Source organism: Nicotiana tomentosiformis, chromosome 6 (genome assembly GCF_000390325.3).
Source record: "Nicotiana tomentosiformis chromosome 6, ASM39032v3, whole genome shotgun sequence".
Classification (NCBI taxonomy): Eukaryota; Viridiplantae; Streptophyta; class Magnoliopsida; order Solanales; family Solanaceae; genus Nicotiana; species Nicotiana tomentosiformis.
The window spans coordinates 136,741,891-136,886,069 of record NC_090817.1 but is presented as its reverse complement, the minus strand read 5'-3'; the positions used below and the strand labels follow the sequence as shown (position 1 = coordinate 136,886,069).

General features: G+C 38.6%; 6 protein-coding genes across 12 annotated transcripts in view; 3 read left to right on the top strand and 3 right to left on the bottom strand.

Annotated features, from left to right (window-relative positions):
* The window catches only part of LOC104103510 (protein CASP-like), a 14,519-nt gene extending 13,503 nt beyond the window's left edge, over positions 1–1,016 (bottom strand). The window contains exon 1 of the mRNA XM_009611421.4: positions 780–1,016. Within this exon, the coding sequence (XP_009609716.1) occupies positions 780–870 (91 nt within the window). The 5' untranslated portion in view covers positions 871–1,016. The remainder of the gene's footprint in view (positions 1–779) is intronic.
* Positions 1,017–31,491: 30,475 nt separating this feature from the next.
* Positions 31,492–32,220, top strand: LOC138894831 (intracellular protein transport protein uso1-like). Its single transcript, XM_070179560.1, has one exon. The coding sequence runs from the start codon at positions 31,492–31,494 to the stop codon at positions 32,218–32,220; it is 729 nt and encodes a 242-aa protein (XP_070035661.1).
* Positions 32,221–40,768: 8,548 nt separating this feature from the next.
* On the top strand, positions 40,769–43,359 carry LOC138894830 (uncharacterized). Its single transcript, XM_070179559.1, has 4 exons — positions 40,769–40,919; positions 41,891–42,553; positions 42,787–42,842; positions 42,940–43,359. Exons 1-4 carry the CDS (start codon positions 40,769–40,771, stop codon positions 43,357–43,359), a joined length of 1,290 nt encoding a protein of 429 aa, XP_070035660.1.
* A 1,387-nt stretch (positions 43,360–44,746) lies between these two features.
* Positions 44,747–49,255, bottom strand: LOC104095903 (protein CASP-like). 4 transcript variants are annotated; one of them, XR_686205.4, is made up of 5 exons: positions 48,986–49,251; positions 47,929–48,039; positions 47,650–47,828; positions 45,301–45,374; positions 44,747–45,196 (listed from the first exon to the last, which is right to left on the bottom strand). XR_686205.4 is itself a non-coding variant. In XM_009602146.4 (4 exons), exons 1-4 carry the CDS (start codon positions 49,074–49,076, stop codon positions 44,879–44,881), a joined length of 699 nt encoding a protein of 232 aa, XP_009600441.1. In that variant the 5' UTR covers positions 49,077–49,255; the 3' UTR covers positions 44,747–44,878. The 4 variants fall into 4 exon arrangements, 2 of the variants coding, with proteins under 2 accessions (XP_009600441.1, XP_009600442.1); XR_011408886.1 differs by having other exon boundaries at positions 45,021–45,196; positions 45,301–45,459; XM_009602146.4 differs by lacking the exon at positions 45,301–45,374 and having other exon boundaries at positions 48,986–49,255.
* LOC104113472 (aspartyl protease APCB1) lies at positions 46,051–123,968 on the top strand. 3 transcript variants are annotated; one of them, XM_070177870.1, is made up of 9 exons: positions 46,051–46,798; positions 120,789–120,906; positions 121,302–121,531; positions 121,612–121,848; positions 122,286–122,439; positions 122,535–122,620; positions 123,046–123,160; positions 123,271–123,343; positions 123,678–123,968. In XM_070177870.1, the coding sequence occupies exons 1-9, from the start codon at positions 46,224–46,226 to the stop codon at positions 123,788–123,790; spliced, it is 1,701 nt and encodes a 566-aa protein (XP_070033971.1). In that variant the 5' UTR covers positions 46,051–46,223; the 3' UTR covers positions 123,791–123,968. The 3 variants fall into 3 exon arrangements, with proteins under 3 accessions (XP_070033971.1, XP_009621932.1, XP_018632281.1); XM_009623637.4 differs by lacking the exon at positions 46,051–46,798 and adding an exon at positions 119,218–119,948; XM_018776765.3 differs by lacking the exon at positions 46,051–46,798 and adding an exon at positions 120,095–120,269.
* Positions 123,969–127,033: 3,065 nt separating this feature from the next.
* LOC104113471 (serine/threonine-protein phosphatase 2A 65 kDa regulatory subunit A beta isoform-like) lies at positions 127,034–136,030 on the bottom strand. Of its 2 annotated transcripts, none has more exons than XM_009623634.4 (13): positions 135,833–136,030; positions 134,664–135,083; positions 133,519–133,765; positions 132,271–132,383; positions 131,417–131,496; positions 130,994–131,135; positions 130,742–130,822; positions 130,163–130,267; positions 129,842–130,024; positions 128,545–128,637; positions 128,066–128,205; positions 127,920–127,986; positions 127,034–127,361 (listed from the first exon to the last, which is right to left on the bottom strand). In XM_009623634.4, exons 1-13 carry the CDS (start codon positions 136,004–136,006, stop codon positions 127,260–127,262), a joined length of 1,947 nt encoding a protein of 648 aa, XP_009621929.3. In that variant the 5' UTR covers positions 136,007–136,030; the 3' UTR covers positions 127,034–127,259. The 2 variants fall into 2 exon arrangements, with proteins under 2 accessions (XP_009621929.3, XP_009621930.1); XM_009623635.4 differs by having other exon boundaries at positions 134,664–135,079; positions 135,833–135,956.
* Positions 136,031–144,179: the final 8,149 nt, after the last annotated feature.

The following is a 144,179-nucleotide window of genomic DNA, read 5'->3' as shown; positions in this document are numbered from 1 at the left end:
TTCTCGATTCACTTTATTGACCACTAGACTGCATCCTTGGTGCAAAGAAAAGGAAAATAAAGGTTACACCAGCCGGGATTAAGCTGGTTTATTCAAGTAGTCTACTACAAGGTTTATAATCATATTGGCAACAAAAATATTTGAGGCCCACATCGTACTTCGTGGTCTTCTTGTGTGTTTTGCATCTCAAATTATATGCCACTTCATATAAATTAATACGACAGAAACTGTTACTCCTAATTGTAATCATTAATCAAAGACCTCCCGTTGGTTCTCATATTGGTTCTTTCAAATGTTAAAGTGAAATATAGCAAAGAAAATAATCTCAAACTGCTAAACGGAAGATGTTAATTAGTCATCTTATTATTTCACTACTTTGTAATAATAAACTGCGTACCCTCCCATGGTTCTCATATTGACTTTTCAAATTTTAATGTGAAAAATCGTAACCAAAATACTCTCCACACTGCTAGATTGCAAGTGTTAATTACTATTCTATTACCTCAGAATGAAAATAAACTTAAAATTTAACATTACAACTAAACGCAAACGCAACGATATCAAAACTGGCTATTATACAAATCCAAAACTATTACCGTCCAGTGTCTTTTTTCTCCTTTTTCATTTGACTTTCATGCAAGCGACAATGAGTAACCGATGCCTAAAGCGATATTTTCTAGTTAATACAACTTTGATGATAATGAGCAGCAAAAACGGATAACCGGAGATATGGAAAAAGCAAGATTAGGATTTGATAATTACAGTAAAAAAGAAAGTACCTTTCCAGAAGCTGGCGACAGCAGCAAGAGGAGTAGAAGACGTTGTTGAGTTCCCTTTTTCTCTCTCCGGTCCTACTCGCGGGGAATCCATTGCTGATCCGCCACAAATTCAGCTTTTTTGCTCTAACAAAACTTCAATCTTCTCTTCCAAATGCGGAGAAAATGCTAGTTTTACTGGTTTTTTGATAGATCACAGATCTCGAACTTTCATAATCTCTGGTTCCTTCAGAATTAATTTTGTTGTATAACGAGAGGGAGACAGGAGTTCAATGGAGAAACAGGTCCGGGTCACCCACATTTGTCATTCGGGTCTTTTTACCACGCCCTTTTAAATTAAAAAGAATTTATGAGAATTAAAATAACATTGAATAATTTAATTTGAAAAAAAAAAAGCATTGAATATTTTACTCACTCTTTAACATTCAGGGATCATTTGGGTCACATATTAGTAACAAGACATTGCTTTATATATTAGATAATAATATAAGGTTTTTATACTAGACAATTATGCGGAATTATATCATATTTATGATATTTTACCATTAAGTACTAGTATTATCCAAAAATTACGAAAAACATAATGCATAAATTATCTAATCTTAAACCAAACATGTCATAATATAAATAATAATCTTTTCTTAAGCAGGTAACTTTGCACCGTTTCAAAGAATATGAGACCGATGCACTTGCAAAATTGGGGTTGTCGGTCGAGGAAGATGAGATCAGTTCGAGGACTATCGTTCAACTCTCGAAATTCGTGATCAAGGAAGATCATGCCGAGATAAACTTTACAAGCTTAACCTGGGATTGGAGGAATAAATATATTGAATATTTGAAGGACGGAAAGCTCCCATCGGACCCTAAAGAGTCGAGGACCCTACAAACCAAAGCTGCTCGATTTACATTGGCTGAAGATGGAACGTTATACACAAGGACATTCGATGGACCGTTGGCAGTATGCTTAAGACCAGGAGATACCGATTACGTTTTACGATAGGTCCATGAAGGCATTTGTGGGAACCACTCCGGTGCTGAATCATTGTTTCACAAAATCATTAAAGTAGGATACTACTGGGATAGCATGGAAAAAGACACTAAAGAGTTTGTTTGAAAATGTGATAAATGCCAAAGGTTTGCACCGATGATCCATCAGCCCGGAGAACAACTTCATTCAGTCCTATCCCCATAGCCATTCATGAAACGGGGGATGGACATCGTTGGCCCTCTACCATCGGCCCCAGGTAAAGCTAAGTTCATTTTATTTATAACTGACTATTTCTCTAAGTGGGTTGAAGCACAGGCATTCGAGAAAGTGAGAGAGAAAGAGGTTATAGACTTCATCTAGGATCATATCGTATGTCGATTTGGGATACCCGCAGAAATAGTGTGTGACAATGAAAAATAATTTATCGGCAGCAAGGTGATGAAATTCCTCGAAGACTATAAAATAAAAAGGATGTTAACAACGCCGTACCACCCTAGTGGGAACGGACAGGCAGAAGCGACGAACAAGACTATCATTCAAAACATAAAGAAAAGGTTAAACGACGCTAAGGGGAAATAGAGAGAAATTTTGCCCAAAGTCCTTTGGGCATATCGAACAACGTCAAAGTCCAGTACGGGAGCAACCCCGTTCTTCTTAGTATATGGTTCTGAGGCCTTGATTCCAGTTGAAGTCGGGGAACCCAGTACGAGGTTTCGACATACAACGGAAGAGTCAAATCACGAGGCTATGAATACTAGCCTCGAATTATTGGATGAAAAGCGAGAAGCCGCTCTCGTCTGATTGGCCGCCCAAAAATAGCGGATCGAAAAATACTATAATCGAAGAACCAATCTTCGCCATTTTAAAACCGGGGACTTAGTGCTAAGGAAAGTCACCCTCAACACCCGGAATCTAAATGAAGGAAAACTGGGTCCAAACTAGGAAGGGTCGTATCGGGTGCTCAAAATCGTCGGTAAAGGATCCTACAAGCTCGGTGTTATAAACGGCAAACAACTGCCAAGCAATTGGAACGTGTCCTACTTAAAACGATACTACTGCTAAGGTATGACCCTTCCATGTTCGTTTATATTTTGAAATTAACCCTTGCAGGAGTTCGACAAAGAATAAGAATGGGTTATTCAACACAAAGCCTTAGGCCTGAAAGCACGCGTTGCACTCTTTTTCCCTTAGACCGGTTTTATCCCAAATGGGTTTTTTGGCAAGGTTTTTAATGAGGCAACCATTGATCGTGCTAACTTAGAATAATTCAACAGTATCCGAGGCCTTTTTACAATCAACCTTGAATATTGGGGGGCATTACCCTCAAACATATCAAGTAAGTTCGATTATCAAGTTTTGATGCCATAAAGTTACTTCATAACAACAGGGTTTCGATAGGAAAAATTGTAAGAGCCAAATGGTCAATACGAACCATGCTCGTGTAGTTTGATCGATCCCTGGTACAACCCATGAACACATGTATAATGACATAAAGAGAAACTTTTTCTTTGCCGATTTCTCATGTCTCAAAACCCATCCTCTATTCCATGATCTATTATGCAAACAGGCTTAAGGATCGACCATTACCCCATTAATCATGGATTGCCAACCGAAAAATCAACGAGGCCAGGCTAGACTATTAAGCCTACGGGCTACATTACTTCGAGTTCGAGCAATCAACTCGCTCGACCAAGCCTAAGGGCCACTCTTACTTCGAGTTCGAGCAATCAACTCACTCGACTATTAAGCCTACAGACTACATTACTTCGAGTTCGAGCAATCAACTCACTCGACCATTAAGCCTACAAGCTACATTACTTCGAGTTCGAGCAATCAACTCACTCGACCATTAAGCCTGTCGGCTACATTATTCGAGTTCGAGCAATCAACTCACTCGACCATTAAGCCTACAGGCTATATTACTTCGAGTTCGAGCAATCAACTTACTCGACCATTAATCCTGCGTGCTATATTATTTTGAGTTCGAGCAATTAACTCACTCAACCATTAAGCCTACGGGCTACATTACTTTGAGTTCGAGCAATCAACTCACTCGATTATTAAGCCTACATGCTACATTACTTCGAGTTCGAGCAATCAACTCACTCGACTATTAAGCCTACGGGCTACATTACTTCGAGTTCGAGCAATCAACTCACTCGACCATTAAGCCTATGAGCTGCATTACTTCGAGTTCGAGCAATCAACTCACTCGACCATTAAGCCTACGGGCTACATTACTTTGAGTTCGAGCAATCAACTTACTCGACCATTAAGCCTAAGGGCTACATTACTTCGAGTTTGGGAAATCAACTCACTCGACTATTAAGCCTACGGGCTACCTTACTTCGAGTTCGAGCAATCACTCACTCGACTATTAAGCCTACGGACTACATTATTTTGAGTTCGAGCAATCAACTCACTCGACCATTAATCCTTTGGGCTACATTACTTCAAGTTCGAGCAATCAACTCACTCGACTATTAAGCCTACAGATTACATTACTTCGAGTTCGAGCAATCAACTACCTCGACCACTAGCCTATGGGCTATATTACTTCGAGTTTGAGCAATCAACTCACTCGACCATTAAGCCCACGGGCTATATTACTTTGAGTTCGAGCAATCAACTCACTCGACCATTAAGCCTACGGGCTACCTTACTTCGAGTTCGTGCAATCACTCACTCGACTATTAAGCCTACGGGCTACATTACTTCGAGTTTGAACAATCAACTTACTTGACCATTAAGTCTACGGGTTACATTACTTCGAGTTCGAGCAATCAACTCACTCGACTATTAAGCCTACGGACTACATTACTTCGAGTTCGAGCAATTAACTCACTTGACCATTAAGCCTACGGGCTATATTACTTCGAGTTCGAGCAATCAACTCACTCGACCATTAAGCCCACGGGATACATTACTTCTAGTTCGAGCAATCAACTCACTTGACCATTAAGCCTGAGCAAGCACTCACTCAGTTATAAAGACTACAAAGTTCGAATTCGATCAAATTGCATAAAGCCTCAAACTTATGAAAACTTTCATAAGGCATGAATGAAACAAGACCTTCACAAGGCAGAAAATAAGACAGAGATAAATCGGGAAAGAAAAATATCTTTATATATATACAAAAGTGTTTACAACGTCCGAACAGGACCCTACACAAAAAATAGAAAAAACTCTAAGTCTCCTGGTTATCTCCAGGGGCGGTCTCTTCTCTACCGGGCTCCTCCTTGATCTCAGACCCACTCTTGCTCCCATCATCATCGTCGTTATCATCGGAAGCCAATGCTTCAGCATCGGCTTTGAGCTCTTTGGCCTTTTTTTATCTCTTCAGTGAGATCGAAGCCTCGAGAATGGATCTCCTCGAGGGTCTCCCTTCGAGATCGGCATTTGGCAAGTTCAGCAACCCAATGTGCTCGAGCTTTAGCGGTCTCGCTGCCTCTCTTGCTTGTACTTGAGCGGCTTCAGCATTGGCTCGATAGACGGCCACGAATGCATCCGCATTGGCCTTTGCTTTTTCAGCGTCAGATTTGGTCTTAGCAAGTTCTGAGGCCAACCGAGCCTCGAGCTCCTCTATTTTTCTTGCTTGGACTGAGATCTTCTCCTTCATGCCTTGAAGTTGGATTTCGGCCGATAATAATTGGGCTCGAACAGTTTCTTTTTCTACGGCAAGATGGTCCATACCATCTTTCCATCCCAAGGTCTCCGCCCTTATCATATCGACCTCCTCATGAAGCTTCCCAATCACCTCAAGCTTCTGCTGCATCTTTGAGATCAAAATATTATCCACCGTTCCAGAAGCGAGCCCATGGGTTTTTAAGATTATCATTACCTGCTCGGTCAAGTCGGTCTGGTCTTGATAATCCTTGGCCAACTCAGCTCGGAGGTCCTTGATTTCTTCTTCCCTTTGCCCGAAGAGGAGTCTAAGGCCGTTCCTCTCTTCCGTGATCCGTCGAAGGTCGGCTTCGTACCGGTGCAGCTCAGCTCGAGACCGAGAACACACTTCTCGATGAATCGCTGCGGTCTGCGAAGAAAGAAGAAAAAAAGTTAGAAAAGAAAAACAAACATGAAGGTGGTACCAACGAAGTGAGTTAAGGCTTACCCGATTTAGAGCTTGCTTCACTTCGTGGAAAAGACCCAATGTATCACTAAGACCGGCAGCCTCCTCGATACTGGTAAACAGATCACGAAAGTGTCCTCTCCCTCGTGAGGCCCGTCTACCTCGAGGGCCCCCAAAGCTTGGGCCTCTCGAATCGCCCCTTCGAAAAAGGCGGGGAGAGTAGGCCAGTCTCCGATTACTATTGCCCCAAGCAAGCCGCTTGGGACGTTCTCCTCGGTTCGGAGAACTTCAGGATCGACCCTTTCGGATATACCCATCGGTTTTTGACTTCGTTGGGAGGCATCCTCGACCTCCATTAACTCGGGGACTTTGCCCGAATCCTTCTCTGATACCGCCTCTGTTCGAGGCGGAGACACATAAACCACCATCGATCCAGCTACCGTTGAGGCATCAATGGTTTTCTTCACTCGGGCCACCAGTACGGACCCATCATCTTCTTCTTCCTCGTCTTCATCCCTTAGATGTTGAACTGATTCTTTGGTCAAAAGGATGGTATTCTCCTCATCTTACGATCCGTCCTCGTCTTCGATTTTGGATCTTCGGAAGTAGAGGCCCTTTTTCTCTTATTATCCTTCACCGATTTTGGAACAAAGGCCGAAGCCTCTTTCTCCTGGACGAGGGCCTCAAAACCGCATCTTTACCCAGGCCTTACCTGACCCTAAAATCTAGACCTAAAATCCCCAATTTTCGGATTTAACCCAACACCCTTACACCAGCCCAATACACTTGGCCCAAGACCCATTAGCCCAATCCCCATACCCATTTAAAATCCTGACCGATGACCCCTTTAAATCGTAACCGTTGATCTCTAAGATCAACGATCCACATTACATACTCCCCTTTAAACTAACCTAAACCCCTAACCCTAATCATTCTATACCACCTCGCCACCCTAGAATTCCCTCGTCTCTCATCTCTCATGAACCCTAGCCGCCGTTCCTATCAAACCCCCCCCAAATCCGGCCCCAAAACGGAATCCACCATGGATTCCCTTACCTTATTTACCTGTCCTCACCACTGGCCACTCGTCTATGATCTTACTTAGTTTCTTGCCTAACATGGCAAGCAAATCTTGCCAAAATCGAACCAAATCGGTTCACACCTCTAATTTCTGTGTCTATTCTGTCTATGTTCATTATTGATTCTTTGTGAGTAACGAATATTCTTCATATCTGTTGATGATTCTTACCTACCCCAAGTTAGGGTTTTCAAACCCTTTCAATCAGACCAAAATAGGTCCGAATTTCTGATTTTTAATGTTATTCTGCTTCTATTCATCTTATTTTGTGCAATTTTTACTTTATTTTCCACTGATTTCACACTTTTCCTAAAACTAGGGCTTGATACTTTCTCATTTTCTTACCGATTCTGGTGAATCTTTCCTTTATGTGTTCGATTACTTTCTTTCCTTATGTTTTCCCTGATTTTTACTTTAATATTTGTTTAAATATTCTGAATAATTTTTGTTTTGGTATTATTTGTGTTTCCTTTAATATTTTCTTAAATATTCTGAATAATTTTGTTTCGATATTATTTGTGTGTTCTTTAAAGTCTGCCTTAATAAGTTTGAACGATTTGTGTTTTGGTATGTCTGTGTATTTACCTTAAATATTCTGAATAATCTCGGATGTTTCCCTGATTTGCTGAATCCCTTGATTTGTGCCCTAAACTACCTATAACTGATTTTGAAATATTTTCTTGCATGATGTGTTTCCATATTTATGTGCTGATTTCTATCACTATATATACTCTTCCCCGTTCCCTTTTAAAAGAACCTTCGACTACTTTCTGAACTTACTATAGACTTACTAGACCTAAGGTTATTCTGATTTTGCATTCTATACTCTAACTTTGGCCGGCTGAAAGCCAAGGCCAGTCAACTCTGAAATCTTGCTATATACTATGGACTTCCATACTTTGTGCATTTTTTTCGCTTAACTGGTGAGTCACCTAACTTCTGCACTTTCATTCTTACATGTCCCTGAGTTGTATATGTGATTACTACTGAATTTGTTATTCAATATGCTTTGGAAGGGTGTTTAAGTATAGCTCTATCAAATCTGTATGTCTTACTCCCTTTTAACACTTAATTGCTCCTAATGTTACCTGTGCCAAAGTTATTTGAACTTATTTAAGGTCTATCTAGTTAGTGTATCAATCCTTGAATGCCTATGAACATGTTTATCCCCTTACCCTGAATCCCTACAGTGAATGCCTCGCATCTGTGACTCTTATTACTAGTTATAATCTGCCTTTTTGTTATTGTGTTAACATGATCACTCGATCCCATGCCCCCTCTAGTGTTTGTTTGTAATTTGGAATAGTTGTCTCATCATGTTCGAATTGCTGCTTTATCCTTTGATATAAACTGGATCATCTTTGGTTAGATCATTATAACAAAGTTACCTGCTACTTAACTGAGTGTGTGTGTCTTGACTTATGACTGTAAACATGATGCCCTCCCCCCTTCTATGATATTGTTCTGGTTTTCTTGATAATAACACTAGGTTATGTACTTAATATGATTCAGCATGCTTTTACTCATTCTACACTTATGACTTTGCCAAACTTGCAAACGTGTTCTTTGCCAACTTTTAGCATGTGACTGCTATTGTGCTGAGTTTGAAACCTGTATATCAGTTTTATTAAACCAGTTCTTTTTTTTTAGTTCTATTTAAGTGTCTGCTTGTTGACTCAATTTGGTCATGTCTGTTTAAATCCTCAATTCCTGCCTTCTCAATTTTTGTCTTTCTTTCTCTGTCACCTAAGCTCTTTTAAATCCTATTCTTAGCCAATGCTGCCCAAGTTCTGTCCTTTAGCCTCCCTAGTGTGAGCACTGCTCAGGGTTCATTAGAGACCCTTGTGAACTCTGACACACTAGGATTTGGTCCCTAATTCCTCCTCTGAACTATTCTTGTTAACCACCCTAGTGTGAGCATTGCCCTGGGTTCTTGAAGCCCTTGGGAACTCTGACACACTAGGGCCTTAGTTCTATATGCTCAACTCTATCTTGTGCTCACTGGGTGAATCATTCAATTCCTGCTGTTGTATGTCTATGAGCGTGTAACTTGGAGAATATTATGATTTGTGAGAATAAAGGCCAGGCCTGTCCATGTATATTTTGGGCATGCTGTAGGCTCCCTATAGTTATTCTCCTATGTAATTCATGCTATTCATTCTGGGTCTGTAATAATTATTGTAATAACATTTGGGGTATTAGTGAAATTGGAAAAGGGATTTTTATCTTATATTTGCAATAAATGGGGTAGAAATCCTGCCTATAGGTTCAATAATGTGTGTTTAGTTATCGTGTATTAGAAATCATGCCTATAGGTATCCTATTATGTTCAGTCATTATATGTTAGCAATCCTGCCTATGGTTTCAATACTTGGTTCAATTGTGTTTTATTTCTGCTTATTAGAAACCATGCCTATAGGGAATTGTATGATTCAATATGCGTTTACATGTTGCCCTATTCATAAATTGTAGAGATCATGTCTATAGGATCTAAAATCGGATTAAATTGTAGAAAGCATGCCTATAGGTCTGAATCGGTTTAATTATCATCTTGCTCGTTTATTCAGGAGTTCTCGACACTGTGTCATTATTATCACTAGAAAATATGCCTATATGACTAAATAAGTAATTCTGAATATCCATACGTGATTGCCATTATTTATTATTGAGTAGAACACCTAGACATCATGCCTATAGGTTTAATCCCCTTATGCTTAAAATCAATAGGCAAATTATGCAGGTTTCTGGAAATCGTATTTATGAAATGGCTTTTGCGTGTAGCTGTCTACTCATTAATTTGGTATCACATAGAGATCCTGCCTATAGGATTCTGCAACCTTAACTCATTAAAATCTTTCAATGTTAATCAATTTGGCGTGCATTTGTTGTCTAAATGCGGAGGCTAACTTGAGCCCTTATTTGCTTATATATGAAAGTCCTAAATGTTTTGCTTGTTGCCTAGTATTTTACCTTTTGTGCAACCTAAGTTAAAGTCTAGAACCACCCTGAAATAGGGGTCCAAATGTCTCCTGGACCATAGGCATGGGACGGGTAGTGCACGCATAGAGTACGACTTAGAATTGACTCGTGCGCTTTAGGTAAACAACTTAAAGATAATAATCGGGTAGCAGGAGATGACAGTCTATGCATGCTGAATAATATGAGTAACACCCCATCTTGAAGGAGTTACGAAGTATTATTTATGTTGTACGGGGTGATCCTTTAGGCTAAAAAACTTAGGAACCCCCTCCCCCACCTTTGTTTAAAGTCAATCATTTTATTTGCCCAAATTGCTTCCCCTCTCTTACACTAATTCATATAATTCGAGTTCGGTCGGGACCCACCATTGTGGACCTCGAGGAGTGCGTAACACCTTCTCTTCAAGGTAATTTGAGCCCTTACCCGTTCTTTGGTGACGCGAACTAGTTAATCCAGAGTTATTTGCAAAATAGGTGCCCTAACATACCTTAATCCGTTAGGTGGCGACTCTCTCTTTTAGTACCCTTCCTTTAAAAGAGTTGTCACGACGTCAAAGCCCGATTTCGCTAGAAAGAAGGGGTGCGACAGCATGGCGACTCTGTTGGGGATATTTTTAGGCTCTTACCATAGCGTACTTAGTCTATATGAGTTAGTCTTCTTTGATGAATGTGTTTCCTTGTTCTTTATCGTTACATGAACATCCCGCTTCCATTTCCCCCTTTTATGGCTACATGCATACCCTTTCCCCTATTTCCCTCTATTTTGAATTTGTATGCAAATCTTTGCTTAATTTGGTTACAATGTGCATTTTCCTTTATTTCCTAGTCATGTTCGCATGCTCCGAATCATTTTTAAATTTGCTACATCATGTCTCTCTCCCTACCCCTACCCGCTTTGCTTGCTTTATTACAATTCTTTCATATTACGCGAACTAACTTCTTCCTTGTTTTTCTTTCTTTTTATGTCTTTACGTTTCATTTAATACTGCATTTACCATCTTTATCACGCAAAATACTTGACAACGTGTTGTTTTATCTTTGCATAAAGCATGCTCCACATCATATTCCACTCGTGCGTAACTAATACCATAGCGGCACTTGATGAGTGTCCGCGCTCTTCCTAAATCACCCTTTAAATTTGGAAAGGCTCATTTGCGGTAAAACTAGTAGATCAGCGGTGCAATCGATTAGTTCTGTGCCTTCCCCGCTCAAGTTGTCTACTTGAGAGTACCGGTCTAGACTCTTCTAGAAACCCCCACTTTTATATTAACCGTACATGCATCATGTCTAAACCTAGTATGGGTTAGAACGTTGTCCGTATAATAACTCCTTAAGGCAAGCCTTGTCCAAAGACTGCCGGGATTTCCTTAAGTCCTAATGGGTACAATCATGATATGTGCATTATTTGGAGAAAACGTGCTGATATGCTAATCATTAATGTGTAAATAGTCGAATCCGGAGGGGAAAGGGCTAACTTTATTTGTTTTGCAGAAATGAGGCACGAAGTCCCCAGGTTCGGCATGGTTCGAAGTATCCCACCTTTGTTGCTAGATTGGTGGGAAAATCTCTCGCCGAGCGATAAAAATCATGTGAAAAGAGTTCTCGGGAATTTATCTTCGTTGTTAGATATTCAGCCGAACAATGTGTTAATTGAGGCTGCCACCATGTTCTGGGATGAGAAGGGTTTCGTCTTCTATTTTGATGATATAGAAATGACTCCCCTTCTAGAGGAAATAGGAGGCTTCGCTGTGCTCCCATGGGATAGCCCTGGCTTGTTAGTACCGGAAAACTGTACTTCTCGAGGTTTCCTAAAAATGATGGGTTTCAGGAAAAATGATGAGTTAGTCTGTCTGAAGAAATCTTACATACCATTCGACTTCTTTTACGAGCGTTATGGTCACAACAAGTCATATTACCTTTACCGTGATGAATTTACCATCACTTCTTTGGGTTGGACTCACCGCCGGGTTTTTGTATTTATTATCTGTTTTTTAGGGATGCTGATATTCCCGATATAAGGAGAAAGGATCCACACTCGCCTAGCTATGGTCACTAAGACCCTAATGGAAGGAATTGAGGGGCAAACTTACACTATTGTCCCAATAATCGTGGCTGAGATGTACCGGGCCTTAGACCGTTGCAAAAAAGGATATAGGCATTTTGAGGGTTGCAATATGTTGCGGCAAATATGGTTGTTGGAACACCTTCAGAGAGGACAATACCGTCAAGAATTTTCGCGACCACCATGGAATGACCACATAGCTTATCACCATCCGAAGAGAATGACTTTTATCCCAGACAGGTTTGCACAACCGAGAAACGTTGTGAGTTGGGTATATTTCTTTAGCAATTTGACTGATGACAAGATACATTGGATGTTCGAGTGGTTCCCTAGCAGTGTATTCATCATCAGGTTGAGAGATGTTCCTCATCTAGTGCTAATCGGATTAAGGGGAATCTATCCTTATGCTCCTATCAGAGTCATGAGGCAAGCTGGGAGAAAACAGGTTATACCACGAGTTTCCAAAATGGTTCATTACAAAGCAGATTCAATGTCATTCCATTCAAATTCGAGGCACAACACATGTGGCATCAAAAGATTATTGTGGAGAAAGATACCATCGAGCCAGACAAGTATCATGCCGGCCATGTGTACTTCTACCCATCATGGTTGGTTGATGACATAGCAGGAGAGGTCAAGCCATGGGTTGATTTGAGAAATAGGGTCATAGACGACGCTGCTGAAGCACAAGTCAAATACAGGAGGTTGCACAAAAGGGTCTTTGAATCTGAGTCCAGGCATTTGGAACAACATAAAGTGGACATGGAAGCAATCAATGAATGGAGGGGAATCGCTACTAAATCAACAGAAAGGTTGGAGTATTTAGAGCAGGGTTTGATGGAACTTGAGGGAAAGATGAGGAAAAGGGTCTCGGATTGTCAGAACGCAGAGGGCAATGAAAAAGGACATCTAGCAAGGGCGTATCTGCTATTAGACATGCGCGACCTGGGGAATCTGATTGACGGGGCTAAGAAGGCCAAGCTTGGAGAAGGTCCCTCTGGGACCAAGTAGATTAGGGGTGATATTTTCTAGATTCGTTTTAGAATTTGATTGTAGTAAGGCAAATGCCACTAATGACTCTTTATAATTATTGTCGTTTTAGTAGAGATTTGGTCTATTTATCATATTAATGAAATGATGCAGTTATCGGCATTGAGTTTTCTCCAAAGCTATATGTCGCTAGGCCTACCTCGGGCACAATGAGGTCCCCAAATTAGGACGCGAATTCCGCAATACGTGTTTAAATATCGTAAATATCCTTTTAATACTCTTTACTGACTTGTTTACCTTTTGTTTTTCTTCTTTTCTTTGTTTATTCCCACCCCCTAAGGTTGGTTTGTGCATACTGGCATCATCGGTATATCATACCAGATCTAGAGGTCCTCCACCTCCTCCTCCTCCAAGTGATACTAAGAACAAAGGAAAGGCTAAGATGGATGATCTGAGCGGTATCAGGAAAGACAACGCTACACATGCAGAGAATGTTGAGACTTCGGATGGTCGGAGTACTCCGGCATAAAATGACTTTGTTTTGCGATTAGAGCAAAAGATACTGGAATTACAGGGGGAACTTGAGCAGGTCCGTAACTTGGCAAACCATTCCCTTACCCTGAATGTTCCCGACATCAACCAGCAAAATGCCCAAAACTCAACACCTCCTCAAAACACACAAAACCAACACCTGCAAAATCCTCCCGCACCTCATCAATATGCCACGCCTCCCCAAAATCCTAATCCTACACCAGTACCAACTCCTCCACAACATCATCATCATCCGACCCAGTACCCACAAACTACCACATACCACACTCCTCAGAATGCACCACAGCCTACTCCTGACCCGCAAAACTCAACCAATGACCACCATTATGCCCAGATTCTCAGAGTCCACCAAAGCAATCCCATATATGTGGAAACCTTACCCTACACCCCATAACAGACCCTATACATACCCGAATCCGCCGAGAAGGACCTGCTCATCAAGAACATGGCAGAGGAACTCAAGAAACTTACCAACATGGTTCAAAATGTCGAAGGGGGCAAAGGCGTTGAGGGTTTGAATTATGAAAATTTGTGTATTTAGCTAGATGTAGAACTGCCAGAGGGTTACAAACCTCCTAAGTTTGAAATGTTCGACAAAACTGGTGATTCGAAGGTGCACTTGAGAACATATTGTGACAAGCTTGTAGGAGTTAGCAGGGATGAAAGAATCCGCATGAAGATGTTCATGAGAAGCCTCACTGGAGATGCCCTGTCTTGGTACATCAGTCAAAACACAAAGAAATGGGTTAATTGGGTAAGCATGACATCAAATTTCATGGATCGGTTCAGGTTTAACACAGAAAATGCACCAGACGTTTTCTACATTCAAAATCTCAAGAAGAAGCCAACAAAAACTTTTCGCGAGTATGCTACTTGGTGGAGGTCTGAAGCTGCAAAAGTAAGGCCAGCGCTGGAAGAATAACAGATGAATAAGTTCTTCGTCAGAGCTCAGGATCCGCAATATTACGAAAGATTGATGGTTATTAAAAATCATAAATTTTCTGATATCATCAAGTTGGAGAGAGAATAGAAGAAGGGATCAAAAGCGGAATGGTGACAAATTTTGAAGCACTCCAAGCCACAAATAAGGCCCTACAGTCAGGAGGTATCTCCAAGAAGAAAGAAGTAGGTGCAGTAATGGTAACCCAAGGTCCGAAGTCTCCTCTCACATACCAAACACCTCCACCCACATATCAGCCTTCACTTCCCAGATACCAACAACCTGCCACCACTTATCATACCTATAACACCCAACCCGCATACTACCACTTACCACCATCCTGCCAAAACTACCAAAAACCTAGACCAAATTTCGACCGCAGACCACCCAGACAATACATCCCCAGTTGCTGAACCTATAGACCAACTGTACGAGAGACTGAAGGTTGCCGGTTATATCACTCACATTCCCGCTGTCGCCATGGAAAATTCCTCTCAATGGGTCAATCCAAATAATATATGTGCCTATCACTCAGGCATGAAAGGTCATACTATTGATGAGTGTCGTACTTTGAAGGATAAAATTCAGACATTAATTGACACCAAAGTCATACAGGCAAATGAGGCAGCACCCAATGTCCGTAACAATCCTCTCCCGGATCACAGGGGCGGATGGGTAAACATGATAGAGACCGATGAAGAATGGGACTTAGAAGGGTTAATTGGACTCATTCGAGAAGGGGATAATCTTGAAACATCTCCAGTCACTCTCACACCTATTATGGTACAAACTCAGGCACCAATTAAAGTTGAGGTAGCTGCACCAACTCCGTTTGAGGTTGAAGTAACAACATCCTTCACCGTGATGGTAACACCTACACCCTCTTATAAGCTTAATGATATACCATGGGATTATATTGCGGAAGCAAGAAGGAAAGGAAAGGGGAAAATGGAAGAAACTGGTGCAGCACAAGGTATGACCAGAACTGGTAGGGTTTACACGCCCGAGCATTTGGGGGGAACAAGTAAAGAAGCCGCTTCCAGGCAGCCCATCATTGAAACCGTCCCGGATGATCTTTGGAGAAAGGTGCAAGCAAGGGATTATTCTGTGGTTGATCATTTGAACAAAACCCCTACTTGGATATCCATTCTATCACTACTGCAGAATTCTGAGGCACACAAGAATGCGTTGATGAAAGTGTTGAATGAGGCTTATGTACCCAACAACATTACCGGTGGAGAGATGGCCAATATGATAGGACAAGTGTTGGAAAGCCACAAGATCACTTTTCATGAAGATGAGCTACCACCAGAAGGACTAAGTCACAACATGGCACTGCATATCACAGTGCAGTTTGAGGATAAGTTCATTGCTAGAGTCCTGGTAGATGGGGGTTCGAGTCTTAACATATGTCTACTAACTACTCTAAAAAGATTGGGTAAAGGCATGTACGAGATACGGGCAGGAAGTATGAATGTGAAAGCATTTGATGGGTCTCAAAGGGCCGCAATTGGGGAAACCAACCTCAGCCTACAGATGGCCCCAACCTGGTTTGATGTTGAGTTTCAGGTGTTGGACATATCTTCTACCTACAAACATTGTTGGGACGACCTTGGATACATGCCGCTGGGGCTGTAGCTTCTACTCTACATCAGGTCGTGAAGTTTGAGTGGAACCATCAAGAAGTGATCATCCATGGGGATGGAAGTAATCCCATTTACACCAGTCAAACTGTTCCGGTCATCGAGAATAGAAGGAAGTTGGGTGGAGAAACATACCATCGCATCGAGCGCATCAACGCAATTGAAAAGGACAAATGGTGGAGCAGTACGATAGAAGGCATATTAGCATGGACAGGGTATGAGCCTGGCAAAGGTCTCGGTAAGAATCTCTAGGGGATTACCAAACCAATATAGCTAAAGCGTCACGGCATAACTTTTGGGCTTGGGTATGAATACACCTGGCACGAGTATCAGAATTGGTCGCCACCATGGCGTGGTCCTTATTACACTCTAGAGCAACTAATGCCACATTTGAGCCAGTAATTTCATCAAGCTAACATGATGTGGGAGTCCGAAAAAGATGAAGTTCTAGCCGGCATAAGGAATCTGTTTCTCGATGATGAAGACATGGATTGCAGTGTGATAGTTGAGGAGGAGGAGGAGGAAGGCCTCATTCTTCAAACCATGGAGAAGGGAGCTGTTCTCAAGAATTAGACTGCTGCACCATCAAGGGCCCATCGAGTTCCTGGGTAGCCTGGCAATTAGCATCATTTATTTTAAAAGCAATTTTTATGAGCATTTAAGACATTTTCAGTATTTTATTTTAAGCATGTTTTGTTTTGAAATAATTGCTCGGGTCATCGAGCCATACCTGTTTGACATTTTTAAGATTTATCTAAATGCATTGTTGTTTTTAGTATTTATTATTATTCTTTACGTTTTTTCTCTACAACATTATTATTACCTATCTCGATGAACTTATGGCTGTGACATGTAATGAGGCAATGCAACATAAGGATAATGATTTAGAGGATCTGGAAGAGGATATAATACCCGAGGAAATTATCAGAGAATGGAAAACTTTGAAAACAAGCCTAAGTCCAATTTGGATGAGACTGAAACAGTTAATCTAGGAGACTCCGAAACAGTCAAAGAAACACGTGTAAGCATTCACCTGTCACCATCAGAGAAAAAAGAATACACTCGTTTCCTGAAGGAATATGAGGATATCTTTGCATGGTCCTATGATGATATGACCGGTTTGAGCACGTCCATAATGGCTCATAAACTACCTACCAACCCAATGTGTCCGCTGGTAAAGCAGATGCTCAGAAAGTTTAATCCAGATATGAGTTTGAAAATCAAAGAAAAAGTCACCAAGCAGATCTAAGCTAAGGTTCTCAGAGTGGTTGAATATCCAACTTGGTTGGCTAACATCGTGCCAGTTCCGAAGAAGGATGGGAAAGTCAGAGTATGCGTCGATTATCGGGACCTAAACAAAGCAAGTCCCAAAGATGATTTCCCGTTACCCAACATACACATACTGATCGACAATTGCGCCAAGCATGAACTCCAATCCTTTGTGGATTGCTTTGCGGGATATCATCAGATCTGGATGGATAAAGAGGATGCCGAAAAGATAGCTTTTATCACACTATGGGGGGTGTATTGCTATAAAATGATGTTGTTTTGTCTGAAGAATGCTGGGGCCACTTACATGAGGGTCATGACAACTATTTTCCATGACATGATATACATGGAGATAGAGGTATATATGGATGATGTCATCATCAAATCCAAGAAAAGTACAGATCACATAGCAGACTTGAGGAAATTCTTTGATCGGCTTCGGAGGTACAATTTGAAATTGAATCCCGCAAAATGTGCCTTCGGGGTCCCCGCAGGAAAATTATTAGGATTCATCGTTAGCCACCGAGGAATTGAGCTAGACCCATCAAAGGTCAAGGCTATCCAGAATTTACCACCTCCAAAGAACAAAAAAGGCGTGATGAGCTTCTTGGGACGTCTTAATTACATCATCCGCTTCATAGCACAATCAACCGTGATCTGTGAGCCGATTTTCAAAATGTTAAATAAGGATGCCACAACCAATTGGACTAAAGATTGCCAGAATGCTTTTGACAGAATCAAAGAATATTTGTCCACACCGCCAGTCCTTGTCCTGCTAGAACCTGGTAGACCACTGCTACTCTATCTCTCCGTATTAGATGGGGTTTTCGGTTGTGTCTTGGGACAACATGATGAGACGGGAAGGAAAGAACATGCCATATACTATCTGAGTAAGAACTTCACACCCTACGAAGCACGGTATTCTTTGCTGGAATGCACCTGTTGTGCTTTAACCTGGATAGCCTAGAAACTGAGGCACTACTTTTGTGCCTATACCACATATCTCATATCAAGGATGGATCCTCTAAAGTACATCTTCCAGAAACCCATGCCTACAGGGAAGCTGGCAAAATGGCAGATATTGTTAAGTGAATTCGACATCGTCTATGTGACTCAGAAGACGGTTAAGGGACAAGCATTAGCGGATCATCTTGTGGAAAATCCTGTAGGAGGAGAATACAAACCACTAAAAATGTATTTTCCTAATGAAAAAGTATCATTCGTAGGAGAAGATATCGCCGAAGCCTACGACGGATGGAGAATGTTTTTCGATGGAGCCACAAACTTCAAAGGAGTGGGTATTGGAGCCATTTTGGTGTCAGAAATAGGTCAACATTATCCGGTAGCCGCGAAACTCAGATTTCTGTGTACCAATAATATGGCAGAATATGAGGCTTGCATATTGGGGCTCAATTTGGCCGTTGACACGAATATCCAGGAATTACTAGTAATTGGTGATTTAGATCTTCTGGTACATCAGGTGCAGGGAGAATGGGCTACAAAGAATACCAAGATATTACCATATCTATATCATATGCAAGAGATGATGATGAGGTTCACGAAGATAGAGTTTAGACATGTCCTGAGAATCCAGAATGAGTTCGCAGTCGCATTGGCCATTTTGTCCTCCATGATACAACATCCGGACAAGAATTTCATCGACCCCATTCCTGTAAGGATTCATAATCAGCCAGCTTACTGCGCTCATGTTGAAGAAGAAGCAGACGGGAATCCATGGTTCCATGATATCAAGGAGTACTTGGCAAAAGGAGAGTACCCGAAGCATGCAAATCATACTAAAAAATGCATGCTCCGAAGATTGTCCAACCATTTCTTCCAAAGTGGAGGAATTATGTACAGAAGGACTCCAAACTTAAGGATTATTATGGTGTGTTGATGCCAAGGAAGCTTCCAAACAACTCGAAGAGATACACTCTGGAACTTGCGGACCACACATGAATGGTTTCGTTTTAGCCAAGAAGATACTGAGGGCAGGTTATTTTTGGATGACTATGGAAACCGACTGCATCAGGTATGTCCAAAAATATCATGAGTGCCTAATACACACAGATATGATACGTGTGCCACCAAATGAACTCAATGCAACTAGTGCACCTTGGCCTTTTGCCGCTTGGGGAATGGATATCATTAGACCAATCGAGCTCGTCACTTCAAACGGACACAGGTTCATTTTAGTGGCCGTACACTACTTCACAAAATGGGTCAAAGCTGCATCTTACAAAGCTGTAACCAAAAAAGTCGTCGCAGATTTTGTCAAAGATCGTATTGTTTTCCGATTTGGGGTTCCAGATTCCATCATCACCGACAATGCCACCAATCTCAACAGTGACCTCAAATGAATGGAGCCGTGGAGGCTGCAAACAAGAATATCAAGAAAATACTGAGGAAGATGGTAGACAACCACAAGCAATGGCACGGCAGGTTACCATTTGACTTATTGGGGTACCGGACCACAGTCCGCACATCAACCGGGGCAACTCCCTATTTGCTGGTCTATGGTACCGAAGCTGTCATTCCTGCCGAGGTTGAAATTCCTTCTTTAAGAATTATACAAGAAGTTGAACTCAGTGATGCAAAATGGATAATAAGGCGCTATGAACAATTAGATCTCATTGACAGGAAAAGAATGAATGCAGTGTGTCATGGTCAACTCTATCAGAATAGGATGTCCAGAGCTTTCAACAAAAGGGTCAAACCTAGACAGTTCGCACTGGGGCAGCTGGTACTGAAGCGAATCTTCCCGCATCAAGATAAAGCCAAAGGGAAATTTTCGCCCAATTCGCAAGGGACCTACATGGTTCACCGAGTACAAACAGGAGGAGCACTCATACTCGCAGAAATGGATGGAGAGGTTTGGCCAAAGCCTATCAATTCAGACGTAGTCAAAAGATATTATGTTTAGAATGTTCGCATTTCTTCATCTGATGTAACTGAACTACGCTTGAACTGATTCCTATTTAAGAGGGGATACGTAGGTAGCCCTGTGGGTTCAGTCACAATTCAAAAAAATTCTCATTTTCCCCACAATCAGAAAGTGGGGCAGAATTTTAAGGAGGACCCTCAAAATTCCGGGGCAAGCTCAGCCAACGGCACCGTGTGCGGAATATCCAAAAAATCGTCTGAATAACTGAGGCAGAATTTTGAGGAGGACCCTCAAAATTCTATGGCAAGAAGGTCGCAATGTCTCTGATAATGTCACAGTTACTGGTTCATCTATTTTATTTAATAATACTGTGTTTTAAATAACTATGCACACATATTTTTCGGAAAGCTTTATTTTTAGCCAGATGCTACCCATGGTAACTCGAGCAGGATTTCAATGCAGAGCAAAGCAAAGCAAGCAGGCGGAGGCACAAACCGACCTCCCCGTAAAACTCACAATTTTCCTTTGGATACAGGAGCAAGGAATAGCCGCGAGTACATGCGCACCTTAGAATCACTATCTTCATAACAACAAAGCTACCGAACGCAAACATATCTCCAGCTAAGAAATACTCTGCTATCACTTATTATCTATTCATTGCATGAGACTAAGCATTGTCTCCATTTTGCATGAGGCTAAGCTCTGCCTCCTTAATTGCACAAGGCTAAGCTCTGTCTTTCCTATCGCATGAGACTAAGCTTTGTCTCCCATCTTGCATGAGGCTAAGCCCTGCCTCCTCAATTGCACAAGGCTAAGCTCTGCCTTTCCTATTTCATGAGACTAAGCATTGTCTCCATTTTTCATGAGGCTAAGCTCTGCCTCCTTAATTGCACAAGGCTAAGCTCTACCTTTCCTATTGCATGAGACTAAGCATTGTCTCCCATCTTGCATGAGGCTAAGCCCTGCCTTCTTAATTGCACAAGGCTAAGCTCTGCCTTTCCTATTACATGAGACTAAGAATTGTCTCCCATCTTGCATGAGGCTAAGCCTTGCCTCCTTAATTGCATAAGGCTAAGCTCTGCCTTACCTATTGCACGAGACTAAGCATTGTCTCTATTTTGCATGAGGCTAAGCCCTGCCTTCTCAATTGAATAAAGCTAAGCTCTACCTTCCCAATGCACGAGACTAAGCATTGTCTCCAATCTTGCACGAGATTAAGCATTGTCTCCCATCTTGCATGAGGCTAAGCCCTGCCTCCTTAATTACATAAGGCTAAGCTCTGCCTTCCCAATGCACGAGACTAAGCATTGTCTCCAATCCTGCATGAGACTAAGCATTGTCTCCAACATTGCACAAGACTAAGCATTGTCTCCAATCTTGTACAAGACTAAGCATTGTCTCTCCTTGCATAACCACAAATGCTGTGCTATTCAAAACCTTGCATTATTCTCTTCTCTCGGGGCTAAGCTCTGTCCCCGGTTCTATACAAGACTAAGCTCTGTCTTGTTTCATCTCAAGCATCATGTCTTTTCATCTCATAAGCTGAAGCATAGCCAAATTTTCCGAAGGCGCCATAGTCCGAAGGCATCATCCTCATAGCCGGAAGACACCATGCCATGGCCTGAGGATCTCTCAATATTGCACATCATTATTCAAAGGCATCATAGTTCGGAGGCACCATATTCATAGCCCGAGAACATCATTTCATGGCCTGCGAATCCCCTATCTCACAATTCATGGCCCGGGACATCACGGTATAAGGACATCATCCTCACCATCCAAAGACGATATCCATAGTCCAGAGGGAATTGACATCATGCTTAAATTTATGCAATAATCTATATGTATTTGTATGCATCGTATTTTGAGTTTGCTGGTGATCCAAGAAGTAACCGTTCTCTTAACTGGAGCAATATTCGCTCCGGTTTCCATTCAACGTTCATGTCCAGCAATTATTTCAAACGTAACCAACCACCGTCTGTTACCCATTTCCATCTGATAACCATTCAAATATCTATAACCATTCCCAGATACATCCGTTTACAATCCCGATATCGTCCTATCCAGAATATCTTGTCCGTTCTTACAATAACTCCATCGGTTTATTCCACCGTTGGATCCAAAACTACACATGGCCTGATTCCTGTAAAACCATGGATATGTAGGCAGCTCAGAAACCAGGGTCCGGCCTATATTTTTCAAAAGCACCCCGTTCGGTCAAAATCAATCATCATTTCTTTACCCGATAACTCTTTCATCTTTCCCGGGTAAAGAGGGGCAGTTGTTGATACCCAAATTTTCCCTCATATTTTTCAAATATATATATATATATATATACCTTCAAAATAGAGCATATGCATCATCATTTGATTCACAAGCATACACAAGTATTTTTCATAGTTTTCCATAATTTTTAAAAAATTTTAAATCAATTTATTTCTGCCCTACAAATTATTTTAATGATGATTTAATCATCTAAACTTATCATTTATACCAATATGAGGTTTTAAATATTTTCAATGCATTTTATCATAATTACATTTGCATATTTTAGGGCCAAATTGTATATTTTGCAATAATAGCCCATATGCATATATAATTACATTATTCATACAGAAAATGACTTTTTATATTTTTATAATGTTAAGTAATTATTTTTAATCATTTTCATGCATAGATGATATTTTTGTTATTTATTAATTATTTTATAAATTATTTATTTGTTAAATAGTGGGTAGTTAAAATCTAGCCTTAAAATCCCCTATTTTCGGATTTAACCCAATTCCCTTACACCAACCCAATACCCTTGGCCCAAGACCCATTAGCCCAATCCCCATACCCATTTAAACACCCGACCCAGGACCCATTTAAATCGCGACCGTTGATGTCTAAGATCAACGGTCCACGTTACACCCTTCCCTCTAAACCAACCTAAACCCCTAACCCTAATCATTCTATACCACCTCGCCACCCTGGAATTCCCTCGTCTCTCATCTCTCATGAACCCTAGCCGCCGTTCCTATCAAACCCCCCCAAATTCGGCCCCAAAACGGAATCCACCATGGATTCCCTTAACTTATTTACCTCTCCTCACCACTGGCCACTCGTCTATGATCTTACTTAAAATCTTGCCAAAATCGAACCAAATCGGTTCACACCTCTAATTTCTGTGGCTATTCCGTCTATGTTCATCATTGATTCTTTGTGATTAACGAATATTCTTCATATCTGTTGATGATTCTTACCTACCCCAAATTAGGGTTTTCAAACCCTTTCAATCGGACCAAAATAGGTCCGATTTTCTGATTTTTAATGTTATTCCGCTTCTATTCATCTTATTTTGTGCGATTTTTACTTTATTTTCCACTGATTTCACAGTTTTCCTAAAACTAGGGTTTGAAATTTCTCCTTTTTCTTACCGATTGTGGTGAATCTTTTTTTTATGTGTTCGATTACTTTCTTTCCTTATGTTTTCCCTGATTTTTACTTTAATATTTGTTTAAATATTCTGAATAATTTTTGTTTTGGTATTATTTGTGTTTTCTTTAATATTTGCTTAAATATTATAAATAATTTTTTTTTGATATTATTTGTGTGTCCTTTAAAATCTGCCTTAATAAGTCTGAACGATTTGTGTTTTGGTATGTCTGTATATTTACCTTAAATATTTTGAATAATCTCGGGTGTTTTCCTGATTTGCTGAATCCCTTGATTTGGACTGATTTGTTTCCATGTTTATGTGCTGATTTTTATCACTATATATACTCTTCCCCCCATTCCCTTTTAAAAGGACCTTCAACTACTTTCTGAACTCACTATAGACTTACTAGACCTAAGGTTATTTTGATTTTGCATTCTATACTCTAACTTTGGCCGGCTGGAAGCCAAGGCCAGTCAGCTCTGAAATCTTGCTATATACTGTGGACTTCCATACTTTGTGCATTCTTTTCGCTTAACTGGTGAGTCACCTAACTTCTGCACTTTCATTCTTACATGTCTCAGATTTGTGTATGTGATTACTAGTGAATTTGTTATTCAATATGCTTTGGAAGGGTGTTTAAGTATAGCTCTATCAAATCTGTATGTCTTAGTACCTTTTAACACGTAATTGCTCCTAATGTTACCTGTGCTGAAGTTATTTAAGGTCTATCCAGTTAGTGTATCAATCCTTGAATGCCTATGAACATGTTTATCCCCTTACCATGAATCCCTGTAGTGAATGCCTCACATCTGTGACTCTTATTACTAGTTATAATCTGTCTCTTTGCAATTGTGTTAACATGATCACTCAATCTCACACCCCCTCTAGTGTTTGTTTGTAATTTGGAATAGCTATCTCATTATGTTCGAATTGCTGCTTTATCCTTTGATACAAACTGGATCATCTTTGGTTAGATCATTATAACAATGTTACCTGCTACTTAACATGATTTTACTGAGTGTCTTGACTTATGACTGTAAATATGATGCCCTCCTCCCTTCTATGATGTTGTTCTGGTTTTCTTGATAATAACACTAGGTTATGTACTTAACATGATTTAACATGCTTTCACTCATTCTACACCTATGACTTTGCCAAACTTGCAAACATGTTCTTTGCCAACTTTTAGCATGTGACTGCTACTGTGCTGAGTTTGAAACCTGTTTATCAGTTTCATTAAACCAGTTCTGTTTTTTAGTTCTATTTAAGTGTCTGGTTGTTGACTCAATTTGGTCATGTATGTTTAAATCCTCAATTCCTGCCTTCTCAATTTTGGTGTTTCTTTTTTTGTCACCTAAGCTCTTTTAAATCCTATTCTTAGCCAATACTGCCCAAGTTCTGTCCTTTGGCCTCCCTAGTGTGAGCACTGCTCAGGGTTCATTAGAGACCCTTGTGAACTCTGACACACTAGGATTTGGTCCCTGATCCCTCGTGAGGCCCATCTACCTCGAGGGCCCCCAAATCTTGGGCCTCTCGAAACGCCCCTTCGAAAAAGGCGGGGAGAGTAGGCGAGTCTCCGATTACTATTGCCCCAAGCAAGTTGCTTGGGACGTTCTCCTCGGTTCGGAGAACTTCAGGATCGACCCTTTCGGATATACCCACCGGTTGTCGACTTCGGTGTGAGGCATCCTCGACCTTCATTAACTCGGGGAATTTGCCCGAATCCTTCTCCGATACCGCCTCAGTTCGAGGCGGAGACACACAAACCACCATCGATCCAACTACCGTTGAGGCATTAATGGTTTTCTTCACTCGGGCCACCAATACGGATCCGTCATCTTCTTCTTCCTCATCTTTATCTCTTAGATGTCGAACTGATTCTTCGGTTAAAAGGATGGTATTCTCCTCGGCTTACGATCCGTCCTCGTCTTCGGTTTTGGATCTTCGGAAGTAGAGGCCCTTTTTCTCTTATTATCCTTCACCGGTTTTGGAACAAAGGCCGAAGCCTCTTCCTCGCCGGACGGGGGCCTCAAAACCGCATCTTTGCCCAGGTCTACATGTTGATACCCAATGTTTCCCTAATAGTTTCCAAATATATATATATATATATATATATATATATATATATATATATATATATATATATATATATATATATATATATATATATATATATATATATATATATATATATATATATATACCTTCAAAATAGCGCATATGCATCATCATTTGATTTACAAGCATACACAAGTATTTTTCATAATTTTTAAAGACTTTAAATCAATTTATTTCTGCCCTACAAATTATTTTTATGATGATTTAATCATCTAAACTTATCATTTAAACCAATATGAGGTTTTAAATATTTTCAGTGCATTTTATCATAATTACATTTGCATATTTTAGGGCCAAATTGCACATTTTCCAATAATAGCCCATATGCATATATAATTACATTATTCATATAGAAAATAACTTTTTATATTTTTGTAATGTTAAGTAATTATTTTTAATCATTTTCATGCACAAATTATATATTTGTTATTTATTAATTATTTTATAAATTATTTATTTGTTAAATAGTGGGTATTTAAAATCTAGCCCTAAAATCCCCAATTTTCGGATTTAACCCAACACACTTACACCAGCCCAATACCCTTGGCCCAAGACCCATTAGCCCAATCCCCATACCCATTTAAACACCCAACCCAGGACCCCTTTAAATCATGACCGTTGATCTCTAAGATCAACGGTCCACGTTACACCCTCCCCTTTAAACCAACCTAAACCCCTAACCCTAAGCATTCTATACCACCTCGCCGACCTGGAATTCCCTTGTCTCTCATCTCTCATGAACCCCAGTCACCATTCCTATCAAACCCCCCAAATCCGGCCCCAAAACGAAATCCATCATGGATTCCCTTACCTTATTTACCTCTCCTCACCACTGGCCACTCGTCTATGATCTTACTTAGTTTCTTGCCTAACATTGCAAGAAAATCTTGCCAAAATCGAACCAAATCGGTTCACACCTTTAATTTCTGTGGCTATTCCGTCTATGTTCATCGTTGATTCTTTGTGAGTTACGAATATTCTTCATATCTGTTGATGATTCTTACCTACCCCAAATTGGGGTTTTCAAACCCTTTCAATTGGACCAAAATAGGTCCGATTTTTTGATTTTTAATGTTATTCCGCTTCTATTCATCTTATTTTGTGCGATTTTTACTTTATTTTCCACTGATTTCACACTTTTCCTAAAACTAGGGTTTGAAACTTTCTCCTTTTCTTACTGATTCTTGTGAATCTTTCCTTTATGTGTTCGATTACTTTCTTTCCTTATGTTTTCCCTGATTTTTACTTTAATATTTATTAAAATAATCTGAATAATTTTTGTTTTGGTATTATTTGTGTTTCCTTTAATATTCTGAATAATTTTTGTTTCGATATTATTTGTGTGTCCTTTAAAGTCTGCCTTAATAAGTCTGAACGATTTGTGTTTTGGTATGTCTGTGTATTTACCTTAAATATTCTAAATAATCTCGGGTGTTTTCCTGATTTGCTGAATCCCTTAATTTGGACTGATTTGTTTCCATGTTTATGTGCTGATTTTTATCACTATATATGCTCTTCCCCCATTCCCTTTTAAAAGGATCATCGACTACTTTCTGAACTCACTATAGACTTACTAGACCTAAGGTTATTTTGATTTTGCATTCTATACTCTAACTTTGGCCGGCTGGAAGCCAAGGCCTAGTCAGCTCTGAAATCTTGCTATATACTGTGGACTTCCATACTTTGTGCATTCTTTTCGCTTAACTGGTGAGTCACCTAACTTCTACACTTTTATTCTTACATGTCCCAGATTTGTGTATGTGATTACTAGTGAATTTGTTATTCAATATGCTTTGGAAGGGTGTTTAAGTATAGCTCTATCAAACATGTGCTGAAGTTATTTAAGGTCTATCCAGTTAGTGTATCAATCCTTGAATGCCTATGAACATGTTTATCCCCTTACCATGAATCCCTGCAGTGAATGCCTCACATCTGTGACTCTTATTACTAGTTATAATCTGCCTCTTTGCAATTATGTTAACATGATCACTCAATCCCACGCCCTCTCTAGTGTTTGTTTGTAATTTGGAATAGTTGTCTCATCATGTTCGAATTGCTGCTTTATCCTTTGATACAAACAGGATCATCTTTGGTTAGATCATTATAACAAAGTTACCTGCTACTTAACGTGATTTTACTGAGTGTGTGTGTCTTGACTTATGACTGTAAACATGATGCCCTCCCCCCTTCTATGATGTTGTTCTAGTTTTCTTGATAATAACACTAGGTTATGTACTTAACATGATTCAGCATGCTTTCACTCATTCTACACCTATGACTTTGCCAAACTTGCAAACATGTTCTTTGCCAACTTTTAGCATGTGACTGCTACCGTGCTGAGTTTGAAACCTGTCTATCAGTTTCATTAAACCAGTTCTTTTTTTTAGTTCTATTTAAGTGTCTGCTTGTTGACTCAATTTGGTCATGTCTGTTTAAATCCTCAATTCCTGCCTTCTTAATTTTGGTCTTTCTTTCTCTGTCACCTAAGCTCTTTTAAATCCTATTCTTAGCCAATACTGCCCAAGTTCTGTCCTTTGGCCTCCCTAGTGTGAGCACTGCTCAGGGTTCATTAGATACCCTTGTGAACTCTGACATACTAGGATTTTGTCCATAATCCCTCATTTGAACTATTCTTATTAACCATCCTAGTGTGAGCACTTCCCTGGGTTTTTGAAGCCCTTGGGAACTCTGACACACTAGGGCCTTGGTTCTATATGCTCAACTCTATCTTGTACTCACTGGGTGAATCATTTAATTCCTGGCTGCTGTATGTCTATGAGTGTGTAACTTGGAGACTGTTGTGATTTGTGAGAATAAAGGCCAGGCCTGTCCAGGTGTATTTTGGGCATGCTGTAGGTTCCCTATAGTTATTCTCCTATGTAATTCATGCTATTCATTATGGGTCTGTAATAATTATTGTAATAACATTTGGGGTATTAGTGAAATTGGGAAAGAGATTTTTATCTTATATTTGCTATAAATGGGGTAGAAATCTTGCCTATAAGTTCAATAATGTGTGTTTAGTTATCGTGTCTTAGAAATCATGCCTATAGGTATCCTATTATGTTCAGTCATTATATGTTAGCAATCCTGCCTATGGTTTCAATACTTGGTTCAATTATGTTCTATTTCTGCTTATTACCATGCCTATATGGAATTGTATGATTCAATATGCGTTTACATGCTGCCCTATTCAGAAATTGTAGAGATTATGTCGATAGGATCTAAAATCTGATTAAATTGTAGAAAGTATGCCTATAGGTCTGAATCAGTTTAATTATCATCTTGCTCGGTTATTCAGGAGTTCTTGACACCGTGTCATTATTATCACTAGAAAATATGCCTATAGGACTAAATAAGTAATTCTGAATATCCTTACGTGATTATCATTATTTATTATTGAGTAGAACACCTAGACATCATGCCTATAGGTTTAATCCCCTTATGCTTAAAATCAGTAGGCAAATTATGTAGGTTTCTGGAAATCGTATTTAGGAAATGGCTTTTGCATGTAGCTATCTGCTCATTAATTTGGTATCACATAGTGATCCTGCCTATAGGATTCTGCAACCTTAACTCATTAAAATCTGTCAATGTAAATCAGTTTTGCGTGCATTTATTATCTAAATGTGGAGGCTAACTTGAGCCCTTATTTGCTTATATGTGAAAGTCCTAAATGTTTTGCTTGTCGCCTAGTATTTTCCCTTTTGAGCAACCTAAGTTAAAGTCTAGAACCACCCTGAAATAGAGGTCCAAATGCCTCAAGGACCATAGGCATGGGACGGGTAGTGCACGCATAGAGTACGACTTAGAATTGACTAGTGCGCTTTAGATAAATAACTTAAAGATAGTAATTGGGTAGCAGGAGATGATAGTCTGTGCCCGCTGAATAATATGAGTAACACCCCATCTTTAGGGAGTTATGAAGTATTATTTATGTTGCACGGGGTGATCCTTTAGGCTAAAAAACTTAGGCCCCCTACCTTTGTTTAAAGTCAATCATTTTATTTGCCCAAATTGCTTCCCTTCTCTTAGACTAATTCATATAATTCGAGTTCGGCCGGGACCCACCGTTGTGGACCTCGAGGAGTGCCCAACACCTTCTCTTCAAGGTAATTTGAGTCCTTACCCGATCTTTAGTGACGCGAACTGGTTAATCCAGAGTTATTTGCAAAATAGGTGCCCTAACGTACCTTAATCCGTTAGGTGGCGACACTCTCTTTTAGTACCCTTCCTTTAAAAGAGTTGTCACGACGTCGAAGCCCGATTTCACGAGAAAGAAGGGGCGTGACACTACACATAAGAGAATTGATTAAGTGTATAGAAAACACTTCGTTCGAACTATCAAAGATATGAGAAAGAGGCTTACCATGATTTTTGGCCTCCCATCGGCCCTTTGACAAATCACGCCATGAGCGTTTGGCATATATAGAGGTCGAATCCAGGTCCTGTACCCAGTTCTTGAGGTCAGGACCTGCACCGAGCATCCAAGGAACCGTTGCATCACAAAAGGGGATATCAGTGAGAAAGAAACAAAGGGGCAAAATAATAGGAGATAACAACAGAGTTATACTTACGCTTCATGTTCCACTCCTCGAGAAATGGCATCTTCTCGGCCGGTATTAGGTCCGAAGTCTTCACTCGAATGAAACTACCCATCCATCCTCAATCCTTGTCCTCGTCTATGCTCGAGAACAGAACCTTGGTAGCCCGGCGCTGAACAGGGGAAGGTTCTGTTCTCGAGCATAGACGAGGACAAGGATCGAGGCTGGATGGGTAGGTTCATTCGAGTGAAGACTTCGGACCTAATACCGGCCGAGAAGATGCCATTTCCCGAGGAGTGGAACATAAAGCGTAAGTGTAACTCCGCTGTTATCTCCTATTGTTTTGCCCCTTCGTTTATTTCTCACTGATATCCCCTTTTTGAGATGCAGCGGTTCCTTGGATGCCCGGTGCAGTTCCTGACCTCAAGAATTAGGTACAGGACCTGGCTTCAACCTCTACATACGTTGAGCGCTCATGGCGTGATTTGTCAAAGGGCCGATGGGAGGCCAAAAATCATGGTAAGCATCTTTCTCGTATCTTTGATAGTTCGAACGAAGTGTTTTCCATACACTTAATCAATTCTCTTGTGTGTAGGCCTGGGCAAAGATGCGGTTTTGAGGTCCCCATCCGGCGAGGAAGAGGCTTCGGCCTTTGTTCCAAAACTGGTGAAGGATAATAAGAGAAAAAGGGCTTCTACTTCCGAAGATCCAAAACTGAAGACGAGGATGGCTCGTAAACCGAGGACGAATACCATCCTTTAACCGAAGAATCAGTTCGACGTCTAAGGGATGAAGACGAGGAAGAAGAAGATGACGGGTCCGTACTGGTGGCCCGAGTGAAAATAAACCATTGATGCCTCAATGGTAGTTGGATCGATGGTGATTTGTGTGTCTCCGCCTCGAACTGAGGCGGTATCGGAGAAGGATTCGGGCAAAGTCCCCGAGTTAATGGAGGTCGAGGACGCCTCCCATCGAAGTCGACAATCGGTGGGTATATCCGAAAGGGCCGATCCTGAAGTTATCTGAACCGAGGAGAACATCCCAAGCGACTTGCTTGGGGAAATAGTAATCGGAGACTCTCCTACTCTCCCCGCCTTTTCTGAAAGGGCGATTCGAGAGGCCCAAGCTTTGGGGGTCCTCGAGGTAGACGGGCCTCATGAAAGACTCCTCTTAGGGCAAATGGAAGAAGAAATCAAGGACCTCCGAGCTGAGTTGGCCAAGGCTTATCAAGACCAGACCGACTTGACCGAGCAGGTAATGATAATCTTAAAAACCCATGGGCTCGCTTCTGGAACGGTGGATAATATTTCGATCTCACAGATGCAGCAGAAGCTTGAGGTGGTTGGGAAGCTTCATGAGGAGGTCGATATGATAAGGGCAGAGACCTTGGGATGGAAATATGGTATGGACCATCTTGCCGTAGATAAAGAAACTGCTCGAGCCCAATTATCATCGGCGGAAACCCAACTTCAAGACATGAAGGAGAAGAGCTCGGTCCAAGCAAGTAAAATAGAGGAGCTCGAGGCTCGGTTGGCCTCCGAACTTGCTAAGGCCAAATCTGATGCTAAAAAAGCAAAGGCCAATGCGGATGCATTCGTGGCTGTCTATCGGGCCAATGCTGAAGCCGCTCAGGAACAAGCAAGAGAGGCAGCCGAGACCGCTAAGGCTCGAGCACATTGGGTTGCTGAGCTTGCCAAATGCCGATCTCGAAGGGAGACCCTCGAGGAGATCCATTCTAGAGGCTTCGATCTCACCGAAGAGATAAAAAGGGCCAAAGAGCTCAAAGCCGATGCTGAAGCATTGGCTTCCAATGATGACGATGATGATGATAGGAGCAAGAGTGGGTCTGAGAGTGGGGAGGAGCTCGATAGAGAAGAGACCGCTCCCGGAGATAACCAAGAGTCTTAGAGTTTTTTCTGTTTTTTGTGTAGGGTCTTGTTCGGACGTTGTAAACAATTTTGTATATATATAAAGATCTTTTCCTTTCCCGATTTGTCTCTGTCTTATTTTTTTCCTTGTGAAGGTCTTGTTTCATTCATGCATTATGAAAGTTTTCATAAGTTTGAGGCTTTAGGCAATTTGATCAAATTTGAACTTTGTAGTCTTTATAACCGAGTGAGAGCTTGCTCAAACTCGAAATAAGAGTAGCCCGTAGGCTTAATGGTCGAGTGAATTAATTGCTCGAACTCGAAGTAATATAGACTGTAGGCTTAATAGTCGAGTGAGTTGATTTCTAGAACTCGGCGTAATGTAATCCGTAGGCTTAATAGTTGAGTAAGTTGATTGCTCGAACTCGAAGTAATGTATCCCGTAGGCTTAATGGTCGAGTGAGTTGATTGCTCGAACTCGAAGTAATGTAACCTGTAAGCCTAATGGTCAAGTGAGTTGATTGCTCGAACTCGAAGTAATGTAGCCTGTAGGCTTAATGGTCGAGTGAGTTGATTGCTCGAACTCGAAGTAATGTAGCCCGTGGGCTTAATGGTCGAGTGAGTTGATTGCTCGAACTCGAAGTAATGTTGCCCGTAGGCTTAATGGTAACTCGAAGTAACGTAGCCCGTAGGCTTAATGGTCGAGTAAGTTGATTGCTCGAACTCGAAGTAATGTATCCCGTAGGCTTAATAGTTGAGTGAGTTAATTGCTCGAACTCGAAGTAATGTAGCCCATAGGCTTAATGGTCGATTGAGTTGATTGCTCAAACTCGAAGTAATGTAGCCCATAGGCTTAATGATCGAGTGAGTTGATTGGTCGAACTCGAAGTAATATAGCCCGTAGGCTTAATGGTCGAGTGAGTTGATTGCTCGAACTCGAAGTAATGTAGCCCGTAGGCTTAATAGTCGAGTGAGTTGATTGCTCGAACTCGGAGTAAGAGTGGCCCTTAGGCTTAGTGGTCGAGTGAATTTATTGCTCGAACTCGAAGTAATATAGCCCGTAGGCTTAATAGTCGAGTGCATTGATTGCTCGAACTCGAAGTAAGAGTGGCCCTTAGGCTTAGTAGTCAAGCCTGACCTCGTTGATTTTTCCGTTGGCAGTCCCTGATTACTGGGGTAATGGTCGATTTTGAGCCTGTTTGCATAATAGATCATGGAATAGAGGATGGGTTTTGAGACATGAGAAATCGGCAAAGAAGAAGTTTCTCTTTATGTCATTATACACGTGTTCATGGTTTGTACCAGGGATCGATCAAACTACACGAGCATGGTTCGTATTGACCATTTGGCTCTTACAATTTTTCCTATCGAACCCCTATTATTATGAAGTAACTTTCTGGCATCAAAACTTGATAATCGAACTTACTTGATATATTTGAGGGTAATGCCCCCCCAGTATTCGAGATTGATTGTAAAGAGGCCTCGGATACTGTTGAATTATTCTATGTTAGCACAATCAATGGTTGCCTCATTAAAAACCTTGCCGAAAAACCCATTTGGGATAAAACCGGTCTAAGGGAAAAAGAGTACAACGTGTGCTTTCAGGCCTAAGGCTTTGTGTTGAATAACCCATTCCTGTTCTTGGTCGAACTCTTGCAAGGGTTAATTTAGAAATATAAACGAACATGGGAGGGTCAAACCTTAGCAGTAGTATCGTTTTAGGTGCGACACGTTCCAATTGCTTGGTAGTTGTTTGCCGTTTATAACACCGAGCTTGTAGGATCCTTTACCAACGATTTCGAGCCCCGATACGGCCCTTCCCAGTTTGGACCCAGTTTTCCTTCATTTGGATTTCGGGTATTGAGGGTGACTTTCCTTAGCACTAAGTCCCCGGTTTTAAAATAGCGAAGATTGGTTCTTCGATTATAGTATCTTTTGATCCGCTGTTTTTGTGCGGCCAATCGGATGAGAGCGGCTTCTCGCTTTTCATCCAATAATTCGAGGCTAGTATTCATAGCCTCGTGATTTGACTCTTCCGTTGTATGTCAAAACCTCATACTGGGTTCCCCAACTTTGACTGGAATCAAGGCCTCAGAACCATATACTAAGGAGAACGGGGTTGGCCCCGTACTGGACTTTGACGTTGTTCGATATGCCCAAAGGTCTTTGGGCAAAATTTCTCTCTATTTCCCCTTAGCGTCGTTTAACCTATTCTTTATGTTTTGAATGATAGTCTTGTTCGTCGATTCTGCCTGTCCGTTCCCACTAGGGTGGTACAACGTTGTTAATATCCTTTTTATTTTATGGTCTTCCAGGAATTTCGTCACCTTGCTGCCGATAAATTATTTTCCATTGTCACACACTATTTCTGCGGGTATCCCAAATCGACATACGATGTGATCCCAGATGAAGTCTATAATCTCTTTCTCTCTCACTTTCTCGAACGCCTGTGCTTCAACCCACTTAGAGAAATAGTCAGTTATAAATAAAATGAACTTAGCTTTACCTGGGGCCGATGGCAGAGAGCCGACGATGTCCATCCCCCGTTTCATAAATGGCCAATGGGGATAGGACTGAATAAAGTTGTTATCCGGGCGGATGGATCATCGGTGCAAACCTTTGGCATTTATCACATTTTCGAACAAACTCTTTAGTGTCTTTTTCCATGCTATCCTAGTAGTATCCTGCTCTAATGATTTTGTGAACTAGTGATTCGGCGCCGGAGTGGTTCCCACAAGTGCCTTCATAGACCTCTCGTAAAACGTAATTGGTATCTCCTGGTCCTAAGCATACTACCAACGATCCATCGAATGTTCATCTGTATAACGTTCCATCTTCAACCAATGTGAATCGAGCAGCTTTGGTTTGTAGGGTCCTCGACTCTTTAGGGTCTGATGGGAGCTTTCCGTCCTTCAAGTATTCAATATATTTATTCCTCCAATCCCAGGTTAAGCTTGTAGAGTTTATCTCGATATGACCTTCCTCGATCATGGATTTCAAGAGTTGAACGATAGTCCCCGAGCTGATCTCATCTTTTTCGACCGACGACCCCAAATTTGCAAGTGCATTAGCCTCATTGTTTTGTTCTCGAGGTACTTGCTGTAAAGTCCATTCTTTGAAACGGTGCAAATTTACCTGCAGTTTGTCCAAATACCTTTGCATTCTATCCTCACGAACTTCGAAGGTTTTGTTTACTTGGTTTACCACCAGTAAAGAGTCACACTTGGCTTCAATGACTTATACTCCTAAGCTTTTGGCTAGCTCAAGACCTGTAATCATGGCCTCGTACTCGGCCTCATTGTTAGTAAACCTAGATGTTTTGATAGATTGCCTAATAGTGCTACCCGTGGGCGGCTTCAAAACGATGGCTAGCCCGGACCCCCTCATATTCGAAGCACCGTCTGTGAAGAGGGTCCATACCCCCGATGATGTACACGATTTTAACAAGAGTTCCTTTTCGGCTTCGGGCACGAGGTTTGGCGTGAAATCAACTACGAAGTCCGCTAAAATTTGAGACTTGATGGCCGTCTGGGGTTGATATTTGATATCGTACCCACTGAGTTCGACAGTCCATTTGGTCAATCGGCCCGATAGTTCAGACTTTTGCAAAATATTCCGAAGTGGATAAGTGGTTAATACGCATATGGGGTGACATTGAAAGTATGGTCTTATCTTTCTAGAGGCACTTATCAGTGCAAGTGCTAATTTCTCTAAGTGCGGATACCTAGTTTCTACTTCCCCTAAGGTTCGACTTATATAATAAATGGGAAATTGCGTACCTTGCTCTTCTCAAACTAGGACACCACTTACCGCTATTTCTGATACTGCCAAGTACAAGTAAAGTTTCTCATCTGCCTTCATAGTGTGAAGTAGTTATGGGCTCGATAGGTATCGCTTCAATTCTTCTAATGCATGTTGGCATTTTGGGGTTCAGGCAAAATCGTTCTTCTTTTTGAGTAGAGAGAAAAATCGGTGACTTCGATCCGACGACCTCGAAATGAATCGGCCTAAGGCAACTATCTATCCGGTTAGCTTCTGTACGGCTTTCACACTGTCCACGACGGTGATGTCTTCGATGGCTTTGATTTTATCGGGGTTGATCTCGATCCCCCCGATTCAATACCATGAAACCAAGGAACTTGCCCGACCCGACCCCGAAAGCACATTTTTCGGGGTTGAGCTTCATGTTATATTTCCTTAAATCTCGAACATTTCTTGCAAATGAATCAAATGGTCCTCTGCGCGCAGGGACTTAACTAGCATGTCGTCAATATAAACTTCTATTGATTTACCTACTGATTTTTCAAACATTTTATTTACTAGGCGTTGGTAAGTAGCTCCTGCATATTTTAGCCCGAAAGGCATTACCTTATAACAATAGGTTCCATACTTGCTGATAAATGAAGTCTTTTCTCGGTCCTCCGGGTTCATTTGGATTTGATTGTACCCGGAATATGCATTGAGAAAAGTAAGGATCTAGTGTCCGGCCATGGCATCGATCATGCGATCGATGTTAGGCAATGGGAAAGAATCTTTGGGGCACGCCTTGTTTAAATCCTTATAATCTACACACATTCTAAGTTTGTCCCCTTTTTTAGGCACTACAACTATATTGGCTAACCATTCGGGATATTTCACCTCCCGAATGAACCCTATTTTGAGAAGTTTAGTTACCTCATCCTTTATGAATGCGGGCTTTATTTCGGACTGGGGTCTCCTCTTTTGCTTTACCATTTTGAACCCGGGGTCCAGGCTTAGCCGATGCGTCGTTATCTTCGGTGGGATCCATGTCATGTCTAAATGGGACCAAGAAAAATAATCTATGTTATCAATAGGAAATTGGATAGGCCTTTTCCTGAGTTCGGGGGTTAATCCCATTCCTAGGTATAACTTTTGCTCGGCCAGGTACTCAATCAATATAAACTGTTCCAGCTCTTTGACCGTTGATTTGGTGGCGTCGGAACCTTCGGGAACAATAAAAGTTCGAGGGGTCAGAAAATCCTCCTCTTCTTCTTCTATCTCCTGCTTCCCTGATTCGGTCGAGGCTGATGGCTGTGATTGCTATTTGACTTCCTCTTTACCTTTGATGCTCGACCTCTCCGAGGTTGACAATGTCGATATCAGTGTTACCTCATCTACTGCAAATATTTCCTTTGCGGCATGCTGCTCTCCATATACTATTTTTACACCGTCCGACATCGGGAATTTCATCACTTGGTGGAGGGTCGAAGGGACTGCCCTCATATTGAGGATCCAAGGCCTTCCGAGCAGGGCATTGTACCTCATGTCACCCTCGATTACGTGGAACTTGGTATCTTGAATTGTTCCAGCCACGTTCACCGGTAGAATAATCTCCCCTTTAGTTGTTTCACTAGCCATGTTGAAGCCGTTTAAAACCGGAGCTGCGGGCACGATTTGATTTTATAGGTCGAGCTGTTCCACGACCCTCGATCGGATGATATTCGCCGAACTACCTAGATCCACTAAAACATGCTTAACTTGAACTTTATTTAATAAGATAAAAGTTACCACAACGTCGTTGTGAGGCTGAGAAATGCCTTCTGCTTCTTCGTTGTTGAATGACAAAGTGCCTTCGGACACATAATCTCGGGTTCATTTTTTCCTAGTGGTTGATACCTTAGTGTGTTTGAACATGGGTCCTTGTGGAATGTCGACCCCACCGACGATCATATGAATGACATGTTGGGGTTCCTCCTGTTCATTTTTTCTGTTGACGTCCCTTTCTCTGAAATGGTTCTTGGCTCGATTGCTGAGGAACTCTCGAAGGTGGCCCTAGTTGAATAGACGGGCTACCTCCTCTCTTAATTGTCTACAATCCTCGGTCTTGTGACCATGCGTGCCATGGTATTTGCACATCAAATTTGGGTTTTTTTGGGAAGGATCAATCTGTATGGGTTTGGGCCACCTAATATATTTGATCCTATCGATTGTCGATACAATGCGTCGATACTAAAATTATATTCCGATAACTGAGGTGCCTCTGTGGGATCGGCATACTTGTCAAAACCACTTCTGCTCATAAGTCCCCGAGAACTCCGTCCTCGATCACTTCTTCGATTGTTCCGGGCGGAATTGCGTCCTGAACCATTGTTCCTTTGATGTGCGATATATGGTTAATATCGGTCTTTGTTTGACCTTGGCTCCATGTCAATGTCCCTCTGGTTCTTAACTACCGACCTGTTTGGATGTAATGAACCGGAAGGGGCTCTTAGTTGGTCATCCTCGACCCTGATCTTCGATTGATATCGATTGTGCACATCTGCCCAGGTCACAGCCGGATACTCTATCAAACTTTGTTTCAACTGACGTGATGCTATCGAAATCCGCTCGTTCAACCCTTGGGTGAAATATTGAATGGCCCAATAATCTGTGACCGGTGGTAATTCCATGTGTTCTATTTGAAATCGGGACACGCACTCCCTCAGCATTTCATTATCCCTTTGTCTTATCTTGAAAATGTTTGATTTCCTCGTTGCGACCTTTATAGCCCCTGCGTGTGCCTTTACGAAAGAATCTGCTAACATGGCGAACGAGTCGATGGAATTTGGTGACAAGTTGTGTTACCAAATCATTGCTCCCTTCGAAAAGGTCTCTCCGAATTTTTTCAGCAGCACAAATTCAATTTCGTCATCTTCTAAATTGTTACCCTTTATGGCACACATATAAGAGGTGGCGTGTTCGTTAGGGTCGGTCGTCCCATTATATTTAGGAATCTCGGGCATGCGGAATTTTTTGGGAATCGGCTTTGGAGCTGCACTCGGGGGGAAAGGCTTTTGCACAAATTTTTTGGAATCCAACCCTTTCAACACCGGTGGTGCCCCCGAGATCTGATCGACCCTTGAGTTATATGTTTCCATTTTTTTATCGTTTACTTCGATCCGTTTTATGAGTTCCTCGAGTATCTTAGCAATTTCGGGATTAGTCCCCGATTCTTGCTCATTTAACCTTACTATAGTTGGCTCCGTTCTGTGGGTGATTTCTCGGGGTGGACTAGGCTCCGATCTGCTCGGTACCTAGGTTTGACTCCGCAACTGAGCTATCGCTACCTGTTGAGCTTGCAACATTTCGAAAATCATATGCAAGCTGATTCCATTTTCCTCAACGTTATGGGTGTCTTGAGCTGCAGATCAAGTACTACCATGAATGCTATTTTCAAGTTCAGAACGCTGGTTTGCCTCAATAGCCACATGCGAATTAACATCTAATGGTACTTTGACTCGGGCCCCAATGACATCGATAAGCGGCCTTTCGGCCCTAGGCGTCAAGTTGTTGTTCTCACCTTGAAGGCCAGTTTCATTGTCGACAGGTAAGGCCATTAATTGAGAGTTCGTTGTTGCTAATCCGAAATCAAAGACACTTTCAACGACAAACGTAAAATGGTGTGTTTTGAAGATTTGTGTCAAATAACCACTGTTATCCTTAGCCCTACGGTGGGCGCCAAATTGTTTACTAGAAAAATGGATAGAGTTGAATTTATACGTAGTTCTAAGGGTACGCGGTATAACTTGACGCAAATCGTATAAGTGGAAATATCGAATATTGACTATCAAGAATAAAAATACAAACAAGGTTGAAGGGAGGATGATTTATGAGTAAGCAAGATGAAAATAGTGTATAAAGCTCAAAATGATAATCTCTCAATATGGAGCATATGCACAATATCTGAGTTATGGTGTCTTAATATCTCAATGCCCCCTTACAGAGATAATAGCCATCCCTCTTATAGTGGGAGATCCTACTTTAGATATAATTAAAAATACATAGTGGGGAACCATGATAAATCAACTTTCCCATTTTCCCTGCCGAGATTCTCTCCTTTAGTGCGGTTGTAATGACTCTTGTCTATAGGCTCGACATTGACTTAAGCTCGATACTGAATCGAGCTCGATATTGATTCGAGCTCGATTTTGACTCGGGGCCCGGTATTGATTCGAGCTCAGTATTGGTCGGTCTTTGGCTCTCGAGCTCGATAACGTTGCTTCGCATCATGGTTCGATTTGACTTCGAGCTCGGTATTGATCGGTCCCTAAAACTTGAAGCTAGGTAACCCGGCTTCTGATCTTATCCCAAAATTATGAAGACGCTCTTCGGTCCATTATGTTCCCATCTTGACCAGTCGTACGAAGGCCGAAATCGGTTCCGACCATATACAAGTTATTTGGTATTGACGGCAAAAATCAATGATAACAGGGTCGAGAGGACCTAACGTGAAAGGGTAAGTATACACACTTAAAAACCCTTTCACATGAGTAGTAATATCTTCTTCGGGAGACGGGATTACCACTCTCTTTGTTCTCCTAGTTGCAATCTTTCCTTATCCGTTCGAGATGCCCCTCGATTATCGAACACAGATACCTCGATACTGGCTCGCATCGGCCGAGAACCGACGAGTCTTTGTCGACCTTAAAATCGGAGGTAAGAACACACGCCCCGGGAACACACTCCTCAGGTTGTGGCTCCATCGGTGTTTTGTCGGCGGCATGCTATGAAGAAGAAGCTTTTTCTTTTTGAGGAACGGTTTTTGATGTTTTCACCATTTTGGTTTTGAAGATCGAGAATAGAAATAGATGACAAAGATGTGGTGTTTTGAAGAAAGGTTTTGCAGTGAAAATCAGAAGGAAGATTTTGCAATAAAAATCACAGGCTTGCAGATAAACTCAGAAGATGCGAGAAAGAGCTTAGAAAATTGGGAAACTGGAGATGTAAAAGTGATGAATGGTAAAAAGAGAGGCTATTTATAGATTAGGGAATGACGGTTCAATATCACCAGTGGCTGACCACCGTCTGACACGCATTTAATGCCCTGGTAAACGGAACCGACGGGACAACTATCACGTAGTCATGGCCGGGTTCGATGCAAACGTCAGTGTATATCTAATCGAGCCATTGGGAAATCATATCGTTTCTCGCCACATCCTTTCCGAGAAACGAGGGGACTATCTGTATACGGTCGAAACCGATTTCGGCCTTCGTACGACTGGTCGAGATGGGAACATAATGGACCGAAGAGCGTCTTCATAATTTCGTGATAAGATTAGAAGCCGTGTTACCTAGCTTCAAGTTTTAGGGACCGATCAATACCGAGCTCGAAGTCATTATCGAGCTCGAGTCCAAATCGAACCATGATGCGAAGCAACGTTATCGAGCTCGAGATCCAAAGACCGACCAATGCTGAGCCCGAATCAATACCGGGCCCCGAGTCAAAATCGAGCTCGAATCAATATCGAGCTCGAATCAGTATCGAGCTTAAGTCAATATCGAGCCTATAGACAAGAGCCGTTACGGCCGCACTAAAGGAGAGAATCTCGGCAGGAAAAAAGGAAAAGTTGATTTATCATGGTTCCCTACTATGTATTTTTAATTATATCTAAAGTAAGATCCTCCACTATAAAGGGGATGATTATTATCTCTGTAAGGGGGCATTGAGACATTAAGACAACATAACTCAGATACTGTGCATATGCTCCATATTGAGAGATTATCATTTTGAGCTTTATACACTATTTTCATCTTGCTTACTCATAGATCATCCTCCCTTCAACCTTGTTTGTATTTTCATTCTTGATAGTCAATATTCGATATTTTCGCTTATACGATTTGCGTCAAGTTATACTGCGTACCCTTAGAACTATGTATAAATTCAACTCTATCCGTTTTTCGGGTAAACAATACATAATCATCTTTCATAGCATGTAATGGGGTGGGTACTGATTGTAATGAGAGTGATAGTGACTTTGAAGATGTGTCTAAGTGTCCCGTGTATGACTCTGAAGAGTTTGAGTCCATTGCTACTCAAAAGAAAATGAATGTTACAGATGGTTTTCATGAGTACAAAGAGTTATTTAAGAGTATGTCACTCAAAAGCATACCTGAAGCAAGGAAGATTATAAAACTGTATGCTTTAGCTAACAAGGTTGAGTTAACTGTAGAAAAAAGTGACAAGGAGAGACTGAGGTACAAATGTGGTGTAGGTTGTCCATTTGTCTGTCATATTTCTGTGGATGGTCATTCTCCCGGGGTGAGAATCAAAACACTAAGGTCTGAACATAAATGTGATACCTCATATGACAATTCTAGGGTTGATTACTCTACCATAGCTCATTATTTTAAGAGAAAGTTGCAAGATAATCCAAAGTATAAAGTGAAGGAAATGAGAGCTGATTTGCAAACTGCTTTTGAGTTAAATGCTAGTCAAGGGAAGTGCATGAGAGCTAAAAGGATGATTTCAGAGACTTTAGAGGATAGCTTTACTGATGGTTATAACAAACTAGAGGCTTATGCCAATGAACTTAGACAGTTAAATACAGGAAGTGATGTTGTGATAAATGTGTCTAAGGAGGCACTTGCTCAAGGTAGAAGAAAGTTCCTTAGAATGTACATCCTCTTTAATGCAATGAAGATGGGATTTAAACAAGGCTTGAGACCCTTTATTGGATTAGATGGAACATTTCTTAAAGGAAAAACCAAGGGATAATTACTGGTGGCTGTTGGTCAAGATTGTAAGAACCACTTCTACCCTTTGGCTTGGGCAGTAGTAGATAAAGAGAACAAAAGGACCTGGAATTGGTTTTTGGTGCTGCTGCAGCATTCACTGAAGCTCCAAATAGGAGAAGGCATAACCTTCATTCAGACATGCAGAAAGTAATCTTGGTTCTTTCTTACTTTAATTCTGTCTTTATCTCTTACTTTATGATTTTTCTTGTATGTAAGTGTTTAATAGGTTGCCTTTCACATGCAGGGATTCATTGATGCAGTCAAAACTGTACTACCTGAAGCACACCATAGATTCTGTGTGACACATGTAGAGACAATCTGGTGCAAAAGATGGAGTAAAAGAGAGCTGAAGAAACTATTGTGGTGGAATGCATGGTCTACTTATGAGGAGGAGTTCATAGACCATGTGAAGGAGATAGGACAACTTGTTGAACCTGCTGCAAAGGACTTGATGAGGTATCCTCCACAGAGTTGGTGTAGAGCCTTCTTTGAGAGAGTGTGTAAGAATCAAGCAATGGACAACAATCTTACAGAGTCATTCAATGCATGGATACTTGAAGATAGGTACAAGCCTATTATTGGGATGCTGGAGGGTATAAGGACCAAAATTGATGAACAGATTGAGAGAACAAGATTCTGTGATGCAATGGAGTGGCCAGTTTAGTCCTAAATCCCTCAAATTGTACACTGAATATTTGAAGATAGCTCATGCTAATGGATATGAGATATCAGAAAAGGGAGACAAACACATTGTCAATATGGTCATGAAGAATTGTACTTGCAGGGTGTGGGACTTCACTGAATTCCATGCCCACATGCAATTAAAGCCTTGATGACAGCAAAGTTTGATCCACTATCTGAAATGCATTGGTTTCATATCAAGGAAGCATTCCTGCTCACCTACAAACATAAGTTGCACCATGTAAAGGGTGAAAAATTCTGGAAAGTTGACCCTTCTCAAGCAATGGAAGTCTGTCAATTTGGAAGGCCTAAGGTTAAGAGAGATAGACAGAAAGATGAGGCACTTAAGAGGCAGGGAGAATGGAGTGTTTCTAGGAAAGGTAGAGTGATGCATTGTGGCAATTGTGGAGAGCCAAATCACAATGCTAGGGGTTGTGTCAAGGTAACGTTAAACACATAAATTTCATATACATTTTTAAAGCTTTTAGTAACTTATTATTATTCTATGTTACAGGAAAAAAAGGGAAAGGTGGTATCTAAAGAAACACAAAAGCAGCCTGTGAGGGGTTTAGTTGATGAAGATGATGATGGTCTAATTTTGATCAAGTTTTGTGTTGGAAGTCAAGGTCCAGACTTTGAACACCCCTACTTTGGTGATAAATCATACCCTTCTTTAAGGCCTAAGGTCATCTCAGAAGAATTGACCAGACTCCAAGCTAGGCAGTAGACAATTATACCAAGTGGGAAAAGACAAAGGTGACCATGCAGGAATGTCTAATGCCAGCAAATCTTCCATACCCCCCAGACAACTTAACTTGGAAGGGCAAAGCTGTTATGACCACAAATCAGCTGGAAGTTGAATGTCAGAAGAGGATTGGGAAGAAACCAAGAAAGGGACAGTATCAGTAGCTGGACTGCAATTACTGCTTATGACAGTTTTGTTTAGTTAACTTTGGTGATTTATTAACTGCTTATGACAATACTCTTATGGCAGTACTTCTGTCTTTGTTTTGTATTGACTTGAGGTGCAAAAATCTGCAGTTTATCACTTGTATCATTGACTGATATTGTGTTGAATTGAAGTGCAAAAATCTGCAGTTTATCACTTGTATCAGATTCTGATATTTTGTGTCTGATTGAAGTATAAAAATCTGCGGACTTGTATCAGATTCTGGCGGGTTTTTTATGCAGATTCTGGACTGTTTTTTTATGTACAAAAATTCTGGACTGTTTTTTATGCAAACATAATTTTGTGCGCAAAATTCCGCAAATTTTGCTGCAGTTTTATAAGAATAGTTACACATGGATTTCTGTTGGTTTTAGTCAGCCTAAATCAGTGTGGTAAGAAGTCAAAAAAGAGATGAAATCAGTAGACTAACTTACAATTTCATTACAAATAACATAATACAACCTAATATGCAAGACAAACTACATTAACAAGAGAAAGAAAATTCAATCAAGCAACAGTACTAAGACTTCAGACTTGATACAAACTAACTACGTTACTTCATCAACAATGCGGCCACAAATCCAACAAACAATGCACAAGAAGCCAGAAAACACATCTTCATCTTCCTCAATTTCTCTTCTAAGTCTCTTGACTTGATCACTTGATAATTGTTTATAGCCTCCATAATATTCACCTTTTCCTTTAAGTTGACTCTTTCAATCTTAACAGCATCCAATGCCGAACTCAAATTACTGACTTTAACTGTAGCCACGTCCAACTGAGCCTTAATATTGCTTATTACCACCAACGCTCTATCCGGGAGTACTTCGTCGTGCCACTCCCAATACCCACAAGAATCAACCTGTCCGAACTAATCAAAAAAAGAACTTCAAATTTACAGCCATTATAAAAAGAAGTTAACTGATTTGTTTTAAGAATATCTAACAATTATGCACATTCAATAATAAAACTTACATCACGTTTAGGACACTTATAGAATCTTCTTCCTGGATTAAGGATTGTTGTTGAAGTGAAAGTGGGCAATTTCACTGCAATGACAGCTCCACTTGGACAAGTTACTACTTTCAGACATTCTAAATTCCTTTTCGGATTAAAATTAAGACTTACCTACAACTAAAATAAATAAGATAAGAGAGACTTAAGATTCACATAATCTATTGAAGAACCCAAAAATTGAAATAAGAACCCAAAGTAGCCTTTTTTGCTGAACAAGAATTACGGCGGATTGGGGGTATTTTTTATGTTTGAGATTTGTTTTAAGTTATTGGGTAGGTTTGGATCGGGCAGTGGGTTAGTTGTAAATAAATCGGGTAAAGAAAGGGGACATGTTATTTGTTCTTGTGTTGACACGTAGAGGACCGTCCAAACGAGGGATATTTATAAATAATAGTATGACGGTAGGGATTGAGGTGGCCAAATAATATAACGGGGGGCTTTTTTAAACCATTTTTGATAGTACAGGGATATATAAGACTCTTTTCCGTTTTTGGAATGATAAAATTGTTCCATTGGCATTGTCTAGGAATGTTTTTGACCCTTTGTGCAAAATTAAAAAATTAAAATAATTATGAAAAAAACAATATTCATCCCTAAATGAAGAATTTTTTCCTTTTTTGATTAAAAAAACCTTTTACCAAAAAATGACTATATATTAAACTCCGTTTGATAAGTGTTAGGGATTGGTGCATACTAGTGTCACTCAAACCGAGTCTGATTCTATTCACAGTCATATCCCGAGAAAGTTCTTGGTATCTTCTAATTTTCAACTGCTTCACCTATCATTAATATACATCTATTCTATTCATTGCCATTGACTTTGCTTTCAATATAGAAATCAGGCAGCAGAGCAAGTCAGCCAATTTAGAGACAATACAATAATGGAGGACACCACCAATGACTCTCCCCTTGTAAAAGGGGTAGTAATAATCACACTACCACCTCTTGATAATCCTTCTTTAGGCAAAACCATAACTGCATTTACACTCTCTGATTATTCACCACCCCAACACCAACAACAACAAGAACCACCACAACAAAGTCAATCTTCAGTTCCACAGCAAGATTCAACCACTGGCTTTTTTCATGTTTCTTTACAAAGATCGTTCCTTTTTCGCCCAAGAATCGTTCTTGGACTTTTGGGTATCTCTATAATTGCTTTATCATTCTGGTCTTCACTTTCACAAGAGACCTTTCTTGAATTAAGAGATGTGGACCGTGATGATCATAAGAGTTCCAACAGTTCTTTTATTCTTCCTTTGTATCCTAAGCGTGGTAGTGGGTGGAATTCAAGGACAGATGTTGAGATCAAACTTGGGAGGTTTGTGGATTTTAAACCTGATATCGTTACGGAGCTGGTCAGTGATCACGAAAAGATTGCAAAATCTGTGTCTGCTGCTACTAAATTAGACTCTTCTACTAATTTTCCAGCCAAGGGTAATATTCATTTGGATGGGTACGTACGTCTGATTGAAGTATATTTGATACTGATTTTAACTTGTTCCTGTATTTTATTTCATGATAATTTCTGAAATCATTGACTATTCCTCAATCTCAAACTAATTGGGGGTGCATTATGTGAATTTTTGATATCCATTGCATTGGTCCTTTACATATTTAGAGGAATATCATACAATTTTGACTATATGGTAATATAAGTTGTTCACTCCACTTCATAGTAAGAGGTTCTCACTTTTTCCTAAATAATCCTATGTTCTTCGAGGGTAAAATTGGCTGCAACCAATAACAAATACTAGCTTTGAAACTTTATGATTCCATGTAGAGAATTATCAGTTTGAAAAAGCAACTGCTGATTTCATTTTGCATTCTCATATATCTTCATTCACCTTATTGGAGTGCAGCCTCCTAACCCTCTTAAATTGCTTTCTTACCCTAACCATCTTATTGTGGAGGACAGTTATTATGTCGTTTTCATCCTCCTAAACTGAATAATTCACTACCTCGTTTCCCGTACAATTAACAACTGATGTATAAATAATTTCAAGCTTTTCTACTGTTAATCAAATACTTCAGCGTTCCCAGTCCATGTACGCTACAATTTGATGCCATAGCCCAAGTTCATGTAGTGTTGAAAGTTGCAGACTTTCTTTGCATAAGGTGAATATGAACATGTATCATAATAACTCCTTGCTAACTGCACTAATAGTAGTTAATTTCATTAGAATGGTAAATGCATTATGAACCATAATTTGAAATCTTGAGAAGACAGCATTATGGACCAGTAATGCAGTTACTCCACAACTCTGAGAGAAATGTAATCATATGGAAGGCCAAACTTGAACTTACAGCAATTGAAGCAATGACCGGATAAGGATCTGGGGCCTCATATAATTTCTGGTAAATGTTAAGAAAAGCATTTTCCCCGTACTTGGCTCTCTTGGTGAGATTGTCAACCTCTTCTTGGTATCCCTTGAGCAAAGAGTTGAACAAGCTGAACTTGTCTTCATTTGAAGCTTTTCTAAAATCTGCCAAGAGGTGGTAGAAAGAGCTTAAATAAAAGTCGAAGTAAGGGTAAATGACGACTAATGGTAGTTAAATAAGCGAATGGAAAGGTGCATCTAGCACCTCGAGTGCTCTCTGCAAGTTTTCGTCGGTTCTTCTGACTGTTCTCCTGATTTTCAGCTATCCTAAGACCTTGTTCATCCAGTGTACTCCTTTCTTTCTCCAAATCAAAGTCTGTAAAAAAAAAAACAAGCAAATGCGTCTTAAATTGTGCATAAAAAGTTAGCTTTTCTTAGACAAGATAAAAGATATCATGGGATATAGGGATGAATAAATTTATCCACAAACCAAGTCTTTTAAACAAGTAAAGTTCTAGGCTAGCAACACAACTGTAAAGGATTAAGTCAATAAGAATTCATGAAAAATGTACCACAAATAAAATTAAAAGGTCACAAAGAGCCACGTAAGCAGATTGAGCTGTATTCTCCATTACCCCACAGTTTTACCTCATCTCATCCAAACGGAAAAATCTAAATTAGTTAGAATACTGTCAGAGGCAGGTGTTCTTCATGATCAATCACGCCATCAAGACACAACAAAACACATTAGCAAAGCCAACCAGGAAAATGAAGACATTGTAAACACAGCCATGCAGTTTCCTTGCATTCTAAAGCTCAGCTACTTCACTAATACTAAGTGTCTTAAAAGACTGGGAGAGTTTTCATTTTATTGGGTTTTTATTAAGCGGCTTTTTTTTTAATAACTTGACTATTCCACCGAGTACCTGCTGCCTCCCACTGGCACAGGTACCGGTAATTCTGCCCAGTAAGGCTTGGACATATGAAAAGAAATTAGCTAGTTTCTTTTGGCATTTGAACCTGAGACCTCATGGTTTTCCCGCCACTTTGACCACTAGACTACATCTTTGGTGCAAAGAAAAGGAAAATAAAGGTTACACCAGCCGGGATTAAGCTGGTTTATTCAAGTAGTCTAATAAAAGGTTTATAATCATATTGGCAACAAAAATATTTGAGGCTCGCATCGTACTTCGTGGTCTTCTTGTGTGTTTTGCATCTCAAATTATATGCCACTTCATATAAATTAATACGACGGAAACTGCTACTCCTGCTTGTAATCATTAATCATTAGGATTTGATAATTACAGTAAAAAAGAAAGTACCTTTCCAGAAGCTGGCGACAGCAGCAAGAGGAGTAGAAGACGTTGTTGACTTCCCCTTTTCTCTCTCCGGTCCTACTCGCGGGGAATCCATTGTTGATCCACCACAAATTCAGCTTTTTTGCTCTAACAAAAACTTCAATCTTCTCTTCCAATACGGAGCGAATGTTATGAAATGCTAGTTCTACTAGTTTTTTGATAGATCACAGATCTCGAACTTTCATAATCTGTGGTTCCTTCAGAATTATTTTTGTTGTACTCATAACAGAGGGAGACAGGAGTTAACGAAGAAACGGGTCCGGGTCTCCCACATTTGCTATTCGGGTCTTTTTACCACGCCCTTTTAAATTGTTTTAAAAAAATTATGGGAATTAAAATAACATCGAATAATTTAGTTTGTGTTATAAAATAAAGACTGTAAAGTAAATAAATCGAAGACAAATATAGAGTGAGATTTATATTTTCATTCAACTTCAAAATTGATGTACATAGTGAACTGAAAACTCCTCTATTTATAGAAGAAAGGAAGCAGTTGCGAGACTTTTCTTGAGCTGCTTATAAGGTGTCTGCATGAGCTGCTTGCAACCTGCATGTTTAATAAGAAGCTGCTGCAAATCATTTCATTGAGTTGCTTGCAACCTGCCTGCATCAACTGCTTGTAGATAAACTTCAATAGAGTACCAAACGGATAATCTTCTTTAGGAAGATTATCTATAGCGGAGTAATAAATGGACATCCATATTTATAATTATTTTCATAATACTCCTCCTTGGATGTTCATCGAAAGATATTGTGCCTCGTTAAAACCTTATTAGGAAAAATTCAGTGGAAAAAATCCTAGTGAAGGAAAAAGAATACACATATTTAGTAATACGCAATTCTAGCTACCTCATTAAAAACCTTACAAGAAAAACCCTATTGGAAAAACTTTAGTAAGGAAAAAAGAGTACAATGCGTATTTCACCCCCTGATAAAAACCTTGTTCTAAATATTTGAGTCTCCGCATATCAATCTTGTATACCATCTTCTCAAAAGTTGAAGTTGGCAAACATTTAGTGGACAAATCTGCTGGATTGTCACTTGAACGGATTTGTTACACATCGATGTCACCAATTTTCTGAAGATCATGTGTGTAGAATAATTTTGGTAAAATGTGCTTTGTTTTATCTCCTTTTATAAATCCTCCCTTTAATTGGTCTATGCATGCAACATTGTCTTCGTATAATATTGTGGTTTTTTTTATCACATTCCAACCCACATTTTTCTCGAATAAAATGAATCACGGATCTCAACCACACGCATTCCCTATTTGCTTCATGAATAACTATTATCTCATCATGATTTGAAGAAGCAACACCAATAGATTGTTTTGTGAAGCAACATGATATGACAATACATCCACATGTAAACATATACCCGATTTGAGATCGAACTTTATGGGGATCAGATAAATAACCTGTATGTGCATAACCAATATGATCTTCACCACCTTTGTTAGCATTAACAAGATATACAAGTGCACCAATTGCACTGAGATAGAGTATTTCAGGACCAAGGAGTTCCTCATCCTCTTCTGGAGGTCAGAGCGGATCCTTATTCACTTCAAGTGATCGAACACCCATTTGGTGTACTTAATGGGTGCGCTTTGTCCATGTAAAAGCATTTAAGGATATTTTCTGTATAGACAGATTGATGGATAAAGATCCTGTCTACTAAATATTCAATTTGCAGTCTTCTGGAGTTCCTATGAGATTTATGTCATTAACATAAACAGCAAGTATAACAAACTCTGATGCTGTTTTCTTTGTAAAAATACATGGACAAATGCCATCATTTATATAACCTTCATTCATCAATTCAGTGAGGCGATTATACCACATGCGCCCTGATTGTTTTAAATCATACAAAGATTTTTGTAATCTGATTGAGTACATTTCTCGAGACTTTAAATTATATGCTTCAAGCATTTTAAATCCTTCAGAGATTTTTACATAAATTTGATCAAATAAGTCATATAGGTTATGACTTGCATCTAAATGGCATGACATCTTCAGCTGTCTGGACTACAGGTCTAATCCTCACAATATTGTGCACTATATTGTATCAAATATATCGTCGACGATCAGTTTGTATCGGTTCTTAAGCGACATAACTTGTTGAGATCTCATCACTTTCTTTATTTTCAGGTACATGAACTTCTTCTGGAGTTTCATGAAATGTTATGTCTTGGGATCTTCTAGAGCTCATTTCCTCCTTATTATAATCATTTTGATCCTATCCTTTTCAAGGGTTATTACCTTTGGAACCGATCTGTTTACTACGCTTCATGCGTACAGTAAACTTTATCCTTCAGGGACTTTAATTTTAATAGGAGCATTTGCAGCTGAAATATGATATTTAATTTTGGATCAGCAAATGCTTTTGGTATTTGACTTGAATTATGTTCTAAGTGAGGATCATATTAATGATAATTCGATTCAAATAGCATATTTTTCAGCTGTTTATTCCATCCCCAAATAGTAGAAAAACTAACTCATATCCCCAATCTTCTTTGAGAAACCTATCTTTCTGTATTGTGGTAGAGAAATTAATCATATACCACACATCAAAAGTTATTAAATAGTAAAAATATTTGGTTTCTGATCCTAAACCAATTGTGAGGGGAGGACTTATCATATTTTATTAGTCTGATGCATACAAGTGCTGCTGTATGCAATTTAGAAAATCTTAGACCAACACATGAGGCTTTGTTCTCATAAGCAATAATTTAGCCATTAATAGGAGGTATTCAATGCTAAACTAGCTTGTATATAAACCAACATCATCGATATGAACTATCTTGATTTCATAATCTGAAAATTATGCTCTTAATTGAGAAAGGCAATTTCAAATGGCAAACTGCAGGTTGACAATAAACACACATGTAACCATCTCATATATGCATCTATAAGTGGTTCACATGATAGGTGAATGTGCCCATATTCACCTTTTATATATTCCAGAATTCAGGAGTTTTAGTCCCAACTTTAGCTGGTATAATCAATTTATTATGAGAACAAGCAACACAAGAGAATTCTTGAAGAATCTTCTAGTTTTTCAGTATATGCTTATCTGAATTCTCAAATAGCTCATTTAAAAATGACAAATGAAAACTTCAAGTTTATCATGACATGTGCTATCTCTAAGTAAACTTCTGATTTACTATGTCATAAACTTTTGCATCAGTAAACTTCTAATTTACTATGGCTATTTTTGTATCAGTAAATTTCTAGTTTACAGTAGCTACTTTTGCCTCAGTAAAACTTCTGGTTTATTATGACTGCTTTTGCATTAGTAAACTTCTAATTCAGTGTGATACATGATATAGTATAAATTGAAGAATAAGGCGGGTCACTTCTCACATACATATTATTTTACCCTATATGATTGTAGAAACATGAAGATTTTCAATCTTTCAGTCATTTGTAGTCTCAATATGATAGCCATTTGTATTAGTAAACTTCAAGTTTACTACAACATATATTTTGACCATAATCATATAATATGAATGACATATTATTTGTATATAAGCTATTCAAGAGCCTTTATATATTATCCACAATTTAATATTTTTTAGACACTACTAATGTCATGTGTCTTCTAGACAAACAGTTAGCTCTTCAGGAGTTGTTGATACATTTTGTACAATCAATATTGATACATTTTGTACAATCAAATATTGCTCAGATACTTCTGGTATCATGAGAGAAAATCATAATCAAATAAACTATATAAAATAATTATTTAAGCACAAGAAAATACCTCTTCATAATATTTTCCTACTTCAGGAAGAAATTTCAATTGTGTTACTTCTCCAGGAGAAAATTTAAAATACGAAATATTGAGTATATATTTTCTCAATCATATTAACTCTTTTGAAGGTTAATTGTAATATATTTACTTCAAGAGTGTCATGACCCGAACCTGGGGGGCGAGATCGGCACCCAGTGCCTCACCTATCCTTGCGTATCAACTTGCGACTAAGGGACTCTGAACATATAATGTAATACTTTGGCCATGGGACACATTGCAAGACAATTGCGAATGCTGACTAAACATCAATATAAAGTTGGGCCGACAAGGCCGTCATAAATACTACGGTTGGCAAAGCAACAAAATATACATAAAAGGCCTACAAGCCCAACATACTGCACTAACTGATAGGATATGTCTACAAGCCTCTACTGATGGATATACTGTGATCGGAACATGGCCCTGACCTACTCATAGCATATATACATATATACACAAGATGTACATAAAGCTCTAGACCTGGCAACTCCGAAGGGCATGGAGCTTACTGATGGAGCTGAACTCGGACAACACCTAATGAGGAGGTCTACCCATCTATCTGTCTGAACCTGCACGCATGAAATGCAGCGCCCCCAGAAAAGGGAAGTCAGTACGAAATAATGTACCGAGTATGTAAGGCAATATACTGAAAGCTGGAACTGAACTGATAATATAATTACTGAAAGTAACTGAGAGTCAAAGATAATCTAAAGATATACTTACCTGTTGATACTGACTCAACTCTCTCAATATAGTAAATAAAATAGCTGTCCGTCCCTATAAGGCTTGGTATATATACAACTCCTCTGCCGTAGTAGGCTCGCTCATAGGCGCTCAGCCATACTAGGCTCTGTATCTCGGCCAACTGGGCTCGCTCATAGGCGCTCGGCCACAGTAGGCTCGGTATATAACTTACCATCTGATCAGAGGTTGCCCAATAGGGGCCTGCCCATCGATTATAGCTCGATGGTAATGAAAATACTATAATACTGTATATCTAGGCTCTCTACTCTCTTGACTAAAAGAAGACAATACTCAATTAAATATGAAGTCCCGATAAGGAGAATACTGTAATTTATGATACTAGGATAATGTATATAAATTCGGGAATATGAACTTCTCTTTATGCTTCGTTATCAAACAGATGTAATTACGAGATCATGCCAAAATGAAGGAAGGACTTAGCCTTAGCATACCTGGGCCGACTCTCTTGACAATCCCTCTAACACACGTCAATTGCGACAACACATAACGGCGGATCGAAGTAGGGAAAAATCCGTACGATATTCTTGAGAAGGATGCACCGTACTCCCTTATAATTGCAAAATCCCGTTGCTATATTTTCATACGAATTTGTTGAGCATTCATCCATTACTTTTTGTAGTGTAGTATGAACTTGATGAAGTAATTCACATTACTATTGAAAAATCTGATCATTTTAAGTGTGACCCTTCTTTATTTGGTGATTTTAGAGAAGATTTTGTATTAGTGGGTGTGGGCCCCACTTGTGGTTTAGTTGGCTAAAGACACCTCCAAGTTTGCCACCCTTTTCTTGAATTCAAGAGTCATGTTTATTTAAGATATTTGGCTGCCACGTTAATCTCCATTAGGCTTATCCAAAATATTTTAATTAATTACCAATACCTTAATTAACTTGGTAATTTCCCACTAATTTAATAATTAACTAATTACCCACATAATTAAGAATTATCTCAAATTACTTAAAATACTACTCACCTTTAACATACATTATACACCTTAATATCATGGCCATGTAGTACCTTATATGACACTAGTCCATAAATACCGGGTATTATAGCTCGGACCGTATTTTATCCCAAATTATCAAACTTCGACGAAACTCAGTTTCTTCGATTTGCTTACCCTCTCACCTTCACGAATTTACTTATCCCTTGTTTGAAATAGCATAATAATTATAATCCCAAAATAATCTCATTCCCGAGCTTACGTCGATTAACTTACGACGAAACTTTAACGTACAAAAATTGCGGGATGTAACATCTCATTTCCGAGCTTTCATCAATTTATTTATGGCGTAATTTCACGTACAAAGAAATATGGGGTGTAACATTATTCCCCCTTTGGAACATTCGTCCTCGAATGTTGACTGATGCACTTATCATTCTCATAACCCATAGCTCTTGCGAATGCTTTAATATTCTCCTTGCCATTTAGGCAACTATTCTTTGAATAAATCCACGACTTCTAGTTAGAATCCTTCTAATCTCATAACTGTTGTTACCTTCTATCATGCAGCATGTACGTCTCTAACTTTGTATGTGCGCCTATGCGACTCTTCTCTCCTCTTTCCTCCAGCTTTTAGCCAATCTTTAAGCCTCACTTTATGAACATATACTAAATTATAACAAGATGTCCCTCTGGGCATCATTAGATTTACTACATCTAAGTAGGCCATACTATACCATAACTCTTACTTCGATTTATCGTTACTGAGATCTGCTACCAACTCTAGGTTACTCTCGTTGCTTATCCTATATGTATAAATCTAAGTCCTTTAATGCTTCTTCCTTACCGTTTATCTTAAGAATGATTACCTAATCTCATCTCATACTTTGTAACTCTTATCCATCCGTTGTTGATTCACCTTAATATTAATCTGCAATCTACTACTGATAACATGAAACCTCTTACGTAATACATTGTCACTAGGGCTTATGTCTCATTGGAAGTGATTAAACTGATTCACCTGGGGGCGATACTATACTTCCATAACCGTATTTCATAGTATCCCAATGTGATTCACCTTACGTGGGTATTTTCATCCCGTATAGTTCATGAAATCCCTTTTTTCATTCTTCAAATTATTACTTAATCGAAGGCCCAAACGTCATCCTTTATCTTTCACAATTACACCCTCATTCTACTACTAGGGCAGCATTCCATCTCTTCTAAATGGTATTAGTCTTAGACTTCTTTGAGTTCATTCAGGCTATACAGAACACTCTATAACTTAGGTAAACCATCATCTCTCTTGTTTTCATGGGCTTAATCCTAAGGACTTATCCATTTTCGTCACCTTCTTACTTGCCTTTTCTTATCCTTACTCCTGTCTTTCTAAAACCTTGTCGCTCTACCATACTTTAGCTTGCGATCTACATATATCTATCTATATTACTTGTAACCTCCCTTCAACTTGCTTTCACCATAGACTTCCTTATGTTATTCTGGATATCAAGCGAGACATCGTATTATCTCCAACTCTTCTTTACTCTCTTGAATAGATCTCTCGGTGCCTAGAAACCATAGTCTAGAAGATATGCCACTAATGATACTGCTATCATTCCTGGATACTGAATCCCAACGCTTCTAGCCCTCTATCTGAAGTATGGATTATTCACAACCTTCTGCACCTGAGTATCTCGTACGTTGTTCATCTTTACCTTACTTACCTTAAAATCTCGCATCTTATCTTCTATCTCTTTCATAACCCCACTTCCACATAGGTATGATTTACGTCCATAACTTGAAACTCTATTATAATACTTGCACCTCTGGCACATACGCAATCTAGTGGGAGCTTCATACTGACTTCTTATGAGACTGGTACTTTTCTAATTGGCTTTATCGTAGAGCCGTTATAGAATATGGTTGTTGTTCTATCTCTCTTGCACCTCTGATATTAAGATTGATTCTGCTATGTTCTCAATCATAATTTCTATAATTCTCTGGGTCCAATAATCAGACTCCTGATCTACTTATTTGATTAAACTCTTTAGTTTCCTCTTTCTTCTGATCAGCCTTCATGTAGGCTTAAGCTATCTTCCGATCTACGGCTCCTAGTATTAGTTATTACTTTAGCCTTTCATGGGCGCTATGAAATATCCATGATACAATCTTCTAACAATTCAATCCTTTGTCTATGCCCTGAGCTCAATTCTTTCTTTTAACTTATACCGGAGTCTTCTACGGCTGTATGAATGTCAACATATATGCTGCATGGATAATACTCCAAATTATTATGTGTGTTCATAACATAACTAACTCCGGATCATTAATCGAATAATTCTTTTCGTTCCTTCTCAACTTTCTTTAAATGCAAGCAATTGCTTTTCATGGTTGTTCTGCCACTTGTTCCGTGCATACTTAACTTATATTAGTGCCCATATATATTGGAATTCCATACAACTCATATAATCTTGAATATCACTTCTGATTTTTACTTCTCGTCCATTAGCCACGGTAGGTGCCACTTTCTTATGGAGTGCATACAACGTTGTTGTGAGACTGTTGTTATAAGATCACTTCCTCTTTAGGTCACTGAGCTTAGGTTGAAGCCTTACTCCTTACTTCCGCAGCTAGTCTTTCATTGTAGTACTTAGGGAGGACCCTCTGATTCTTGTAATGTTGCGAGCTTGTTATATTGTATACCCGAAGAAGTTTTCGATGTTCTTACTCGTCTATAAATATCCGCAGTTACATACCTCTGTGCTCGTGCGATTGCTTTTGAAATGAAGTTTTGACTGTCTTCCAAGTGGCATTCTCTTTTATTTCCGTAATACTCATACGATACCTTTAACTATCCCAGCTCCTATCTGAATATTTGTCAAGGGTTCTGATGTCATATCTGCGAGACTAAATTCCCCATGCTGGGGTTCACTATGTTCATCTTGCATGATCTGCTGATTTGTCGGTAACCTCTTGTCTAGCCATGACTAGGCTCTTCCTGAATTAACTACTAATTACTCGTTGACCCATTCTCATATCAATATCCCGCAAAATCTTTCTTGGGTTATTTTCTTTGTCCAACTTACCTCTTGCACTGGCTCCTTATTTATCAATAACATTCCGGGCAGGAACCCTTATTTCCTTTCCTTGATGTCGTGCTTGCATAATATTCTGGAATCGTAGCATATCTATAGGATTCGGATAAATGCAATCTCATTCCTTTTTTATTTTTATCGCATTCTTCCTTTGCCATTCCATAATTACTAGAACCACGTAATTCTGACTTAATGCCACATCACTCCATATTCCCCCCTTTAGGGGCGTACTAAGATTTAGAGCCACGACGATCTACCTATAGATGTTTTACCCCTTCCTCTTTGGCATCTTTTCACATCATCGATGACCTTTTCCTTCCTTGTAGTAATCCTTCTATACTAAGGATAACAAAATTCTTTATCCACGAGGGTGACACTTAGTGTAACTGGCACACATAGTCCCTTAAGCTTAACTTTGCTCGCATTGCTTGCTCTAGGGAAGCGTCTTCCTGAATGACCTTTAAAGGTTATTCTTCTATCGTCCATTCTGTTATCGCTGGAACGCAATCTCTAAAATTTTCACGATGCCGACTATTATCAAATCACTTAGTCCCTAATTCATGCTTAGTTTATCTTGTTCACCAGTCCATACTGATTTATATTACTCTGGGGTCTAACTTTTCCTCCTGGTAATCACGTTAGAGTCACGAACTTATTTCTCGAAATGAGGATATGACTTTATGGCCTATTCTCTTTTGTTGCCCCAAGGCCTGTCACCTCTCGTCTCTTCCTTCACTTGACTATAGACTCTGTAATACTATCATTTTTTTTTGATTTACCGTTGTCATCCATGTATCACATCCTACTCATAATGCTTCATTAACTCTCTTCTTATTTCCCTACTAACATCTCTGTCTATCATTTTATTTTGAAAATTCCAACAAGACATTCTTTTGCTTTTAGCTCCCCTTGCTCCATCCCCTGGCTCTTCGGGTTGCCTAACATTCTTTCTCTACTAGGGATGGGAGCCACACTAAGGTAATATTTATCCCTTCAAGGCTTCCAGTGCCTATCTTTGTAGTACTCATATTTGGTTATACTATTTTAGAGTACACCATCTGGGTGTCTTACAAGGAGATCTATTAGCACATTCACAATATCCTTTGGAATGTCAGCTAACGCTAACAATCCATCCAACATTTTGGGTTACTTTAACCCCAGCTGGATCCTGATATCCCGTCCTTCTCTTAAATTATATTTGTTGGCTCCCATGGAGCATAACTGAGATGGGTGTGACTAATTGTACATACCTCTATTACAATTGAAGGTAACTCAAAAATGCTTATATTTCTCTACTTGAATTGTAGATACTATTAATCTTCATTAACTAGTTACCTCGTACCCTTTTTCACCTTGCTTCTTTTACTTGCTGAAACTTGTGTCAACCTTCCGATTCTCTTATTCCTTTTTACCGTAAGAGTGGATAAACATTCTAGCCTTAGGGATCCTTATCAAGAAGCTTACACGTCTTAGTACACACATGATCTGCTGAATACCTCATATTTATCCATCATAAGCATGATGCAAAAATCGAGTTCCTCTGACTCAACTCTTTCATAGCTATATCTCTTACCAACCGCCCTTCTGGATGTAGGCATCGTCGTATTGTGAATAAGATAGAGTTTAAGAAATTGAGTTCTATAACTGAGCTCTACCACACGATCTATAGTAAGAAGAAAGAGTGACAGTCCTAAATGCACTGTAGCCTCCTGCTTATAAGTGTGGTGCACGACACACCCATAAACAAGACTCTACTAGACACGGCTTGTAGACTCCCTAGGATAGAGCTGCTTTGATACCACTTTTGTCACGACCCAAACCGGGGGGGGGGGGGCAAGACCGGCACCCGGTGCCTCACCTATCCTTGCGTACCAACTTGCGACTAAGGGACTCTAAACATATAATGTAATACTTTGGCCATGGGCCACATTGCAAGACAATTGCGAATGCTGACTAAACATCAATATAAAGCTGGGCCGACAAGGCCGTCATAACTACTACGACTAGCAAACCAACAAAATATACATAAAAGGCCTACAAGCCCAACATACTGCACTAACTGACAAGATATGTCTACAAGCCTCTACTGATGGATATACTGTGATCAGAACAGGGCCCCGACCTACTCATAACATATATACATATATACACAAGATGTACATAAAGATCTAGACCCGGCAACTCCGAAGGGCATGGATCTTACCGATGAAGCTGAACTCGGGCAACACCTAATGGGGAGGTATACCCGTCTGTCTGTCTGAACCTGCACGCATGAAATGCAGCGCCCCCAGAAAAGGGACATCAGTACGAAATAATGTACCGAGTATGTAAGGCAATATACTGAAAGCTGGAATTGAACTGATAATATAATAACTGAAAGTAACTGAGAGTCAAAGATAATCTGAAGATATGCTTACCTGCTGATACTGACTCAACTCTCTCAATATAGTAAGTAAAATAACTATCCGGTCCTATAAGGCTCGGTATATATACAACTGCTCTGCCATAGTAGGCTCATTCATAGGCGCTCGGCCATACTAGGCTCTGTATCTCGGCCAACTAGGCTCTCTCATAGGCGCTCGACCATAGTAGGCTCGGTATATAACTTCCCATGTGATCAGAGGTTGCCCAATAGGAGCCTGCCCATTGATTATAGCTCGATGGTAATGAAAATACTGTAATACTGTATATCTAGGCTCTCTGCTCTCTTGATTGGAAGAAGACAATACTCAATTAAATATGAAGTCCTGATAAGGAGAATACTGTAATTTATGAGACTAGGATAATGTATATAAATTCGGGAGTATGAACTTCTCTTTATGCCTCGTTATCAAACACATGTAATTACAAGATCATGCCAAAATGAAGGAAGGGTTTAACCTTAACATACCTGAGCCGACTCTCTTGACAATCCCTCTAACACACGTCAATTGCGACAACATGTAACGGCTGATCGAAGTAGGAAAAATCCGTATGATATTATTGAGAAGGATTGCACCGTACTCCCTTAGAATTGCAAAATCCCATTGCTACATTTTCATACAAATTTGTTGAGCATTCATCCGTTACTTTTTGTAGTGTAGTATGAACTTGATGAAGTAATTCACATTACTATTGAAAAATCTGATCATTGTAAGTGTGACCCTTCTTTATTTGGTGATTTTAGAGAAGATTTTGTATTAGTGGGCGTGGGCCCTACTTGTGGCTTAGTTGGCCAAAGACACCTCCAAGTTTTGCCACTTTTTTCTTGAATTCAAGAGTCATGTTTATGCAAGGTATTTGGCTGCCACGTTAATCTCCATTAGGCTTATCCAAAATATTTTATTTAATTACCAATCCCTTAATTAACTTGATAATTCCCCACTAATCTAATAATTAACCAATTACCCATATAATTAAGAATTATCTCAAATTACTTAAAATACTACTCACCTTTAACATACATTATACACCTTATTGTCATGGTCATGTAGTACCTTGTATGACACTAGTCCATAAATACCAGGTATTATAGCTCAGACCGTATTTTATCCTAAATTGTAAAACTTCGACGAAACTCAGTTTCTTCGATTTGCTTACCATCTCACCTTCACGAATTTACTTATCCCTTGTTTGAAATAGCATAATACTTATAATCCCAAAATAATCTCATTCCCGAGTTTACATCAATTAACTTACGACAAAACTTTAAAGTACAAAAATGCAGGATGTAACATCTCATTTCTGAGATTTCATCAATTTATTTATGGCGTAATTTCATGTATAAAAAAATATGGGGTGTAACAAAGAGCACGTTCATATTTACGGCTTTATTAATATTATCACATTCACTTCAGGGAATGGATTAATATTTATCAAAAGTTCTCTTCCTTCAGGAGATAGAACATAATTATCTGAACGTGCATAATCACATCAAATTGTGATTCTTCGAACCTCTTTTAAGATATTTGCTACTTTAGAAGCAAATCGAGGTATGTATATAATATAGAGAATGTTCTCTAACTTATCTTCATTGTGACCATAACAAGCCTAAATTATCACTTCTGGTGGTCATAGGCATATAAGACTTTTGGTGATTATCAAAATTTAGTTACAATGAGATATATGAAACATAGCCGCTTCTGGTGGCCGTACTCTGCTGGAGTTCAAGTGAACCATGAAGTTAAGTCATAACTAGACTTAAGAAATATTACCATTGTTGGTAATTATATATTTCTCATAAACTCTGCTGGAGTTTAGATGGATCTGACATTGTTATTCACCTTTTAATCCTTCACTAAATTATCAAGGAGGAAATAAGTACAAAAATTGCAATTGTATAAGTATACATAGTCCCCAACTGTTTGCCACATAAACTACATGTGTAGTCTCGCAACCATATAATAGCTTAAGTAAAATCAATTTTTCTTTCCAATTTTGCGAGACCGCATCCAAGTAAAATGACATCTGCATCATTAGTTGGCCAGAAAGACATGATGAACATGCATGATAAACATATATTTAGAAAAACAAACTTCATACCTTGGAGTATTTGCTCAAGATGGTAGAGTCCCGTGCTGTACCTTGGAGTATTTGCTCGAGATGGTAGAGTCCCGTGCTGATAACGTATTATAAAATAAAGACTGTAAAGTAAATTAATCGAAGACAAGTTGTCACGACCCAAAATCCAACTAGTCATGATGGCACCTAACCCAACCTGTTAGGTAATCCAATTACCAACTATTCAATTCCAATAATAATTATTAAAGCAATTTAAGTGAATAAAGGTCTTAATCTTATACAATCCCCAAGAACTATTAGTACAAATCATGAGCTTCTAAGAATAGAGTTTACAAAACGGAAATGAAATAAATACATAGTCTGTTTGAATAGTACATAAATAGAGCTTTTATAAATCTAAGGCTACAATGAACAAGAGGCAGCTACAACAGGAACGCAGGTACATCTTCAAATCCCGCAACCATCGAGCACAGCAACAACAATAGCCAATATCTGCACGCAATGTGCAGAAGTGTAGTATCAGTACAACCGACCCCATGTACTGAGTAAGTAACAAACCTAGCCTTAGGTTAAAAGTAGTGGTGAGCTTCTACCTAGGTCGGGTCCAAAACCAATAGTCCACAACAGTCCATAACAACGTAAAACAAATAATACCAGAAGTAACTCAAAGATAAAATGCTCAGCTAAATCACAATTTCTAAAAATAGTTCTTCCTTTCAAGTACATCAGTAAAAACCCAAATTATTTACCGAAGTTGCCAAAAATATGAATAAGTTTGAAAACAATAATTTTCCCAAAAATCTTGTCCAAAATAAGTAAGATGTTTCATTTCCTTTCCAGATAACCAGTGTACAACAAATGCATCACTATGCCCATCTGTCAATATGTGTGAGAAATCATGAATGATGTGATGCTGTACAGTATGAGGAAAATGCATCTCTATGCCTGTATGTCATATGTGCATGCCAATGCGACGTAACTCAGTGATAAAATCATAAACAGCCCCTCGGGCAGACCTCACAATTACTCGTATATAGCCACTCGGGCTTACCTCACAATCACTCATAAATAACCCCTCGGGCATACCTCACCATCTCTCATGCCTCTCGGTCACTCAGCACTCGACACTCGCACTCAGTAGGTACCTGCGCTCACTGGGGTGTGTACAGACTCCGGAGGGGCTCCTACAGGCCAAACACTATAATCTGCACGGACAACTCATGTGCTGTACGGACAACTCACGTGTCATAATATCAATATCTGGAATCGCACGGACAACTCACGTGCTTCACAGACAACTCCAGGCTATAGTAAGCCAAGCTGACCCACTGCGACGTGCAACCTGATCCCATAATCATCCTCACAATCAGGCCCTCGGCCTCACTCAGTCATCAATCTCTCCAGTCTCTCGGGCTCACAGTGTCATGATACTAGCCCGAAAATAATGGTATGATGCATCAATAAATAACAACAGTGACTGAGATATGATATGCATGTGAATGAGTATGACTTAGTATGTAATGCAATGTAAGCAGATTACTCAACAACAAAAATGACCTCAGTGGGTCCCAACAGGATAAGCATGTAGCTTAGACATAGTTTCTAACATAATCACAGCTCGATAACTCTAATACGTAGAGATTTCATGATTTTAGACAAGATCAGGTTACTACGCAATACCACAGAAATAATAGAATTCACAGTTCACACCATGCACGCCCACACGCCGTCACCTAGCATGTGTGTCACCTTAAAAACAAACACATAACACGTATATTCAGGGTTCATACCCTCAGCTCTAAGATTAAAAGAGTTACTTATCTCGAACAAGCTAATACCAATAACGAGCAAGCCAAACGATGCTCCAAAGATGCCATCCCGCGCGTTCCAACCTCCGAAGGCTCGAAACTAACCAAAAACAACTCAAGTACATCAAACAATGCTAAAGGAACCAATCCAGATAGAAAAAGATCAAATCTTGAATCAAAAACCCAAAACCGGCCAAAAGCCCAGCCTGGGCCTGCACCTCAGAACCCGACAAAATTTATAAAATCCAATACACCTATTTAATTACGAGTCCAACCATACTAGTTTCATTCAAATCCGACTCCAATTCGATGTTCAAAACTCAAAAATTCATATTATGAAACTTTAGGCCAAAACCCCCAATTTACTCTTTAAAATTCACAATTCAATTACCAAAAACTAAGGTAGATTCATGATATAAAATTAAAAAATGAGTAGAGAACACTTACCCCAGTCCACAAGATGAAAATTGCTTCAAGAATCGCCTCAATCCGAGCTCCATAGCTCTAATAATGTAAAAATGGCTGAAACCCTCGAAATAGAGTTCTTATAATCTGCCCAGACGTCCCTCTTTCACGAACGCGGAAAACCCATTGCGTTCGCGATGAACAAAATATCCTGCCACCAAAACACTCTACGCATTCGCGGTACACCCCACGCGAATGCGATGACCATAGATGCCCCAGCTTCGCGAACGCGACTTACCTTTCGCGATCGCATAGAAGAATCTTCCAACTCCCAACTGCCAAACCTCAACACTACGTGAACGCATATCCCTGCACGCGGACACGAAGAACACCACATCAACCCACCGCGAACGCGACCAAGGAAGCACGAACGTGAAGAACAAACCACTGCATTGACCAAAATACTCATCGCAAACGCGTTGCTCCATCCGTGATCGCGAAGCACAGCTGAAACACCAAAAAAATAGCAATAACAACATGGTCCAAAATAGTCCGAACACGTCCGAAACTCACCCGAGCCCCTCGGGACCCCGTCAAAATATACCAACAAATCTCATAACATAACACGGACCTACTCGAGGCCTCAAAACGTACATAATAACATTGAAACAACGAATCACACCTCAACTCGAAATCAATGAACTTTGAAACTTCAAACTTCCACAACCGATGCCGAAACCTATCAAATCACGTCCGATTGACCTCAAATTTTGCACACAAGTCACATTCGACATTATGGACCTGCTCCGATTTCCAGAATCGAAATCCGACCCCGATATCAAAAAGTCCACTCCCAGTCAAACTTTTCAAAATTTCAACTTTCGCCATTTCGAGTCAAATTTAACCACGGACCTCCAAATCACAATCCGGATGCGCTCCTAAGTCCAAAATCACCCAACGAATCTAACGGAACCATCAAAATTTCAATCCGAGGTCAAATGCTAAAAAGTCAAACTGGGTCAACTCTTTCGAATTTAAAACTCCCTAGTTGAGAATCATTCTTCCAAATTAGTTCCAAATAACCTGAAAATCAAAACTGACGATTCACACAAGTCAAAATACCTCATACGGAGCTACTCACGCCTGTAAACTACCGAGCAAAGTGCAAATGCTCAAAACGACCGGTCGGGTCGTTATACAAATATAGAGGGAGTTTAATATTTTTATTCAACTTCAAACTGATGTACATAATGAACTGAAAACTCCTCTATTTTATAGAAGAAAGAAAGCAGTTGTGAGGCTTTTCAGGAAGCAGTTGCGAGGCTTTTCTTGAACTGCTTGTAAGCTGTCTGCATGAGCTGCTTGCAACCTGCTTGTTTAATAAGAAGCTTCTGCAAATTATTTCACTGAGTTGCTTGCAACCTGCCCGCATCAGCTGCTTGTAGATAAACTTCAATAGAGTACCAAACGGATAATCTTCTTCATGAAGATTATCTATAGCGGAGTAATAAATGGACATCCATATTTATAATTATTTTCATAACAGTTTGAAAAAAAGAAGAAGAACATTGAATAATTTACTAACCCTGTACCGTTAGGGATCATTGGGTCACATAATAGTTAGCAAGACATTGTTTTCTGTACTTGATAATAATTTAAGGTTATTATACTAGATAATTATGCGGTGAATTATATCAAATTTATGATATATTACCATTAAATACTAGTATTATCCAAAAACTGCTACAAACATAATGCTTAAATTATATAATCCTTAACCAAACATGTTATGATATAAATAATAATTTTTTTAAGCATCAATCAACAACTTAATAATTTTGTAATGAAATTATATTTGATAATGAGTTTAACCATTCAACATCTAATAGAATAATAATAACATAGATATAAACTTGATAACAATTTGGTCTTAAAACTTTAACTAGAATGTTAAATGGTCGAATGATCTATATCTTTAATTGTTATTGTTAGCTCATAAGGGCAAAATCAAACCTCTTTGGAAACGTTAAGGGTAGGTGGACATTTTTAAAGGAATGATAAAATTGTTTCATTGGCATAGTCTAGGAATGTTTTTGACCCTTTGTGCAAAATTAAAAAATTAAAATAATTATGAAAAAACTAGATTCATCCATAAATGAAGAATTTTTTTCCTTTTTGATAAAAAAAAATATTTTACCAAAAAATGACTATATATTAATCTCCGTTTGATAAGTGTTAGGGATTGGTGCATACTAGTGTCACTCAACCCGAGTCTAATTCTATCCAAAGTTGGGGGCAGGGGGAATTAAATTATAGTACTTTTGAATAATTAAAGCAATTTATAAGATAAAAGTGTTAAGATTGGTGTAAAAATGACACTTTTATTGTTAGTATTTAATATTTATAACTAGGTTTTAAAAAAAAAGGAAAAATGCATAAGATGCAACCTGTAGTTTACCAGAAAAATCAGTTTCACACTCAACCTTTACGGATATCCTAGTACCTCCCTATCCGTATTCAAATTGAATTTAATACCACCTTCTGAAACATAATACCACTTTCACAGTATAAAGTGCATCACACGCGCATGCCACGTCAGCATCATCTGTTTTTAACTTTTATTTTCCTTTTTTTTATTCACACATTTTTTTGTCTTCTTCCACACCCACCACCAAACCTCTATTACCACCAATAACACCACCATCACAAACCCAATCACCACCAATTTTATTAGTCACCACCAAATCTACACCACCGATTTCACTGCCAAATTCATCATCATTAATTTCATCAACCATCACCAAACTCATTAAATTGTATATTAAAATGACGAATTTCTGTTGCAAGTTAACGATATGCTTAAAATCGATTTCAAAAGAACTCATTTCCATCAAACACCACAAACCCATTAAACTGTATGTCAAATTGACGCATTAGATGGTGGTGGATTTCCAAATCACAATTTCATATATATATATATATATATATATATATATATATATATATATATATATATATATATCACGACCCTAAATCCCACAACAAGCGTCGTGATGGCTGTACGTCACCAGTCATAAGACATATCAAGCCATTTAATGGGCGCATGTCATCCTCGTGATGGACAAAATTGATTCCTCGAGTGCCTTGACTGCTAGTATGTACCTTTCACTAAATGAAAATCCCATACAAACTGCATAGTCTCTAATACCACCAACAATCTTCAGATCTACATCCACCTCATGACCCTACCATGATTGTGACGATTAGGTAATTAATTAAAGCTTCTTAAGATCATACTTATCAACCAGATGTCAAAACCTACTGCACCCCCATGTGCACAACTGAGTGATCTCTCAATACTTCCGCATCCTCGATTTGGACGACACGTTGTAGGAATGGTTGAGCAACTCTAGATCCCTTATAACCCCTCTGTAGTATCATGAACCATTGACGCATAGTTGATACCGAGTGCGCAATTTTATACACGAGTGGATGCAAAATAACATAAGATATATGCTTCAAGCTGAACAAATACCGCACAATAAGGAATGAAAAAAGTGAAAAAATTTCCTACTAGCTCTGTAGCCTCTCGAAGATAAGTACAGACGTCTCCGTACTGATCCGCAAGACTCTACTAAACTCGTTCGTGACTCATAGAACCTATGAACCTAGAGCTCTGATACCAACTTGTCACGACCCAAAATCCTACCACAGGCATCGTGATGGCACTTAGTCTCTAGACTAAGTAAGTCGATTACAATTGCAATTCAAGCCAATTTTTTTAAATAGATAATCGAGACCAAAAGCGGAAACAAATATAAAAACCTCCCAAGACTGGTAATACTGAGTCACGAACTCTAACTGAATACATGGAATGATCTCAATGATCGAATAATCAATATTGTTTGATTAATAATTAACAGTACAATAAAATGAAAAGACTCCAAGGGACTGCGACGACCAAGCAGCTCTACCTTGAATCCTTGCGATCACACTTTAACTCTGTCCTAGTCAGATATCTCCAACACCTGGCTCTGCATAAAAATGTGCAGAAGTGTAGTATGAGTACACCACAGTCGGTACCCAGTAAGTATCAAGACTAACCTCACTGGAGTAGTGACGAGGTACAGTCAAGACACTCACTAGTCTAATAACCTGTGCAATATAGTATACAAAAATAATAGGAAACAAATAACAATGATGTCAACAATAATCAACAGTAATATATACACTAGGGAGACAAGAACACCATAAATATTATGCAATAAATAATAAATACAAGTACAACCAATTAATCAAGTCATTCCAATATAAATCTTTCGCCTATATATTTTTCAAATAGAAATCTCCAGGATATAATACTTTCAAATAAATCTCTTTCAAATAAATGTCTTTCAAATCTCTTTCCTTCAAATAAATATCTTTCAAATAAAATTCTTTCAAATAAATCTCTTTCGAATAAAAGTCACCTTGTGACACAATATTTCAAAATCAAAAAATACGGGTCTTAGCCCACTTTCATATTTCCACGGCACCTCGTGCCAATTTCTCTATCACAACCGCACGGACAACTCACGTGCCAAATATCATCATCATTTAACCACGGCACCTCGTTCCCACATTTCAAATTACAACTGCACGGACAATTCATGTGCCAATATCATCATTATTTACTCATGGCACTTCGTGCCCGTATTTCATATCACAACTGCACGGACAATTTACGTGTCAATATCATCATTATTTACTCACGACACCCCGTGCCCACATTTCATTTCATAATCTGCTTGGCAATAATCACAGGCTCCCAATTTCAACATAGATCAGACTATTTTCCATTTACCAACAACAAGACAAATTGCACAAGATATAAAAATAAACACAAGAAAAATCACAATATCACATGCAAATTACCAACGCAATAACCCCACATCATCACATATCATCCCTGACAATAGCCACCCTTATCTCTCCTATAGCCACCCTAATCACTTCTATAATAGCCTCTCTTATCCCTTCGCCCTGACAATATCAATAGCTACCCTTATCGCTTCTATAGCCACTCTTATCTCTCCTATATCCACCCTTATCGCTCCGCCCAAAAAATATCCCAACACATATAACAATAATGAAATGCCACCCTTATACCCACATAATATCAACAGTGAAATGCCACCCTTATATCCTCAAAATAATAACTCAAATAACAAAATAATTTACACGGAATATTATCACTGCAACATAACAAAATCAATTCATATCACAATTTGCCCAATGACCACAACCAGTTCCAAAGATATAACAAAGTCAATTAATTTCATAACAAATAGCCCAAGGCTCTACACAATGTGTATAAAACCTCAAAACAACAACAACAGAGATGGAAAATACCCAGTATAGGGCAACGCCTTCATTAATCCAAATTCTTGATAATTATATAACGCCTCGCTTCAAACTTATTTCATTAATTATTTGCAGATGGAAAATCCATAATAAAATTAAATTCTAAGAAATATCAAATCATCAAACTCACGGAATTCACATAAATATACAAGTAATAATCACATCAAATTGTCATATAAAAACAAATTCAACAAAAGCGAGGCATGGCAAATAGATGATTTAATAAATGCCAACAGTTATCCAATTTACTACACAATATGCCTAAGACTTTAAACCAATATATTTTGTACATATAAGCCCGAGTACGTACTCGTCACCTTGCGTACACGGCTTTTCACATTTCACAAATGGCACATAAGACTCGATGCCTAAGGGGTAATTTTCCCACTCAAGGTTAGGCAAGATACTTACCTTTTTGAAGTTAGGTCGATATTCCAAAATAGCCTTCTTGCTTGAATTGACCTCCGGACAGGGCAAATCTATCCAAATTAATTGTATAACTTTATTAAAAATCATCAAAAATAATTCCGAATAATAAAATACCAACTTAAAATTTTATTCTAAAAAGTCAACGCGGGGCCCGCCCCTCAGAACCCGACAAATTTTTACGAAATCCGAATATCCATTCCGATATGAGTTCAACCATACCAAAATTATTAAATTCCGATAACGGATCGCCCTTCAAATCTTAAATTAAAGTCTAGAGGATTTCTACCATTTTCAATCCAATTCACTAATTTAGTGATAAAAACAACAATAGATTCATGAAATTTAACCAAAATCAAGTTAGGAATTCTTACCCCAATATTTTCCATGAAAAACTCTCGAAAAGTCGCCTCACCCGAGCTTCCTTGGTCCTAAAATGGATGAATGAGACGAATTTGGATTTTATTCTGCTACCCAGGGGTTCGTTCTTCGCGTTTGCGACATCCCCTCGCGTTCGCGATGAACAAATTCTCCAACAACCATTTTCAAACTCTTCTGAGATAGCCTCTAGTATAATGGTCATAACCTTTTGTACAAAACTCCAAATGATGAATGGTTTAACTTTCTGAAAACTAGACTCCAAGGACTATAACTTTCTTTTGTTGCTCATCTCCTAATTTCTTATAAATTGCGATATATAAGCTTCCAAAATCAGCCCTATGCAACAGAGATTATCAAACTCTTCTCAGACAGCCTATAGTTTATCCACAATAACTTTTTATACACAACTCTAAATGAAAAATTGTTTACTTTTCTGAAAACTAGACAAAAAGGGCTACAATTTTCTTTTTTGGATCATCTCCAAATTCCTTATAGATTGCGAGATATGAGTCTCCAAAGTCAGATGACGGACAACAAAAATTCCTTCTTCGCGAACGCGAGAGCCTCTTTGCGAACGCTAAGAACAAAGTCCCAACAGCAAAATCCTTCTTTGCGAACACGAGAAGCTCCCCACGAACGCAAAGAACAACATCAGAACCAGCAACCAACATCATCAAAACACCCAAACTTGGTCCAGAACTACCCTGAATCAAACCCAAGGCCCCAGAGACCCCGTCCAATCGTACCAACCAGTCCCAATACATAACAGGAACCTGCTCGAGGACTCAAATCACATTAAACATAATCAAAACCATGAATCGTACCCCAATTCAAGCTTTATGAACTTTAGAACTTCAAACTTCTACATTCGACACCGAAACCTATCAAATCAAATCTGATTGACCTCGAATTTTGCACATGAGTCATAATTGACATTACAGACCTATTCCCACTTCCGGAATCAGAATCCGACCAAAAACTTCCCAAAAACTTTCAAATTTCTATCTTTCGCCAAATGACCCCGAAATAACCTACAGACTTCCAAATCCACATCCGGATGCTCCCCTAAGACCAGAATAACCATGCAGAGCTATTCTCAAGCTCGGAATTCCAAACTGACATCGATAACAACAAAATCCACTTCAACCCAAACTTTGGAAATTTTTAAACTTTAAAAATGCCAACCTTCAATAATAGGCGCCGAAATACTCCCGGGCCACCTGATACTCGACATGAACATACGCTCAAGTCCGAAATCATCATATGGACCTATTGGAATTATCAAAATTTTACTCCTAAGTCGTTTGCTCAAAAGTCAAACTCCGGTCAATTCTTTTCATTTAAGCTTCAAAAATGAGAATTGTTCTTTCAATTTAAATTCTAAATCTTCTGAAAATCAAACGACTGCACACGCAAGTCATAATACGTATTACGAAGTTGCTCGGGACCTTAAGTAGCTGAATGGGGCATAGATTCTTAAAATGACAAGTCGGGTCGTTACATTCTCCCTATCTTAAACATAAGTTCGTCCTCGAACGTGCCAAGAATTATTCTGATGACATTAAATTGCTGAGTGCATTATTTCACACATATTCACAGGTGATTCTACGTCACCGTAAATTTAACAGGGGTCCGACAACATCATCTCAGTGGAGATTATTTCTTTTATTCACACTTATAAGCTTTAAAGCCAATTCCTTACACTCCAATCAATTTCAAATTCCTTACATCAACACACGGTATTAGTCTTAACCGGTTGTAGCAAATCGTGTCTACGCACACATCATATGTATGTCCATAACCACATCTCTGGTCATAATAGCTGTTTATAATTAACTTCAGCATCCTCAATTAATCTCATCTTAACCAAAATCTCATATCTAATTTTCACAACACTGATAGCAACATGCCACCTGGGCACTCACCTCGTAGGCTAAAACTCAATAATTATAGCAGAATTATGGCACAGAAACACATAAAACAATTATCACATAAGTCTATCAGGCATGACTCCCTATTAGTACTATAGTACAAATTAAATTTCACAAAGGGAGAATTTAAACTCATAAATATTTCACCACAAGGACCTCGTCCTTATATAACTTCCACCGCGGTTTGTAGCCCAGTTTAAATATTTCACATCATATAAAAATGCGAGGATCTCATCCTCAACTCCAAATCACAAGTATTTTGCACATTGTGCCAACTGAAATTTTCAATTTCCCTTCTTTCTTCTTTTCAATAAATTTCGTAAACAATTTTTTTTTCACAACACATAATGAACCCCCATACCAATAGGGCGTATAATTTATAAAATTGAAATCAATTATTCCGAAATCATATCAAAACGCACTGTAGTGAGTAATAGAAAGTCATTTTTGGACTTATAGACCTCAATGATGAACAAAAATAAAAATGATAAACACGGGCTAACATCATCAAATCTCCCAACAGGGATAAACACATGAGTGGTGTACAAAATCACTAACTCACCATACATAGAGCATGATAGGAGGTCTCACCCCGATAATTAAAATTGAATCAAAATAAGAACAATGTCCCTCTATTACAAATTAAATCATACCTATAACGACACCATCTGGTGTAGCGGCCTCAGCCATACCATATCAGTTATATCAATGGGTTGGGCCTCCCCCTCTAGGGCGCCCCCTACCTGCCTGTCCTCCACCCCTAACTGACTGTGCATGTGGGGTAGTAACTGGAATAGAGCCTGTAGCCTGAGTATTCTGATGAAATCCGCCTTTCCCAAGTTTGAGACAATCTCTCATGATGTGTCTATTATCACCACACTGATAACAACCCCTCTGCGGGTACGACTGCTCATACTGAGTCTGTGCCGGATAACTGGAATAACCATTATAGGAACCCCATACCGATGGTGCATTAAAAGAACTTACTGGAGCACCCCGAGTATTCTGAAATTGTTTCCATGACCCCGCTGATACTGAAATGTAGAATTATTAAGGACGTGGAAATACTGTAAGTCCTAACACCATCCCATACAAATCTCAGCTCTTAATCATATACAAGTTTTGGAAAACCTTTCAATACCACATATATACATCTCAGGCCAAAACTGATATAACACAAGATCCCGCAATCTGATCGTTGATAGTGGACTCCTCTCACTTGGGGCGAAGCCATAGGACACAGTCCGATGATGAACAATACTAACCTTCACCGCTTGTACGTCACCGGTCATAAGACACATCAAGCCATTTATTGGGCGCATGTCATCCTCGTGACAGACAAAATTGCTTCCTCGAGTGCCTTGACTGCTTGTATGTACCTTTCACTAAATGGAAATCCCATACAAACTACATAGTCTTTAATACCACCAACTATCTTTAGATCTACATCCACTTCATGACCCTACCACGATTGTGATGATTAGGCAATTAATTAAAGCTTCTTAAGATCATACTTATCAACCAGATGTCAGAACCTACTGCACCCCCATGTGCACAACTGAATGATCTCTCAATACTTCCGCATCCTCGATCTAGACGACACGTTGTAGGAATGGTTGAGCAACTCTAGCTCCGTTATAACTGTCACGACTCCAAATTCCCTCCGTAGGAGGTCGTGATGGCACCTAGACTCTAAGACTAGGTAAGCCTATCAATGTAGAATAATCATAAATATCTGAAATAAATAAACTATAAGTTAAATAATTACAACTCCCAAAACCCGGTAGAAATAAGTCACAAGCTTCTAAGAATTTATCCTCAATGTCTCTATATATATCAAGGTCTAAAGAAAATAAGGAAGCAATACAATAATGATAGAAGGGGACTCCGAAGTCTCCGTGTACAGGTAACTCAATGATGTCGGGGCTGGTAAGGAGTACCTGGATTTTCACAAAAAGATATGCAGAAGCATAGTATGAGTACACCACAGCGGTACCCAGTAAGTGCCAAGCCTAACCTCGGTGGAGTAGTAACGAGGTCAGGTCAGGCCCTACTGAAAAATAATAATTGCATGGTAAAATATTTAACAATATAATAAAATAAAATTACAATGAAAATGAATCAAGTAGCATGTCACCATTTAATTACACAAAATAATGGCAAATAATATCTCGTGGAACCAAAACAGAATTTTCTTTCAACTTTATGAAAATCACAACAAATAATCAAAGGCAACTATGGCCATAAATCAATATCAACAAGGGCACTCATGAGGTACCGCCTCGTAGTCCCAAATCATAAATAAATTCATAATATCTCATTTCCTTATCTCACCGCGTGAGCCTTCACAATTTATTTTTAAGAAAACTTTTTTCCCGAAATAGCATCCCGCGTTTTAGCCATCCTTATCACACCGCATGACTTCTAGTAGTTCCCCCTACTAGCCACGCGTATCAAGCCACCCTTATCTCACCGCATGCATTTCAATACCCAGACCTTATACCACCGCATGCGTATCAACATCACAATATATCACAATTTGCATCAAGTGCTCAAATAATTTAACTTGCCAAAATACTTCAACAACAATATTTTTTCACAATAAAGAGCTCACGGCTCATGCCAACATAAATCATCAATAATAGTTTTCCACAATAAAGAGCTCACAGTTCCATCACAATGAGTACGAAAATCTTACAAAAATATTCAGGAATATATAATTCAGCAAAATAATATTTCAAAATCTTTAATACGTTACTTCAATACCAAATTTAATAATGTCAAATACTTCATATTAATAATTTTTAATTTTAAAAAAATCAACTTCAAATAATGCACAGAATAAAAGAAACCAAGTTTTAACTAAACAGGTAAAATAATTAGCAGGAAAAGGTCAAGCAACTTTAAAAAAATAAACATTAAATCAATGATGAAGAATATATCAGAATAAAATAGTTTAATTAATGCGCATCAGTGATCTACACAATTTTAAAACATAATCTTTCACATTTAGCCCGTGTACACACTCATCACCCCCTGTACACGACTTTTAACATATTACAATTTATCACTTCAATACCAATCATAGGGGAAATTTCTCTCCCACAAGGTTAGATAAGTCACTTACCTCGACTTGCTCCAATTTAATTAAGTAGTATGTCTTTTCCTCGATTTTTTGACTCTGATTGACTCGAATCTAGTCATAATTAATTCGATACGGTCAACAAAAATTAAAGGAATCAATTTCATAAGAAAATACTATATTTTTTCAATAAAATCCAAAATTAACTCAAAAATTATCTATGGGGCCCACATCTCGGAATCTAGCAAAACTTACAAAATCCGAAAACTCATTCAATTACGAGTCCAACCATACCAATTTCACTCAAATCCGACTCCGAATCATCACAGAAATCTCAAAAATTTGTTTTTATGAGATTTCTAAAATTTTCCCAAATTTCCATCTCAATATACTAATTAAATGGTAAAAACAATGATATATTCGTGTATATTGACCAAATCCGAGTTAGAATCACTTACCCAAATATTTTGCCATGAAAATGTGTCAAAAATCGCTTCCGCTCAAGCTCAAATTCGTCAAAATGGCAAATGGGACGATATTTCCAATTTTATAAACTTACAGATCTGTCCGGGCTGGACCTCGATCATGGACCTTCGATCCTGGGGCTCGATCATTGCCCTCGATCATGGACCTCGGTCATGGCCTTCGATCATGGCTTCGACCTTGGGGCTCGATCACAGCCATCGATCCTGGCTATCGATCATGGCTTCGATCTTTATGGCCTTCGATCACTTGCCTTGGTCATAGCCCTCGATCCTGGGCCTCAATCCTGGGTCTTCGATCAGTGGCCTTCGATCACTGGCCTTCAAGCTTGCCGTCGATCATGGCCCTCGAGACTGCCTTCGATCATGGCTCTCGAACCTGCCTTCGATCCTCGGCTCGATTGCACAGCAGAAGAAAATTTGCAGCAGCTTTTGCAGCACCTGTTTAAGTCCTATTTTTGATCCGTTAATCATCCGAAACTCATCCGAAGCCCTCGGGACCTCAACCAAATACACCAACAAGTCCTAAAACACCATACGAACTTATTTGAAAGCTGAAATCACATCAAACAACACTAAAATCACGAATCATGCTCCAATTCAAGCTTAATGAAACTTAGAATTTCTAACTTCTACATTCAATGTCGAAACCTATCAAATCAAGTCTGATTGACCTCAAATTTTGCACACAAGTCCTAAATAACATAACGGAGCTGTAAAAACTTTCAGAATTGGATTCCGACCCCGATATCAAAAAGTCAACTCCCCGGTCAAACTTCCAAACTTTAAAATCTTATTTTAGCCATTTCAAGCCTAATTTCACTATGGACTTCCAAATAAAATTCCGATCATACTCCTACGTCCAAAAATCACCATACGGAGCTGTTGGAATCATCAAAATTCTATTCCAGGGTCGTTTGCACATAATTCGACATCCGGTCACTATTTGAACTTAAACTTTTAATTTTTTTATTAAAATTCCATATCTCGGACTAGGGACCTCGAAATTTGATTTCGGGCATACGCCTAAGTCTCAAATCACGATACGGACCTACCGGAACTGTCAAAACACCATTCCGAGTCTGTTTGCTCAAAATGTTGACCAAAGTCAATTCAGTTAAGTTTTAAAGCTCTAATTCTCATTTTAATCTATCTTTCACATAAGAACTTTTCGGATAATTTTATGGACTGCGCACGCAAGTCGGGGAATGATAAATAGTGCTTTTCGAGGTTTTAGAACATATAATTAATTATTAAATTTAAAGATGACATTTTGGGTAATCACAATAACCCCTCTGTAGTATCACGAACCATTGACGCATAGTTGATACCGAGTGTGCAATTTCATACACGAGTGGAAGCAAAAGAACATAAGATATATGCTTCAAGCTGAATAAATACCGCACAATAAGGAATGAAAGAAGTGAAAAAAATTTCTACTAGCTCCGTAGCCTCTCGAAGATAAGTACAAACGTCACGTACCGATCCGCAAGCCTATACTAAACTCGTTCGTGACTCGTAGAACCTATGAACCTAGAGCTCTGATACCAACTTGTCACGACCCAAAATCCCACCACAGGCGTCGTGATGGCACTTAGTCTCTAAGACTAAGTAAGCCGATTATAATTACAATTCAAACCAAATTTGTTTTAAATAGATAATCTAGACCAAAAGCGAAAACAAATATGAAAACCTCCCAAGACTGGCAATACTGAGTCACGAACTCTAACTGAATACATGGAATGATCTCAAGTATCAAATACTCAATACTGTTTGATTAATAATTAACAGTACAATAAAATAGAAAGACTCCAAGGGACTGCGACGACCAAGCAACTCTACCTTGAATCCTTGCGATCACACTTTAACTCTGCCAGAGTCTGATATCTCCAACACCTAGCTCTGCACAAAAATGTACAAAAGTGTAGTATGAGTACACCACAGTCGGTACCCAGTAAGTATCAAGACTAACCTCAGTGGAGTAGTGACGAGGTACAGTCAAGACACTCACTAGTCTAATAACCTGTGCAATATAGTATACAAAAATAATAGAAAATAAATAACAATGATGGCAACAATAATCAACCAGTGATATACACAGCAGAGCGACAAGAACACTATAAATATTGCGCAACAAATAATGAATACAAGTACAACTAATTAATCAAGTCCTTCCAATATAAATCTTTCGCCTATATGTTTTTCAAATAGAAATCTTCAGGATATAATACTTTCAAATAAATCTTTTTCAAATAAATGTCTTTCAAATCTCTTTCCTTCAAATAAATATCTTTCAAATAAATATCTTTCAAATAAAATTCACCCTGTGACACAGCATTTCAAAATCATAAAATATGGGTCTCAGCCCACTTTCATATTTTCACGGCACCTCGTGACAATTTCTCTATCACAACTGCACGGACAACTCACGTGCCAAATATCATCATCATTTAACCATGGCACCTCGTGCCCATATTTCATATCACAACTGCACGAATAATTCACGTGCCAATATCATTATTATTTACTCACGACTCTTCGTGCCCACATTTCATATCATAACTGCACGGACAATTCACGTGCCAATATCATCATTATTTACTCATGGCACCTCGTGCCCATATTTCATTTCATAATCAGCCTGGCAATAACCACATGCTCCCAATTTTAACATAGATCACACTATTATCAATTTACCAACAACAAGGCAAATTGCACAAGGTATAAAAATAAACACAAGAAAAATCACAACATTACATGAAAATTACCAACGCAATAACCCCACATCATTACGTATCATCCCTGACAATAGCCACCCTCATCTCTCCTATAGCCACCCTAATCACTCCTATAATAGCCTCCCTTATCCCTTCGCCCTGACAATATCAATAGCCACCCTTATCGCTTCTATAGCCACCCTTATCTCTCCTATATCCACCCTTATCGCTCCGCCCAAAAAATATCCCAACACATATAACAACAATGAAATGCCACCCTTATACCCACATAATATCAACAGTGAAATGCCACCCTTATATCCTCAAAATAATAACTCAAATAACAAAACAATTTACACGAAATATTATCACGGGAACATAGCAAAATCAATTCATATCATAATTTGCCCAATGGCCACAACCAATTCCAAAGATATAACAAAACCAATTAATTTCACAACAAATAGCCCAAGACTCCACACAATGTGTATAAAACCTCAAAACAACAACAGAGATGGAAAATACCTAGTATAGGGCAACGCTTTCATTAATCCAAATTCTTGATAATTATATAACGCCTCGATTTAAACTTATTTCATTAATTATTTGCAAATGGAAAATCCATAATAAAATTAAATTCCAAGATATATCAAATCATCAAACTCACGGAATTCACATAAATACACAAGTAACAATCACATCAAATGATCATATAAAAACAAATTCAAAAAACGCGAATTGAGGCATAGAAAATAGATGATTTAATAAATACCAACGGTTATCCAATTTACTACACAATATGCCTAAGACTTTAACCCAATATATTTTGCACATATAAGCCTAAGCACGTACTCGTCACCTCGCGTACACGGCTTTTCACATTTCACAAATGGCACATAAGACTCGATGCCTAAGGGGTAATTCCTCCACTCAAGGTTAGGACAAGATACTTACCTTTTTAAAGTTAGACCGATATTCCAAAATAGCCTTCTTGCTTGAATTGACCTCCGAACAGCTCAAATCTATCCAAATTAATTGTATAACTTCATTAAAAATCATCGGAAACAATTCCGGATAATAAAACACCAACTTAAAATTTTATTCTAAAAAGTCAACGTGGAGCCCGCCACTCGAAACTCGACAAAAGTTTTACGAAATCTGAACACCCATTCCGATACGAGTTCAACCATACCAAAATTATCAAATTCCGATAACGGATCGCCCTTCAAATCTTAAATTAAATTCTAGAGGATTTTTACCATTTTCAATCCAATTCACTAATTTAGTGATAAAAACAACAAGAGATTCATGAAATTTAACCAAAATCAAGTTAGGAATTCTTACCCCAATATTTTCCTTGAAAAACTCTCGAACAATCGCCTCACCCGAGCTTCCTTGGTCCTAAAATGGATGAATTCGACTGCTGCCCAGGGGTTTGTTCTTCGCGTTCGCGACACTCCCCTCGCGTTCGCGATGAACAAATTCTCCAACAACCATTTTCAAACTCTTCTAAGATAGCCTCTAGTATAATGGTCATAACTTTTTGTACGTAACTCTAAATGATGAATGGTTTAACTTTTTAAAAACTAGACTCCAAGGGATATAACTTTCATTTGTTTCTCATCTCCCAATTCCTTGTAAATTGTGAGATATAAGCTTCCAAAGTCAGCCCTATGCAACAGAGATTTGCAAACTCTTCCCAGACAACCTATAGTATATCCACCATATCTTCTTGTACACAACTCCAAATGACAAATTGTTTATTGTTTTGAAAACTAGACACAAAGGGCTACAACTTCCATTTTTGGATCATCTCAAATTCCTTATAGATTGTGAGATATGAGCCTCCAAAAATCAGACGACGGAAAACAAAAATTCCTTCCTCGTGAACGCGAAGAACAAAGTCCCAATAGCAAAATCCTTCTTCGCGAATGCGATAAGCTCCTCGCGAACGCGAAGAACAACACCAGCAACCAGCAACATCAAAAGACCCAAACTTGGTCCGGAACCACTCCGAATCAAACCCGAGGCCCCCGGGACCCCGTCCAATCGTACTAACCAGTCCCAATACATAACACAAACCTGCTTGAGGCCTCAAATCACATCAAACATAATCAAAACCATGAATCGCACCCCAATTCAAGCTTTATGAACTTTAGAACTTCAAACTTCTACATTCGACGCCGAAACCTTTCAAATCAATTTCAATTGACCTCAAATTTTGCACAAAAGTTATAATTGATATTACAGACCTATTCCCACTTTCGGAATTAGAATCCGACCCCGATATCAAAAAGCCCACTCCCGGTCAAACTTCCTAAAAACCTTCAAATTTTGAACTTTTGCCAAATGATCCCGAAATGACCTACGGACTTCCAAATTCACATCCGGATCCTCCCCTAAGACTAGAATCACCATGCAGAGCTATTCCCAAGCTTAGAATTATCACGACCCAATTTTCCCTCCGTTGGGTATCGTGATGGCACCTAGTCTTAGGGACTAGGTAAGCCTAATATCTTCTGAGTAACAATAATAATAAAGTAACATCTAATAATTTCTAAAATGGAATTCTCTATAAAATAACAATTCCCAAAACCGGTAGTACAATTCATAAGCTCTACAGAGTATGTTACAATTTTCTAAATACGATTGTTTGAAATAAAGTAAACAATGTGAATACAAATCAGAAGGTGACTCCGAAGCCTGAGAATGCAGCAGCAAGTTTACCTTGAGTCTCCACAGCAACAATCCGCAATGCTAGCTAATGATCAACTAACTCCACATTTACCTGGCTCTGCACAAAAATGTGCAGAAGTGTAGTATGAGTACACCACAGTCGGTACCCAGTAAGTATCAAGACTAACCTTAGTGGAGTAGTGACGAGGTACAGTCAAGACACTCACTAGTCAAATAACCTGTGCCATACTAAAATAATCGAAAACAAATAGCAGTGATAGCAACAATAATCCACTAGTACTATAGACAGTAAGGCAGCAAGAACACCATAATTATTACTCCGTCGAATAAGAAAAACATAACACAAGTACAACTAATTAAATAAGTCTTTCAAATATTAATCTTTCACATATAATTCTTTCAAATAAATACCCTCTAAATATATTTCTTCAAATAAGTATCCTTCGAATATAAAACTCTTTCAAATCAATACCTCATGTCATAATCATAAAATACGGTTCTCAACCCCCTTTCATATTCTTATGGCACCTCATGCTCATATCTCTATCACAACTGCACGGACGACTCTCGTGCCAAATATGTCAATACATAAAAATCCGCACGATTTAATTCATTTTCATTAAAGTAAGGTTGCAATTTTTAACCCAAGTAAGAATTCAACAAAGAAATGAGTTTAGTTTAGAAATAGTTTGAGAGAAAAAAAAATGACATTTTTTCAATTTAAATAAAACATCAAAAAAACTCTACTGATTTGGATGCAAAACTTATTAATTTAAAACATAATAGTAACTTCTTTTATTTAGAACAACTCAGTCATCGAAAGTCGTTAAAAATCAGGAATATAAATCTTTAGAGTCTCGTACTAAAAGCCCAAGCCAACACAATGCAACAAGGAATACAAACACATAGTTAAATCAAATAATACATCACGGCAGATCGCAAGAATTTACCTATCACGAAAATACAAAATAACCAAAGATTAGTGCAATCATAGAGAGATGTCAACAAAAGGGCACTCCCGAGATACCGTCTCGTTGTCCCAAAAGTAAATGCTCAACATGGGATCTCCCGAGGTACCGCCTCGTAGTCCCAAAAGTAAATGCTCAACAGGGGATCTCCCGAGGTACCGCCTCGTAGTCCCAAAAGTAAATATGCAAGACAGGGGGATCTCCCGAGGTACCGACTCATAGTCCCAAAGTAAATATGCAAGAGAGGAGGATCTCCTAAGGTACCGCCTCGTAGTCCCAAAGTAAATATGCAAGACATGAGGATCTCCCGAGTTACCGCCTCGTAGTCCCAAAGTAAATAAGCAACAACAACAATGCCCCCAGGCTATCAAAAATCATCACAATTCAATTCCCGATATAGCCTACCTTGTCTCGCCACGTGCACAATAATAATATAAATGCCCAACTTGTCTCTCCGCACGCGCATAATAATATTTCCACCTTGTCTCGCCACATACACAAACCCTCCCCCTCCCCCCCCCCCACACACATATATATATATATATATATATATATATATAGAGCCTGCTTTGTCACGCCGCATGTGCATAAATCAATAGTAATAATAGCACGACAGAAACCTCGTGCAAACACCCGAACAAAACTTCCCAACAATATAACGTGCCAATATCACATCTCATAAATTGCACCTCAAGTGCTCAAATATTCCAACATATCACAGATTTGCACATCAAGTGCTCAAATATTATAATTTATCACAGATTGCACATCAAGTACACAGATATTATAATTTATCACAGATTGCACATCAAGTGCTCAAATATTATAATTTATCACAGATTGCACATCAAGTGCTCAAGTATTATAACTCGCCACAAAATTCGACAATACATTATTTTCCACAATAAGGAGCCCATGGCTCGACCATAATGTGCACAAAATCTTAACAAATATATCTCGAAGTAAACAACTCTATAAAATAATATTTTACATAAAACTCAAGGTGGCAATCACACCAAATCATCATATAAAAACAAATCCAACAAAACAAGGATTTAGGCAAGACAATTAAAGAATTTAATAAGTGCCAATGATTTTCAATTTAATATATAAGGGCGTCTAAGAATTTTAACCAATGTAATTTATACATATAAACCAAGTACGTACTCGTCACCTCGCGTACATGATTTTCAATTACACAAATTGCACATAAGACTCAATGCCTAAGGGGGTAATTCCCCCACTCAAGTCTAGGTAAGATACTTACCTTTTTGAAGTTATGCCGATATTCCAAAATTGCATTCTTGCTTGAATTGACCTCTGGACCGCTTAAATCTATCCAAATAAATTGTATAACTTCATTAAAATTCACCGGAAATAATTCTGGGCAATAATACGTCGACTTAAAAAATTTATTCTAAAAAGTCAACAAAAGTCAACGCGAAGCCCACTTCTCGGAACCTAACATAATTTTTACGAAATCCAAACACCCATTCCGATACGAGTTCAACCATACCAATTTCATCAAAATTTAATAATAAATCGTCCTCCAAATTTTGAATTTCCATTTTTGAAAATTTTTTACAAATATTCTCATTTCCTCCATTAAACTATAATTAAACGATGAATATAACCATAGGTTCATGAAATATAATCACTTAAGGATATAGAACACTTACCCAAGTCAAAGTCTTGAAGAACTCCTCCAAAATCGCCCAAAATCCGAGCTCCAAAATCTCAATTGAAAATGGCAAAATGACCATTTTTGGTCCTTAAATGTTTCTGCCCAGTTTCGCACCTACGGACGATTCACCGCATCTGCGGAGCCACTTCTGCGAGCCAAGATGCGCACCTGCGCTGCCTCCGCTTCTGCGAGCACAGTGTCCACACCTGCGCTTGTACTTCTGCGCAATTGCTACCGCATCTGCGGCCATCTCTCCAGCTCCCCTTCACTCCCTTCTGCGATGAAGCATCCGCAGAAGTGAGAATACCAGTAATCAAAATTTCAGCAGCTCCAATTGTCCAAAAATCGATCCGTTAACTATTTGAAATTCGCCCGAGGCCCCCGGGACCTCAACCAAATACACCAAAATGTCTCAAAATACAATACGAACTTAGTCGAGACTTCAAACTATGTCAAACAAAGCCGAAATTATGAATCACGCATCAAATCAAATTATGAGTTTTCAAATCGTCCAACTTATATATTTTGCGCCGAAACGTATCAAATCAATCCGGAATGAATTCAAATTTTGCACACAAGTCATAAATGACGTAATAGAGCTATTCCCATTTCCGAAATCGAAATCCGACCTCGTTATCAAAAATTCAACCTTCGGTCTGACTTTCCAAAAATCTTCTATTTTCCAACTTTCGCCAAAATGTGTCAAATTGTCCTACAGACTTCCAAATCCAAATACGGACACACGCCTAAGTCCAAAATCACCATACGAAGCTATTGACATCATCAAAATGCCATCCCGGGGTCGTTTCCTCAAAAGTCAACTCTCCGGTCAACTTTTTCTATTTAAGTTTCTAAATAAAAATTATTCTTTTAATTTAATTCTGAATCTTCCGAAAATCAAACTCGAACACACCTGTGGGGTCATAATATATATTAAGAAGCTTTTCGAGACATTAAGTCACTGAACGGGGCGTAAATTCTTAAAATGACAAGTCGGGTCATTACATTCTCCACCTCTTAAACATACATTCGTCCTCGAACTGTAACGACCCAGCCGGTCGTTTTGAGAATTTGAGCCCCGATCCCCTAATAACTGCTTTCCCCATATCTATTTCTGCTATTGTGACTTGCCGGGATGATTGGTTTTGAGTTTCGGAGTGTTTTGGGACACTTAGTCCCTAAATGAGAGCTTAAGCCTTAGGATTTGGACCGTAGTCGGAACTATGTAAAGACAACTCCGGAATGGAATTCCGTCAATTCCGTTAGCTCCATTAGGTAATTTTTGGTTTAGGGGTGTGTCCGGATTGTGTTTTGGAGGTCCGTAGCTCATTTAGGCTTGAAATGGCGAAAGTCGAATTTTTGGAGTTTTGGGCTGGTAGTGGAATTTTTGATATCAGGGTCGTTTTCTAATTCCGGAAGTTGGAGTAGGTCCATAATGTTGATTATGACTTGTGCGCAAAATTTGAGGTCAATCGGACGTGATTTGATAGGTTTCAGCATCGGTTATAGAATTTTGAAGTTTCAAGTTCTTTAAGTTTGAATTGGAGGGTGATTCGTGATTTTAGCATTGTTTGATGTGATTTGAGAGCTCGACTAAGTTCGTATGGTATTTTAGGATTGGTTGGTATATTTGGTCGAGGTCCTGGGGGCCTCGGGTGAGTTTCGGACGCCCAACAGATCAATTTTTGGACTTAGGAGGTTGCTGAAGTTTCCTGGTGTCTGAGTTCTAGTTTCCTTATACGCGATCGTGTGGGGTGATCCGCGATCACGTAGGCTTAGCTGGGCAGAGGATGGAATTGTTCTTCACGTTCGCAGACATGGGCATGCGAACGCGTAGTGATGTGAGGTGGTGCATCGCGAACGTAGAGACAAGGTCGCGATCGCGTAGGGTTAAGTGTACCAAAGCTGGACCACGCGTTTTGCTCATCGCGAATGCGTGCGGATGTTCGCGATTGCGTGAGTAGGGGAGAAAGAGCATCGCGTTCGCGTGGTGTTTTATGCGATCGTGTAGAGTAATTTCTGGGGCAGAAAAGTTGTTTTTCGCGATCGCGAGGCTATTTCCGCGATCGCGGTTAAGGAATCGTTGGGAGCTCGGATTTGGTCGAGATTTTGAGAGATTTTTAGAGATATCGATTGGATAACGATTTTTAACTCCTTTATGGTTATATCCCAATAATCTATCATTAATTTCCTCTTTAATTTCGGATATTTGGGGTTGAAATTTGGAAGAACTTCTTCAATAAAGATTTCGAGTTTTGAAGGGGATTTGTGGTCGGATTTGAGCAAATTTTATATGGTTAGACTCGTGAGCGAATGGGTGTTCGTATTTTGTGACTTTTACCAAATTCCGAGATGTGGGTCCCACGAGCGATTTTTGAGTTAATTTCGGAATTTTCGTTAAAATGTTGATTTCGCTAATTAGAAGAGTCTATTATTGTTGTATTTATGATATGTAATTTCTTTTGGCTAGATTTGAGCCATTCGGAGCCGGATATTCGTGGGAAAGGCATTGTGACCGATTGATTGAGCTTGGTTCGAGTTAAGTGGCTTGCCTAACCTTGCGTTGGGAACTTTTCCCTTAAGATGTTTGATATTAATTGATGTGTGGGTGCCGTGTACGTGAGGTGACGAGTATGTACACGAGCTATTATTGCAAAAATCTCGTTTTTCCTTTCTAAATCATAAACTATTTTCCCTTATTAAATTGCACTAATACGTTTAATTATTTAGCTTAGATTAGAGGAGCATGGTTACGTGTTTTAACTGCCTATTTGACATTCTATGCGCCATGCTTAGTTAAGTCCCTATTTTCCTTATCTGTGTTCAGTATAAACTGTATAACTTGATGCCATACATACCATTTCATCTTGCGTTGCATATTTAAATTGGGACTACGGACGTATTCTGGGAGATCCCCCTGTCTTGCATAATTAATCTGGGACTACGGACGTAATTAATCTGGGACTATGAACGTATTCCGTGAGATCCCACAGCACTGCATATTTACTTTGGGACTACGGACGTATTCCGGGAGATCCCCCAACACTGCATATTTACTTTGGGACTACAGACGTATTCCGGGAGATCCCCCCTGTACTGCATATTCATTTGGAACTACGGGACGCTATCCCGGGAGATTTCCCATTGTGTTTACCTTGTTCTGAGCCGAGGGCTCCCTTAACTGTTAAATTTTTCGAGAATTTCTTTAACTGTGTTACCGTAAATTTTACTTATATCTTTTACTGTCTAATTTATTATATTTACCCGGTAGGGCCTTGACCTGACCTCGTCACTACTCGACCGAGGTTAGGCTTGGCACTTACTAGGTACCATTGTGGTGTACTCATGCCCTTTCCTCCACATGTTTTCGTGTGCAGATCCAGGTGCGAGCTATCAGCCTCGAGGTTAGTGCGTGCTGCTGATTCTAGGAGACTTCAAGGTACTTCTGCTTGCGTCCGTAGATCTTCGGAGTCCCATCTACTCCCTCGCCTAGAGATTTTCTTTATTATCTTCAGACTTTTGTATAGAGCTACATAGATTATAGCAGCTTGTGACTTAGTGATATTCCGGGTCTTGGAAAATTATTTTGTATATGTCGAGTGGTACTACTCTTGGCTATCCACAATATGCTGTTTATCTTTAAAATGTTGTGTTTTCTTTATATTTCTTTTTGTAATATTAGGCTTACCTAGTCGTAAAGACTAGGTGCCATCACGACACCTTACAGAGGGTTAATTTGGGTCATGACACGAACGTGCCAAGAATCTTTCTGAGGACATTAAATTACTTAGTGTATTCTTACACACATACTCACGGGTGATTCTACGTTCCCGCAATTTAACACGGGTCCGATAACACCATCTCAACTTCCTATATAAACATTAAGGCTAATTCCTTACACTCCAATTAATTTCAAAAGGCCTGATTCTCTATATTAGCACACTGCGTTAGTCTCAACCAGTGGTAGCAATTTCGTGCCTACACACATATTATACGTATGCCCATAATCACATCACTGGCCATAATAACTCTTCATAATTAATTCCAGCATCCTCAATTAATCTTATATTAACCTGTCACGACCCAAAATCCAACTAGTCGTGATGGCACCTAACCCAACCCGCTAGGTAAGCCAATTATCAACTATCCAATTCCAATAACAATTATTAAAGCAATTTAAGTAAAGAAAAATCTTAATCTTATACATTTCCCAAGAACTGGTAGTACAAATCATGAGCTTCTAAGAATAGAGTATACAAAGCTGGTATGAAGTAATACAACATTTGTTTGAAAAGTACATAAACAGAGTTTTATGAATCTAAGGCTACCATGAACAAGAGGCAGCAACATCCAAAATGCAGGTACATCTTCAGATCCAGCTCCCAACGAATACAACAACATTAGCAGCCAACATCTGCACACAAGGTGCAGAAGTGTAGTATGAGTACAATCGACCCCATGTACTCAATAAGTAACAAACCTATCCTTAGGTTGAAAGTAGTGAGAATAAGTAACTCAGAGATAAAATGCTCAGCAAAATCATGATTTTCGAAAATAGCTCGGCCTTTCAAGTACCTCAGTGAAAATCCAAATCGTTTACCGAAGTTGCCAAAAATATGAATAAGTTTGAAAGCTGAAATTTTCCCAAAATTCCTTTCAATGATAATTAAGATGTCTCATTTTCTTTCCAGATAAACAGTGTAAAACAAATGCATCACTATGCCCATATGTCAACACGTGTGAGAAATCAGGAATGATGTGATACCGTACGGCATGAGGAAAATACGTCTCTATGCCTGTATATCATGTGTGCATGTCAATGTAATGCTGTATGTGATGCACCATGCTAACAGCCTCATGTGCTCATACTCTCGAATACTCAACCACTCAGTACTGTATATAGCCCATACGGCCCAGAGAAGATCCATCCCGGAACATATACATCACTGACTATAAGTCACCCAGTACCGAGGAAGGTCAATCTAGCCCTGTGGAGAAGATCCATATCCAGGTTCACACTCTCAAATACTCAACCACTCGGTACTGTATATGGCCCATACAGCCCAGGGAAGATCCATCCCGAAATATATACATCACTGACTATAAGTCACCCAGTACCGAGGAAGGCCAATCCAGCCCTGTGGAGAAGATCCATCTCCATATAATATCAATCGCGCTCACTGGGGGTATGTGTAGACTTCGGAGGGGCTCCTTTAGCCCAAGCGCTATCATAAATCAGTATTAATATCATAATCTATCAGGGCCTCGGCCTCACTCAATCATCAATCTCTCCAGTCTCTCTCTCATGGGATCACAATGTCATAAAAATAGCCTGAAAATTATAATATGATGTATCAATAAATAACAATAGAGACTGAGATATGATATGCATATGAATGCATATGACTGAGTATATAATGCAATGAAAGCAAATAACTTAACATCAGAAATGACCTCGGTGGGTCCCAACAGGATAAACATGTAGTCTAAACATAGTTTATAGCATGAATCACATTTTGATAACTCTAGTACGTAGAGATTTCATGATTTCAGACAAGTTCAGATAACTATACAGTACCACAGAAATAACTGTCACAGTTTACACGGTGCACGCCCACACGCCCGTCACCCAGCATGTGCATCACCTCAACACCAAATACATAACATGTATAATCAGGGTTCATACCTTCAGCTCCAAGATTAGAAGAGTTACTTACCTCGAACAAGACGAATCCAAAGTCGAGCAAGCTAAATAATGCTCCACAAATCCCATTCTGCACGTATCAACTTCTGAATGGCTCGAATCTAGCCACAATAAATTTGATTCAGTCCACACAATTTATAGAAATTAATTCCATATCAAAATACTAATATTTTCCCACAAAATCCGAAATTACACTCCAAAAATTGCCCATGGGGCCCACATCTTGGAATTCGATAAAACTCACAAAATCCGACAATACATCCAATTACAAGTTCAACCATACTAATTTCACTCAATTCCGACTCCAAATCGATGTTCAAAACTCAAATATTCATATTATGAACTTTAGGCCAACACTCCCAATTTCCTCTTTAAATTCATCAACCAATTGCTAAAAAAGAAGATAGATTCATGGAATAAAATCACAACGGAGTCAAGAATACTTACCCCAAGTTGTGTGGAAAATTTCCTCTCCAAAATCGCCCAAATCGAGCTCCAAAATATCCAAAATGAGAAAACTCTCAGGAAACCCTCATTTTTAACACTGCCCGGGCATTTTCGCACCTGTGGTGCCTGGGCTCGCACCTGTGCATCTGCTTTTGCGGACGAAAATGCGTGCCTACGGACACAGCCATCCATCCAAATCCTCGCATCTACGACGCCCTCCTCGCATCTACGGTCTCGCAGATGCGCATTCCCCCTTCGCACCTGCATTCGCCCCAGGCCAGCCCCAGGCCAGCGTCTGCGCCAACCATGCCGCACCTGCGGCATCGCACCTGCAGCCAAGACCCTCGCAAGTGCGATCACACCAAAGGCAACAGTTCCAGCATTTTTCTTAAGTCCGGATTTGATCCGTTAACCATCTAAAAGTCACCTGAGGCCTTCGGACCTCAACCAAATATACCAACAAGTCCCATAACATAATACGAACCTACTTGAGGCCTCAAATCACACCTAACAACATCGAAACGATGAATCACACCTAAATTCAAAATCAATAAACTTTGAAACTTCAACTTCCACAACCGATGTCGAAACCTATCAACTCACATCCGATTGACCTCAAATTTTGCACACAAGTCATACATGACATAACGGACCTATTCCAATTTCCAGAATCGGATTCTAACCCTGATATCAAAAAGTCAACCCCTGGTCAAACTTCCTAAATATTCAACTTTCGCCATTTCAAGCCTAATTCCATTACGGACCTCCAAATAATTTTTCGGACACGCTCCTAAGTCCAAAATCACCATACGGAGCTATTGGAATCATAAAAATTCAAATCCGAGGTCGTTTACATATAAGTCAACATCCGGTTGACTTTTCCAACTTAAGTTTTCCATTACGAGACTAAGTGTCTCAATTCATTCTGAAATCTCTCCGGACCCGAACTAACTAATATGATAGGTCATAATACAGTTATAAAGAATAAATGGAGCAGTAAATGGGAGAACGAGGTTGTAATACTCAAAACGACCGGCCGGGTCGTTACATAACCAAAATCGCATTTCAAAATATTCACAACACTGACAGCAACACGCGAGGCATGAAGACCTCATAATTATTTATCCGAATTAACGAGTCACATTTAACCCCACCTGAGCACCCACCTTATAGGCTAAATATGCACAGAAAAATATACAAGAATTATCAAATAAGCCTAACAGGCATGACTCCCTATTTATACTATAGTACAAATTTAATTTCACAAAGGGAGAATTTAAACTCATAAAATTTTTACCACAAAGACCTCCTCCTTATATAACTTCCGCCACGGCTCGTAGCCCAGTTTAAATATTTCACATCATATAAAAATGCGAGGATTTCGTCCTGAACTCTGAATCACAAGTATTTTGCACATTGTGCCAGCTGAAATTTTCAATTTCCTTTCTTTCTTTCTTTCTTCTTTTCAATATATTTCATAAACAGTTTTTACAACACATAATGAGCCTCCATACCAATCGGGCATATAATTCATAAAATTAACTTCAATTATTCCGAAATCACATCGAAACCCACTGTAGTGAGAAATAAAAAGTCAGCTTTGGACTCATAGCCCACAATAATGTACAAAACAAAAATGATACATACGGGCTAACACCATAAGATCTCCCAACAGGGATAAAACACAGGAGTGGAGTACAAATTCACCAATCCACCATATATAAGGAGCATGAAAGGAGTTCTCACCTCGGTAATCGGAATCGAATCAAAATAAGAATGGTGCTCCTTTTATTATAAATTAAATCATACATGTAACTACATCATTTGGTGTATTGGCCTCAGCCAATTCATAACAATTATATCAACGGGCCAGGCCTCCACCTCTTAGACACCCTCTATCCGCCTGTCCTCCACACCTACCTGGCTATGCACGTAGAGTATTAACTGGAATAAAGCTTGTAGCCTGAGTGTTCTGATGAAATCTACCCCTCCCAAGTCTGGGACAATTTCTCTTGATGTGTCTTGTATCACCACTCTCATAAAAATCCCTCTATGGGCGCGGCTGCTCATACTGAGTCTCTGCCGGATAACTGGAATAACCACTGTAAGAACCCCGTGCCGGTGGTGAACTAAAAGTATTAACTGAAGCACTACGAGTATTCTAAATTGCGGACTGGGCTGACCGACTGTCCTAGCCTCCGCCATGATGAGTCATAGTTGCAGAGTAGAATCCACTGAATTCTCCAAAATTCCGTGACCTCTTGGCCTCTATAGACTCATTTTCTTAATTTTGATTACGTTCTAACATCCTGACAATCTCTACTACTTGTTGAAATGGAATGTCAGTCTGCAACTCTCGAGCCATACATATTTTCAAAAATCATAATCGAGCCCTTCAATAAATCTGCGGACTCGCTCTCTAACTGTAGGAACCAAGATAGCAGCATGACGGGCTAATTCACTGAACCGGATGGCATATTCTGACACCGTCATGTGCCCTGACACAACCATTCAAACTCAGTGCGCCATGCATCCCGGAGAGTCTGGAAAACAAACTCTTTCAAAACTTCTCTGAAAATACAGTCCAAGCTGGTGGTGTTGCATCGACTAGTCTATCCTCTTCATAAACTTTCTACTATTGATACGATGCTCCTCTTCGGCCTCTGCCTCTAGTGTTACTTGCTCCGGGAGAAGCGTCATCAGTAACTGCAGCTCGTGTCCTCACCATCTGTGAGAGAATAGAATGGTAAAACTCAAACTTCGAGATCAATAAACTTGTACGATAGGAATGAAGGAAGTGAAACTGTCCTAATAGTCCCGTATCCTCTCAAAGATAAGTACAGACGTCTCCGTGCCGATCTGCAAGACTCTACTAAACTCGCTTATGACTCGTAGCACCTATGAACCTAGAGCTCTAATACCAACTTATCACGACCCAATTTTTCCCTCCGTTGGGTATCGTGATGGCACCTAGTCTTAGGGACTAGGTAAGCCTAATATCTTCTGAATAACAACAATAATAAAGTAACGTCTAATAATTTCTGAAATGGAATTCTCTATAAAATTACAATTCCCAAAACCAGTAGTACAAGTCATAAGCTCTACAGAGTTTGTTACAATTTTCTAAATACGACTGTTTGAAATAAAGTAAACAATGTGAATACAAATCAGAAGGTGACTCTGAAGCCTGAGAACGCAGCAACAAGTTTACCTTAAGTCTCCACAGCAACAATCCGCACTGCTAGCTAATGATCAACTGACTCCACATTTACCTGGCTCTGCACAAAAATGTGCAGAAGTGTAGTATGAGTACACCACAGTCGGTACCCAGTAAGTATCAAGACTAACCTTAGTGGAGTAGTGACGAGGTACAGTCAAGACACTCACTAGTCAAATAACCTGTGCCATACTAAAATAATCGAAAACAAATAGCAGTGATAGCAACAATAATCCACTAGTGCTATAGACAGTAAGGCAGCAAGAACACCATAATTATTACTCCGACGAATAAGAAAAACATAACACAAGTACAACCAATTAAATAAGTCTTTCAAATATTAATCTTTCACATATAATTCTTTCAAATAAATACCCTCTAAATATATTTCTTCAAATAAGTATCCTTCGAATATAAAACTCTTTCAAATCAATACCTCATGTCATAATCATAAAATACGGTTCTCAACCCCCTTTCATATTCTCACGGCACCTCGTGCCTATATCTCTATCACAACCGCATGGACGACTCTCGTGCCAAATATGTCAATACATAAAAATCCGCACGATTTAATTCATTTTCAATAAAGTAAGGTTGTAATTTTTAACCCAAGTAAGAATTCAACAAACAAATGAGTTTAGTTTAGAAATAGTTTGAGAGAAGAAAAATGACATTTTCAATTTAAATAAAACATAAAAAAAAATCAATTGATTTGGATGCAAAACTTATTAATTTAAAACATAATAGTAACTTCTTTTATTTAGAACAACTCAGTTATCGAAAAAATTTTTAAAACATGAAAGTTGTACCCTTTAATTCTAGTTTCCAATAAGTTAAACCATTCATTATTTGGATATTTGTACAGAACGTTATGATGGATTGAATGAAGGCTGGTAGAGCAGTTTCGCCAGAAATTTCTGATGTATGGAGCCGATTTTGGAAGCTTATATCTCGAAAGTCATAAGGAATCAGAAATGTTTCAAAACATGAAAGTTGTAGTCGTTTGTTTCTAGTTTCCAGAAAGTTACACCATTCATCATTTGGACATTTGTACATAAATTTATGATTGGTTGAAGGAAGGCTAGTAGAGCAGTTTCTGGTGGACTTTTAGTGACGAAAAATGGACTTTTAGTGACGGAAAATAGACTTTTAGTGACGGATTGACAGAAAATTAAGGACCAAAAATGGTCATTTCATTCATTTCGTTTTGGATTTTTGGAGCACGGTTCTTGCGCGATTTTTGGGCGATTTTCACGGGAAAACATTGGGGTAAGTGTTCCTTATCCTATATTGATTATATTTCATGATTCCATACTCATTTACATCATGAATCCGTGAATTTATGGAAGAAAAATCAAGATTTTTGCAAAATTTTTCAAAAATAAAAATTTAAGATTTAGAGGTCGACGTTATCGGATTTTGGTAAAATTAGTATGGGTGGACTCGTAATTGAATGGGTTGTCGGATTTTGTAAGTTTCGCCGGATTTCGAGATGTGGGCCCCACGGGAAAATTTTGAGCTAATTTCGAATTTTATTGAAAAATATAATATTTTCTTATGAAATTGATTACTATAACTTTTGTTGACTGTATCGAATTAATTATGACTAGATACGAATCGATCGGAGTCGGAAAAATTGAGGAAAAAGCATAATACTTGGTTAAATTGGAGCAAGTCGAGTTAAGTGACTTGTCTAACTTTGTGTGGGGAAAATTCCCCTAGGATTGATAATTGTAATGTGTGAAAAGTCGTGCACACGAGGTGATGAGTGTGTACACGGGCTAAATGTGAAAGATTATGTTTTAAATTATGTAGATCATTGTTGCGCATTAATTAAATTATTTCATTTTGTTATATTCTTCATTATTGATTTAATGTTTATATTTTTAAATTTGCTTGACCTTTTCCTGCTAATTATTTTATCTGTTTAGTTGGAACTTGGTTTCTTTTATTCTGTGCATTATTTGAAGGTTGATTTTCTTTAAATTAAATGTTATTAATATGAAGTATTTGACATTTTTAAACTTAATATTGAAGCAACGTATTAAAGATTTTGAAATATTATTTTCCTGAATTATTTACTCCTGAATATTTTTGTAAGATTTTCGTACTCATTATGATGGAGCAGTGAGCTCTTTATTGTGGAAAAATATTATTGTTGAATTATTTTGACATGAGCCGTAAGCTCTTTATTGTGGAAAAATATTATTGTTGAATTATTTTGACATGAGCCGTGAGCTCTTTATTATGGAAAAATATTATTGATGATTTATTTTGGCATGAGCTATGAGCTCTTTATTGTGGAAAAATATTAATGTTGAATTATTTTGGCAAGTTAAATTATTTGAGCACTTGAGATGCAAATTATGATATATTGTGATATTGATACGCATGCGGTGATATAAGGTCTGGGTATTGAAACGCATGCAGTGAGATAAGGGTGGCTTGATACGCGTGGCTAGTAGGGGGAACTACTAGAAGTCATGCAGTGTGATAAGGATGGCTAAAACGCGGGATGCTATTTCGGGAAAAATATTTTCTTTCAAATAAATTGTGAAGGCTCCCGCGGTGAGATAAGGAAATGAGATATTGTGAAATTGTTTATGATTTGGGACTACGAGGCGGTACCTCGGGAGTGCCCTTGTTGATATTGATTTATGGCCATAATTGCCTTTGATTATTGTGTGATTTTCTTAAAGTTAAAAAGAATTCTATTTTGTTTCCACGAGGTATTTATTTGCCATTATTTGATGTAATTAAATGTGACATACTACTTGATTCATTTCCATTGTCATTTTATCTTGTAATATTGTTTAAACATTTTACCATGCCATTATTTATTCTCCAGTAGGGTCTGACCTGATCTCGTCACTACTCTACCGAGGTTAGGCTTAGCACTTACTGGGTACCGTTATGGTGTACTCATACTACGCTTTTGTACATCTTTTTGTGCAGATCCAGGTACATCTTATCAGACCAAGCATCAGTAAACTAGCTGTACGAGGAGACTTCGAGGTATATCTGCCAACGCCCGCAGACTTCGGAGTCCCCTTCTATTCTGTTATGTTGCTTCCTTATTTTCTTTAGACTCTGTTATATAGAGACATCGAGGATAAATTCTTAGAAGCTTGTGACTTATTTCTACCGAGTTTGGGGAGTTGAAATTGTTTGAATTGTAGTTTAATTATTTCAGATATTTATTATTATTCCCCATTGATAGGCTTACCTAGTTTTAGAGACTAGGTGCCATCACGACATCATACGGAGGGAATTTGGGGTCGTGATAAGTTGGTATCAGAGCTCTAGGTTCATAGGTGTCATGAGTCACGAGCAGGTTTAGTAGAGTCTTGCAGATCGGTACGGACACGTCTGTACTTATCTTCAAGAGGCTATGGAATAGTTAGGAAATATTCACTTCTTTGACTCCTTATCGTGCAACATTGATTTAGCTTGAAACATATATCTTATATTCCTTTGTATCCACTCATGTATGACATTGCGGACTCGGTATCAGTTGTACGTCGATGGTTCGTGATGTCGTAGATGGACTATGAGGGAGCCAAAGATGCTCAAACATTGCCTCAACGTGTGGTTCCGACTGAAGATGCGGGCGTATTGAGAGATCACCTAGTGAATCATGTGGGGGTGCAACAGACGTTGGCGTCTAGTTGATTTATACAAGCTATGAAGGTTATTATTGTGGATCATCGGACGTTGTGACCTATGACTTCGCGCCGAGTGGAAGGAGTCCACTACCAATGGGTGGATTGCGGGGTCATGTATTATATCAGTTTTGGCCTGAAATATATATATGTGGTACTGAAAGGTTCACTAATATTTATACATGTTTAAGACCTGAGATTTTGTAGAGGATAAGGTTGGGACTTGCGGTATGTCCGCCTCCTTAATAATCCTATACTTCAATACCAAAGGAGTTATAGAAACAACTCTAAATTTGTAGAAGGTCTACTCAGCGTGGACATCACTGTTGCAGATTTTGGGGTGCTTCGGAGGAAGGACACTTGTTGATGAGAGTCTGGACTATGTGGTTCGTGATAAGATTTGTCTGTATAGAGCTCTACTTTTGTGATCGTTGTGTATAAAGAGGGTAAGGGTTACCCCAAAGAAGAATCGAAGAGTATGTTAAGAAATTGGTAAGCTCAACAATGTTGAGTCAGCATAACAAAAGAAGAAATTTGCCTTGGGAGAGATAACTCTCCACCAGTGTTCGTGGCAAGCCTATGAAGAGGGCAGACCAGCCAATGCAACACCGCCTACTTGGCTCAGTTCTCAGAAATGCTTTTGAAAGAGTTTGTTTCTCGGACTCTCCGTAATGCGTGGCGCATAGGGTTTGAATGGTTGCGTCAGGTCACGGTTGACGGTATCAGAATATGCCATCAAGTTCAATAAGTTAGCCCGTCATACTCCTACTTTGCTTCCTACAGCCAGAGGGCGAGTCCACAAACTCATTAAAGGACTCAATTATGATCATAAAATTTTGTACGACTTGGGAGCTACAAGCTGATACTTCATTTTTGCTAGTTGTACAAATTGCCAAGATATTAGAATGTGTTCGGGGTGAGGAAAAAAAGAAACTAAGGAGACCAAGACGTCTCGAGGTTCTGGGGGATTCAGTGGATTCTAATCTGCAAGTATAAATCATTTTGGAGGGGGCTCGGGCAGTCGGCCAGCCTAGTCCGCACATCGGATTACTCGGGGTGCTTCAGTAAGTTCTTTTAATGCACCACCAACATGAGTTCCTACAATGGTTATTCCAGTTATCTGGCACAGACTCAATATGAGCAGCCTAACCCGCAAAGGGGTTGTTATGAATACGGTGATACTAGGCACATCATGAGAAAATTGTCCCAAACTTAGGAGAGACTTATTTCATCAAAGCACTCAGGCTACGTGCCCCATTGCAGTTACTACACCACCCATACGACCAGTTAGGGGTAGAGGACAGGCGGGTAGAAGGCGTCCTAGAGGTGGAGACCTAGCCGTTGATATATTTGTTTTACGGTATGGCAGAGGTCGCTACATCAGATGGTGTCGTTACAGGTACGACCTTGATATAATATAAAGGAATAATTTCCTTAACTTGATTCGGTTCTGAGTATCAAGACGAGTCCTCCTATTGTGCTACACTTATGAGTGAGTTTCATAATTCTATAATCTACTTATGTGTTTACTCTTGTTGGGAGATTCCATGGAGACAACTACGCCTATCATTCCATGTTGGTCACTAATAAGACCTGTGAGGCTAAATGTGGTTTTCTGTTACTCATTTCGGTAAGTTTTGATGTAATTTACGGATAATTAATTACAAATTGTGAATTATATGCCCTACCGGTGTGGGGTTCATTATGTGTTGTGATTTTTCTTTTTTAACGGAAATTATTTAGAAGGAGCAAATGAAAAGTTTCAATTGGCACGATGTGCATATTACTTGTGATTCAGAACTGAGGACGAGATCCTCACATTTTTATATAAATTGATATGTTTAAATCGGTCTACGAGCTACGGTGGAAGTTATATAAGGACGAGATCCTTGTGAGGAAAATTCTTGTATTTAAGTTCTCCCTTGTGAAATTAAATTTGTACTATAAGACTAATAGGGAGCCATGCCTGTTAGGCTTATTTGAAAATTCTATATGAAATTCTCTGTGCATACTTGCCAATTTTGTGTTATAATTATTGAGTTTTAACCTACGAGGTAGGTTCCCGCCTAGGTGACGTTAAATGTGACTTATTAATTTGGGTAAATAATTATGAGGTCTTCATGCCTCGTATCTCGTTATCAGTATTGTGAAGGTTTAAAACGAGATTTTTGTTAACATGAAGTTAATTGACGATTTTGTAATTGATTATGAACAACTATTAAGACCAGATTGACCCAGAAGGGTGCTCCATTCATATGGGCCGAGGAATGTGAGGAGAGCTTCCAAAAACTCAAGATAGTTTTGACTATAGCCCCAATGTTGGTATTACCTACAGGTTCAGGGTCTTATATTGTGTATTGTGATGCGTCGCGTATTGACCTCGGCGCAGTGTTGATGCAAGATGGTAGGGTGATTGCCTACGCGTCCAGACAGTTAAAGGTACATGAGAAAAAGAATTTCGGTCCACGACCTTGAGTTAGCAGCCATTGTTCGTGCCTTGAAGAATTTGGCGGCATTATTTGTACGGTGTCCATTGTGAGGTCTACACCGATCACTGAAGTCTACAACATCTATTTAAATAGAAGGATCTTAATTTACGGCAGCGGATATGGTTGGAGTTGCTTAAGGAATATGATATCACCATTCTTTATCATCCTGGGAAGGCCAATGTAGTGGCCGATGCCTTGAGTCATAAGGCGGAGAGTTTGGGCAGCTTAGCATATTTACCGGTAGCAGAGAGGCCTTTGGCCTTGGATGTTCAGGCCTTGGACAACCAATTTGTTAGACTGGATGTTTGCGAGTCGAGCCGAGTTTTGGCTTGTGTGGTTTCTCAGTCTTCTCTTTATGATCGTATCAGGGAACGTCAGTATGATGACCCCCATCTGCTTGTCCTTAAGGACACAGTTCAGCACGGCGATGCCAAGGAAGTCACTACTGGAGATGAAGATGTATTACGGATGCAGGGCAGGCTATGTGTGCCAAATGTAGATGGTTTGTGCTACTTGATTTTCCAGGAGGCTCACAGTTCACGGTACTCCATTCATCCGGGTGCTGTAAAGATGTATCAAGACTTGAGACAACACTATTGATGGAGGCGGATGAAGAAAGACATAGTGGAATATGTAGCTCGGTGCCTAAATTGTCAACAAGTGAAATATGAGCATCAACGACCGGGTGGATTGCTTCAGAAGTTGGAAATTCCAGAATGGAAATGGGAGCGGATCACTATGGATTTCATTGTTGGGCTCCCACGGACTCGGAGAAAGTTCGATGCAGTTTGGGTGATTGTGGATAGATTGACCAAGTCAGCTCATTTCATTCCTGTGATTACTACTTACTCTTCAGAGTAGCTAGCTCAGGTATATATTCGCGAGATTGTCAGACTTCATGGTGTACCGGTATCTATCATCTCTGACTGGGGTACACAGTTTACCTCACGGTTTTAGAGGGCTGTACATCGAGAGTTGGGTACTCGTGTAGAGTTGAGTACAACATTTCACCCTCAGATGGACGGGCAGTCCGAACGCACTATTCAGATACTAGAGGATATGCTTCGTGCGTGTGTGATAGATTTGGGGGGTGCTTGGGATCAGTTCTTACCACTTGCGGAGTTTTCTTACAACATCAGTTGCCAGTAAAGCATTTAGATGGCTCCGTATGAGGCCTTATATGGTAGGCGGTGCCGGTCCCCAGTGGGTTGGTTCGAACCGGGAGAGGCTAAGCTATTGGGTACAGACTTGGTTCAGGATGAGTTGGAAAAGGTTATGTTGATTCAGGATTGACTTCATACAGTGCAATCTAGACAGAAGAGTTATGCGAATCGGAAGGTTCGTGATGTTGCATTCATGGTTGGTGAGAGCGTATTGCTCCGGGTTTCGCCTATGAAGGGTGTGATGAGGTTCGGGAAGAAGGGCAAGTTGAGCCCTAGGTATATTGGGCCTTTTGAGATTCTTGAGAGAGTTGGAAAGGTGGCTTACAAACGTGCACTACCACCTAGTCTCTCTATAGTTCATCCGGTATTCCATGTTTCCATGCTTCGGAAATATCACGGCGATCCGTCTTATGTGTTAGACTTCAGTTCGTTCAGTTGGACAAGGATCTATCTTATGTTGAGGAACCAGTGGCTATTTTGGATAGGCAGGTTGGAAAGCTGAGGTTAGAACATTGCTTCCGTGAAGGTTCAGTGAAGGGGTCATCCGGTCGAAGAGGCGACTTGGGAGATCGAGCATGATATGCGCAGCTGTTATCCACACTTATTCACCAGCTTAGTTACTTTTTCTAACTCCGTTCGAGGACGAATGTTTGTTTTAGAGGTGGAGAATATGATGACCCAAAAGGTCATCTTTAAATTTAATAATTAGTTTTGTGTTCTAAGACCTCAAAAAGCACTATTTATCATTCCTCGACTTACGTGCACAGTTCGTAAAATTTTTCGGAAAGTTTTCAGGTAAAAACTGGATTAAAATGTGAATTAGAGCTTTAAAACTCAACTGAGTTGACCTTGGTCAACATTTTGAGCAAACGGACTCGGATCAGTGTTTTGACAGTTTCGGTAGGTCTGTATCGTGATTTGGGACTTAGGCGTATGCCCGAAATCAAATTCCGAGGTCCCTAGCCCGAGATATGGAATTTTGACGAAAAATTAAAAGTTTAAGTTCAAATAGTGACCGGATGTCAAATTATGTGCAAAAGACCCCGGAATAGAATTTTGATGATTCCAACAGCTCCGTATGGTAATTTTGGACTTAGGAGCGTGATCGGAATTTCATTTGGAAGTCCGTAGTAGAATTAGGCTTGAAATGCCAAAAGTTAAATTTTTGGGAAGTTTGACCGGGGGGTTAACTTTTTGATATCGAGGTCGGAATTCGATTCTGGAAATTGGAATAGGTTTGTTATGTCATTTATGACTTGTGTACAAAATTTGAAATCATTCCGAATTGATTTGATGTGTTTCGGCATAAGATATAGAATTTGAAAGTTCAAAGTTCATAGATTTTGATTTGAGGTGTGATTCGTCGTTTTGATGTTGTTTGATGTGGTTTGTAGCCTCGAATAAGTTCGTATTGTATTTTGGGACATGTTGGTATAATTGGTAAAGGTCCCGAGGGTCTCGGGTGGATTTCGAAAGGTAAACGGAATGGATTTCGGACAAAGAAGGTTGCTGGAAATTTCTGTTGCAGAAATTTCGCGTGGAGCCAAATTTGGAAGCTTATATCTCGCAATCTATAAGGAATAGGAAAATTTTCAAAACATGAAAATTGTAGCCCTTAGCCCTTTGATTCTAGTTTCCAGAAAGTTAAACTATTCATTATTTGGAAATTTGTACAGAAAGTTATGATGGATTGAATGAAGGTTGGTAGAGCAGTTTCGCCAGAAATTTATGATATGTGGAGCCGACTTTGGAAGCTTATATCTCGAAAGTCAAAAGGAATTGGAAAATTTTCAAAACGAACAAATAGGTGGTCTTTCCGGAAATGTTAAACAAAAGTTTTCCCCTCACATCTCATGAAAGTTGTAGTCGTTTGATTCTAGTTTCCAGAAAATTAAACAATTCATCATTTGGACATTTATACATAAAGTTATGATCGATTGAAGGAAGGCTAGTAGAGCAGTTTCTGGTGGACTTTTAGTGACGAAAAATGGACTTTTAGTGACGGAAAATGGACTTTTAGTGACGGATTGGCAAAAACTTAAGGACCAAAAATGGTCATTTCATTCATTTCGTTTTGGATTTTTGGAGCACGGTTCTTGGGCGATTTTTGGGAGATTTTCACGGAAAAACATTGGGGTAAGTGTTCCTTATCCTATATTGATTATATTTCATGGTTCCATACTCATTTACATCATGAATCCGTGAATTGATGGACGAAAAATCAAGATTTTTTGCAAAAACTTCCAAAGAAGAGATTATCTTTGAGATGATAAGAAGTTAATCCTATTGGTCTTAAACGATACAAGGGTGTATAAGAGTGGTTAACAAGTATTTGAAGTTAAACGAATCAAGGATGTTGTAACCCGTATTTTCGGGTAACACTAGAGGTGATTAATTGTCCCAAGAGGTCTTGTTTTAATGTATTTGAATCATATAATATCCGCATCATAAGTCTTGAAGTCAAGCGAGTTATGAAACAAAAGTCGATAAAAGTTGTTGCAACTTAGGTTTATAATTTTACTTAAAATTTAGGTCAAATGTTACTGCATTTTTCTCCCAATGTGCTTGGAATTATGGGGTGATCTACCTATCAAATTGAAGATCTATGAGTCTAGTTTCCAACGCATTAAACCGTTCATCGATACGATCTCGGAATAGAGAGATATTCGCGTTTTCGCGAGAGTGCGCCAAGCTGCTCTCTATGGGGCCCACAAAGGCGGTTTAAGACATATGGACATATATAAGATACCTCAACCCCGTTTTAAGTCATTATTTTTCAGTATATTCAGACCTTATAACCCTAAAAACAGTCTCTCAAGGTTCTCTCATGATCCAAGACCCAAACAAAGGGCAAACAACACAAATCAAATGTCGGGAATCCCGTGGCGCTAGTAAGTTTCTTGTTCTTCTTGTTGTTGCTGATTTTTGTGTTGTTCCAGCTCATGTGGGAGGTTGTTTTAAGTGTTTTATGTCCTGTAAATACACCTTCAAGTTTTTAATATCAACCCTAGGTGATTTCAAGTCTTCTAAAGTAATTCTAGTGCCGAAAAACCCGAATTAATTGCTAGTTTTGCTTCCTTGTTCTTGTGGCAGAATTGAAGGGATATTTCGTGGAAAATTAAGGTCAAATTGGAGTTGTTCTTTCTGTTTAAAGGTAAGGAACCTCTTACTCTATATATATATTTAAGATTATCCAAGTTGCAGCTAAGTCGTTGAAGCTAGAACTTGTGAAATATATATCGAAAGGCTTGGTAGTAATGTTGTTGGTTGGTGGACTGTTTTGGAGGCTCAATATGATTATTAGTGATGTTGTTTGGGCTGTTTGGTGATTGTATTGACTTGTGGGAAGTCATATAAATAGGGGAGGTGCTGTCCGTTTCATCGTAAAATAGGTTGTGGTCGATACATAATAGTTACGACGCTTAAACGATAATGATAGTGTCATTTGTCTTATTGTAGACTAAGGAGTCGTGACATTTGCATAGCTTGAGGTTGGGTAGTATATACAAGGTATGTGAGGCTATCCCCTTCATTCTTTTGCACGACTCCGATTGTACATAATGTAATGAACGAGCTCCCAAAGATACTCTACTCTTAGAAGCTAGCAGTACTTACATTGCTGCCCTTCTTATGAAATGATTGATATTGATGTTACTTCTCTTATTCTTATATTATCAATGTTGTTGGTAGTTCCTGATTCTTATAAGATTCTTGATGAAGAGTTAATCCTAATAACGTGTACGAAGGATACCAACCTTATGTCACTCCGAAAGGTTCAAAATGTGATTCCAATGAGTCCAGCATGCATCATATATATGTATCTATTTTACTCTACCGAGCCGCGCTATAGTCGGCCGGGTACGGCACCTATTGTGCAACCACTGATCAGTTGGGTTTTACCGAGCTCCACGTGGCCGGGTACGATTCTACCGAGCCCTATGATGGCCGGGTACGTTTTACCGAGCCTATTATGGCCGGGTACGATATGATGATGGTGATGCCCACAAAGGCGTATGTTTTAAAAGTTTATGTATATATATGTATGTATCATGTATTTCATGTCAGTAGCCCTCAGAGGTACCCAGATGTCACAGGTTGTATATTCTCTATCCCTGTTTACATTACTGTTCTTACTTATGCTTTCTTGCCTCACATACTCAGTACTTTATTCGTACTGACGTCCTTTTTATTTGTGGACGCTGCATGTCGTGCTGCAGGTCCTGATAGACAGGTAGACGTAGCTCCCCCACCACAGTAGGCTGTCCAGTTCAGCGGTTATTGGCGAGATCCCTTCTCCGGACTTGCCGTGGTCTTGGTATGCATTTTTGTTATAGACATTATGGGTATGTCGGGGCCCTGTTCCGGCAATGTTGTAGCACTTATGTTCCTTTAGAGGCTCATAGACAGGTGTCGACTTATGTATGGTTTAGAATGCCTTGTCGGCTGATTTTTGTTGTATAGTCTTTCATGGCATCATGTTAGCTCGTACCTTATATATAATTTCTTGACAGTCTTGTCGTCCCATGTTATGTATGTTCATGACATTATCTTTCATTGTTGGATGTTCATGATCCATGTCTACTATTTATATTGATCTTGTCGGCCCTTAAAGATAATAAGGAAGGTTAGATAAAATGTACGTTGGTGCTCGGCAAGTATGGCCCGGGTGCTAGTCATGACCCTCCAGTTGGGTCGTGACAAACTTGGTATCAGAGCAAGTCTGTCCTAGGGGATGTCTATGAGCCGTGTCTAGTAGAGTTTTGATTATGGATGTGTAGCGCGCCACATTTATAATCAGGAGGCTACGTGACATCTAGGGTTGTTACCTTCTTCCTGAATCTAGATCGTGCGTAGAGTTGAGTAGTAAGTGTTCATATCTAATATTCACCTTGTTTTCTTTCAGCGATGCCTTCGACTAGGAAGCAAGCAATTAGTAAACGGCTTGATACAGCTGTGGGAGAGGGTAACATTCAGGTGCCTCCAGCCAGAGCAGGCCAAAGTGAGGCTCAGAGTGAGATGCCGTCTCATACCTCTCCGTCTCCTCCAGAGGATATTAGGAGGCACCCAGTACATCCAGTTCCTCCGTCTAGCACTACAGACCACAATATGCGCAGTGCGGTGCAATTATTGACTAGCTTGGTAGCTGCTCAGGCTCAGAGGCAGAATATCGGTGCTGCTGATAAACCGGTTAGTGCGAGAGTTCATGATTTTATTAATCTAGACCCTCCAGTGTTTACCGGATCAGACCCCAAGGAGGACCCACAAACATTTATTGATCAGATTCATCGTACATTGCGGGTTATGCATGCTAGTGATACGGAGGCAGTAGAGTTGGCTTCTTATCGGTTACGGGATTTAGCGGTTTTCTGGTATGATAGTTGGGAGAGATCTAGGGGTCCGAACGCTCCTCCAGCCGTGTGGAAGGAATTTTCTGAGGCCTTTCTTCGTCACTACTTGCCAGTTGAGATACGACGAGCTAGAGCTGATAAGTTCTTGAACCTTCGACAGGGTAATATGAGTGTACGAGAGTATAGTATACAGTTTGATTCTTTAGCAAGGTATGCTCCCCATATGGTGGCCGAGATGAGTGATAGGGTGCATCTGTTCGTGAACGGGTTGGGACCACATCTGATAAATGAGTGCACAACAGCCTCCTTGGTAGAGGGCATGGATATTTCCCGTATTCAGGCTTATGCCCAGACCCTAGAGGATCGTAAGCGCCAGCAAAGGGCAGATAGGGAGCAGGATAGGGGCCAGCATAAGAGGGCGAGATTTGCAGGGTATTCTGATGAGTTCAGAGGCAGTATCAGGCCCCAATCTTCGAGGAGTTCGGCGCCACCTGTAGCTAGTGCTCCTCCAAAGTTTCAGAGGCCTCGGTATGATCGATTTACCTATTCTGGTTCAGGTCAGAGTTTGAGGGCATCAGGCTCACAATTTCATAGAGATACTAGTCAGACGAGACCCCCAACACCTCGTTGTGATCAGTGCGGCAAGGCCCACTTTGGACTGTGCTGTCGAGGTTCCGATGCGTGCTATTCTTGCAGACAGCGTGGCCATATGATGCGGGATTGTCCTAACAGAGGAGGTGGTGGTATGGCTTAACCGACTGGATCTGTGTCTAGTTCTTCCTCATCAGTTCGACCTCCAGCACAAGGTTTTCAACAGTCGATAGGTCGTGGTAGAGGTAGAGGTTCAGTGCCGAGTTCGAGTGGTGCTCAAAATCGAACCTATGCTCTAATAGGTCGACAAGATCTCGAGTCATCTTCGGATGTTGTTACAGGTATATTGTCTGTGTTTTCTTATGATGTATATGCGCTAATTGATCCAGGATCTACCTTATCATATGTTACACCCTTTGTGGCTAATAAGTTTGGCATTGAACCTGAATTGATAAGTAAACCACTTGCGGTATCCACTCCGATAGGAGATTCTGTGATTGCTAGAAGGGTATATAAAGGTTGCACTGTGATGATTTGTAGTCGTCAAACCTCGGCAAATTTATTTGAGTTAGAAATGGTTGATTTCGATGTGATAATGGGAATGGACTGGTTGGCCTCATGCTATGCAAATGTTGACTGTCGTACGAAGATGGTTAGGTTTTAGTTTCCTTGTGAACCCGCCATTGAATGGAAGGGGAACATTGCTACGCTGAAAGGTAGGTTTATTTCCTATCTTAAGGCAAGGAAGATGATCTCAAAAGGTTACATTTATCATCTTGTTCGCGTTAGGGATGCGGAGGCAAAGCCGCCTACTCTACAATTAATCCCCGTGGTCAATGAATTTCCAGATGTTTTCCCAGATGAACTCCCAGGCCTTCCTCCTGAAAGGGAGATTGAGTTTAGCATTGATGCATTGCCTGACACTCAACCGATCTCTATCCCTCCATACAGGATGGCCCCGGTAGAGTTGCGAGAGTTGAAGGCACAGTTGAAGGACTTGCTGGATAAGGGTTTCATTAGGCCTAGCACTTCACCTTGGGGTGCGCCAGTCTTGTTCGTACGGAAGAAAGATGGGTCGTTAAGGATGTGTATCGATTATCGACAGTTGAATAAGTTTACAATAAAGAACAAGTATCCACTTCCAAGAATTGATGACCTGTTTGACCAACTCCAGGGTGCCAAGTATTTCTCCAAGATTGACTTGCGTTCAGGGTATCATCAGGTGAGGGTTAAGGAGAAGGATATTCCAAAGACGGCCTTCCGGACAAGATATGGGCATTTTGAGTTCTTGGTGATGTCGGTCGGGCTAACAAATGCCCCAGCAGCTTTTATGGATCTCATGAATAGTGTATTTGGGCCCTATCTTGATGTGTTCGTGATCGTATTCATTGATGACATTCTGGTGTATTCTCGTTCGGAGGCGGAACATGCGGGCCACTTGCGGATAGTATTACAGACCCTTCAGCATCATAAGTTATATGCTAAGCTCTCTAAATGTGAATTCTGGCTGAACTCAGTAGCATTCCTTGGCCATGTGATATCTGATGAGGGTATTAGTGTCGACACTCAGAAGATCGATGCAGTGAAGAATTGGCCGAGACCTACAACACCGTCAGAAGTCCGCAGCTTCCTGGGGCTAGCAGGATATTATAGGCAGTTTGTAGAAGGGTTTTCCTCTATATCAGCACCATTGACTAAGTTAACACAGAAAGCTACCAAGTTCCAGTGGTCTGATGCTTGTGAACATAGTTTTCAGGAGCTAAAGAATCGATTGACATCCGCGCTAGTGCTCACTCTCCCAGAAGGAACAGAAGGTTATGTGGTATATTGTGATGCCTCAGGTATAGGTTTGGGGTGTGTATTGATGCAACGTGGGAAGGTGATTGCTTATGCATCAAGACAATTGAAGAAGCATGAAAAGAATTACCCGACTCATGATTTGGAATTGGCTGCAGTAATATATGCTTTGAAGATATGGCGGCACTACTTATACGGCGTCCATGTTGACATCTACACAGATCACAAGAGTTTACAATACATCTTCAAGTAGAAGGAGTTGAATTTGAGGCAGCGTAGGTGGCTTGAATTACTGAAAGACTACGATGTCGAGATATTGTACCATCCCGGTAAAGCTAATGTTGTGGCAGACGCTCTCAGCCGTAAGTCAATGGGAAGCTTAATACATATTGAGGCAGGTAGACAAGGGTTGACCAAAGAGCTTCACCAGCTGGCCAATATGAGAATCAGATTGTTGGACTCTGATGACAGAGGTGTTACTGTACAGAATACAGCAGAATCATCTTTGGTAGCCGAGGTAAAAGCACGGCAATATGAAGATCCTACCTTAGTAAGATTGAGAGAGGGAATTCAGCAGTGTAAGATTACAGCTTTCAAGATCGGAGGAGATGGGACACTGAGATACTAGGGCCGATTATGTGTACCTAGTGTGGCAGGGTTGCGAGAGAAGATTATGATTGAGATTCACCAGTCCCGATATTCTATCCATCCTGGCTCGACAAAGATGTATCATGACGTTAAGGAGCAGTATTGGTGGGATAACATGAAGAAGTCTATTGCAGAATTTGTAGCCCAGTGTCCTAATTGTCAACAAGTAAAGATCGAGCATCAGAAACCTAGTGGATTGATTCAGAATATAGAGATTCCGACCTGGAAATGGGAGGTGATTAATATGGACTTCATTATTGGATTACCTCGCTCTTATCATAAGTTTGACTCCATCTGGGTGATAGTTGATCGACTTACAAAATCTGCCCATTTTCTGCCAGTTAAGACAACTTACACGGCTGAAGATTATGCGAAGTTGTATATCAAGGAGATTGTTAGGCTTCATGGTGTGCCGGTATCTATTATATCAGACCGAGGAGCTCAATTTACGGCTAACTTTTGGAGGTCTTTTCAGAAGGGTTTAGGCACACAAGTAAATCTCAGCACTGCATTCCATCCGCAGACTGACGGACAGGCTGAACGTACCATCCAGACGCTTGAAGATATGCTACGAGCATGTGTTCTAGATTTCAAGGGGAATTGGGATGACCATCTGGCACTTATAGAATTTGCCTACAATAATAGCTACCATTCCAGTATTAAAATGGCCCCGTATGAGGCACTGTACGGGAGGAGATGTAGATCACCAGTTGGATGGTTCGAAGTCGGTGAGACAGAATTATATGGGCCAGATTTGATTCACCAAGCCATTGAGAAGGTGAAAGTGATACAAGAGCGACTGAGGACGGCACAAATCAGGCAAAAGTCTTATTCCGACGTCCGACGTCGTGATCTGGAATTTGAGGTTGGTGATTGGGTTTTCCTGAAGATCTCGCCGATGAAGGGTTTTATGCGTTTTGGGAAGAAGGGTAAGTTGAGTCCGCGGTATATTAGGCCGTACAAAATTCTTCGACGAATTGGACAGGTTGCTTACGAGTTAGAATTGCCATCTGAATTGGAATTTGTCCACCCGGTATTCCATGTATCTATGTTGAGGAAATGTATTGGAGACCCTTCTCGGGTCGTCCCTATCAAAGATGTACAAGTTACAAAGGATCTATCATATGATGAAGTGCCAGTGGCTATATTAGATCGACAAGTCCGCAAGCTGAGAACAAAGGATGTAGCTTCCGTGAAAGTATTATGGAGGAACAAGAATATAGAAGAAATGACATGGGAAGCAAAAGAGGAGATGAAGTCTAAATACCCTTACCTATTCCAGAGTGAAGATAACGAGGATGCCGGGGGAAAGAAGGACGCATTATAAGGTGAAACGGCTCTATGAGGTAAGCAATAGCTTGTGAATACTCTTTTTTAATACAAAATGGTAATATGCAGATAATGTACATATCCATAATGCTTTGTATAGTCTTGTAAGGCCATAGGTTAGGTTTAACTGCTTGCAAGTTTGGCTAGTGTCCATTTTATAGGGGAAACTCAGCCGGAAATCTCCGTCGGAATCCACAATGAGTTAGACACCCCATAAACCCTTACATTCGAGGACGAATGTTCCTAAGGGGGAGAGGGTGTTACAACCCAAATTCGCATACCATAGATCACGCCGTAAGTTAGTCGACATAAATCCAAGAAGAGATTATCTTTGAGATGATAAGAAGTTAATCCTATTGGTCTTAAACGATACAAGGGTGTATAAGAGTGGTTAACAAGTATTTGAAGTTAAACGAATCAAGGATGTTGTAACCCGTATTTTCGGGTAACACTAGAGGTGATTAATTGTCCCCAAGAGGTCTTGTTTTAATGTATTTGAATCATATAATATACGCATCATAAGTCTTGAAGTCAAGTGAGTTATGAAACAAAAGTCGATAAAAGTTGTTGCAACTTAGGTTTATAATTTTACTTAAAATTTAGGTCAAATGTTACTGTATTTTTCTCCCAATGTGCTTGGAATTATGGGGTGATCTACCTATCAAATTGAAGATCTATGAGTCTAGTTTCCAACGCATTAAACCGTTCATCGATACGATCTCGGAATAGAGAGATATTCGCGTTTTCGCGAGAGTGCGCCAAGCTGCTCTCTATGGGGCCCACAAAGGCGGTTTAAGACATATGGACATATATAAGATACCTCAACCCCGTTTTAAGTCATTATTTTTCAGTATATTCAGACCTTATAACCCTAAAAACAGTCTCTCAAGGTTCTCTCATGATCCAAGACCCAAACAAAGGGCAAACAACACAAATCAAATGTCGGGAATCCCGTGGCGCTAGTAAGTTTCTTGTTCTTCTTGTTGTTGCTGATTTTTGTGTTGTTCCAGCTCGTGTGGGAGGTTGTTTTAAGTGTTTTATGTCCTGTAAATACACCTTCAAGTTTTTAATATCAACCCTAGGTGATTTCAAGTCTTCTAAAGTAATTCTAGTGCCGAAAAACCCGAATTAATTGCTAGTTTTGCTTCCTTGTTCTTGTGGCAGAATTGAAGGGATATTTCGTGGAAAATTAAGGTCAAATTGGAGTTGTTCTTTCTTTTTAAAGGTAAGGAACCTCTTACTCTATATATATTTAAGATTATCCAAGTTGCAGCTAAGTCGTTGAAGCTAGAACTTGTGAAATATATATCGAAAGGCTTGGTAGTAATGTTGTTGGTTGGTGGACTGTTTTGGAGGCTCAATATGATTATTAATGATGTTGTTTGGGCTGTTTGGTGATTGTATTGACTTGTGGGAAGTCATATAAATAGGGGAGGTGCTGTCCGTTTCATCGTAAAATAGGTTGTGGTCGATACATAATAGTTACGACGCTTAAACGATAATAATAGTGTCATTTGTCTTATTGTAGACTAAGGAGTCGTGACATTTGCATAGCTTGAGGTTGGGCAGTATATACAAGGTATGTGAGGCTATCCCCTTCATTCTTTTGCACGACTCCGATTGTACATAATGTAATGAACGAGCTCCCAAAGATACTCTACTCTTAGAAGCTAGCAGTACTTACATTGCTGCCCTTCTTATGAAATGATTGATATTGATGTTACTTCTCTTATTCTTATATTATCAATGTTGTTGGTAGTTCCTGATTCTTATAAGATTCTTGATGAAGAGTTAATCCTAATAACGTGTACGAAGGATACCAACCTTATGTCACTCCGAAAGGTTCAAAATGTGATTCCAATGAGTCCAGCATGCATCATATATATGTATCTATTTTACTCTACCGAGCCGCGCTATAGTCGGCCGGGTACGGCACCTATTGTGCAACCACTGATCAGTTGGGTTTTACCGAGCTCCACGTGGCCGGGTACGATTCTACCGAGCCCTATGATGGCCGGGTACGTTTTACCGAGCCTATTATGGCCGGGTACGATATGATGATGGTGATGCCCACAAAGGCGTATGTTTTAAAAGTTTATGTATATATATGTATGTATCATGTATTTCATGTCAGTAGCCCTCAGAGGTACCCAGATGTCACAGGTTGTATATTCTCTATCCCTGTTTACATTACTGTTCTTACTTATGCTTTCTTGCCTCACATACTCAGTACTTTATTCGTACTGACGTCCTTTTTATTTGTGGACGCTGTATGTCGTGCTGCAGGTCCTGATAGACAGGTAGACGTAGCTCCCCTACCACAGTAGGCTGTCCAGTTCAGCGGTTATTGGCGAGATCCCTTCTCCGGACTTGCCGTGGTCTTGGTATGAATTTTTGTTATAGACATTATGGGTATGTCGGGGCCCTGTTCCGGCAATGTTGTAGCACTTATGTTCCTTTAGAGGCGCATAGACAGGTGTCGACTTATGTATGGTTTAGAATGCCTTGTCGGCTGATTTTTGTTGTATAGTCTTTCATGGCATCATGTTAGCTCGTACCTTATATATAGTTTCTTGACAGTCTTGTCGTCCCATGTTATGTATGTTCATGACATTATCTTTCATTGTTGGATGTTCATGATCCATGTCTACTATTTATATTGATCTTGTCGGCCCTTAAAGATAATAAGGAAGGTTAGATAAAATGTACGTTGGTGCTCGGCAAGTATGGCCCGGGTGCTAGTCATGACCCTCCAGTTGGGTCGTGACATCCGAGATGTGGGCCCCACAGGCAAATTTTGAGCTAATTTCGGATTTTATTGAAAAAATATAATATTTTCTTATGAAATTGATTATTATAATTTTTGTTGACTGTATCGAATTAATTATGACTAGATACGAGTCGATCGGAGTCGGAAAAATTGAGGAAAAAGCATAATACTTGGTTAAATTGGAGCAAGTCGAGGTAAGTGACTTGTCTAACTTTGTGTGGGAGAAATTCCCCTAGGATTGATAATTGTAATGTGTGGAAAGTCGTGTACATGAGGTGATGAGTGTGTACACAGGCTAAATGTGAAAGATTATGTTTTAAATTATGTAGATCATTGTTGCGCATTAATTAAATTATTTTATTTTGCTATATTCTTCATTATTGATTTAATGTTTATATTTTTAAATTTGCTTGACCTTTTCCTGCTAATTATTTTATCTGTTTAGTTGGAACTTGGTTTCTTTTATTCTGTGCATTATTTGAAGGTTGATTTTCTTTAAATTAAATATTATTAATATGAAGTATTTGACATTTTAAAACTTAATATTGAAACAACGTATTAAAGATTTTGAAATATTATTTTCCTGAATTATTTACTCCTGAATATTTTTGTAAGATTTTCGTACTCATTGTGATGGAGCAGTGAGCTCTTTATTGTGGAAAAATATTATTGTTGAATTATTTTGACATGAGCCGTGAGCTCTTTATTGTGGAAAAATATTATTGTTGAATTATTTTGACATGAGCCGTGAGCTCTTTATTGTGGAAAAATATTATTGATGATTTATTTTGGCATGAGCTATGAGCTTTTTATTGTGAAAAAATATTGTTGTTGAATTATTTTGGCAAGTTAAATTATTTGAGCGCTTGAGGTGCAAATTATGATATATTGTGATATTAATACGCATGCGGTGGTATAAGGTCTGGGTATTGAAACGCATGCGGTGAGATAAGGATGGCTTGATACGCGTGGCTAGTAAGGGGAACTACTAGAAGTCATGCGGTGTGATAAGGATGGCTAAAACGCGGGATGCTATTTCGGAAAAAATATTTTCTTTCAAATAAATTGTGAAGGCTCCCGCAGTGAGATAAGAAAAATGAGATATAGTGAATTTGTTTATGATTTGGGACTACGAGGCGGTACCTCAGGAGTACCCTTTTTGATATTGATTTATGGCCGCAGTTACCTTTGATTATTGTGTGATTTTCTTAAAGTTGAAAAGAATTCTGTTTTGTTTCCACGAGGTATTTATTTGCCATTATTTGATGTAATTAAATGTGACATACTACTTGATTCATTTTCATTGTCATTTTATCTTATAATATTGTTTAAACATTTTACCATGCCATTATTTATTCTCCAGTAGGGCCTGACCTGACCTCGTCACTACTCTACCGAGGTTAGGCTTGGCACTTACTAGGTACCGCTGTGGTGTACTCATACTACGCTTCTGCACATCTTTTTGTGCAGATCCAGGTACATCTTATCAGACCACGCATCAGTAAACTAGCTGTACGAGGAGACTTCTAGGTATATCTGCCAACGCCCGCAGACTCCGGAGTCCCCTTCTATTCTATTTTGTTGCTTCCTTATTTTCTTTAGACTCTGTTATATAGAGACATCGAGGATAAATTCTTAGAAGCTTGTGACTTATTTCTACCTAGTTTTGGGAGTTGAAATTGTTTGAATTGTAGTTTAATTATTTCAGATATTTATTATTATTTCGCATTGATAGGCTTACCTAGTCTTAGAGACTAGGTGCCATCACGACATTCTACGGAGGGAATTTGGGGTCGTGACAGTTCTGCAGCCCCTAGAGCCTCTCTTTTGTATTTATATTCTGTCTACTTTATATTCAGACAATAGTTAGAGTTTTGTATATTCTACTAGTTACTCATACACTTGTGACACTAGGTCTTAGCGCACACACTAGTAGACTTTATGATTTTGGAGTACTTATATCACTATGTTTGCCACTCAGTTGTCTTCGCTTCATTTATTAAATTTTCTACTCCTTAATTTCCTATTAAATAGAATTTATAACCTGTTTAATTCACTATTGGCTTGCCTAGCAGTAACGTTAGGCGCCATCACGGCCCATCCAAGAGGTTTACTGAATCAAATATTAGTTGGCATGACTGGTTGGCCATCCCGATTCAATTATGATGCGAAAAAAATTGATTGAGAATTCACATTGGCATATATTGAAGAAATAGAAGAATTTTTAAGAATTCTCTTGTGCTGCTTATTCTCATGATATACCAGCTAAAGTTAGGATTAAATCCCTTGATTTCTGGAATAAATAAAAGGTGATATATTTATGGTCCTGGTCACTGCCGTGTAGACCAATTACATATTATATGGTTTTAGTAGATGCATCTATGGCCACATGTGTGTTTGTTATCAACTTGCAATTTGGCTTTTGCAAGGTTGCTTGCTCAAATTATTAGAGCACAGTTCTAGAAAATAAATTATGATAATTTATCTTGATAATGCTGGTTTAAATCCAAGTTGGTTCAGCGGAAATTGTATGCCTCCAATTAAGCTAAACCATTGGTTATGAGAACAAAACTCCCAAATAGAAATTTGGTATGAGATGTATTATTTAATATACAAGAAAACGTGTACGCATCTAGCCAAGTTATGATAAATTCTCTCTATCACAATTGGTTCACGGTCAGGAACCAAATAATTTTCATCTAGAAATATGGATGTGCTATAATTTAATTGTTCCACCATAATGCACAAAAATGGGTCCCCAAAGAAGGTTGAGGATATGTGTTGGTGATCTCAATATTATGGGGAGAAAATGGGCAACTGAAAAGTAATACATGGAATGAATTATTATGAGTATATCAAGATCCTCGTACAAGAAAATGTGAACTTGAAGTTCAAGTAATAATTTATTTGTAAAATATTATTGGGCACATTTGTTGATCCAAAGCAAAATCTCGTATTTCAGCTGCTAATGCTCCAAATAGAATAAAATTCATGATGGACAGAGTCTATGACACGCATGAAGTGTAATTGACTAATCGATTTTAAAGATAAAACTCCTTGAAGAAGGAGAGGAGCAAATGATCAAGATGGTCATAATAAGGAGGCAAGTGCTCTAGAAGAGCACCGCGACATAACACTTTATAAGACCTCATGGGAGAGACTTAGGTACCTGAAAATAATGAGATCTCGATAAGTTATGTCTTTCTTGAGTGATGATATTGGTGATATAATGTAGCTCAATATTATTAATATTGACGAGGATCTTGAGCTCAAATCTGTCATGAAATTTGGATAGATAAATGATTGGCCAAATAAAAAATACGCAATGAAAATTGACTTCACCTGAAAAATGTAAAGTTGGACGGATAGTCCTAACACCTGAAAGTGAAATGAAAAATCAAGTCAATAGACATAAAGATGACTTGTGGCACAAGATTTTTCGTAAATATCCTGGCATTAGTTATATGGAGATATGTTCTCCTCTGGTGGATGAAATCGTTTTCAGGTTTTAATTTTGATAATACATTTGATATGCGTATAATAAAAATCCTTGAAGGATTTAAATTGTTCTGAAGCATATTAAGGTTCCCAACAAATTTATCAAATAAAGCTTCAACAAATCCTTATTAGAGCAAGCATGACGTGCATGATTTATTTTTGTGTCTGTTGTAATTGATGCACTATGTATCTTGCTAGAACCATGAGTATAACAATATGCTAGCGAGATCTAGTTTTATTCCTATATGAAGATATTATAATACTATTAGTATTATATTGCAAAAGGAATCCTTGATATATATTTGTTTATTCTAATAAATACTGTTAAGGTTTTGTTGGTTATGCAAGTGCACGCATTTTCTGAAATCCGTTCTTCAAACAATCTATTTGTATATTAGGGAATTGCCATATTATCATTTCACAAGGTTATCAATTGTTGATACTTATTCAAGTCATGTCAATATACTAGCAACTGATGAAGCAAGTGACTCAACACACAACAGATGTATGACTTTTCTATGAAGAGAAGATTCCAATAATAATGAAGATATTGATTTTGCTTATCTCAATTGAAAGAAGGATATATTGAAGGAGACAAAATAAATAATATATTTCATCAAAGTTCTTTATCACACACAATCTTCAACAGAATGATAAAATAGATGTTCAACAAATTCGTTCAAGTGATAATTTGGCGGAATAATTCATTAAGGCATTGACTATCTCAACATTAGAGAAGTTGTTATACAAGCTTGGAATTCGTCGTTTCCGAAAAATAAAGTGATGTTTTCATCAGGGGGAGACAAATACGCGTTGTACTCTTTTTTCCTTAGCTAAGGTTTTATCCCACTGGGTTTTTCTGGCAAGGTTTTTAATGAGGCAACAAGTAATGTGTATTACAAGATGTGTGTACACTTTTTCCTTCACTAGAATTTTTTTCCCATTAGGTTTTTTCCTAATAAGGTTTTAACGAGACACATTATCTATGGACATCCAAGGGGGAGTGTTATGAAATACATATGGATGTCCACTAATCAAATATAACTCTCACTACTCTTCTTCATTATGTAGATAACCCCCACTACTTCTCATGAAAATAGTTGTAACTCCCACACCTCCATAACCTTCCCATGATCTTCTTCTATGATCTCAAATGTTTAATACCATATTTAAAGTAACCTTATTGTAAGTCTCTATGTAACCCTATAAATAGAGGTATTTGAGATCCGGGGGCGGATCCACCCCTTTACATTGGGGTGGCATGGCACCCGCTGGATAAAAAATTTATATACCTATATTAAAATTTTCTTAAATTAGGTTAAATATCTTATCCTACTACTCGTAGCCATAAATTATACAAAGGCGCCATGGCTGGTAGATCTTTTTGAAAGCTTTTCTCGTGTGTAAAATTCAAGTTGCATGAAGCATCATGCGTTTATGGAAGGTCCGAAAAAAGGTCATACCCCAACAGGTATGATGTAGGTAGTCTACCACGATGCGAGCATTAGTGGTTTGAACTCTTGACCTATAGGTCACACATAAATAACTTTACAATGCTCCAGAGCTCCCCTTCTCCCTTTTTAATTTTCTATATAGTGAAAATAACTTAGCCTCGTCTAGTTTAGAAACAAGTAATGCAGGGATTAATAATGTAAAATTAAAATTCAAAGATTATATATAATACAGGAATTATTTTCTATTGAATGTTTATTTGTATGATAAGTATTATAAATTGTATATTTTGAATATGTTTTCATTTATTTCACAAATAGAATATTGATTACTGCATGAAAGGTTATTCTAGTCATTTAATTATTTTAATTCAGAAATTTTTATTTTATATTTCTACTTCACATTTTATCTCGCATAAATAAACATAAAAGTTAACGTGAAAAAGAAAAATAAAAACCCAAAATTATATGAGTCTTTCTAAGTTGTTATGTGAAATTATCTTGACCCTTGTCCGACTTTCCCTTTTCGTGTGCTTTTTATTTTCTTTTTGCCCCAGTCATTTTTCTTTTTGGCTACCTCCTAATTTTCTATTTATCGTTGCATTATTTTTTGCATTTTTTTCTTTATTCTATTATTTATATGCGGTCTCTAACAAGAACACTCAAAAAAAAGAGACTTCAAAATTATAAAATTATATAAAATAAGCATTCCTCTTAATCTCAAATTTATGAGTTTTCTTCTATCATATTCGAAAAATTTGGGTCTTAATGAGAATTTTCGATTGAGATCAAATTTTTTTTCATCTTTTTTTATTATATCATAAAAATTTATGTTATTCTATGGTTATTAAATATAGTTTAAATCTATTTAGTATTAGATTATGAAAAAGAATGTCCCAGACCACCTCTAATCATTCTTAATTAGTGAGCCTTTTGTTAATAAAAAAGAATGTCACAAATAGTTATGCAACACTTAAATGTCTTTTTTAACACATTTTTCCTTCAAAGTCCTATTTCGAGAAAGTTCTTGCTATCTTCTAATCTTCAACTGTTTCACCTATCATGACTACATTATTCTAGTCATTGCCATTGACTTTGCTTTCAATATAGAAATTAAGCAGCAGAGCAATTCAGGCAATTCAGGCAATTCAGAGACAATACAAAAAATGGAGGACACCACCAATGACTCTCCTGTAAAAGGGGTAGTAATAATCACACTACCACCTCCTGATAATCCTTCTTTAGGCAAAACCATAACTGCATTTACACTCTCTGATTCACCACCCCAACACCAACAACAACAAGAACCACCACAACAAAGTCAATCTTCAGTTCAACAGCAAGATTCAAACACTGGTTTTTTTCATGTTTCTTTAGAAAGAGCTTTCCTTTTTCGGCCAAGAATTGTTCTTGGGCTTTTGGGTATATCTATAATTGCCTTATCATTCTGGTCTTCACTTTCACAAGAGACCCTTTTTGAATTAAGAGATGTGGACCGTGATGATCATAATAGTTCCAACAGTTCTTTTATTCTTCCTTTGTATCCTAAGCGTGGTAGTGGGTGGAATTCAAGGACAGATGTGGAGTTCAAACTTGGGAGGTTTGTGGATTTTAAACCTGATATTGTTATGGAGCTGGTCAATGATCGAGAAAAGATGGCCAAGTCTGTGTCTGCTGCTACTAAGTTAGACTCTTCTGCTAATTTTCCTGTCAAGTGTAATATTCATTTGGATGGGTACGTTCGTCTAATTGAAGTATAGTTGATTCTGCTTTTAACTTGTTCCTATAATTTATTTCAGTATAATTTCTGAAATATTAACTGTTCCTCAATCTCAAACTAATTTGGGGGTGTGTTGTGTGAATTTTCTGTATCCATTCCATTCTATTCCATGTAGAAAATTATCAGACGGTTGAAAAAGCAGCTGCTGGTTTCATTTTGCATTCACACATATCTTCATTTCAACTGATAGAACAGCAACCTATATCTAAAAAGGATCCAAAATTTGTGAATCTCCAATGAAAAAATGGACTTCAAGCCAGGCAAAGAACTAAATTGGTATTGTTACTATCTAAAGATTCTTCTGTCCAATGTTATGTGAAAGCTCCCCTTTTATGATACTTATTGATCTTAACTGTAAAATACCAGCAGTTTTAGTTGCTTTTAGCTGCACTCAATTAATCATTCCTAAGCTGTAACTAGAGAAGATATGCACCTCAGTTTGAAATTAAACAAAATATGCAGATTATTCCATGAATCTCAGCTTTATATTGATTTAACACTTTGCAGTCTAAAGGCTAAACCTTTTTTTGACTTGCTCAACTGTTGCGTGCCAAGGAGAACAGACTGATAACTTGACTCCCCAAGTTGCCTACAAAAGTTTCATCTCAAAATATAAACTCAAGATGCTGGGTCGCTCTAATAAAATAACCAAGTTTTGATTAGTAGTTTTCCATACTCTTCCTCTTTGAAATGTCCAGTGCACTCTGAGTGATATATTTGTTGCTATAAACCGTAATTGGGTCAAGACTTGTTCGACTGGAACACAAGTTGATTTTAACATCATTTCCTATATAGGTTGTACTACACATATATGCTTGTGGGGAATCCTCCTAAGCCTTATTTTCTTGATATCGATACGGGAAGTGACTTGATGTGGATCCAATGTGATGCTCCATGCACTAGCTGTGCCAAGGTAATGCCTAGACCTTGCTATTGTTGTTACTAGCTGCTTCTTCTAGTTCCTACTATCATGCATAACAAGAACGTGCTTGCTATGGACACTACTTGATAGGGAGATATGGAGATTCCTTATACCATCAAATTAGTCAGCCACACTGCAAATTTTTATTGTTCTAATGATGACCACGCCCTTCTTTTTCCAAATTTTGGTCTAAGTTTTAAGATAATCAAATTCGGGTGAGAAAGGGTCTAACGTTTTTGTAATTTATATGGCGGTAGGTGAGCTGTTGGGCCTCTCCAATCACACTTTGTCCACCACTTCAGTTTCCCAAGTGTAGTTAGAAAGTCTGCACTTTATTTTCAAGCTTGTTATTCTATACTAGTTTCTAACATAAGAAGCTTTCCCAGGGAGCCCACCCATTGTACAAGCCCAGAAATGTCAATATGATACCTCCAAAAAACCCCTATTGTGTTGAGGTTCAAGAGAATCTCAGGTCCAAGTATTGTGATAACTGCCATCAATGTGATTATGAGATAGAATATGCCGACCACAGCTCTTCTGTTGGGGTTCTTGCAAAAGATACACTTCAATTGGTGCTTGCAAATGGGACAGGAACCAAGTCAGATGTTGTTTTCGGGTAAAGTTAATCCTTTACCCTTTACATTGTGGCCTACTACTTCTTTATAAGGTTGTAAGTTTTGGCTTGTCATTTGTCAGCTGTGCATATGATCAGCAAGGCACACTTCTCAACACGCTAGCAAACACCGATGGGATCCTTGGACTTAGCAGAGCTCCAATCAGTTTACCTTCTCAGCTAGCAAGCCATGGGTTCATCAACAATGTTATTGGACATTGTCTTGGCACTGATACAAATGGGGGCTACTTGTTTTTAGGCAATGATTTTGTCCCACATTGGCGAATGTCATGGGTCCCTATGCTGAATGCCCCTTTTCTGTGAGTATAGCATTTTGGGTTTGCCTATTACCTTTCTATATTATATTTACTCCTCCTTTGCCTTTGCTTATAATCATGGCCCTGTTTGTTTTTTGGTATTTGAGTTGCCTTATCTTTTCCATTTCTTGCTTTTTTGGTTCATATATGGCTGGTTCTTCTTTACGTAAGCTTTAAAGGTTGCGAACTGCTCTCTCTATATATTGTTGCATCATACTTTTGTGCTTTATAAAGAGATGCTTACCAATGTCTAAACTATAAGAGTGAAACAAAAAAATAACAGAATTATTTCCCAATCATTCTTCTATAATTCTAATTGTCTCCATTTTCCTCGTTGATTTCCTCAGTTTCCGTAGGTTCTGATAGTTTTTACCCCTGTATGCGTCCTGAGTAATGGTATATTGTCAGGTCCTTATTGCGCCTCATCCTTTCATGTTCAGAAATCTTTATCAAGCAGGATTGATGAAAATGAACTATGGAAGAAAAGAACTCCAATTAGGCAGCATGAGAGATGGAAAAGGAACTGTAGTGTTTGACAGTGGCAGTACTTACACTTATTTCACAAATCAAGGATATAAAGCTTTAATTTCCATGGTAAGTCAGAGCGATTAGTCCATTTCTTTAGAAGATCGTGAATTTCTTTGATGATTATTCACCAACTATTTGCTCCTTTTTCACGATGATTGCAGCTTGAAGAGATTTCTAGTGAAGATCTTATCAAAGATGCATCAGACACGACATTACCCATTTGCTGGCGAGCTAAATTTCCAGTAAGGTATAACAATGCAAGATATATATAAGCGATTGGCTGCAGGAGTTGACAATCAAAATTTGAAGTTGTAGTTTCTGATAGCGCTTTCCTCTGGTGTGTATCTGTGCTAGCTGTTACTGCTTTCAAGAAATTTGATTTCAAGTGATAACATAGTGATACAGGAAATAATATCAATCTAGAGATCCTCAAATCAGCATGAAACTTATTGCTTCACTTTTTTGCGTACGCCACATAGTTTTTCATCATTGCTTCTAAGTGAAATCATTTTTGCCTGAAGCCAGAGTTGCATTTATATAACCAGCCTAAAACCCGCCTACTCTGCATTGTTATCGGGAATGTTGATCGAATTCCCTTTTCTCACCATTCCTGTTTCTATTTTCTGATGACTCCTTGCTAATATAATTATTCTTTTCATATTATGCTTGCAGGTCTATTACAGAGGTAAGGCAATTCTTCAAACCACTAAACCTTCAATTTGGAAGCAAGTGGCGTATAGCGTCCACAAAGCTCTCGATTCCTGCAGAGGGGTATTTGACTACAAGTGTGAGTAATCTCTTGTTTTTCTTGGTCAATGGTGCTTTCTCGTCCCCTCCCCCGCCCCTTCCTCTTTTGCTTTTTCTCTCAACCAACAATGTTGAATTATTCTGCTGCAGGAAAAGGGTAATGTGTGTTTAGGTATACTTGACGGAAGCAATATTCATGATGGTTCTGCTATAATACTTGGAGGTACTGTTTCCTAAAATGACAGAATATCATAATAGATTTATTTAAACTGAACAGAAATGTTCAGAAGTAACTTGTTAATCAGTTGGGCTTGGTGTGTGAGTGTTCTAATGGACTATTCTGGATTTGAGCCAATTAAGTGTTCTGATGGAGACCCATTTCTCTTCACTTGTTAGTTTATAGGTTCTCTCCGTAGCACAAACAATGAATCAGATCACAAAAGTCCATAAGCTGTGAACATAGGAAATTTGTGTGTTCTGGTTTGAGTTCAACTATAGTTATTAGTATCTGATTCTTCTACAGTAAACAATTCTGTTACTTGTGTCATCTCTTGCAGATATTTCACTACGTGGTCAGTTGTTCGTATATGACAATGTTAACGAGAAGATTGGATGGATAAGATCAAATTGTGAACGGCCACAGAAACTTTTGAGTCTTCCATTTTTTTGACAGAGGACACCACTATAACTCCATTTCTACAGTAATCACAAACTGTTATTCTTCCTGTTCGATATGTTTGGTGATTGGAAGTTATAACCTTTTAGCTAGGGGAAGAGTCTGTATAGAACGATTTTGCTTTCTGATGTAGCTATGTTCCTAGTGTGTATATCTATTTTTTTGTTCCACACTTTGAAGCTTTACTTTTCTCTTTTTTGATGCAATAGTAATCAAAACGTGAAAAAAAATTGAACGTTAAATAGAATATATGAGCAATCAATTATTCAGGTTATCTCACTGGTCCGACCGTTGAAAATTAGGGTCCCACTGACCCTGCTCATGTAAAATAGGGGGTCCTGTACTCCAATTAATCTACCACGCTAACATCTTAAGACTGCCTCACGTTAAATAGGGGGTGCTTAAAACTTGAATGAACTTTTTGACAAGTCAGTCAAAACTTTGCAAGATTGTAAGCAGTCAATAATTTTGAAAAACAATTCAATAGAGCCTCAAAATTTTAATAGCTCATATTTTTGCTTATCGACAAAAAATAACTTTCCGGCTCAAACATATTACATCTAATAGCCCGAAATATCTATTTTGTATATTTTTTATATATAGACGGTCTATTTTGTATATTTGTTGTATAGTGACAGTCTATTTTTTATAATGACTGTCTATTTTATATAGTTTTTGTATAGTGACAGTCTATTTAGTATATATTTTGTATAGTGACAGTCTATTATATATATATTTTTGTATTGTGACAGTCTATTGTATATAAATTGTACAATGACAGTCTATTTTGTATATTTCTGTATAGTGACAGTCTATTTTGTATATATATTGTATAGTGATAGTCTATTTAATATATTTTTTATATAATGACAGTCTATTTTTGTATATTTTTGTATAGTGACAGTCTAGTTTGTACTCCCTCCGTTTTAATTTATGTGAATCCATTTGACTGGGCAGAGTTTAAGAAAAGAGAGAAGACTTTTGAACTTGTGGTGTAAAATAAGGCACATATATTTTGTGTGGCTATAAATCATTGCATAAAGATAAATTGTTGCCAAATAAGGAAAGAGATTATTCTTTTTGGCACGAACTAAAAAGAAAATAAGTTCACATAAATTGAAACGGATGGAGTATATATTTTGTATAGTGACAATATATTTAGTATATTTTTTGTATAATGACAGTCTATTTTGTATATTTTTGTACAGTAACAGTCTATTTTGTATATTTTTTTCATTTCACTTCAACCAACCCTTCATTTTTGTTGTTCTTTTACTAATATATCCTCCTTACATCAATCAAATTCCTAATATTACCATTCACCTTAGTAAAGCCGAGATAAACCGTAACAAGCGATCCCGAGAAGACTCGAAGTCCGCCTCGACCGGGTCAAAACGAGTGCATACAGAGGAGGAGGAGGCAGTTCTCAACTCACACGAGTAGAACCAAGTTAACTCGGAGCCTGAGGTGAACCCTAACTCCGCCGATCCTGATGCCGGTCTAGGCTTGTATTCGCCGGACGTCAAGCAGATCAGAGAAGAAATATTGGACATCTTAGCTGAACCGGAAACTGTTACAGACCGTCTACCGGAGGTTCAGGATCTGGACTCGGTAATCAGGAGCTTCGAGGAAGAGATTGTTCATCCGTTAACTCAGCCTCAACCAGACCTCTGCTACCTTCTAGAAGCTTCGGATGACGAGCTCGGCCTCCCTCCCACCGCTTCAGCTTCTGATGACCATTTTAACGCCAAAATTGACACGCCAGAGAACGCCGCTGGAATTAGATTTTTGTTTCCATGATAATTGGGTTGGTTGCTAGCCTTTTAATTAGTTTTGGGCTATAAAATACATAATGCAATTTTGTAGCTAGCGGCTGATATTAGAATCTAGCGGTCGGCCATAAATGAAGTTTACGAAATCATAATTCAAATTTCAACATGGACAAAAACACTCCGGACAATTTCTTCCTAATGGTTTAAACCCTGTATCAAAACTAGTTGATGATAAAATAAATATCAGTTGTTGGAAAGCGTGTCAGGATAATAGAACTAAAAAAATATTTGAAAGAAAAAATTAATAATCGATAATTTTTTACCTACTCTACGGCCACACAAATAATAACTCTTTATTAATTGAAAAGAGAAAGGAGAAGTTGAGGGATGATATGCAAATGAAAATGCATACCCCTTACATCGGCAATCAGATGATGTAAGTACTTATGTCGGTATTCCTATGATGTAAGCGTTTACGTCGGTAGGACATTCAAATACCTGTAAAAGGGGTATGCATTTTTATTTGCATATCATCCCCAACTTCTTCTTTTTCTCTTCAATTAATAAAGAGTTATTCTTTGTGTGACCGTGAAGTAGGTAAAAATTACCGAATCACGTAAATCTTCTCTTGTATTGTGCAATTTATTACTTTTCTCTTTTAAATATTTTTTTCTTTGAATAGCCTGACATGCTTCCCAACAACCTTGTATCAAAATTACTTGATGATAAAATAATTAAAGTGCGCATAAGCTGACTTGAAAACCACAATAATATTGCTAAATAGTATATAGGAAATACGGCAAATGCCTTCTGTCAACTTTGTGTATAAGACAGGCAAAACTAATGTATAAACTGTTTTCTCTCACCTCACTTTTAAGTTTTTCCCTGTTAGCCTAATCATGTTCCCAGAGAAGTCGTTTCTCAGCAACTTAAATCATTACTAACTCGCGCTTATCCAGATTCCGCTATACTAAAAATTAGAGAATTTTTAATCGATGGAGAATTCTATTCAAGGTTTCATAATTATGGCTATTAAATAGTAGAGATTCTCAAGCAAAGTGCGTGAGAGGTAGAAGCTCTAGTTTTTAAAACCAAGGACTTTGCTTTGTCATAGTTTTTGCATCTAAAACTTTCAAGAGGAAGGTAACTGCATTTTTCATGAGCAGTTGCATCTAAATAATGACGGTATATGAAACATAAGTGCAACAAATGCGAACTGGAGCCCCCTCGGTATATCTACTGCTATTTGCCAACTGTATACTCGATACTGAATATTATCCAAGCATCCAGCTATAAACCAAATGTGATACTTCAGTTTCTAATTAACCCTGAAGGAATCATCATAAATAATGAAAATTTCAGGAAGAACACTAGCAGATCTAAGTACTTTAGTTGCAGAATTTCCACATATATTGGTTCTAAATCATAGAGCGATTTCCTTAACAAACCACCGTCCACCAACACATTCAAAAACCTAAGCTCAACTTCTATTACTCTTTTTATGGCAGGTCCGATGGGAAAATGCTGTCATATTTTATAGTAGTAACTTTCTTAGTCAATGTCCAGAAATGCTAGACAAGAATGATTTGATATCTAAAGACGACAAAAGCTCTTGGACATCTTTGTTCACAATTGACAATGGACAAGGAGAAAACTACTTGAACTATTCAATTGCCTTTAACTAGATATCATCACTTGGTTGCTTGTAGGGCTTGGTTGGCGAAAAACCTAACATCAACATCTGGATCCTCACTGAGTTCAACCAAACATGGTCGAATTGTTGTCTCCACGACCTGCACATAATGATTCGCGGTTAATAGTACCAGATTTAGCACTCCTTTCTCCAAAGGAAAAAATCATGAAATGATAAAAGATATGTCCCCTATCAAGCATTTCAAGTCAATCTTTGCTTTTAACTCCCATGAATATATTAGTTATTACCTTATTACTAAGGATCAGTAGACAGTCTATCGATTAACTATGCCTCAATACCAAAATGGTAGGATAGGCTATAAGTCCTCTATTTTCCATTCTGCTCTATTCAAGTTCATTTCGTTCATTAAATGATACACCTGGATGCAGATGTAACTCATGCCTCGGAGAGTGCGACCAAATGCATTTATTAATACAAAAATCCATCATAATCTGCCTATTTTTACAGTTAACTTCAACCTACCACAACTCTTCTCCTACTCTCTCGGGACCTGACACTAGTTATGGAAAGTTCAAATAGGTCAATTGACATGGGTGGAGTCGCGCACTGGGCAGTCTAGTTTACATTAATAAAGCAAATGCATGAAATACAGACAAATGTCAGCCTTTAAACAAACTAGAAGTAAATTGATGCTTACAGATTGTTCAACTATTGGAATAAGAGACTGCAACACCTTAGCCACATTGAACTTGATATTCGGTACCCTGGAACATGCAAGTATTAGACCTGTAAGCTTAAAATTACCCAACAAAATGGTAAAGCATAAATAAACTGAAGACTAACCTGTCTTTTGAAGCAGTAATTATAACTGGCAGAAGTTTGGAACAAGTAATTTCTGAGCCCATTACAGGGGCAAGAAGAGAAATTGCATGAAGGATGGTCATCCGGTAAAGATAATGTGGGTCATTAATCATATCCAACACCTGAAAAATGAATCAGTCAAGTTATCGAAAGAGGAAAACCTAAGACCTCCCACCCGCCACAAAAGAAATGCAAAAGACTCCACTAGTTGAACTTGAATTAAAATAATATATTTTTTGATTCTGGAACATCATCAGGTAATTTATTGATTCTGGACAAGATATTCCACATATCACGACTCATCACAGACCAGGAGATAATCTCTTAGTAATCAGTGATAAACCATGTATGGAAAGTAACACTACTAAATTCTTTTTTCCTTAAAGAAATTCAAGAGAAGAAACTGCTAAAGTATTACATCAGCAAACTATCAACCAGCTTATTAAAGGCAACAGGAAAACCTGTGGAACTATGTGCTCCATTGCCCATGTTGGACCAAATTCCTCAGCAAGGCGCTTAACATTGTTTGCTGCTGCATCTCTAATAGAGTAAACCTGCAAGTTGAAGAATGATAATAAGAAAGACATAAAAGAGGAATACAAGAACATTGCAAAGAATTGCACAACGTGATGTAATTGGTTTCATTATGAGTACCCTAAAAGAAGCCAGGATAGATGGCAATAAGTGATATTCAAGATACTAAGTGACCATGACAAGAAGAAGCATCAGATGTGATTTCTAAAGGCAGAATTAAGACCAAAGAATCAGGAAAAAGAGTTGCAGCAGAAATGTTCTGTAGGTATAAGCAAGTGACCTAAAATATGGACTATCTCTGAGTAAGCAAGTTCCATGTATCTTGACTGAACATAATTAAATCCTCCATCGAGACACCAAGAAATGGTATGACTTAATATTATGTGGCATAATATCCATAATGGCTTTCTATCCATGTGTGGAACGTCTTAAAATGGACACCACATCAGAACTCTTTGAGCCACTAGAAGAGGCAGTCGCTATAGTAACTTCTTAAAAAAATGTCATGCAATATAGCTCCTTGCAACTTTACATAATTAATGTGTCTCTAGTTGTCAGGATATGCCTATTATGTGACCATTCCCAGTGACATGCTGACTGCTTTTCTCCAGAACAGATACTGCTCCCCAGCTGCTTCCTAGAAATACAAGTCTCTTAATGCTAAAGTGGATCTTAACTGCTACATAGAGTCCCGAGATACTTATTGTAGAAATAAGATTTTTGTAGGTATATATTGAAACAAAGAAGTATTTTAATCAAACTAGCATCAACCAGGCAGTGGCGGATGCACCATAGAACTACTGGGTTCAACTGAACCCAGTACTTTCGACGCGGAGCATAAATTTATGTGTAAAATATCACTAAAATTGCAATAAATAGTAGATATGAACCCATAACTTTAAATGCTGAACCCATAGAACTAAAATCCTAGATCCGCCTCAGCAACCAGTGCCATCATTTACCAGTTCTTAACTATGTCTTCTTAACTCATTCAAACTATATCAAAGAGCCATCTCGTGTTCCATCTCCCCTAACTCAAAAGGTCTCATTTTTCCAAAACAGGCATTTAGAGATAACAGACCATAGTAATTTTTTATGCCTTTACACCATAAAACAGGCAATTTGATCATAGTCACTTTATCCAGACACAAACTAGAATGTTCGCAGTTCTTTCTGTCTAAAGCATCAGTAGGCATAACAAGCAACAGAAAGCTGCACAGAAACCTTGTCCTTTAGCCATTGCATGCATAGAGCACCGAGCTTGTCATCAAAAAAGCCGACCCCCAGCTGACTTGCCAATAGAGGTATGTACTCAATTATTGCAAGCCGAACCCTCCAGTGTCTATCCTCTGCAAGTTCAACAATAGCTGGCAGCAGGGATTGGGAGAGCAAATCAATTCCAATCACCTGCAATTAATTGTAATTTAATTTCATATAGAAGAACATGAAAAACAGGATATAGGTTGGTAGGTTCAGAAGTCACCAAGGCTCAAATTAGGCAAAGTAACTTCAAGTACAGAGTGATAATATTGAATTGTAGCTAACCTGGTTTACTTGATCAAGCTTACTGATAATATTCAAACGAACATCAGGAAACTCATCCTTCAGAAGAGAGAGGAAAATTGGGAGAAGCTGCTCTATAGTTGCATCCTATAGTTACCAGTACGGAAACATTAAACTCCTGTTAGAGATATCATTGACTAAAAATTGGAAAAGCTGCAAAGAAAGTAATGTGTTCCAAAAAAGGCAGTATTATTTTGGGTTCAAAACAACAATGAGAACAATAATATAATTGACATCATCGAAGTCAAAAAAACATAAAAGCCATAATGGCTGCAAGACCGAGGAAAAAATTCTTCAGGATAAACTACTAACAAGTGCCTACACAGTAATCGATAACATACTGCTAAAATCTGTTTTCAACTTTGGATTCAAGAAAAGGTAAGAAAAGTTAAAGAAGAAATAAGCAGACAACAGGAAGATTCTAACGAAGCAAAAGGGAATGAACATGTTATACTAGGACAACAGTCTGAAGCAGTGTGGGCAGAAGCTGAACTTCACTGTACCACTATAGACCATAATCAGAGAGCAGAATGCAGTGGCGAAGTCACAAGGTATTTATACCTTTCCGAGAATAGGCGCCATTCCCATGATAACTGAAGCCAAAGCAGAACGGACATGTTGGGATGAATCTGATGATAGTTCCTATGAAAAAGAATGTAATTTTAGTTAAAAAACATCAAGTGATCATTTAATGATTGATACTTGATAGATGATCTAAGAAAAGGAATCACACAAGGAGACATTATCTGGAGAAACCAAAATATAGAAATTCGAGACAGTAAAATAGGAAAAGGAACCTCATAAACCTTCTACCTTTACGCAAGGAAGGATATGCTGGATAGCAAGCTCAGGGCTCAAAATACGGCAGAACTTAGTCACCTTGCCAGCAGCAGCTATACGCACTTCAGCCTCATTGTCACGAAGTAGCCGAACATAGGCAGGGACCAAGTCCGTCCTGATGAATTTTATGATGGTCATGAATTAGTCATAAGGGAGAGAACTTGATAGAAAAGCAAAAATAGGAAAAGAAAAAGAAATCCTTATGGAGTTATGGTGAAGAAAATTTCTGCAATAATGAGATTCACAGCATTTTCAGTTCAGTGCACGAAAAAGAAATAAATAAAAGATTCAGGCAATGAAATACAACATACTTCAATTGAAAAGAAAGGTTGAATGAAAAGTACAGCATAGCGCAGATTACAGAACATGAGAAATGCACATATCACAAATAATTACCTGGTAGCCTCCGGTCCAACTGCCTCACAAAGTTCATAAAGTTGATTTGCAACCATGTAACGAACACGCCAAGACTTATCCTGTTCAAAGGGATAAAGAGGTAATTAACATCAGTCACTACAGCCAGTATGCCAATTTAAACTGACAAAGCAGCAGTATTTGGTTGCATGAAAATACTGATGCAAGTAAGCATACGAACCAAATTCCAGAATGGAAAAAGAAAAGAAACAGAGTGGTTATATCATCAATGTCATTTGTTGGAATTCGATTGAGACAGAGAACAAAACAATGACTAAAGCCCCGACAACATCCGCGATTATGTCAGGGAAAAGAATGGAAAAAAGGAAACATAATCTCCAATTTATAATATCGCGCAGGGCCTTTACAATCTCAAGGATATTACATCCTTAGGCACTTATCCTCTTTTACAATCTCAAAGCCTGCAACATTTTGCATTCTTTCAATCTATTTCATGAACTGGGGGAAAACCTTTTCTTAAAATCAGGAATAAGCAGAGGAAAAACTTATTTCAGCTCATAAAAGAGAAAAAGGTTTTATTGAGAATTTTTCAGCCTATGCATCCATATGCATATACTATCAGCTCACGCTAACAATTTAATTTAACTATAGTGAGGGGGAAATGTCAAACAGAAAAACAACTCCCAGAATAATCGCCTAGTACCTCGTCAAGCTAAAAGTGGCAAGGACTGAGCATAGCTACACTCACAAGTGACAAACGAGATACAGTGGTGATGTTACTATAAGACATCCAGAAATGTCATATGGCAGAAATCTATATAAAACTGCATTTGCATGCAAAAAAGTCTCATTAAAGTAAAGCTTGGTGGGCCAACCTGAGCAAAATTAACTATGACGGGCAGAATTTGTGCTACACAATCTTTAGGCTCCAACAGCTTCCCCAAAGCTGCACAATCCTCAACAGCCAATAAACGGACAGAATCTTGATCTGAATAGAACCAATTCCTCCTTAGTCACACTGATATGAATTGAATAAACTAAATAGAGCTCAACATCAACATCTGCCAATTATTAGCTGCTAATAGAATCTTTGTACGGTCAGTAGAAAGAGAACTAATGTTAAAAAAAGCACATATCAGGCAAGTCCTTGACAAATAAAAATTGATCAGGATTTTGGAATTTTTTCTACAAAAGGGGAGGGAAGAAAAAGAAAGAAGATGGTGAAACTTCCACAATGGCACGTGGTCCGGGTACACCAACAAATTTAGACGTGAATCAATTACGGATAGCTTCAACCTTTAGCAAGTTATGATGTATTATGAATGATCCTTATGAAGTACCCCCCACACTCATGACACTCATGCATTAAGGCAAAATGAAACAGTCCAAGTAATAGAGTCTATGATAATTTTTCCTCTATATCAGATGAGTGTATGCACTCAAATCTAATCCTCATATACTCTTTAGGCTACTTTGATTAACTTTTCATTACTATGGAAAGGGAACAAGAAAGGATCCTTGAAGATTTGCGACGAATTCTTTATACAACTTATTCTCAACCAAGAAAATAAAAAGAGTCAGGGGCTTTTTGAGAAAAGTAAGGTATATTTTATTATGATAATAGAGCACCAAAAGACTGTTGTATTTACTATTTAAGGTGACTTTCACCTTTTTGCATATTCATTGCACTACTGGACAAAGACAACTGTATCACTACTAATTTTTTATCATTCTCTCCAATACCTCTCTCATACCTAAATACTACATTATGAGCTATGCTCCTACGAGTAAACAGAACATGAAAAGGTAAAATAAAACTCAACTGTTATTTGCTCAGACAGCATATTAAGCAGGCCAATTGCTAGGACCAATTCTCAGGACAAAGCAAACCCACCTTGGAAATACTCATTCCAGAACAATTCTAATTTATACTAGTTATCCCCAAACACTATGTTATCCTAAAAAGAACCTTTAAGAGCCACACAGAATTAACAGGAGATGCTCATTCTTTAAGGACTCCAGGATCAAGAAAGGATTTTGCTCTAAAACAGAGACCACTTTCAGAAAGCAATTGATGTCATTCCAAAGAAAAGATATACGTGCACAAAATGAGAACACCATACCATCCTGGGTCAGGGTTTCAAACATTGACATGATGTCAGTCTTCAAATGGGGTTGTTCAATAGTAGCAGCAAACTTTCCAAGATTTGTAGCAGCTGCTCTCCTCACCATAGGCATATCATCTTGGCAAAGTTGGCTATAGATGGTCCTTAGTTCGTTCTTTAATGGCTCTGGAGCACTTGGATAGGCAATGTGAAACAATCCACAGGACGAAACTCGAGCAGTAAACCACTCTCCAGCAGCCAGTCTCTGGTTAGAAGAAACCAGGAAGATGTTACGCAACGTTTCAAAAGGATCAATTTTGAAGGATCACGTCTATGATACGAGTATTGGGCTATACCAAATTGCACAATAAACTCATCAACCAATAAAGAGACTAGCATAATAAACATAAGTAACAATACTCTTGCTTGGATTTTGCTTATATTTTTGGTGTCCCAAGATCTAAAAGATACACACACACAATATTTTATTAAGTGATATCTTCAAAAAATACATAAGCAGTCCCGTTTACGTGACCCTTGAGGAAACTTTTTACAACTGAGATATTATCTGTTCCCAGTATTAACATTTACATCAAGTAAAATGCATTGTAGTTTTGATCCTATGCACTATCTTCCCCCTCATAACCAATTCAAATTATTTTAACGGAAAGTGCATTCGAAATACAGTAACCAATTAAAACTTTTGCTCATATTCTGCACCCCATCAGAGTAGGATACCCTGAAGGAAGCATCTTCAGAAATTCAAACGATTATTCACACAATCTTTCCTGCTGACTCATGTAATAGACTGTGAAACTTTCTTTCTTATGTCTTTGCAACCGTCAACGTGTGACAGAACATGAAAAACTGAGAACAAAGTTCGATCAGCATTTGTCTAGGCATCCACAGACTAGCCATAGAATATTTGTGTATGTATTTTTTAAACTAATTGAGATCAGCAGCTAACATATTGAAGTTGCAGAAGATTTAATCTAAGGTCTGAAGCACTCAATACCAACCCCCCCCCCAAAAAAAAGGAGAAAAAGAGATAACATAATTTTACAGCAGGCTGACCTATGCTAGAAGATAAGAGTTGCCAATATAAGATACACAGAGAAACAAAGTGGAGCAGCATTTTGAAGATTTTAAGACAATAGACGAACCTTCACAAGTGGAATAAATGATTCCACCAAGTCTGATTCCCTCATTTGAGACCCAATTCTGCATAATGACTCAACTGCCTTTTCCCTAACACAAGTCTCTTCAACACTACAAAGACCTTCCAAGGGTGAAAGCAATACACTCGCATGTTCAACCCCTCCAACGTATGGAATAAACACCCCCAACTCTTCGGCCATTGCAAGAAGAACTTCATCATCGTCATCGTTGTTCTCGCTTAGAAATGGAATCAACTCTTTCCGAGTTCTCTCCTCACCAAGAGCACGGGCAATGGTAGACAAGCGCCGGATTGAATTCAATCTAAGCTGGATATCTTCATTCTTCAACTCATCAATCAAAACCGCAATGGGATACAACGGCTCATCAACCACTGACATGGCTTCTGGCAATGTAGGAATACCTGTCTATATATATTCACGAAAACTCAAATTACTTATAAAAGTACAAGAATAATAGTTATTTTAAAGGATCGTTAGCTCGGATTTCATTCTTTAATTAATAGAAGGCAGTTAGTTATTGACTTAAAACTAAAACGGTTCTCTTTTTAATGGCCAAAATAGAATCTTTTGGTGGTACAAATAAAAAGACGCAATTTTCATTAAGCAAACCAAAGTGGAGCTGCCATCAATTTAACAAATTTAATCATATCTACAAATTGAAGACATGAAAGATTTGCATGAAGAATGAAGTGATCTGATCAAAATAACTAACTACAATTACTAGAAAAATTAACCACTCAAATTGACAACAGAATGGAAAACAAAGTTCATTCTGTCAAATTACTGATCTTTCATATTTTCCAATCCACATTTATGATCCAGAAAAGTATCTTGTAATTAATGCACGTAATTAAGAAGCAGTTTTCAAAAGTTAAACAAAAACAGACCCCGATTAAAAAAATGACGCAGCGTACACCTGAAGTTAAAATATTATACTAAGTAATTATGGTGATGTTTATAGAAGACGAATTGAGAGAATACTTGAACCTCAAGATACAGAAAATAGGGAAAGAAGGTTCTAGAAAACCGAAATATCGAAGCCGATGCATCTAAACGGTATTCTTTCTCCGTGTGTGTGTGTGTGTGTGTGTGTGTGTGTGAGAGAGAGAGAGAGAGAGAGAGAGAGAGAGAGAGAGAGAGAGAGAGATTCGTACCGGTGAAGCAATCAAAGGAATGAGAGCAGCGGAAGTTTGATCAGAAGATTGATCTATAGGCGGAGACGATGGGAAGGATCTGCTAATTCCGGTGCTTTTTATGGCATTGTTTCCACTTATATATTTGTTTTTCTTTCCCTTTTTTTTTTTTTTAAACTTCATGTTATTTTTCATTTAGCTTTTTATCATGAGTTTCAAAAAAAATCTTTTTATCATTTAGTGGCTTGGTTGTATAATCCCTCATTCTCATATTATCTGTCATGATTCACTTTAGTAAAAATTAATTAGGATAAAATTTTGACTATTTTACCCGTATTCATGTCTTAATATTTAATCTTTCTTCATTGATATTTGAATAAGGTTATTAGTAATTGAGGTATTTATAGTATTTAAGGATAATTATTACTTAGGATAAAAAAGATTATTAATTTTATTTTGAACTTTAAAGTGATAAATAACTTGAGATAACTAATTTTAGTAACAACAACTAATGATATATGGCTGATGAGATTGATGAAAAAAAGGAAAATCTAGAAGAAACAACACGTAACTCAATAAGACAGCCAAACAATCCACTAGATATTCACACTACCCATCAAGGCCGGTCAAACCAACCATGCATTTAATTCCCCACTTCAATAACCAAAGACCTAGAAGCATAAATGCCATAAGATATCCACCCTTCCCGGGGAAAACCAATAGACCAACAAACGAAACAACCCATACCCAAGCTAAAATAGAGAACCCAACGGATAATAACACCTCACATTCTGCCCTAATTAACAATGATAGCGGCAGAATGGACATTGACCCATGCAACACCCAAGAAGTTATCAAAACCTCATTAATTGTTGATAACAAAACTCAAACCCCTAAGGACAACTTATCTCTAGCGACCAAAATTCACATCACACCAAACAATCATAGTACAAATCAAAACAACTCTCTAGAGAATGTCAACTCACTGGAATCCAACAACCATGATCTTCTTATGCTAGAAACCAGTGCAAAATTGTCACCGCTCAAACCGATGGGCCGTGACGGGCACCCGGTGTCTTACTCAACCGAGTACTAACGTAACGTATTTTTCTTATTACATCATCATATACACGTGACATACGGGCCTAATAGGCCAACATGATCATTAATAAACTCAAAACATAGGTCGACAAGACCGTACAATCTTTCATATACATGACATCTGTCTACAAGCCTCTAAGAATATATAATTGTCATAAAGGTCGGGACAGAGTCTCGCCATACCAAACAATACACATCTAAATTATACTGACCAAACAAGCAACTCCGGAGCAAATGGAGTGCACCGACATCTTCCGCTGAGCTGATCGCCTACTTGGAGGACTCTCGACCTGTCTATCAAGACCTGCGGGCATGAAACGCAGCGTCTCCGGGCAAAAGGGACGTCAGTACCAATAATGTACCGAGTATGTAAGGAATGAAAACCGGTAAATAATAGGCATGCGAGAAACATGGAGTAAAAGACTCGACGTGTACGTCTGCATAACTCTGTGAATCATTTTATTTTTTATAATGTCATGCTTATGCGTATAAATATCATACCATGCACAAGTATATGCATTCATAACATCATCAAGCCTCTGAGGGCATCCCATCATATCATTTCGGCCACTGTGAGCAAATTATCAACGTATACCAGCTGATCAGGTGGTGGTACATATATAACGCCGTAACCTTTTCCATATCCCATATACATATATATACGCGTATATAACGTCATCTGGTCATGGGTCAATGTGCATGTATAAATGCATGAAATGCATATGAAATACGTTAATAAGATTTCTCGTAATGTCATAAAATTAATATGCCTTTCGGATAAACTTTATCAAATACGTATTTTTCTGAGACCCATGAACAGAAGATATAATAATAATTCATATGGTGAATCAAGAATATAGACTCCCCTAGTATTTCTATGAATAGAGTCATTTATGGAAGTTGCGTATTTTGCTCGTTTCATTTGTGTCATTTGGACCATGCCAAAAGAAAGAAGGGATAGCCTTAACATACCTGGAGTAGGGAAAAATCCGTATGATATTCTTGAAAAAGGTTGCACCGTACTCCTTTAGAATCACAAAATCTCGTTGAAATTGTTTTGTTTCGAGAGTAATGTCCGTTGAAGCCAACATAATTATGGGAATTGTTGTTGCTGGATTTGAGATTAACTTGGAATTTTGGAAGAAAGTTATATGATCCCTTTGATTATCTCAAGGCCAAACTTTAAATATGCTTACGGAAGTGTCATGTGTATGACACTTAAATGGCCACCTTTCATGCCAAGTTATGAGTCACTTAATGTATTTCAAAGGGGCTGCCACATTTTTGCTTTAGTCTTTATCCAAAGACTTCAATTAATTCACCACTAATTATTAATTAACTAGGTAATATTCCATTACCCAATAATTAACCAATTACCCACAATTAAGAATTATTTCCACTTATTTAAAATACTACTCACTTTTTACATACCTTATACACCTTACTACCATGGTCCTGTGGTACCTTGTATGGCATTAGTCCATAAATACCGAGTATTTTAGCTCGGGTCGTATTTTATCCAAAATATCAAACTTCGACAAAATTCATTTTCTTCGATTTGCTTACCCTCTCACCTTCACGAATTTACTCGTCACTTGTTTGAAATAGTATAATGCTTATAATCTCAAAATAATCTCATTCCCGAACTTACGTCGATTAACTTACGACGAAACTTTAACGTACGAAAATACGGGATGTAATATCTCATTTTCGAGCTTATATCAATTTACTTATGGCGTACTTCCATGTACGAAAATATGGGGTGTAACAAAAATACCCACTGCTATTTATCCCCACTACCAATCGATAACATTTCAAACCAAGTAGAAAAAGACATAGAGAAACACCACAAAGAACTCCCAAAAGATGCCAAGATTACCCACAAATAGCTACAACAGGAGACACCAAAGGAACCACAAGAGGAATGTTTGGACACGCGCACCAAGGAGGCCAACAACTAAACAACCAAGCAATGAGGCGGGGTCAACCAATAGTCTATGCAACACTACCAATACCACAAAATCACGTACCACTATCGTGGTTGGAGTACGGCCTAACGGGATATTCACTGAACATGAACCTATATCTCAAGGACCAGGATACACCATCCAAATAGAGAACCCAAGTTACCTAGCCCAAATTCTAATATAGGGCCTAAGGATAGGGCTGGACAGTGTAGCAAACCACCCATGACTAGCCTTAATGAACCCCACAACCTCAAATGAACTCACCTTACCCAACAATAGTGGAGTACCCCAAACACACTGATATCCCTAAGTGTGAACCTACCCCTTTTTCATAATAATACATAACAAAGTCAACAAGCACCACCCATACACTACTCGAACATACAACCAACCCAGGGAACTACAACAACACCCCACCAACCAATGCAACAGACGGGCGAGGAGCACAACAGGGAAGGGTTATCAACAACACGAAGAGTGGAGTATGCCATGTTACAAACATCAAAGACGCTGGTTTTTAAGGAAAGAAAAGAAAAAAGAGTCATCTTGTGTTGCCCGTTGAATTTAAGAAAATTCTCGATAAATATAAGAGAGCTACTGACCCCTCCCCCAGCAATCTACAAATATGGGGTGGTGATGATTCCGATGATGTACGCCAATATGAACATGGCAAGTCCAATATCAAACCAGAGTTCTCCCCATGTTCAAGAGGAGATCAACCAAACCCCATCTAAACCTATGAATATGATTGTGTGAAATTGTAGGAGAGCGGCAAACGACGAGTTTAGAAGAACTTTTAGGTCAATATTGGACTATAAGAGACCTTTCCTAATAGAACTTTTGGAAGAAAAAAAAATGATTGATCACAGTGTGCTCATGAACGACTTTGGCTTCATTCACATGGCCCAGGTCACAGCTCAAGGCAACTCAGGATGCATGGTTATGATGTGGAATGTAGGAGATGTTCTGGTGGATCAAATTAGAACAACTGATCAGGAAATCCATGCCATGGTCAAGGTAAATAACTCATCTATCTCATGGCTACTATCAGTTATTTATTTATGCTAGCAATTTAATTGAAGAAAGAACTGTCCTTTGGAATAACCTAAAAATAGTAGCTACAAGTTTTAAGGGGCCTTGGTTAGGCACACGTGACTTCAATGAAGTCATAAGGCAAACAAAAAATTTGGAGGACTCCCTATAAACTACTCTAGAATATCAAAGTTCCTAAATTGTTTAGATTTTTGCGGGCTTATTGGCCTAGGGTACAAAGGCTCGAAATATACATGGACAAATAAAAAGAAAAAAAACTATAACATTAATTATGAAAAGATTGGATAGATATGTAGCAAACTCAAACTGGATCAACCTATTCCAAGAAGGTTATGTCACACACTTAACAAGAATCCACTCTGATCACTGCCCCACAAAGCTGGACCTCTTTAAAAATTTCTCACACAACAATAAGATCTTCAGAGTAGAATCCATGTGGATATCTCACCCAACTTTCAAAAACCTTGTCATGGACCAACCAGGATAACTATTAGAAGCAATAAAGAATTTTACAAAAAATGCGAATGAATGGAATTTTAGTACTTTTGGTAACATTTTTCTTAAATGTTATAGTTGCTAGGATTAATGAAATACATTCCCCTAACTATATGATCAGTCAATTCCTTCTTGACCTCGAAGCAAAGCTCTCAAAGGAATATAATGGCATTTTAAAACTAGAAGAACAATTCTAGAGGCTTAAATCCCAAGTGCAATGGCTGAATAAAGGGGATGCGAGCATAAAAAATTTTCACATCACCACCATGCAGCGTGGAAGAAAGAATAGAATCCTCAATCTAAAATATGAAGTAGGCAACTGGTATTTTGACCAAAAAGTTATTAAATCAATTATTAATAACTATAACATAAATCTATTTACCACATGGCATAGTACCTCATACAAAGTCAATCAATACATATTTTATGTAACGACCCGACTTGTCGTTTTAAAAGTTTATGCCCCGTCTGGCGGCATAAGGCCCTAAGCAGCTTCTTATTTTGTGTATTAACTTGCATGCGTGGTTGAATTCAGTTACTGGATGATTTGGGACACTTGGTCTCCAAAACGGAAGCTTAAGTCTTAGGATTTTTACCGTAGTCGGATCTGTGTGAAGACGACTTCGGAATGGAAATTTGATGATGTCAATAGCTCCGTATGGTAATTATGGACTTAGGAGCATGTCCAAAAAATTATTTGGAGGTCCGCAGAGAAATTTGGCTTGAAATGGCGAAAGATGAATTTTTGGGAAGTTTGACCGGGGGGTTGACTTTTTGATATCGGGGCCGGAATCCAATTCTGAAAATTGGAATAGCTTCGTTATATCAATTATGACTTGTGTGCGAAATTCAAAGTCATTCCAGATTGATTTGATGTGTTTCGGCATAAAATATAGAATTTAAAATTTCAAAGTTCATTAGGCTTGAATTGGGGTATGATTTGTGGCTTTGATGTTGTTTGATGTGATTTGAAGCCTCGAGCAGGTTCGTGTTATGTATTGGGACTGGTTGGTATGATTGGACGGGGGTCCCGAGGGCCTCGAGTTTGATTCGGGATGGTTCCAGACCAAGTTTAGGTGTTTTGATGTTGCTTGTTGCTGGTTCTGGTGTCGTTCTTCGTGTTGCGAGGAGCCTCTTGCGTTCGTGAAGAAGGATTTTGCTGTTAGGACTTTTTTCTTCGCGTTCGCGAAGAGGTCCTCGTGTTCGCGAAGAAGAAAATTTTATTGTTCGTCGTCTGACTTTAGAGGCTCATATCTCGCAATCTATAAGGAATTTGGAGATGATCCAAAAATAAAAGTTGTATCCCTTTGTGTCTAATTTTCATAAAGGTAAATCATATTTTATTTGAAGTTGTATACAAAAAGTTATGGTGGATACACTCTAGGCTATCCGGGAAGTGTGTGGAAATCTCTGTTGTACATGGCTAATTTTGGAAGCTTATATCTCGTAATCTATAAGGAATTGGGATATGAGCAACAAATGAAAGTTATATCTCTTAGAGTCTAGTTTTCAGAAAGTCAAACCATTTATCATTTGGAGTTTTGTATAAAACGTTATGACCATTACACTAGAGGCTGTTTGAGAAGAGTTAGAAAATGACTTTTGAAGAATTTGTTCATCGCGAACGCAAAGGGAGTCTCGCGAACGCGAAGAACAAACCCCTGGGCAGCAGAATAAAGTTCAAATTGGTGTCATTCTTCCATTTTTGGACCAAGGAAGCTCGGGTGAGGCGATTTTTCGAGAGTTTTTCAAGGAAAATATTGGGGTAAGAATTCCTAACTTGATTTTGGTTAAATTACATGAATCTATTGTTGTTTTTATCACTAAATTAGTGAATTGCATTGAAAAATTTAGAAAATCCTCTTGGTTTAAATTTAAGATTTGGAGGTCGATTTGTTATTAGAATTCGATAAAATTGGTATGGTTGAACTCGTATCGGAATGGGTGTTCAAATTTCATAAAACTTATGTCGGGTTTCGAGAGGCATGTCCCACGTTGACTTTTGTTGACTTTTTGGAATAAAATTTTAAGTCGACGTATTATTATCCGGAATAGTTTCCGATGAATTTTAATAAAGTTGTAATTAATTTGGATAGATTTGAGCTGTCCGGAGGTCAATTCAAGCAAGAAGGCTATTTTGGAATATCGGCCTAACTTAAAAAAGGTAAGTGTCTTGCTTAACCTCGAGTGGGGGAATTACCCCTAGGCATCGAGTCTTATGTGCCATTTGTGAAATGTGAAAAGCCGTGTACGCGAGGTGACGAGTACGTACTCGGCTTATATGTGTAAATTTTCTTGAGTTAAAGTTACGAGCATATTGTGTGGTAAATTGGATAATTATTGGTATATATTTAATCATCTAATTGTCGTACCTAAATCCTTGTTGTTGTTGAATCTGTTGTTATATGACAATTTGATGTGATTGTTACTTGAAATATTTATGAAATTTCGTGAGTATTGTTGGTTTAATATATCTTGAAAATAAATTCCAAAATGAATTTTCTTATGCAAATAATTAATTTAAGCGAGCTTAAGAATAAGTGTTAATATAATTATCTAAATTTGCATTAATGAAGGTTTTGCTTTATGCTGGGTAATTTCTATCTCTATTGATTATTTTTGGATGTTATATACATTGTGTGGAGCCTTGGGCTATTTGTTGTGAAATTAATTAATTTTGTTATATCTTTGGAATTTGGTTATGGCCATTAGGCAAATTGTGATATAAATTGATTTTATTATGTTGCGATGATAATTTTTCGTGTAAATTATTGTGTTGTGTGAGTTATTATTTTAGGTAGATAAGGGTGACATTTCACCGTTGATATTATGTAATTATAATGGTGGCATATCACTGTTGTGTTTGTTGGAATATTGTTTGGGCGGAGCGATAAGGGTGGCTATAGGAGTGATAAGGGTGGCAATAGGAGCGATAAGGGTGGCTATTGGTATTGTCTGGGCGGAGCGATAAGGGTTGTTATAGGAGTGACAAAGGTGGCAATATGAGCGATAAGGGTGGCTGTCAGGGACGATATGTGATGATGTGGGGTTGTGGTGTTGATAATTTTCATGTGATGTTGTGATTTTCTTGTGTTTACTTTTATACCTTGTGCAATTTATCTTGTTGTTGGTAAATTAATAACAATCTGATTTATGTTGAAATTGAGAGCATATGGCTATTGCCAGGCGGTTTATAAAATGAAATATGGGCACGAGGTGTCGTGAGTAAATAATGAGGATATTTGGTACGTGAATTGTCCGTGCAGTTGTGATATGAAATGTGGGCATGAGGTGCTGTGATGAAATGATAATTATAATTGGCACGTGAATTGTCCGTACAGTTGTGATATAAAATGAGGGCACAAGGTGCCGGAGAAATATGATGATTTAATTATGGGCACGAGGTGCCGTGAAAATATAAAAAAGGGTCGAGACCCATATTTTTGTGATTATGAAATGAGGTGTCACATGGTGACTTTAAAATTGAAAGAATTATATTCAAAATATTTATTTGAAAGGATTTTTACTTAAAAAGTATTATATGAAAGAATTGTATTTGAAAGATATTTATTTGAGGAAATTATATTTGAAAAGATTTATTGAAAGAATTATATTTAAAAAATAATTATTTGAGAAAATTATATTTGAAAGAGAGTTATCTGGAAGAATTATATGTGAAAGACATTTATTTGAAGGACTTGATTTAATTGGGTGTAATTGTGTTTATTAATTATTGAGTAATATTAATGGTA

Bases quoted from the DNA above. Each gene is read 5' to 3' on its own strand.
- LOC138894831 (XM_070179560.1), top strand. From the start codon at position 31,492: ATGGAAGAAGAAATCAAGGACCTCCGAGCTGAGTTGGCCAAGGCTTAT.
- LOC138894830 (XM_070179559.1), top strand. From the start codon at position 40,769: ATGACAAAGATGTGGTGTTTTGAAGAAAGGTTTTGCAGTGAAAATCAG. The intron at 40,920-41,890 runs GTAAAAAGAGAG...CATCTTTCATAG, and splicing joins AGATGTAAAAGTGATGAATG to CATGTAATGGGGTGGGTACT. The intron at 42,843-42,939 runs GTAATCTTGGTT...TTTCACATGCAG, and splicing joins TTCATTCAGACATGCAGAAA to GGATTCATTGATGCAGTCAA.
- LOC104113472 (XM_070177870.1), top strand. From the start codon at position 46,224: ATGGAGGACACCACCAATGACTCTCCCCTTGTAAAAGGGGTAGTAATA. The intron at 46,799-120,788 runs GTACGTACGTCT...TTTCCTATATAG, and splicing joins GGTAATATTCATTTGGATGG to GTTGTACTACACATATATGC. The intron at 122,440-122,534 runs GTAAGTCAGAGC...CGATGATTGCAG, and splicing joins ATAAAGCTTTAATTTCCATG to CTTGAAGAGATTTCTAGTGA.
- LOC104095903 (XM_009602146.4), bottom strand. From the start codon at position 49,076: ATGGATTCCCCGCGAGTAGGACCGGAGAGAGAAAAGGGGAAGTCAACA. The intron at 47,829-47,928 runs GTGCTAGATGCA...ACCTCTTGGCAG, and splicing joins ACTTGCAGAGAGCACTCGAG to ATTTTAGAAAAGCTTCAAAT. The intron at 45,197-47,649 runs GTAAGTTCAAGT...TTTTTTGATTAG, and splicing joins CGGTCATTGCTTCAATTGCT to TTCGGACAGGTTGATTCTTG.
- LOC104113471 (XM_009623634.4), bottom strand. From the start codon at position 136,006: ATGAAAAATAACATGAAGTTTAAAAAAAAAAAAAAGGGAAAGAAAAAC. The intron at 131,136-131,416 runs GTAATTATTTGT...AAAATTCATCAG, and splicing joins GTTGGACCGGAGGCTACCAG to GACGGACTTGGTCCCTGCCT. The intron at 127,987-128,065 runs GTTAGTCTTCAG...TGCATGTTCCAG, and splicing joins ATTACTGCTTCAAAAGACAG to GGTACCGAATATCAAGTTCA.